This window comes from Thamnophis elegans, chromosome 5 (assembly GCF_009769535.1).
Source record: "Thamnophis elegans isolate rThaEle1 chromosome 5, rThaEle1.pri, whole genome shotgun sequence".
Lineage (NCBI taxonomy): Eukaryota > Metazoa > Chordata > Lepidosauria > Squamata > Colubridae > Thamnophis > Thamnophis elegans.
In genome coordinates, this window is record NC_045545.1 from 22,027,789 (window position 1) to 22,141,823 (window position 114,035).

The following is a 114,035-nucleotide window of genomic DNA, read 5'->3' on the forward strand; positions in this document are numbered from 1 at the left end:
GTTTTGCTGACCAAGACCCTGTTTCATGCTTGTTAAGGAAGCATAGGTCAGAATAAGTCTGGAGAAAGGCAGATTTGCTTGAAACAGGGTTTTCTCTAGGACATAGGGCAAATGGCTGTTAACTAAGTATGGTTGAGTGCAAATAAAATGCACAGGATTGGACATAAGTTATTACTACTCTGATCTAGTTCTTAACTATAGCTACTTGTAATTTTGGTGAAATACATCAACATCTAAACAATGTAACTTAGAAATATACACACACACACACACACAAGAATGAGATTCTATTCATGCATAGATTAGGAAGCAATGCAATGTCTCAAAATGTTTATCAAGAAAGGCAAAGGTTAATTGTTCCTGTAATTATTTATTTCGGTAGCTTAATCAATGATGTATTTGCTTCCTGCTTTTCCCTCCAAACACTGAAGAGTTTTTGCTCCCAGACGTGGCCTTATGGTCTCAATTATCTCTACTAAATGAAATGGGAAAAGGAAAGTAATTTTAATAGCAGAGGTTTCTCTGGTTATATTCAGAACAGTAGTTAACCCTTTAAAGAATACTTTCAAATAAGAAAAGCACACACAGAGCAAAACAGTATTTATTGTGGCCATGTCGTAGGTACAAGTTTGTGATATTGCATATTGTTCACTGGTGTAAAAAAATTAAAAACACTTTCTCCTAAAGGTATCTATACATTTCATGTGCTACAACAGGGAAGGCACACTCCGGGACCAAAAACTGTCCATAAGTTCACTTATATTATATGGCAGTTAAAACCTTGCTAATAACTTAAGCAAACTGTGTAAACAACATGTTACTTTCTAGAGCAGAGTTATACAATTATGGCTCCATACGGACTCAGGAATTCTGGGAATTGAAGTCCACAAGTTGTAAAGGGCCATAAATTCTCACCCCTGTTCTAGAGCACAATAAGCTAAGCTCTTATAAAGAGCAAAGAAAAAAAAACTACATTATACAAACATAATGGATATATAGGGCTACTTCACACAATTTTATATTTAGTGAAAAATATTAGTATTGCTTTGACTGTCATCTTCACTCTACATTTTTATTTTGGTGTGAAGGACTTCCGCCATCCTTTTTGGTTGCTTGAGATTTTTTTCTTCCACCCGAATCCATGCCATTTCCTTTTTCTTTCTCCTCCGAGAGAGAAGTCATGGAGTGATTCTTGCTTTCTAGTGCAAACTTCAAAGAATTGTAAAATCTAGAGACAATGATTTAAATATGTTTCAGGTTGGCAGTTCCATTCATTGGCTTGCATAAAGCAGCTCAGGAACACTAATAACAAAATAAATTAATGCAATGCCACAGGAGAATCACAGAGTTTTCTCAACTGATTGGCAAGAGGCTAAAATAGCATAACATTGATATACTGTATTTATTAAATTCCTACTCTACTGCAATCATAAGACTCTGGGCATGGCACATCACCATCTGTAAAACATCTATAGTATAATACCGTATATACTCGAGTATAGGCCGGCCCGAATATAAGCCGAGGCACCTAATTTTACCACAAAAAACTGGAAAGTTATTGACTCGAGTATAAGCCTAGGGTGGGAAATGCAGCAGCTACCGGTAAATTTCAAAAATAAAAATAGATACCAATAATGTTTTTGAATATTTATTTCAAAGAAAAGCAGTAAACTAGCTCTGGGACATAGTTATGTGGCTGCTTGCCATAACAAGGAGGAGGTGGGACATCGTTGCAGAGCGGCAGGAGGGGGAGGAAGGGGAATCGTAAGACAGCCCTGCATTACATTAGAACGTGAGGAGGGGGGATGGTGCGGTGCGCGCTGCGTGGCAAACTGACACAGAGGGAGGGGAAACTCACAGGGGCGCCGGGCCATTCACGAGCGTCACCCAGCGGCATGGCCCCGCCCCTTTTTCTCCTCCATTTCGGGCAAATTTTTCACTGACTCGAGTATAAGCCGAGGCAGCTTTTTTCAGCCCAAAAGGTGGGCTGAAAAACTCGGCTTATACTTGAGTATATATGGTAAATAAAACCTCTAGAATACAGAAGGCTAATGATTAAAAGCCACCAATATATGACCTTAAAATGGAGCAATGCACAGGAAAAAAAAATCACAGGATGACATCATCTTAATTAAACCTACGCAAGAAGATATAGTTTAATGTGGTGCTTATATGCAAAATACAATTGTTTAATGGGATTGTTTGTCCTGTGCTGTTGTCTTAAAAGCAAAGCAAAGATGAAACCTTACTAAAGAGATTCTTACAATGGTTACTCATTAAATCTATCCACCCTGAATTCCTTCCAAAACACTACACATGGATCAGCACAGTAAATATGTATGTATTTAGTTGCAAGAAAAAGTATGTGAACCCCTTGGGATTACGTGGAGTTTTGCATGAATTGGTCATAAAATGTGCTCTGAACTTCATCTAAGTCACAACAATAGAAAAACACAGTCTGCTGAACATACTACACAAACATTAGATGTTGCCATGGTTTAATTGAACATAACATGTAAACATTCACAGTGCAGGAGGAAAAAGTATGTGAACCGTTGGACTTAATAACTGGTTGATCCTCCTTTGGCAGCAATAACCTCAACCAAACATTTCCTGTAGTTGCAGATCAGACCTGCACAACGATCTGGAGTAATTTTGGACCACTCCTTTTCACAAAACTGTTTCAGTGTAGCAATATTCTTGGGATGTCTGGTATGAATCGCTCTCTTAAGGTCACGCCACAGCATTTCAATCAGGTTGAGGTCAGGACTCTGACTGAGTCACTCCAGAAGGCATATTCTGTGCTGTTGAAGCCATTTTTTGTTGAATTACTTGTATGCTTTGGGTCATTGTCCTGTTGCATCACCCATCCTCTGCGGGGCTTCAGTTGGTGGACAGATGGCCGTACATTTTCCTGCAAAATGTCTTGATAAACCCTGGAATTCATTGTCCCATCAATGACAAAAATCTGTCCAGGCCCTGAGGCAGCAAAGCAGCCCCAAACCATGATGCTCCCTCCGCCATGTTTTACAGTGGGGATGAGGTTTTGATGTTGGTGTGCTGTGCCTTTTTTCTCCACACATAGTGTTGTGTGTTTTTCCCAAACAACTCAATTTTGGTTTCATCTGCCCACAGTATATTTTGCCAGTAGTGCTGTGGAACATCCAGGTGCTCTTTTGCAAACTTCAAACGTGCTGCAATATTTTTTGGGACAGCAATGGCTTCCTCCGTGGTGTCCTACCATGTACTCCATTCTTGTTTAATGTTTTCCTTATTGTAGATGTGTCAACAAAAATGTTAGCATGTGCCAGAGATTTCTGTAGGTCTTTAGCTGACACTCTAGGATTCTTCTTTACCTCATGAAGCATTCTGCGTTGTGTCCTTGCAGTCATTTTTACAGGACGACCATGCCTAGGGAGAGTAGCAACAGTGCTAAACTTTCTCCATTTGTAGACAAGTCTGTCTGACCGTGGACACATGAACATCAAGGCTTTTGGAGATACTTTATAACCCTTTCCAGCTTCATGCAAGTCAACAATTCTTGATCGAGGTCTTCTGAGAGCTCTTTTCTGTGAGGCATGGTTCACATCAGACAGTGCTTCTTGCAACCAGTAAACTCAAAACAGGTGTGTGTTTTTAAAGGGCAGGACAGCTGTCAGCAACACATCCAATATCATCACACTGATTGGAGTCAAGGTTGGCTCACTCTTGGCTCCAATTAGCTCTTGGAGAAGTCTTTAGGCTAGGGGCTCCCTACACTGGGAGTGTTTACATGTTATGTTCAATTAAACCATGGCAACATCTAATGTTTGTGTAGTATTATTTTCAGCAGACTGTGTTTTTCTATTGTTGTGACTTAGATGAATTTCAGACCACATTTTATGACCAATTCATGCAAAACTCCACATAATCCCAAGGGGATCACATACTTTTTCTTGCAACTATATGTGTTAAACCTCACACAAATTTTGTATTGAATATATGAACTTTTTTAATCCAACCTTTATTATTTTGTATAAATAACACAAGGTGGAAAAAATAGCTAATACTCTTTCCTCCTACTATTTTCCCCATAACAACCTTGTGAGGTGGGTTTTGCTGAGAAAGTGATTGGTTCAAGATCAGCCAGTTTACAACTCATAATCTCCTGGTTTCTAGGCCAACACTTTGACCAGTGCACTGCCTACAAACCTGTTAATTCTCTTCCAATTTTCTTCCATCTTCCGATTAGCAACTTGAACCACAAAGTCAACATATTCTTCACTGACCATTAGTCTTCCTTTCTGACTTAGTGGAACTTCTAAGCAGTGAGTACTTCGGACAGCCTATAATGATGTAAAAGGAGAAGCATACATTTTAACCAGCTTTTATTAAATCTTATAAAAGATGTATACATTTTTGAATTTTGTTATCAAAAACTTGTTGCTAAATGAAGGATTATAATCAATTGAGGATGGGGCAGACAGAAATATTATTTTTCAGTGTTACGAACCCTGTAATTATAATCTTGATTCGCTGGTATAGATTTGTTTTCTGTTTATGGCCTGACTCTCTAAAGGTGTAATGGAAAGACAGGTCAATGGAGTCAAGGCTTATTGGTGTTTAAAAATAAGGCTGAATGGTTTCTTATATGTGACACAATCAGATTTTGCTGTTTAATGTTTTCCCTTTTTTGCCTATCTTTTTTTCTTTCTTTCCTTTTTCAGGTTTTTCCTTCTGTTTTTTTCCTTGTATATTAAAGCAACAAATATATATTTTTAAGAAGTCTGACATGGAAACAGTTCTCGGCATAGGCAAGTTTCATAAAGAAAACTTAATCTTGTGGGGCCTTTAATAGAAAAGATGCAATGTAGGCACAAAGGTAGGTGTCTACATTTCTTTTGTAAAGTACAACTCAATTTGTAGTAATTACTGTTGCTCCCCTCTGGGAAGAGGTTTCAAAGTATTTCTAGCAGGACTACCAGATTCTGTAACAGCTTTGATCCCTATGCCATCTGTCTGGTAAACTCGCAAAATTTGTTTTTCTCGCCATGTACATGTATGCATCCGAACTAGACTGTGTTGTTTGTCTGTGTCATACAATATATATGGGTATATGCATAATTATGTATGTATGTATTTTGTCATGTTTATATCGTATACATGGAGATAGTGACTCTTTGAGAGCTGTATGCAACGGAATTTCATTTTAATGTATGCCAATTAGTGTCCATTCAAAATGACAATAAAGTTATTCTAAATGTAAGTCTTATCAAATATTTCACATTGCTTCCATCAACACGGCTGAAATTGTCTATTTTGGTGATTAATATATGACTGCCTTAGAAAGTGGCTGAGGCTCTTGGTTGTACTCAAGATCTGACTTAAAGCTTTTAAGTTTTAAAAGTGATTCAACCTACTGATTACAACATGTAAATGTCATCTTATATTGGGACAAGAGCAAGTCAAAGAAGTGTCCCTGCCATCTGGGTGTCAGTGATAGCCATGCATTTACTTCCCACATAGAGATGCTGGTTCACCTTGATGCGGCCTTTATTCAGCTACACCCCAGCGATTTTCTCAGGAGGAGCTGCAAATATCCCTTTGATCAAAGTAGAAAAAAACAACATACCATCATAATTTTTCCTTTCCGGCTAACGGTTATACCAGAGTTTCTGAACCCAGCTTCTATAGACACGGTGTGCTATAAAAACAAAACCAAACAGTTGGCATAAACAAAGTATCTAAGTGCTAAAATATAAAACAGTGAAACAAGATGTATTTTCAAATACTGATTATTCTCCTATTTACAGAAATATAGGTTATTTGTTACATCTGAATCCAAACAGTAGATTTTGTTTTGCCACAGTATTACAGGTAGTTTTCATTTAGCAATCACAATTACAGTTGGTATCTTGGTTGTTAAGTGAAACAGTCACTAAGTGAAACCAGAATTGTGCTTATGAACTTACTTCAGTTTTTCTTTGCTTTGTAGACCTGCAAAAGTCATAAATGAAAGGATTGATCCTGAAATTATTACTGTTGTGATGAACTGTGTGAGGTAACAAGGCAGTTACCTAAGCGAGGACTACCTGTATTGCAGAAGGAACGTTGGTCCTACCTGAATGTTCTTCTCAGCGTGGCGCAAGACGGTCCAGAAGTGGGTTGTTCAATCCTTATTTGCCCAAGAGACTGAGTCAGAATTGAAACCACATCTCCAGCTTCCCCTGCTGACTTCCAATTCCAACGAGGCGCAGCTCCAACTAGAGAAACAAAAGAAGAACAGGCCCCGGGGACACGGACCTAACAAATTCCAGAAGGGAGGGATCTGGACCGTCCTGCGCCATGCTGAGAAGAACGTTCAGGTAGGACCAACGTTCCTTCTCCAGTTGATGGCGCAGGAGGGTCCAGAAGTGGGAAATACCAAAGCAGCAGTCCCTAGGGTGGGAACTCATTGGTCTGTGGTACCCGAGGGAGCATGAACCCCTGAAGCATCCTTCGACCGAACGACGCCTCAGCAGAGGCAAAGGCATCCAACCTATAGTGCTTAATAAAGGGCAATGGGGATGCCCATGTCGCAGCCCTGCATATATCTGCAATCGGAGCCTGAGTGTTCCAAGCGGCCGTGGTGGCCGCGCTCCTAGTGGAATGGGCCGTTGTCCCTTTGCACCGGTTTACCTCTGGCCTCATAGGCCCAGGTGATACAAGCCCTTAACCACCACCCAATGGTAGAGGGGGACACTCTCGACCAGAGCCAAGGTGGCGCAGTGGTTAAATGCAGCACTGCAGGCTACTGCTAGATCAGCAGGTCAGCGGTTCAAATCTCACCGGCTCAGGGTTGACTCAGCCTTCCATCCTTCCGAGGTGGGTAAAATGAGGACCCAGATTGTTGGGGGCAATATGCTGACTCTCTGTAAACCGCTTAGAGAGGCCTGAAAGGCCTATGAAGCGGTATATAAGTCTACTGCTATTGCTATTGCTATTATGGCCGAAGTCTGAAAAGAAATAAACAATGCCTCCGTCTTCCTGGAAGACGCCATCCTCTTTATGTAAATACGGAGAGCCCTCCGCACATCCAACTTGTGCTGCGATTTCTCCTTTCTATGAGTGGGATTTGGGCAAAAATCCAGGAGAATTAACTCCTGGGCCCTATGAAAATGGGAATTTATCTTGGGGATAAATGCGGGATCAAGCCTCAGCACGTCTCCGGAGATATGTTCCGCCTTGATGGACAGTAGGTGTCTGACCACAATCCCAGACGTTGAGATTCCACCCAGAGGGCCCTGGAGTGCGTGCCTCCCTCCTGTTTACGTGCGCCTTTGCAGCTACATTGTCTGTCAATAGCAGGACGTGTCTGTACTCTACAAGGGCCTGAAAGTGTTGAAGGGCTAGATGAGACGCTCGTAGCTCCAGCCAATTTATGTTATGAGTGAGGTCTGAAGGGGACCAGTGCCCCTGAGCCAGATGTGTCCCTAGCAACACCCCCCCCCCCCAGCCATAAAGGCTCGCATCCATGGTCAAGGTGAGTCTATGCGGCTCCCTAAACACACACCCCTTATCCAATGCCGGAGAAATCCACCACTTCAAGGACAACCGCACTTGTGGGGGCACCTGAACCTGGAAGGCACTACGTTTGCTCCGTTGAAATAGCAGTAGGAACCCCTGGAGAGTCCTAGCATGTAGCCTCACCCAGGGAACCAAATCTCATTTTCCCTAACAACTGGGACAAGGTGACAATAGGCATCGTTTCTCCTTCTTTACCTGCAAACCATCCTCCTCAGACTATCTTTGCGATCCTGGGAAGAGAAAACCATACCGGTGACTGAATCAATGACCGCCCCCAAATGCAACAGCCTGGTAGAAGGCCACATATGGCTCTTTTGAAAATTCACTGAGAAACCATACCTCTGTAGAGTTTCCACCGTGAGGCTCAGATCCTGAAGGGACCTCTTCGGTGACTCCGCCTGAAGAAGGACATCATCTAAATAGCAATGCAATCTGATGGGGACTGTCCTGAGATGAGCAGCCAGAGCCGCCAAGACCTTTGTAAAAGTCCTGGGAGTTGAAGACAGCCCGAATGGGAGAGCTCTGTACTGGTAATAGGTACCAGAGTAGGAAAACCTAAGGAACTTCCTGTGACTGGGAAAAATCAAAATGTGTAGATATGCCTCCTTTAAATCAATAGATGTCAAAAAATCGTCCTCTTGGACACCTTCCAAGATGGAATGAAGGGACGCCATCTTAAATCGTTTGTATACTAGGAACCGATTCAATCTCTTAAGGTCAAGAATCGCCCTCCATCCCCCAGATGACTTCGGAACCACAAAAGTTCAAGTAGAACGTTTTGCTCCAGTCCTCCCGTGGAACCAATTCAACCACCTGGATCTCCACCAGATGGTCGATGGCCTGACGCATAAGCTGCCTCTTGGCTTCACACTTGGAAGATGTGAATGTCCAAAAAGAATTCATAGGGATGGAGAGGAATTCCAACCGGAGGCCATATTTCACAGTGTTCAGGACCCAAAGGGCCGATGTAATGTTCTCCCATCGGTTGGCAAACAACGCCAACGTACCACCAATGGGAACCCTCTCATTTATTTCTGCGGAAGGGGTGTCCCCCCACCCCCCCCGAAAGGGCTGTTTGCCCTGGGGCTGAAACCTGGGCCTATCCTTGTAAGAAGACCTGTCCTGTCCCCTATCCTGATGAGGCTGGAAACCCCTGGGCTGGTAATGGTAGTTAGTGTCAGAACCCCTGTAAGGTGCCCTACGTGTATAAAGTGTATAATTGTGTTCCTGTTTCTTAATCATGGCAGGCAAAACCTTACGTTTGTTCTTATCTTCGACAAGAATAAAGTCCAGAACCTCTCCAAACAGCTTCTTCCCCGCATACGGGCCCGCCGCCAGCTTCCATTTCACCTTGGCATCCGCCTGCCAATTCCGGAGCCACACCATCTGCCTAGCTGAAACAGGAGAGCGCCCTGGAAGCAAACTTAGCGGCGTTCAAGGTTGCATCAGCCGAAAACTGGGTCGTAGCCATGACCTTGCTGATGACTTGAAGCAATCAGACATCATGCGCTGCAGCGCGCTCCTTCATCTGCTCAAGCCACATCAGCACGGTTGAAGGAAGCCGAAGAAATGGCCTTTATCGGCCACACTGCAGCAAGGAAGGTCTTACGTAACGCCAATTCAGTTCTCTTGTCCTCTGCCTTCAAGTTGTCTGCTACATCACTTGCCACCATATGTGTCGAGGATGCCAAAGCAGCCACAGGGGCATCCACATCTGGCACCTATAGATCGCTCCCTGATTTGGGAGAAATCAGGTTTCATATTGTAGAAACGCCTGTCATTCCCCCCCCCTCCCCCGGGGTGGGGAAGGTATCTGGTTTAGCCCACTGCTTTTGAATGACATCCATGAACAGCTTCGGTGTGGGAATTTCCTCCTTCCAAGCCATGGGCTCCACAAAAAATCGCTTTTTCTTCGGCATTGACTTTGAAGTAGAAGCCTCGACCCCTTTCTTTTTCTGCTTGTCATCCTCAGTTTCAGTGGCAACAGAACCTCTGGCCTTGAATAGCAAGGAACGAAACAAACTAGGAGGAAACAAACTGGCAAAAGCGGGAACATTGGGTGCCAAATCTTCGTCATCAGACAGTTCTGCCTCCTTTTGTTCCTCCTCCTCCTGGATTGAAACCTCACTTCTCAAGGAAGGAGACACTGCTCTCTGCACCCTGTCAGAGCGAGCAACTGGATTCTGGGTGCGCCACGCCTGGCCACCCTCAGCTACACAGCCACCTGTTCAGAAAGAGCTATGCCATGCACAATGGCTCGATGAATAAGAGATTGGACATTATCAGGTAAATCATCAAATTGACTAGGCCTTGGCCTGTGTTCTGTTCTAAGGCTAGGCCCCAGGCAAGCAAATGATTGACACTCATCATCCTGTTCCTCCTCCTCCGACAGAGGAGGTGAAATAGAACTGGCCCTTGGGGACCACGAGAGTCTCCGAGGGGAAGGGGAGGGAGAAAGTGGAGCACCCTTTGGACATGGGTGGGGGGATTCCACTGCAGGAACAGGATCATTGTCTCCCCCCCTTGCTTGAGCTTCCCCCCAGTCTCTTTACCTCCCTGTCTGGAGGTAGACTGCTTTGCCAGAGAGCCACACGGCTCGCCAGCACTCTATCTGCGCCGGCCCCGCACTCCTTGCATCGCCCCTTGCTGCCATTGCAAACCAGTGGCAGGCTCAGAGCCTCCGTACACTCCACCAGGCGACCACAAAGAAAAAGCGGTGAAACTGCTGCAGAAAGGCCCTGATAGCCGGCGCGGCTAGTGGCTCACTATTGAGAACCCAGGAAAGACTTTAAGCAGCGCTGGGTGTCAGTTCTCCTTGAAGACAATGCATGCTGGTGAAAGGGACTTGAAAGCCAACTTTCCCACCATTGGACCAGCCAAATTAATAAATCCAGGAGGTTACATAAATAAATACCAGAACTAAAAATTCAACTCACAGCAATCAAAAAAAGCATCTCTTTTAGGGCAAGACTGAGTCGGAATTGGAAGTCAGCAGGGGAAGCTGGAGGCGTGGTTTCAATTCTGACTCAGTCTCTTGGGCAAATAAGGATTGAACAACCCACTTCTGGACCCTCCTGCACCATCAGCTGGAGAAGGAAGTATTTCAAAAAGTATATAATTGTAAAATGCTTATAGTAACAGACCTGTAGCAATGTGAACCCATGTTATGAAGCAGAAAGATCAAAGTAAACATTAGGGCACAATTAGCAATAGCAGTTAGACTTATATACCGCTTCATAGGGCTTTCAGCTCTCTCTAAGCGGTTTACAGAGTCAGCATATTGCCCCCACAGTCTGGGTCCTCATTTTACCCACCTCGGAAGGATGGAAGGCTGAGTCAACCTTGAGCCGGTGAGATTTGAACCGCCGAACTGCAGCTAGCAGTCAGCTGAAGTGGTTGCAGTACTGCACTCTAACCACTGCACCACCTCGGCTCCTCCAGCCAAATGTGAAGAATCATGGGGTCTATAACAGTTTATAACTTAGAATGGACAACACTGCCAATCAGAGACAAATTGCTTCTTCTTTAAAGAGCTGTGCAAAACATTTTGAAGTGCAAATATTCTGACTTTAGAATAGTCCCTTACTGGGAGTGTTTTCACCTCAAACTGGCCATTCTGATTTCTATTTTCCAATCAGAGCAATCCTTTTAAAGGTTGGAATACTGTCAATCAGATTGGAATAGCTTAAATTGCTTCTGATGAGGTTGGCATGAAATGTTTTGGGTTCAAACATTTTGATTTCTAAAAATGTTCATACATCTAATCTGTCCCTTTTTATGAATTCTGTTTAGATTATCTATTCTACAGCATAGTAAAACCGCGAGAAGACCTAAATTTACTGATGTGAATCAAAATAATTAAAAAGAGCTTACAATAGTTCCTTACTGATACAAGCTCATTGGCAAAATCCAGGATTCATGAATTATTACATAATTTGATGATAGCTATCAATCAGTGTCAACCATATAAAACTATACTTCTGAAATTCTCATTCTACCTCATAATCCCAACAAAATAAGCTTTCGCTTATGAGTGTAATATCTATAAAAACAATAAGAGATGCTGTTTCCTCTACCAGCATTTTCACAGCCCGTTATTTAACACACAATGCTTCAGACATAGGTAGTCCTGAACTTATAACCACTTGTTTAGTGAGCAAGGTTACAAAGGCAGTGAAAAATGTGATTTATGACTGGTCCTCATACTTACAGCCATTGCAGGTCAGGTCATGGGATCAAAATTCAGATGCTTAGCAACGTCAATTAAGAACAAAAATTCTGGCCCCAATTGTGACCACAAGTAGAGGATTACTTGTAATGCCTTCAAGTGTGGGAACTGGGAGGAATCAAGCGTTACTTATGTAACAATAACAGTGTTTTAAGCACAATGCTTTACCAGAAGTTGTGCATCTTCCAGGTCTTGACATTGCACATGGAGAACAAATGGTTCAAATTTGAAGATGGCATCAGCCGCAGCCTTCTGCAAGGCGGTAAGCTAAGAAAGAGCAAAAGGTTAATATCAACGCTACATCTGTTAGCAATGAAATATAAGTAGCTTATTTAGCATCTAAAAACAGTGCACGACAGAAACTGATTCGACGTGCTAATTAAAATACATTTTGACATGTTGTAATACTCAGATGCTCTGCCTGATATATGTTCTGCTTGTTTTTATTCACTTTGGTACAACATTTTGCTGGGATTTAAGATTGTGCACTGATGGTAAAAAGTTTTAGAAATCTTGATGCTGTATGATATAACCACAATTCTAAGGTCTGCACACCAGTTTTCAGAAAAGCTTCTAATCAAATCTGGCCTATCAGTTTCCAGATATCATTCAAATAATATTTTGAAAAATAATAAACTTCATTTATCTACAAGATCTGCAAAAGGGGAAAAATAGTGCACATTTACTAAAGCGATAAAAGTACATTTTTAGAGAATACTTCAAAACATTCCTGATCCCAAAAGTTTTATTATTTTCTGCACAGATCTTATCCACATATTGACCTATTTAACCTTGTAAAACTGGTATTTGGAAGAAAATAAATACTTCAAAGCATTTTTTCCCTATGAACACTTTCATTCAAAAATATTTTATCTTCTCTTTAGATCACAACATCCTAGAACTGTGATGGCGAACCTATGGCATACATACCCGAAGTGGCACGCAGAGCCATGTTGCCTGGCATATGCATCACCCACTCCTCTTCCGGGTTTCTGGTGCGCATGTGATGATCAGCTGGCCTTTGTCCGTGCGGCAGTGCTAGAAACTGGAAGAACTGGTCTTCCATTTTCCAGCGTGAGCATGCGTGGCGGCCAACTGATCGTTATGTGTACATGTAACCAGAAGTCCAGCTCATTGGCATTCATGTGCCCGCCAGAAATCGGAAGTACATTTTCCGGCGAGGACATGCCCCCTTGGCAGATCCTCTTCCAGGTTGCGTCCCAGACAAGTGTGTGGCTGCACTCCCTTTTTGGAACTCGATGCCAAAAAGGTTCACCATCCACTGTCCTAGAATGTTAGATTGGAGGGCAGTTTGGAGATTATCTAGTCTACCCCCTTAATAAGGGCTGGAACCCACTTCTATGGCATCCCTGAGATCATCACCTCCAAAGGTTTTCCAGATCTTGAAGTGAAGTTATTTTTTTCCCCTTAGCTTTAACCAGATTCTCTGTAGTATAAAGAATATTCTGGAGCCATTTTGAAGAATTCTGTCTCATCTTCTGTATTTCAGCCCTTAAGATTTTGAAAATTATCTATTATGTTGCCCCTCTATCTTGTCTTCTCCAAGCTAAACCACCTAACACCTTCTCCGTTCCTTGTACATTTTCCTCCAGGACTCTGATAATCTTTGTTATTTTTCTCTGGATGTAGTCCAGTTCATCAAACTTTTTAAAAATGTTTTTATTAAAAGATTTCACAAACATAACAAGTAGTACATTCAAAGAAAAATATATAGTGAATATGAAAGAAGGAAAACGAAGAAAGGAAAGGAAAACAGAAAAAGGATTGGTGAACTGGACTATTTCTTTTAATCATATTACAGTTTGTTGGTGAAGTCTAAGACAACATTTGAATTTTCTGCAGCTGTTAATTTTTATTCAACTTGTGATCCATAAAGACACCAAATTCCTTTTCACATGTACTTCTGCCCTCAACATAGTCCCTTTCTTTCAGAAGCCTGCAATTTTTATTTACAGGGGAAAAAATCTTATTAGGGCTTTAAAACCAGTCTGTCCGTATTTCTAGAAATCATCACCAAAATGTTTAAAATTTTGAAATTATTAAGGGGATTTGATCGGCTGATATAGTCAGCTTCTTAGATACCCTTAGATTTAAGATGTGAGTTAAAAATCTACGATGGAAAAAGCATCAGAAAGCCAGTCATGTCTATCATCTATTGAATGACTCCTGTTACTCTATAAAAAATACAATAATTCTATTTACTATGATCAATAAAGACTAGCATCAGCCACAAATGTAAGACAATGTTATGGAAGAGCAGACTCCTTTCCTTACTTATTTTGTTATGTAACTATAATTAGAGAAGCTTGGAGATTCTTACAATATTGTTAGCATGCAGAAATACTAATTTGAAAACTTGTGTAATAAACAATGCATTGACCCTTACCACGTCTTTTGTACTACATAATTGGTGGGTCACCATAAGCCAAGTACAGCTTTGCTTCTGTATTTCAAAGCCAGCAGTACCCTAATTAAGAAAAAAATGTCACACATAGTACAAATCTTTAGGCAGAGAAACATGCTCAGAACTGCTTGCCTGTATTCCCAACTTTCCAACATTAAAGCACTAGAATTTCCCAGCATGCTAAACAGAAGAAAAAAAGTTAAGGAGGATAGGGGGAATTAAATGTAGCCAATGAATCAGTTTCAAGCCACATATCTGATTAGTTAAATGAAAAAAAGTAAGGATACATATTTCTGGGGATCATATCACGTTTATCTCTGATAGAAAATGTCTTGAAGGGATTGAAGCAATGGCACTTATATCTGTGAATAAGGCATACAGGTAGTCCTCAACCAATGACCATAATTGAGCCCAAATTTCTGTTGTTAAGTAAAACATTTGTTAAATGAATTTTGCCCCATTTTACAATCTTATTGTCCAATTGTTAAGTGAATCACTACAGTTGTTAAGTTAGTGGCACAGTTGTTAAGTGAATTTGGCTTCCCCATTGATTTTGCTTGCCAGAAAGTTGCCAAAGGGAGTCACTTGACCCCAGGACACAGCAACCATCATGAACCAGTTGCCAAGTTTTGATCTCATAACCTATTTTGATCTCATAACCTTGGAACTCTTCAACAGTCATATTTTTTTATTAACCACATTTATATGCCGCCCAATCCTGAAGGACTCCTTTTTCACGTGTGAAAAATGTCCATAAGTCATTTTTCAATGCCATTGTAACCTTGAACAGTTACTAAATGAACTGTTGTAAGTCAAGGAGTACCTGTACCTTGCCATTAAATTTTCAAAAGGGAACAGATTGGGACATAAATACTTCAATACAACAGAGGTGAAACCTGAAGTACCTCTAGTTAGTAAATAAATGTTTCAGATGCCATTTTTTAAAGAGTGATTCTGAAGTGTTGACTCAGCCTTCCATCCTTCCAAGGTCGGTAAAATGAGGACCCAGATTGTTGGGGGCAAAATGCTGACTCTGTAAACTGCTTAGAAAGGGCTGTAAAATACTGTGAAGCAGTATATAAGTATAATTGCTATTATTGCTATTATCCAAACATTCTCACATAAGCTGGAGAAGAATTCTGGATAACTGGCCAGTTTGGTTAAGGCACAAGGATAGAAACAGATTATATATGAATTCTAGTCCTGCCTTAGGCACAAAGCCAGCTTGTTTGTGTGTGTGTGTGTGTATCGCCCAGGTGTCAACGCTAACACAGAGACATCATACACACAAAGGGAATTTTCCATCTATGGGAACATTTCAGGGAAAATCTTCCCAAAGGTGGCTTTTTAAGTGTTGATTCCCCGAGCTGCTTCTTCCATTCCAACAATCTTGAGAGAGGAATGAAGTTCTCATAGCAGAGCGGGAATGGCAAAAATGCCTTCCACGATGGACACGTGTGTGAGTGTGTGTTTTCCTTCAGCCCCCAATTTGTTGTAGATCAGAACTTCCAGACTTTGGGGGCTGCAGAGGGCAGCAACAACTTTATAGGTGTCAACATTAGAATAGAATAACAGAATTGGAAGGGACTTTGGAGGTCTTCTAGTCCAACCGCAGGAAACCCTTACACTTCAGACAAATGGAGAGCCACTATCTTCTTAAAAACTTCCAGTGTTGGAGCATTCACAACTTCTGGAGGCAAGTTGTTCCACTGATTAATTGTTCTGTCAGGAAATTTCTCCTCAGTTCTAGGTTGCTTCTCTCCTTGATTAGTTTCCACCCATTGCTTCTTGTCCTACCATGAGGTGCCTTGGAGAATCGTTTGAAATCCTCTTCTTTGTAGCAACCCCTGAGATATTGGAACACTGCTATCATGTCTCCCCTAGTCTTTCTTTTCATCAAACTAGACATCCCAGTTCCTGCCACCATTCCTCATGTTTTAGCCTTCAGTCCCCTAATCATCTCTGTTGCTCTTCTCTGCACTCTTGCGTCGTCACAAGGGTCTCGCGGAGCTTCGCATGGGGCAGAGCCTTAACCCAGAGAAGAGCTGACCCCAAAACAGCGCTTTCACACCCAAAGAAATTGATTTGGTTACGGTCACAACCCCCGTGGGGGATCCAGAGGAGGAGGGAGCGATTCCACCCAAACCTCAGCTCGGCTCCAGATCTGCGATGCCCAGCCGAGGTTGAACGCGGGCTTACCGCAGTGGCGGCGGCAGCCGGAGGCTGTTCCAGCACCACCACCCGTCCCGAACACGAGCTGGTGGTGCAGAAAGTCTCGCGGCCATTCAGGAGCCGGACGATCTCCTCAATTGGCTCGTCCACGCTGCCCTTTCGGCTCGCATCTCCGCGCGATAGCCGTTGCTCTTTCCAGCGTTTGAAATCGGCCATCAGCAACAGCAGCCGGAGCGGCCTCCCGCCCCCAGACGGCAACAATGGCGGCCTTCATGGGACCGGTCTGTGGGAGGCGCCATTTTATTCCTTACGGTGTCTCATTGGGGAAAATTTATTTCCTCAAGCCCCGAGCCCTCGGAAGTAAACGCCCGATGACCCCTTCTGATCAAATAAATATAAATTCTTTTCGGACTTCATCCTCCCTCTGTATTTTCATAGAGGCGAAGACCCCGCGCGGAGACTTCTCGGCTTGCTCAAGGACACAAGGCGACGGTGAGTCGAGAGGTACAAAAATATACCTTCGATTTGTAGCCCCCACTTCTCTGACTGAGCACCTACTGCTTCCTCTTCCTGTTTCTCCCCGGGCCAATCTTTGAAATGGGTCGTGCTGATAGATGTCTCTATGGCTGAGGGTGAAATAGAATCCGGGTCTTTCTGATGCCATTCTAACGCCCTTTAATCTAGTGTTTTTCATCCTTGCAGCTTTAAGATGTGTGGACTTCAACTCCCAGAATTCTACAGCCAGCGTTGCTGGCCTTGGAATTCTGGGAGTTGAAGTCCAAGCATAAAGTTGCTCAGGGTGGAAAACCACTAGTCTTAAACCACTAGATCACTTTGAGTTTTTCACCAGGCTGCCCTGGATTGGAGGGAGAAGTCAGCAAAACCCCGAAAAGAGGCAACAACATCCCTTTTTTTTTTTACTGTACCCAGAAAAGTATATGGAGATATCCATTAAGTCACCAGAAGCTGAAATCAAGAGAGGCTTCACTATCCTCATCCCACACGTGAGGATGTACAATAGGCTTCTATTAGACAACAGAAGGCTGGAACAGATGGCTGTTTAGTATAGCTGGAAAACCAGGGTGGTTGTTCTTTTTTTAGTTGTTTAAATTGTTGTTATCAGTTGAGCTGACTGGAGTTGCAGTCCTGCAAACATCAGGAGACCACCTGTCCTTGGCCAAAGGGCAGTCATTCATATTGTGTAATAGCAATGAATCTGAGAGGTTTTGTGGTAAACATTCCAGATCAATAAACTGCAGGGGGAAATGTTCACATCAGAACTAAGTCTTATTTTGTTTTTGGATTATAACAGGATTGAAATATAATATTTCCTTTTTTTTTAATAGGATTTTCAGACCACCCAATTCCAGAAAGTCTCTAAGCAGCTCACAGTCTTTTAAAAAACACCCCTAATTTAAAAAAGGCATGACTGCCTGAATAAAACTCCATAAATGATCCAGAAAAATTGCAGTTTTTAATGGTGGTTGCTTAAGTAAAAAGAAATCTTCACTGAGTGGTACCACAGTACCACTTTATTTAAATTCTGACTTTAAAAGGGACTGCTAGATCTGTTATGAGGAAAAGCAGGTATCCACCGTATGGTAGCAGAGAAATGTCAAAACTAAATCTTTGCTGCCATCATGTGGGCATCCGGATTTCTAGTAAGTGTGGATTTGGTAATCCTAGAAAAGAGAATAGGGATAGGGATGCAATTCCTGAAATCTTATTTTGGAATAGGTTCCATTTCAACAATTTTTGGACAAATGCTCATGCAGTACAAGAGACAAATAATTTAAAACCAGTTTACTAGCATTGGAAGCTTGCACTAGCCAATATAGATGTGATCTCTTCCAAAACAGAAGGGATCATGTTTGCACATTCCTGTGCAATCTTTAAAAGCATATTTGATGGCTGATTTGACCCAAGAATTCTGTAGTCCTGTTAACTTCATGGCAGTTCAAATAGTTCAGAGATAAAGAAGGACAACACAGAAATTCAAAGACTGATGACCAATATGTTACATGTTTAGGATTTTGAATAATTACTGTCCTTGCAAATCATTTTCTATCTATGTTTCCTTTTCATGCCAGAAGCACAAAGATTCTATGAATTATCAACAGTACTACATTATTTAATTATATTATAAAACTTTATTTTGAAATAAACATTTTTATTCTTGTGCATTTATTTTACAAAAAAATAGTATCTATTAAAATTTGTTGATTGTGTCAGCAATGGCAAAAAATGTAATTTGCTTTGATTAAATGTACTGAATACTCTTTTAATGGACAACATTCTTTTTTTCTAAGAGTGTAATAGACAACTCCTATAGATCACTCTTGTTTTATTAACCAATGATGCTAGGAATGGTTAGTGGAAAAAAGAAGGGACAAGCAAAGGACACACTGACACACTGATGTTATCAAAACTGATTGTAGGAAGTTATCACCCAGCCCTCTCCCAGAAAAATGAAATATCCTAGGAAATATTGAAAAGGCTGAATATTTCTCTGGATGTGAAAAGAAAGAAACATGTTTTAAAAGACAGAATAGCTTCCTGTAGCTTCCTGCCCATCTCCACTTAGTTAATGGGCCATTAAGAAGGCCAAGGTAGTCCATTTTACATAATAAAGACTTCTCCACTCCAGTTACAGGAAAGCATGATAATATTGGCCCCAACTGACCACATGGCATCTGAGAACTCAACCAAACCTGGATTCAAAACATAGCCCAGAGAGTTGCCCCTGCATGGCCCCGTGGGAGTCTGACAACCAATCAGAATACATTTCTTACACAGGAACAGGAAACAGAGAGGTGGGACTGAACAGGTTATAAAAAGCCTAGCAAGCCTCTTCCTCAGCCTTTCTCTTCTTTTCCACCAACATTGAAGCATGTGATCACCTTTTCTGTTCAGGGCCCAAGCCATGTGGTCCTGTCCACCAATAAACCATCTTTCCAAGCAGCCTCCATGTCTCCAGTATCTTTTTCCTCACTTGGAGCCGAACCCAGAAGGACATTTCTTTCATCAATTACAAAGATAAACATTCCAACAACTGAAAGAAGCTGTGCTTGACAGGATAGCATGGAGAGCACTTACCTATCAAGTTGGCAAGAGTCGGACATGACTAAATGGTTATGGCAACCTTTTTGCCAGTGTGCCAAAAGCAGGGGGAGCACGGGGGGGTCATGTGCATGTGTGCCCTCCCCCCACACATGTGTGTGACCCCGTGCATGGGCGTGCGACCCTCCGCACATGGCTGCATGACCCCTCCGCCCTCCTTTTGGCACCCGATGGCACGGTGGACCCATTTTTCACCCTCTTCAGGCTCCAGAGGCTTTCTAGGAGCCTTGGGAGGGAGGGCGAAAACGCCCCTCCTCCCCCCGCAGGCTCTCCGGAGGTCAGAAACCGTTCCGGACCTTTCAGATTGCCTGTAGGGCTGTTTTTCACCCTCCGGAGCCTTCAGGAGGTTTTCCCAAAGCCTTCAGAGTGAGAAAAATGGCCCAATGAACAAACCGGAAGTTTGGGAAACACAAAACGGTTGAAAATGAAGGCCGAAATCAGTTGGCGGAGCTGACAGGGCAACGCCTTGCATGCCCTAAGCAATGCCTCTGTGTGCCACAGGTTCGCCATCACGGGTATAAATGATATGATGCAACAAAATATGAGCAAGTGAATTCAATTTGCAATATTCAGTTTATGCAAACCAGGAATTTCTGCAATTGGTACTCTAAGGCGTAAATATCAATCTGCAATCATACAATGTCAAGAAAAGGTAAAGCTGCTTTATACATGTACTAGGTTCATATTCCCATGTACCTCAAATCAGTTTTTAGAGATTGAATCTAAAACACTGCAAGGCCCTATGTGACTATTTATGTGTTCATTTGCCAAGCACTGTTCGCTGTTTGCCTAAAGAGGAAGAATGATTTCTCTCTGTAGATGAACATTTGGATGGAATTTGAGCAGAACTGTATAGTAATCAAACTATGTTATGACAAGTATTATTAGACTCCAGGTATGCCTTTGTTTTCTTTACCCCAAAGGGGAAGAAAAAAGTGCCAATTATTTGCATATCAGATCAAAGATACTGATGTCCTGATTTGAATGTTTGTTGATTTTGCCTTCCCTGAGATTTTATTGGCATCAGAATCTTTGATGTCTGTGTTGTATTTTGATTCTACCCTTCCAGGAGGTCAGAAGCTCAAGGTAACACATGTTGTATTTCCCTTCTGGTTATTTTCACACTTCTGTAAGGCAGGTCGGACTGTGTAGTAATCTCCTTGGGAGTTTCATGGTTCAGTAGACACTCACCAGTCATAATCTAGGACTCTGTTCCTTTGCAAAATCCTGTTAACTTTGCAATGCAGTAAATCATTCAGAAAATGTGATATATTTGTTTATATATATTTTGCTATGTTTGATTCAAGATTTCTTCACATTGTGGTTGGAATTTTATCCTTTTAGGGATAAAAATTAGATGGGAGATATAAAATAGAACAGGAAGAAATGGATAGAGAACCATTGGCTTAAATTCAGGTGAAGAGCAAGTGATTTGATTCCCTTTGAAGTGCAAAAGGCAGCAGATATTCAGATACTGTAGTTTTTATATCTCTGCATTTTCAGGTTGTCATGACAACAGGAAAAAATTTGATGAGAGCCATAAAAGTGTTTGAATTTGGTGGGCCTGAAGTGCTCAAACTGCAGCTAGATACGTTAGTGCCGGTTCCAAAAGAAAACCAGGTAAAATAAAGAATATGCAATCTTGGCTGCTTTTGCTACTAATGCTACTCTTAAACACGGGATAGATAATGCAAAATGAGCTTGAATAAAACTTGATACAAATAATTTCATTTTGGAAAATAAAATGGTGAAAACGATTGCAGTTGCGCCTTAATTGGAACCCAGCATTTGTATTTGGATAATTGAAATTGACATCAAGGATCTGGAACATATTCCTGCACTATTTTGTCAACAGTTGAGGTGAATATGTATGTGGATTCACAAGTAGTAAGAAGTCAGCAAGGAAATAGGTTGATTAATGATTCGGGGGAGGGGGGGTGAGAGGACATTTCTCCAAGTCATCTTGCTCATGTCTTACACATCCATGTAGATGCTGAAAATTATGATTTAATGGCTTCTGGAGGGAGCCAAATCAAGGATGACTGCAAATTTATCTCTGATCTGAGAAACTTGAGATTGCGAGGTTACACGCTTAGAAAAGTATCCCCCTTCCTTTCGAACTAGGTTGTGAGAGATATTTTTTTCTCCTTCAGGTTCTCATCAAAGTTCATGCATGTGGGATTAACCCAGTAGACACCTATATTCGTTCTGGAGCTTATAAATGGAAACCATCTTTACCATATACACCAGGTACAGATGTAGCTGGAGTGGTAGAAGAAGTTGGAGAACATGTGACTGCTTTTAAGGTACTGGGGTTGCTAGTTGCTCACTTCCTTTCTCTTAATTTTTAGGCCTGGGAAATAAATTCTTATCTGGGCTTTCTGGATTTGATACAGATCCCATCCCTCATTGGATCCCACTTCTGTCATTTTGCTGACATGTTTATAGTAATTTAAACATTATAATCAAAAATTAATACACATTTCAAAAATACAATAACAAAGAAAAATAGAAAGTACAGAAAAGAAAAATAGAAAAAAATAAAAAGGAAAGAAAAATAATATATAGTAATAAAAGGAAAAGAAATACATAAAGAAATGACTTCCCCTTTCATCACAAACCATTTTATTAACTTATCATCTTATTTTAAAATACAACAAATCTCTCCTTCCCATATCTCATCTCTTACCTGTAAAAAAATCCTTAAAGCCTTGTTGTTCAGTTTCGGTCAGCAAAAGTCCATTAAGAGTTATCAGAGATAACAACAGGTCAGTTTTAACTTGGATCAAATAAACCAACTTTTTATTTCTTCCCTTTATCAATCGATCTCTACGCCTGGGTGGCAGGAAAGTCTCCAAATAGTGTCTTAGAACTAGACTTTTTTTTTTACCCCCATTTTTTTTCCTTTGTCCTTTCTCACAAAATTCTTCAAAACTTTAACAAGTGTCTAAATCAAATATAGGAAAGTTATCCAGGTCATTCTTTTGATTTATGTAAAATCCCTTTTAATTTGTCCAGAGAGGAATTATGTAGAGCTCTGGTTTTAGAAGAGCTGTGGTTTCAGTTCATCATTTCTTTCCCGGTAGTCATTTTGTTGTTATTTTATGCATTTTTGTTCACCTCTTACTTCTCTTCTAACAATATTTTGTTCAGATTTCCATTCTTTTGTTTTGTGCAGAATTTGCAAAAAAGCAGAGACAACCCCCCCCCAAAAAAAAACTTGGATTAATCTATCTGTATTTGTTTGCTCCTGTTAGAAAGGTGACCGGGTTTTTACCATGGGCACTATTTCTGGTGGCTATGCTGAATACACGGTTGCATCCGTTGACAAAACTTTCCCTTTGTCTGATAAACTGGACTTCAAGCAAGGTGCTGCCATTGGAATTCCATACTTTACGGCTTTTCGAGCCCTCTTCCAAAAGTAAGGTGGTACTTCCTTCAATTCTTTCTAAACTCTTAAGTCACACTGCCCTCTCCCCTTTTCTGATTTTCCAAATGTACTCCTGTTAAGTCTTCTTGAATTCAAATGGTAAGTATTTAATGACTTGGTGTGCCTTTTTCCTCTATGAGCCATAAAAAGAAATCTTCACAAAGATTGCTAGAGGCATTCATTCAATATCATTTTGTCAGCAGTACTACAAGCAAGCATGTCTCTGATTGTTGGTTCATTGTATGACAAGAGTCTACACTGGCATTATGTAAGTGACTAGATAAATAGGTACACAGACACACACAGGGGCACATATTTTGTAAATCTACATATTTTATAATAGACTTCAGCATTTTCCACATGCGTGCCCTTCAAAGGGGATGGACTATATCTGTGATGGTGAACCTATGGCATGTGTGCACAGGTGGCACACGGAGCCATATTTGCTGGCCTGGCAGCCTTTGGCAGTTGTCAGCTCCGGCGCGCATGCGTGGGCAGGCCAGCTGATTTTCCACCTTCCGGAGGGCCAAGGGAGGCTGTTTTCGCCCCTTTCAGGCTTCAGAAAAGCCTTCGGAGAATATAGAGTTTGAAAAATAGGCCCAACGCCCAACCGGAAGTTCGGGAACAAACTTCCGGTTGGCCCGTTGGGCCTGTTTTTCACTCTCCCCAGGCTCTGGAGGCTTTCCTGAAGCTTAGGAAGGATGAAAAATGGCTTCCCTGCCCCCTGGAGGCCAGGGGAGGTTGTTTTCGCCCTCCCCAGGATTCAGAAAAGCCTCCAGAGCCTGGGAAAGGTGAAAATCCCCCCCCAGGGGTTACTCACACATGTGCGGTAGAGGGAGGATCACTTGTGCATGCGTAGGTAGGGGGTCACTCGTGCATGCGCAGGTGGGTGGGCACGCATGTGCGTGTGATAGCCCACGCGCACAGTTTTTGGCACTGTGTAACAAAAAGGTTAGCTATCACTGCACTATATCATCTTCCATTTACAATTATCTTAGTGATGAAAAAGTTAACTTTGTGACCAGTATGTGCATTTATTACTTTGCAGGTATATAAAGTGAAGGAAAAGTGAAGTAAGATCATAAGCACATTCAGAATTTTACTTAGTGACTGCTTTGCTTAATAACCAAGTTGTCGGTCCCACTTGCTGTTGGCAAATGAGGAATTTCTATATTTATTGCCACAAAGGATTTTTTAATTAAAAATATCTGGAATTGATCCCAATTTAATTATCAAGAGCCCACTAAACATAATTTTCAATGGATAATATTATTTTTTTTGCTGGCTATGTAAACTTGAGGTCTGCATAATGTAAAACTGTCACATCGTTATGTTCAAAATATTTATTATGTTTTTTTCAGAGGCTCTGCCAAAGCAGGAGAAACTGTGTTAGTCCATGGAGCAAGTGGAGGAGTAAGCAATTCTGTTTTTATTGCTATATGCCACCCAGAATTGCACTTTTGTGAACTGGTGGCCGTTTACATACAGTATTTATTGGGAGAAATTATTTTGTTCTTCAGGGATTTGATATCCCCTTTTCCGGGTAAGCAACACTACACAAAAGGCATAAGAAATATTAAATGAGGGCTCAATATTTAAAGACTCTAAGCTTGTCAGCTAGAGAGCTGACAGACCAGGTTTGAGACCTAAGCACTGTGCAACATGTAAGCTCCAGTCCTTGTCCCAGCTCCTGCTCACCTAGCAGTTTGAAAGCAGGCAAATGTGAGTAGATACAGGTCATCCTTGAATTACAACAGTCTCCTTAGTGACCATTCAAAGTTACAGCGACACTGAAAAAATGACTTACAACCATTTTTCACACTTATGACCGTTGCAGTATTCCCATGGTGCTTGACAACTGACTCATGTTCAGATGCTTGTCAACTGACTCACATTTATGATGGTTGCAGTGTCCTGGGGTCACAGGGTTCCAGGGGTGGGCTTCAGAAATTTTAGCAAGGGGTTCTCTGCCTGGTTGCTGGGTGGGCGTGGGCATGGGCATGGCCTAATCGGCCTCCTGCACCATGGTTCCCAGGTTCTGGAGGCTTTCAACAAGCCTCAGAGAGGGCGAAAATGGCCTCCCCAGGCTTTGGAGGCTGGAAATAGGCCCGTTTCTTGCCTTCCCGAACTTCTAGTAGGCCCGTTTTTTGACCTCCCTGAGACTCCGTGCGCGCCCTGAAGTTACCTGCATATAAATGGGCCACGTGGGGACTCCTGGGAGGGGGGGCAGGGCGAACCAGGAATGGGATTTGGGGGTTCTTTGAACTGCACAGAATCTTAGCTAGATTCTCCTGAACCCCTGCAAACCCCCATCAGCCTATCCATGTGTGATTCCCCTTTTGCAACCTTGTGACAAGCGAAGTCCATGAGGAAACTAGACTCACCTAACAACTGTGTTACTAATTTAGCAACTGCAGTGATTCACTTAACAAATGTGTCAAGAAAAATCATAAAGTGATTTTTCACTTTATGATTTTTCCCTAAGTCACTTAACAAATTTCTCACTTAGCAACATACACTTTGGTCTCAATTGTGGTCATAAGTTAAGGACTACCTGTATATAGGTACCACTTTAGTGAGAAGGTAATAGTGTTCCGTGCACCTCAAGGGAATAGCATGCTGGCCACATGACCAGGGAAGTATCTGTGGACAATGTTGGCTCCCTAGGCTAAGAAACGGAGATGAGCACTGCCCTCTAGAATCGGTCACAACTGGACAGGTTACTCCTAGTGCATTTCACATACAGTAGACAAAATATATATCCTGTAGTACCTCCATAATGGATTAAGGGTTGCAACCAAGAGGTCTTCTGGGAGCAACTTTCTAAGCATTAAAAAGGGCCCATGACACTTGGCAATGTGTTGCTTGAAAATGCGTCTCCCTTAATGGAAAAGTTATGGGGTTTCTGCACTGCTTAAGAGCAATGGTTCCCAACCTGTTCTCTTCCCCACACTCCTAGGAGATGTTTGATTAATGTTAGCACTCACTATAAAAGTTATTGTGATTTGTGACTTGTCACTAAGGACAGAAGTCGCTCTTTGTTGCAACCCCTGAAATTCCATCTTAAACCTCCTGGGGGTACAGGTACCCCAAATTGGAAACCCTTGGTTTGAATACTTCTATAAAGGGGTAGTTTAAAGTTGATATCTTGGAAATTTGAACAGGGAATGGTTGCACTCCAGTGGTAATTGAGCGGATAGATTTTACATGCTACCTGAAAAAGTATAATCGTATACCCTGATGGCTGAATTAATTATTCATTTGCCTCCTTTTGTTTCAGGGATGATGTTTGAACTATTGTTAAGAGAAAGAGTAGATTGTCTCATGCAGATGGTATCAAATAAAGGTGAACACACTGAACACTGCAACAACTGTAGTAATAAGGAGTCAGTGCTGTGTTATTGAAAGTCTCTTCATTCAATATGATGATTGTGACGATAATATTATGCAGGGAACTTTATTACTTCTTATCATTATCTGCTGTTTTTCCTCTCTGTTTCTTAGGTTGGAATAGCAGCATGCCAATTAGCAAGAACTTATGGTTTGAAGGTTTGGGGCACAGCTGGGACAGAGAATGGGATGAACCTAGTTTTAAAAAACGGCGCTTGCAGAGTATTTAATCACAGGAAGAGTGATTACTTGGCTGAGATTAAGGTGATTTGAGAATGCTCTCGGGTATCCTATCTGTAACTTTTCAAAGTAAGTTCCATTTTAGCTTTAGGGGAATCAGCTTCTAGATAAGCCAGTTTGGTCTGCAGTCCGACTCTGCTTTCTGTGTGTTGTTGAATTTTGTGGAGTTTATTTTTTAATTTATTTATTCATTTATTTTATATTCCACCTTTATTATTTATGTAAATAACTCAAGTGGTGAACATACCCAATCTGCCTCCTGTTTTCCCCACAACAACCCTGGGAGGTGGGTTGGGCTGAGAGAAAGAGTGATTGGCCCCAAGTCACCCAATTCAATTATAATTACATTGTAATTATAGTTACAATTGTAAACTTAAAGGTATGCATTCATTTTATTTATCCTATTTTGAATAAATATATATTATTTGCTTTGGATTGTTGGTGGCAACATCTTTAGATGCTAACTTTCTTTCATTCTTTGAGTTTAGATCATTCCCTACTTTTAGTAGCAAGGGTAGAACAGTTTTTTGGATTCTTTTTAGGCAAAAGTTAATACCGCTGTAAAAATAAAGATTTGTGAGGTGAGAAACCACCATCTTCTCAGTCTTATTGTTGGGTGGTAATAGGAATGAACCAAATAGGGCATTTACCTGAGCAATGCAAGACAGAATATGTGAATTATAATGACCATTTGTGTCTGTTTGAAGCTGGAGCTTAACATCTCCATTTGTTTAGTTTAGTTTAGTGTAGTTTACTTTATTGTCACTCATACAATGAAACTGAATGGCATCTTCAGTGTACATTATAACTATAAAAATAAAACACAAACACAGATCTTTCACATTCTATACAATTGAATTGAAAACCCAGTATTGCATTAATATTGCACTATACAGTAGAATTCAATATAGTTACTGCCCTGGGATAGAAGCTGTTTTTCAGCCTATTTGCCCTTGTTTTTATTATCCTGTTCCAAAAAAAAGGGTGCGGTGAATCTTTAAGAATGTTTTGAACTTTCTTAAGGCAGCGGGAGCTATAAAGGTCTTCCAAAGAAGGGAGAGGATAACCAATTATCCTCTATGGAATGATGTTAACCTTCTGGAATGTTGTCCTATCTGACACTGTGCAATTAGCAAATCATACACAGGTGCAGTAAGTTAAAATACTCTCTATGGTGCAGCGGTAAAAGGTCACCAGCAGTTTTTCATTGAGTTGTTGTTTCCTGAGAAGTCTCAGGTAGTATAACCGTCTGCTGGGACCATTTGACCAGTGCTGCAATGTGAGCGCCCCAGGTCAGGTCCTTTTTTATGATAACACCCAGAAACTTAAAACTGGCCACTTGCTCCACTCGGTCTCCATTGATAAGCAAGGGCTGGATGTCTGATCTATTCCTTCTACAGTATAGTCCACTATAAGCTCCTTGGTCTTATTGGTATTAAGGACCCAGTTATTGTCTATTTTCCCTAGAGTTCCTTCCTAAGGTTAGGTTAGGTTAATTTTATTTATAGGCCGCCCAATCCCGGAGGACTCCGGGCGGCTTACAGAAAGGGGAAAGGAAGAAAATAAAAGAAAATAAAAATAAAATAAAACAAGTTAAAAACAACACAACATCTGATACCCTGTTTAAAATGTGTTTAACCCTTCCTTAGCATAAGAATAAATGCAATAATACTTTATATATTTTGATTTTTAAAAGTAGGTTGTCGAAAATAACAATTCCAAGAGAGGGACACTATTGGACCAAGGACTCCACAAAAGGACCATAACAATTTAGGAGTGAACTAAATCTGCCAATCTTTCATGATTTCAATGTGCAACTGATTTATTTGTTTTGTAGAAAATCTCTGGTGCCCAAGGCATAGATGTGATAATAGAGATGCTAGCCAATGTCAACCTTGCAAATGACTTACAACTGTTGTCAAAAGGAGGAAGAGTGATGGTGAGCAAGCGGTTCTACTTTTCAATTAGTGGCTTTACCTTAAAGTGTTCTGTTTTATAATTTTCATTTCTCTCTGCGGTAGATTGTTGGAAGTCGTGGCCCAATTGAGATAAACCCCAGGGATACAATGGGAAAGGAATCAAGCATCATAGGAATTGCTTTATTTTCTGCCTCTAAGGTAAAAACTAAAATGATGTGGCATGATAATAGGTTAAGCTGAGCTGTTTCTTTTTTTGGTTACACAATCTCAGATGATTGCTTCAGGGGTGGGTTGCTACCGACATTACTGCTGGTTCAGCATGCAAATTTTTTTGCATGTGCATGCTAGCTTCACTCACACACATGCCAAACGCATGCTCTGCGCACGTGTGCATTTGCAACTAAAAAGGTCTGCGCATGCGCACGTTAGAAGAGGGGAAAAATTAAATATTTACAATGAAGATTGTTCTGCACATGCATAGAACCAAAAATTAAGATGGCACCGCCACCGATAGAACTAGTTCGGGGGCGTGACAGGCCGAGTTACTACCTACTCATCTGAACTGGTCCAAACCAATAGGAACCCACCTCTGGATTGCTTCCCTATGGAGAATTTTGGAAGTTTCTTTAACCTCCAAGCTTCTGTTCTGTTGTGTCATTCATTTTTCCCAGTGTTTTCCAACCTTGATCACTTGAGGATATGTGGATTTCAACTCCCAGAGTTCCCCAGACAGCCTTACTGAGGAATTCTGGAAGCTGAAGTCCACATATCTTCAAATGGCCAAGGAAAGGGAACACTGATTTAGCTACATAGTGTTACCATTTCCATTTGGAGGAAACTTTACATTTACTTCCTGTCCAGGAGCCTGGGAATGGCTAGATCTTGGTTTTTTAAGGCTTCAGTGGGACAAAGTAGATTAATACTGATATTTCCTGCAGTGTCAAATCATAAAGGTAATGTCCTTTTTAAATGCTTAATTTTAAATGTTCTTTGTTTAGGAAGAGATGCACGAATGTGCAATAGCAATTCTCGCAGGGACTGAAGCTGGATGGCTGAAACCAGCAGTGGGTCCCGAATACCCACTGGAGAAAGTGGCAGAGGCTCATAAAGACATAATCCACAGCCAAGGGGCTTTGGGGAAGATGGTGCTTCTTACTTGTTAATTCATGTTGTTAAATTCTTCTGCAGTAATCATATAAATGTAAATTGCAATCTTTATGCAATGCATTTGAAATATACAAAACATGATGCGGAAGTAAAATATAACACATACAACTGGTATGAATTTGCACAACAAATTTAAATGTTTGTATCAGATTTCACACGATTAAATGATTTTTGCCCTTTGGAAAGTCTTTATGGATCCTTGTAATTTGGGCCATACTTCTGAATCGTGCTTTGCTAGTCTATCTTCATGAACATATTTGGGCCGATACAGAAATCTCAGAATGCATATCTTCTGAGATTTACAGATCACAGAACCATGTTCACTCAGAAACAAACAAGCAACAAAGATATAACTAATAAATTGTTTTATTATGTTACAGAATGGAATTCATTAGTTGTATCCTCTGTTAGGGTACCATATGTCTAGCAGTAATGACAACAAAATTCCAGACCATCCAATTTTTGTTTTTTAATGCAAGCTGGAGAGGTGTAGATTGAATACTGCCCTAAAGTACTTTACAGCCCTCTCTAAGTGGTTTGCAGAGTCAGCATATTGCCCCCAACAATCTGGGTCTTCATTTTACTGATCTCGGAAGGATAGAAAGCGGAGTCAACCTTGAACTTGTCAGGATCAAATTCCTGGCAGTTGGCAGAGTTAGCTTGCAACCATTGCGCCACCACAGATATAATACAAAAGTAGTAGTTTGACACTAGGAGCCAAAACTAGTTTTAGGCTTGTGTGTTATATGTATTTCTGTACAACTGTAAAGAGCTTAGAACTATACTATTTAGTATATCATAGCTATATAGCTCAAATAAGTCAACTTCAAGACATAATTTATTGAATGCCATTCCAGTATACTGAAAATTAGTAAACAATGAATAGTGCCAAGTAATGCTTTGTGTAATTCATACTTTCTTAAATTTGGCTTAGAAATACATTTTAACTCTATGATCATTGATTTGATTCCTACCAAATGCTATGTGACGTAAACCTCTGGATTGCTTGCTTCGCCTGAATGCATTATAGATATGGAATTGTGTTAGCGCTGAAGGATAATCTTTCTTGGACTAGTGAAAACTTACAGGTTATTGATATGATCTATGATGTTTTCAGTTCAAAGAATAACTGAAGGTGAGCAGTTAAGTGTGAAACCCAGGTAGTAACTATTTGACACAGTGATGGAAGCCGCTGGCACTGGTTGAATAGAACCTAAATTCTGTAAATATTGAGTTTCCGAACCCAATGATTCCTGAGAAATTCCATCTTTGACTCTGAATGGGGTGTAGGGGCACAATTTAGGCGTTATAAATCCACAGCTGCTGCTTGATGACAGAGTGACAGCTCAAGCTAGAAGGCTTTTGCACAACTACATCTTGTGTGACATTTGTGACTATCCTGGATTGGGAGGCGCTGCACACAACACTCATGTTGTAGCACCTTCTGTTTGAATAACTGCAACATTCTTCATAGAGCTGCCCTTGAAGTGCAGCAGTTACACAATGTAGCAGTAAAAGGTACATCCCTATGTACTTGGGTGACCCCATTGCACTGGGAACTACATTGATCTCCAATTAACTTCTGAGTATGATTCAAGGAACCAGCTGTCCCTTTAAAGCTCTGTAGATCTGGACATACTAATCTAAGGACCTTTCTTCTATATTGGATCTGTTTGTGTAACAAGATCAGGTAAGGTCAACTCTCCAAATCCCATCCCTGATGGGGTCTCAAATCCATGTGTTTTGACTAACTGTTCTCATTCTTTGGAAGTCCCACTTGATAGATAGCCAGTTTTGTTCCTCTTGGACTCCAAAGCTTGTGGAAGCTTTACCTGGTTCATCTTGCAGAGGGGGAGGGGGAGGAGGGTATGGTATAACCTATGGTAGAGTTTGCAGATGTGTGGCAATTCTATGTTTCTTAGCTTTTCATTTTTTAAAAATATGTACTTGGGATATTTTATTTTATCCTGATGTTATTACCCATCCAGAGGCTCCATAAATGAGCAGTCTACAAGTAAGTAAGAAGTAAGTAAATAATTGTAAACAATAAAGAGAAGAAAATTGATATTCTGTTTTTCAGTAGATAGATAGTAGAAATTAAAAGCAGGGAGGCAATTTAAGAAATTTATTGAAAACATTGTAATTGACTTGGGTGGAGCATGGGGAAATGAAATTCCTGTTCCCATTTTTTTTTCTTTTATAAAGAGCCTGTGGCATTCTACATTACATTCTAACATAAAAAAGATTTGCTGTTCATTTACTTACAAAAATTATCCCAATATTGAAAAGCCCATCAAAGGCCTTCACAGGTGCTGGGGTAGAGTATTTTGATAATGATCTAAAGATGTATTTCTTTTATATTAACTTTATAAGAATTTTGAAAACAGAAAAAAACTAACAAGACTAGTATTTAGAGTGGGAAAAAAAAGCAAAGGAAAAAGTGCACAAGAAATCAAAGGAAAAAAAAGATTCAAAAGGTGACGTGATTATTTACAGCAGTTATAAGTATGAATATAAATCAACCTCTTACTCTGTTTACAGCATTGTTTAAATTTTTCCTATAATCTATTGTTTTTATTCTAATCATCAAAACTATTATAACTTCATTTTTATCAGGTCCCTGAAAACATTAATAAGGAATTTCCAATCGTCATTAAACATAGACAATGTCTTGACTCTGATTAAATCAGTCAATTTGGCTATCTCAGCAAGTTCCATTATCTTCACTATCCATTCCTCCATTGTAGGCAAAGATCTGGTGATCCCGGAGCATATGCTAAATCTTGGAAAAGATTTGTTGTTCAGTCACTAAGTTGTGTCCATTTCTTGGACCACAGCATGCCAGGCCTCCCAGTGCTTACTGTCTTTCAGAGTTTGCCCAAATTGCTTACTGTCTTTCAGAGTTTGCCCAAATTTGCCCATGTCGTGTTGATGACAAAATCTAGCCATCTCATCCTCTGCCATACCTTTGTCCTTTTTCCTTCAATTTTTTCCAGCATCGGGACCATGTCCTTTCATTAGATGGCCGAAGTACTTCAACTTCAGATTTAGGCTAGGACAATAAGAATTACAAGAGTTTCCAACAATCCCTTGTTGGAGAAGATTGAAGAAGAGGTCAAGATTGGCTCTTTGTTATAATTTGGATGTAAATATTCATATTATGTGTTTATAAGGGACTTAAATTTAAAAGCAAGTATGATATAAGACGGGGATAGGAAATCTTCAGAATTTTGGACTACCGTTTCCATAAATTTCACTCATTGGATTACTGAAATTCTAATCCAAACCATTTGGGGAGAGAATTTTAAATGTGTATAATTTTTCAAACCATATTGGAGATCTTCTGCCTATTTTCTGTTTGTGAGGCCTCTCCCTGGTGTTGAAGTAATTATGAGATCTTATTGACTTCCCACCAGAAGGTGTCATACGAGTATTATTTTAAACACATTTCTTTTCTATCACTTTTGATTCTGAAGGAAGAAAATAATTGTAACATCATTTACTGGAATATAATTTTACACCCTCTACTTGAGATGCATGTGGGATTCTCATGGAAGATGGAAATTATTGGAGACCTTCCTTTTTAATAGGTTATGTTTTGTTTGCAAGATCTATGACAAACTTCCTTCACCAAGAATGAATAAACCACTCTGAAATTCAGTGAGCTGATACGAACTTTATGAAGGCAATAAACTGAAGCCAATGCTATAAATGTATTTGGAGGACATACAAGCTATTGGATTAATATAGTATAGTAAAAGTGTCGAGGTCTGGAGGACCAATTTATGCTGACATTAAAAAAAAACAGCTTCATACTTTTCCATAAAGATAAATATGTTTTGTTCGACAATCTGTGGTTTCTACAGCTAATTCTTTTCTTCATCACATGAGCAAAATCTATAGAACTTGGGGAAAAAAGACTTTTATTAAAAAAAAACAATTTTCTCTGATCAGATATTGGGGAATGTTATTTTTAGGGATGCCATTTTTTTGTTTTTAACCCTATTGCCAAGGACACAAAATACAATTTCTATCTGTATTCTTGGTCCTCCAGTATTCTTTTTTGGCATTCAGTGATTGATGAGCTAACATTCATAAGAGTCCAACCAGCATAATCATGTTGTCGAGAAACAACATGCTTGTAACAATGGCTACTAGACCAGTTTCCCATTACTGCTCTATAGACACGTTGACCTTATAAATATATGTGATTTTCAGTGCCATTTCTAGAACTGGTAAGATGCAGCTAAATTACAAGAAGCCTATCAGGGTTCCAAGTAACATACCCATAGCCCTTGAACTATGATCAGTCATTTTAGTAACCATTCAAAGCGATGACCGACTTGAAAAAGGGGACTTACGACCTGGATAGGAAGTTCTGATGGTTGCGCTCCCTCTGCAGTTATGAGACTGAATTTTGTCCACTTCACAACATGGCTTCCCTTACAACTGTTTGCAGCAACCTATGGTCACGCAACTGCATTTTACAAGGCTTTTGCTGAACACCAACACTTACCGTATTTTTCAGAGTGTAAGATGCACCTTTTTCCCCCTAAAAAGAGGGTGAAAATCTGGGTGCATCTTATACACTGAATACAGCATTTTTGGCCTACTGAAACCCCGCCCCCTTTGCAAAAATGGATGTGCAGAGGGTTTGGGAGGCTTGCAAAGTGCTCCTGGGGGCTGGGGAGGGCAAAAATAAGCAAAATTGGATGGTTTTTGCTCATTTTTGCCCCCTTCCCAGGCCCCAGAAGCACACTACCAGCCTCACAAAGCTCTGCATACTCTGCATACTTTTTTTTTTTTTTACAAAAAAACAAGGCATACAGAGGGTTTGGGAGGCCTGTAGAGTGCAACATGTTTTTTTTTAAAATTACCTCTTCAAAGTCATGGTGCATCTATACTCCGGTGTGTCTTATAATCTGAAAAATATGGTATTTCCATGTTTCAGACAGCGAACCACAACCGTCATAAAGTAGGATGTAAAATTGGGTGGGTTGTGTGACTGACTCAAACTACAACTGTCATGACATCCAATGGAAATGAACAAACTCTGTTATGGTTGTATGTCAAGGATTAACTTGCCTAACAAATTGTTGAAGGCATCTATTGGAGACCAGCCATCCCAGATGGGAATAGGGCTCAAACGAGGAATCAGCCTAGACTCATCATGTAAACACAAGAGGTTATCAGATAAGTATGAAGTAGTTTCTCTGAATGTGGCCAAATTCTGATATGCGGTATGTAAAATTAGGCAACTTTTAAGTGCCCACTGTTAATCCACTACCAATCACAATATATTATTCTGTTTGTTTTATTTTTTACTATTATTGTTGTAATGCTTTTATTTTCTTGTCTTTGACCATATTAAAGATTGATTGATCGACACAAGAGGTCTAGGTCTCACATGCCACCCCCAAACGCCTTAGCGGCTTTCCCAAATGAAAGCTGCCAGCCTGTACTATAGGCAAAGAACAATAAAATCCGTTCATTTGTTCCTGACAAACTCTAGAAATTTGATTTTTTTTAAAATGGCCAGGTTATTAATAATCACATATTCTCTTTGACTTATTCTCTTTCCTGATGATGTGGCATTTGATAAAATGTATATTATGCTTTTTTCCTGCCATTTGGGACAGCATCCCTTGCCTCTTATTTAGATATTAAAATATAATTTTTTAATATGTGTTAATCCCATTAAGAATGTCTCAACATGGAAAAGGGAAATGGGGCTATTGTGTGAATTCCATCTCTAAGGCTGTAAAAGGAGTCCTTGGCTTATTACCATAACTGAGCCCAAAATTTCTGTTGCTAAGTGAGACAGTTGTTAAGTGAGTTTTGACCCAGAACACAGACAAGCAAAACACAAAAAACATCAAAAAAACCATCTTCCACTACAAATTGTAGAAAGTGTGTCAATTGATTACAAAAAACTTTCGTGCATCTCTTCCACAGTCATCACCTACGATTCATATCAAATTATATATTTTAAATCATTATATATATATTTCTGGCGGTTTCTGTCGTGATGGACTCTTGTGACGAGCCGATTGACAGATGATGGAAGCAGTTAGCTTCCTCCCATAATTGGGGCTTACCAGGGGTTGTGACACTAAATATATACCTTCTTCCCTGGCTTCAGCTGATAAGGAGGAGACCTGTGGCATAATGGCTAAGTCGTTTGCCTAAGATGCAATACATCACAGGTTCGAATCCCAGTAAGGATATGGCTAGCTGATGAGAGCTAAATAGCTTGAAATAGATCTATACTAGTCTTCCTTTATTTATTTATCAGCACAAATAAAAAAACATATATAAAATATATATAATATATATAATATATATATATATATATATATATTAGTTAGCAGTTAGCTTCCTCCCATAATTGGGGCTTACCAGGGGTTGTAAAAATCTAATAGATACCTTTCACCCTGGCTTCGCTGATAACAGGATAAGAGCCTGTGGCCTAATGGCTAAGATCTCTGCCTAGTGTGCCAAGTATGCCATATAGCCCAGGTTCAAATCCCAGTAAGGGTATGGCTAGCTGATGAGAGCTAAATAGCTTGAAATAGATCTATACTAGTCTCCATTTATTTATCAGCACAAATAAACACACACACACACACACACACACACACACACACACACATATATAACTATCATACCTCAACTTTCATTTGATTATAATTATTTAATTATTTTACATCCTTTTATACAAAATATTCAAAAATTACATCTTTATGACATGTTCTAAATAAAAATTTATTATATTTAATAACAAAGTTTCTAGGCCTCATTTCTTAATCACTGTTTACAATTTATATCCAATTTCCTTTGATCAAACCAGTACATATATACATTATTATCATTATCAATCATTTATTTGACTATATCCATTATCATTTCATTTTCTACCTAATTCTCTAAGTTTAACTAAATTTGACTTAATTTTTAACCGAATTTCTAAACTTCCTTTCATAGTCACCATTTGCAATTTATATCAAATTTCCTCTTATCAAACCAATACATATATATACATTGTTACCATTATCAATTATTTATCTATATCCATTATCACATCATTTTTTACATAATGCTCTAAATTTAACTAAGTTTGACTAATTTTTTATTATAAACTTTCATATATCCACCTGTATCTTTCCAGTAATAGTGCAGTTTTATGTCTTTTGCCATTTGTGGAATTAGTCTTCTGATTGTTTCCTTAATAAGATTTGTGTGGACTTCTCCTCACAACTTATTGCTTGTTGCATATCTTATATAATCTTGAAACCTTCCATCTGCTTCATTAATCAGCTTATGTTTGGTTATCAATAGTGCTTCTGACCAAATTTCTCTCCTTAGATCCATCAATCCTTCTCTTTTTTCTTGTTCTATACCTTGAAATGTGGGGCAGAGCTCCTGTCCATCTATCTCCCCATTCCATATTCCACTCTTTCCATTTCCAACTATGCTCAGTTCACTGTTGGTATTAACAATTATCTTGTCTTTTTGTTCATTTTTCCCTTCAGTTTTTAGGATTCTAACCTCCACTTATTCCATTTGATGAACATCTTCAATTTTTCCATCAAAATTTGCTGTTATACACTCTATGTTTTCCAATCTCTTCTCAATTTTCTCTTTACTTCTAATAATTTTTGAATTTCAAACATAATCTTTTGCAATGTTATGGCTTCTTTTTGATGTTGTGCCATTCTTCCAACTGGTAAACACTGCCACTCTAGCTTTCAAAACTTTTTATTAGGTTTGATGCAAGTTCATTTATGATCTTTCAAAACAAGGCTTTGTTTTCACTTCTCTCCAGCTGCCATTGAAGCTCCCAAAGAGCACCTGTATAAACAACCCATGCTCTTCTCCTTATCATTATCTGTAAACAAGCTGAAGAACCTTGAAGTGCAAAGTCAAAATGATCAAAGAGAAAAAAGAAAGGGCAATATTTCCAGGACTCAATCCACCAGCCTCCAAGTGGCAGTGTTACTTCCTTTCCCTCTGAAATTGCAACCCTCTTTGTATTTTTTTTATATCTTCTTTATATTCCAGGCTTAAAAGAGACAAAATTCTTAAATGGAGCAAAATAGAAAAAAGACACACTCCTTCCAAACCAGTATTATAAAAATAAAGAAAAATATTTTAATCCATAGGTAAAGAAGAAAGTAGAAGAAAAACTAAAAAAACCTCCCCATTCCAATTGTATGATTGTGAGTTAGAGAAGCTTTCAAATATAGATTTTAGTGTTCAACAGGCTTCTCTGGCAATTGAAACCAAGTCTCTATGGCCGCTTTTGTCAATAAGATACCAACAAGCAGGCATTTCAGTGTTTGTGGATCAGACTGGAAATGTAGCTTCCTTAGTTACATAAAGGGCCTGCATATGATGAACTAGGAGCAGAGCTGAAATCTTGCTCCATTTCAAGTGTATCAGAGACTTTTGGGGTCTGTTTGTTTATCAAATTTATATAGCCGCACATCTCACCAATGTGACAAATTGCTATGTGTCCATTTTATGAACTATATTCTTGACTACATACTCCTTTGACCTGGGTCTCCAAGTAGGCATGTATTATGGCTATCCAGTTCAATCCTGTCAAGATTTTACAACGGACATGACAGTAAATGTCCACTCTATATCCCATGTTAGGTAACAGCTAGAATTGTCAGACTTAATCTTGCTAGAGGTCTTTTTTTAATTGCAATTAAAAAAGAAACTGTAAGAGAAGATCTGCTTTTTGCTAAGCAGAGGAACCAAAGCTATACAAAGCAGTCCTTTCTTGGTGACCACAATTGTGACTGGCAACTCAACTGCTAAGCACTGTAGTTGCTAAATGGAAAAATCAGACAACTGTGATAGGTTTATGACAGGGGTGACAAACTCAAATTTCATTGAGGGCCGCATCAGGGTTGTGTTTGACCTCAAGAGGCCAGGGTAGGTGTGGCCAAGTCCATGTCACTCGGGTGATCAAATGCCACTTTTGCTAGTAGTTTGTTTTGCTGACACACTGCTATGTGCGGCCCTCCTGGACTTCATTTTCACTGGTAGAGTATTGCAGTAGGCCATCACAGTCGAAAATGGAGCTTGGGATGATCGTTTGGACTTTCTGAGCTCTGTTTTCACTGGCAGAGGCACCTCTGGCTGGTCCTTCACTGTTTCCAGAGGGGCTCCACAGGCAGATCAAAGCATCCCGTGGGCTGGATTCGGTTCACGGGCCTTGTGTTTGACACCCCTGGTTTATGACCTTACTTCCCCTTCAGTCACGGTCATTGGGTAGCAATTGGGATCGTGACTTACAATTTTACTTCCACCTTCTCCATTAACTCTGCTGACGCAAGCTGGTTGAAAATCACACAAATGGCAGTCATGACCAATGGATGATGCAGTGGACGTAAATGTGGAGACTGGTCATAAAGTAAAATTAAATAAACAAAATACAAGTAGTTCTCAACTGACAACAGTTCATTTAGTGACCAATGTTATAATAGCACTGAAAAAAGTGACTTATGACCATCTTCCCACACTTACAGCATCCCTTTGGTTACGTGATCAAAATTTGGACACTTGGTAACTAGCATGTATGAAGAGTGCAGTGCCCCAGAGTCATGTGATCACCTTTTGTGAACTTCTGACAAGTAGACTCAATGGAGAAGCCAGATTCACTGAATAACCATGTTACTAACTTAACAATTGCAGTGATTCACTTAACAACTGTGGCAAGGAAAGTCAGAAAATGGGGCAATTTGGGGTTCAATTGTGATCATATGTCTAGGATTAATTGTTGTGGGGAGGGGTTCACCACTGTTTGAACGATCACTTCATGAGGCCGTCAGTAAACAAGGACTCCCTGTATATATATGTGTGTGTGTGTGTGTGTGTGTGTGTGTGTGTGTGTGTGTGTGTGTGTCTGCCTGCTCAGCTGAGTTATGTCAAGAGGTGGCCAGTCCAAAATCACTCAGTGAATTCCAGTGGCTGAGGTTGGACTTGAACCCTGACTCCCCTAGTCCAACAGTTAATTACTTACTACATCATACTAGAGAGCTAACTAGACATCTTCAAGAAGCCTATAAGAATGCTGATATTGTTCTTCAGTCCCTGGCATTCATAGTACACAGTCTGTGAACATTTTGTTTAATTATCAGGAGTAACAATAGGTAGAAGTCTCATTATGAATACGCTTCATTGTTTGGAAAATCATCAAAGTATGTAGCCATTGCTACATGTATATTAAACAATAGCCCCTTTTAAGTATGGAACCTCCAAATACCAATCCCAGTTGTTTTCTTGAGATCACTATAAAACAGTTTTTTCTTCTTCTTATGGAGGTTTTTTATTTTTTATTGCTTTGTCCGGCTTATAGCCCTAAGATTTCCTAGTGGTCTCCCATCCCAGTATTAATGGAACCCAACTCTGTTTAATTTTTCAAGATCAGCCAGTGTATTCAGTGAAAAGAAACAATTCCTTTATTCTCTCTTGATTCATCTGACATTTCTAGTTCCAGGACCATGAGTCAAAAGGGAAATCTCTAACCTGGGTGGGATTCTATCCATCTCAACTATGTGCCTTTCTACAAATGCTTTTTTTCTTTTTTTAACTAAGTTAAACGGGCTCAGCACTGAAACATTACCTTGAAGGAGAAAATACTCAAATTGGCCACACGTTGTATTTTAAAAGTAGGGCAGGTGAAAGAATCGCCTTTTGCACTGCATTCGGAATAAAGGTGTGCTTGGGATTTTCTCTGGTCCGTTTACCGACTTTTAAATGCATGCAGCGATTCTCCTTTGTATCCTTTCTTTCCAGCCTCTTTACTGCACTCTGTAGCTTTTTTGGGGGGAGGATGCAAATATCTTGGAGGCAGGCGCCTACCTCTGCGATTGTGGAAGCTGCACCCTGCGAGTGGTCACTTCCTCCCAGATTTCAGGGATCTGAGTTTAGAAGAGTCAAGCTCTTGATGACACGTCGGGCCTGATCCTTCCGTGGGGACCCTAAATAATTTCCATCTTCAGGGAGCGGCCGCCCAGCCTTTACCTTAACCCCGTCAGGGAGACTCCTAACACCATCAGCATTCACGTTTGAGCATAGAACCTCTAGGTATTCGCTCTAAGTCAAGTTGGAGCATTGCGCTAGGACAGTGTAAGCAGTTCGCTTCTGCTTCTCCCTCCCTCTCCCCATATACTAATCAGCGTCAGGTTACAGGAGCCCGGGGAACTGGCAACTGACAGAAACGGGCACTCGGCTTCCCCTATCAGCGGGGACAGCCCGCGCAGTCTCCCAATTCATTGGGTCAAGGGAGACCTTTGCGCCCACCTCCTTCAAAGCATCTCCACGTGGTCCTCCCTTAGCAACGTGAAGACCTGCGTTGATGCAGGAGGTTGGAGGGGGTGGGTGGGTGGGGGCGAGGTGAGGTGCGGGTTCCCCCCCCCTCCAGGGCATCAGTTGGGTGCGGGCTCTGGCTGGCACCGGGCGAGGCGAGGCGAGGCAGCGCAGCCTCCAGGTGCTGAGAATGAAGGTTCTCATTTAAAAAGCATCCAGCCTGTAAGCGCCCCAAAGCTGCCCTTTGGGTTTCCAGTGCATCCTCCCCACACCAAAAAGAGCTATTCTGTAAGCATGAATCATCCCCATTCTGGGTAAGTGAGAAGCTTCCAAATACTTGGGTGAGGGTGGATGGGATGAGCTCAAAATCATCTCTTTGGATTGCTATCAGCCTATCTTGTCTCCTGAGCTGCTGGGTTATGAATTCATTTTCCGAAAGGAGAAAAAAACTACCCTTTTTTTCTGTCTGTGCCTCAGTAATCAGAAGCCTTTTCTCCCCAGTTACTGAAATGCCATTTCTTTACAAAGTGAACAGGCTGTGGATGACACAGGTCACTTCAACAGCTTGAGTTGTAGGTGCCCCCCCCCCAATCCCACATTAAAGAGATGCTGTTTAGAGTATGATGTTTGGGACACCATAGGGTTTTCGACTAGGCTGAAGCTCATCCATCTTCTTCAGGCATAATGGAGTGGCAGGGAGCATGGAGAAATAATTTTAATTTGCAAAAATTGCATCTCAGAATGAAATGGTTACATTTTTTATTTTGGACAACCTGTTGGAATATAGATTTGGCAGCTTCTGCTAGTTCGTCAATGGAGTCTTTCAAGCAAGGAGAGAAAAAATCTAATCTAAATCTCCTTGCTCTGATGAAGTTTTCGTTTGTTTAATGAACCATAGTAAGCATTTTTTAAGAAAGTAGGTGAACAGCTCATGAGCTGGTCCTATTGCAAAACTTGTCCTGTTGTAGTTAATACAATCCCTTCTATTTCTTACCTTTCTGAAAGGGAAAAACAAATAAAATTAAATTAATACAAAACCTAAAGGCAGCCAACTTAAATTATTGTAAGTTTTATGCATTAGAAAGTTAATAACCTTGATGTTGAATGTTCACAGTAACACTGAAAGTTTTCTAATTAATTCTTGAGGGATTGCAAAATCAAATTTTAAGGAAATATGAAGCAACTTTAATACATTCACAACTAACCAAGTGGTGATGGCTAGAAAGTCTGAATTTCATCAGTGTGTGTGTGTGTGTGTGTGTCCACCTCTCTCTCTCTCTCTTAGCAGTTAAACCAAATATCCCACTGAAAAATAATAGTAAGATCCACATAGTGCACTAAATCAAAATTGCATTTATTTAGATTTATTAATCCCTAGTTTTCAAACCATTTATATTGTAACACTAGATATGGATCAGTCATAAACTGCCATTCTCATGCAATGCATCAGTGCATGTATACACAAATATACAAAGGGAGAGTAAAACATTTGTGTTTTCATGAATGGGGAAAAAAATTAGCGTAGAATCTGTCATTTTTCTGTACAAGTCTTATCTCTTTCAGACTGCAGCAGAGCACCGATTTTTTTAAAAAAAATACTTCCTCATATAAAAAATACATCCATGCAGAAAAATAATGCATCTTAGAAGCAATTGTCAGGACTGATGCAGCAAGAAGCAATAATAGCAACAGGACAAAATTGTCCTCCCATGCAATTATTACTAAACATGAATAATCCTTACATTGCATATATCAGTCTTGCTTAATATGATGGATATCCTCATGAATCTGGATTACAGTTCTCAGTCAGAATGGCCATAAGCGACAGCGAATAGGAATGATAGAAATTGTAGTACATGTACCCAATACATTAAGCTGGGGAAGTGGAAATGTACTCCTGCTGTGGCTTTCATATTCATCAGGTAGGCCTTTCTTTGCTGTTGACTTTGTTGGGGATTGCTTGTTATGACCTTGAAGGAGCAAAGTGATCAAACCAATATTTTGCTGTTTGCTTCTGATATTATATGCTGCCAGAAAACATTTTTTAGGAATTAAGCTTTCTAATTGACTTCTCCTCACATTATTGTATACAGTGAGAAAATAGTTGTTAGGAACTAATTCTAGCTTATTGTAGTCTGGATACTGATTGGCATTACTGCAGAGTTTGTTATCCAGTTCTGTGTCTCGCTTCTGTTCTTGGCTTCAAAGTTAGGCACATCCTTGAAAATATAGAAGAAACCATTACCCAGGAATATCTGGCCCCATAGATAAAGGAACCAGAGTAGGGAGTTTCCTGCCTCATAGATTCTGAATCCTGAAATCATTGGGCTGAATGAGCAACTTGACCAGAGAGGGAAACCGCCCCTACACAAGGCTATAGGAATGCTTCATTGATAAAGTGGACACAGACAGGGGACTGAACAAAGAACGCTTTAAAGACCACGTTGGTAACAAACTTTTTTCTCTGATGGGTAAACTTTGTTTCCAACGAGGTAAAATGTATATAATACTCTGAGCTACTCTCCCAAGGGTGTGACTATTCCTTACATGCATTTTGTCTGTATGTTTTGGATATAGTATTCACCCAGTCTTTTTATTTGGCCATAAATAAAAAACGGTTACTTTTTGTATGCCTCATCTTGAGTCTCACTCCTTTGGCATCTCAGTGGCTCGGGGAAACTTCTGAGACCTTGCAACCTTGTAGGAGAGTTTCTGTAGGCTACCTTGGTTTTTCCTCTCATTATCGTGATCGCCTCCAGCCATTGTTTTCTCCATCTACCGGGCCTTTCCCCTTCTCAGATCATCCTGCTAGCATTTCAATTTCCTTCTTACTGCAAGATCTCCTGACTGTAACCACAGCAATATTTGTTCACTACCTTCTCATTAATTTCTCTATGCCTCCTTTTCCTTGTTCCTTCTTCCTTCACACCTGTCTTCCAACTACGCTTCTACCAGTTCTTACCGTTGTCCTATTTATAATTGCCAACTTTCTTTAATCACCAAATGTCTATGTTCTTGCCCTTTTAACTTCTCCATCTTCCAGGATCTTTTCCAGCCTACCTTGAAAGTTAGTTCAGATTAACTAATTAGCACCTCTGTCACGGTGACTTTTTATTTTAGGCAGAGTAATAGCTTCACAGAGGTTGCATTGCAAATACCCTGTCAGTTTTGTCTCTGGAAGATAATATATTCATCAACATCCTGGTGCCCTTTTTCTATGTTAGGAATTTCATATCTGAAAGAACTATAAAAAAACATTTGCAGATGGAACATGGACATTTCAAAAGCATTTTTTTTAAAAATAGGACATAAAGATTTCAAATTGTTGAGGGAAGGTATTTTTGATGTTTTTACAAACAGAGACTGCAAACAAAACTGATCCTAAACTTGTGAACCTGCCTTATGAATACAGGTAGCCCTTGAGTTATGTTTAATAACTGGTCTAAGTTAGAATGGATTCCCCAAAACTCTTTATGACCCAGTTCTGAAGTTACAACATCCAGGCCTCCCTTGCAGTTACATGATTGCATTTTGGGTGCTCTGATCTAGTGCTCATTTAAGACTGTTTGCAATACCCCATGATCACAGGACTGATGTTTTATGAATTTTTTTTTCTCCCCAGTTTCTGGGCATTTAGTTCAGGTTTTTTCTTCCTACATGAAATGTTTTATTGACTGGACTACATGCCATTTCAATTTCCAGTGATTCTGAGCAGCTTTCTTGGCCTTATGTTATAAAAAAAGATTAAAAACCATACTAATATATCTTATTCACAATATCGCCATATTATTTGCTGATGCACATTTTTCTTCTATTTCATCCATTACATCCAACTGATTCCTCTACCTTCTTATTCTGATAAATGTTCATGGAAACTGATCAAAGTTAGAAAACACAAATAGAAAACTTAAAAAAAACCCCACAATTCAAATTAACAATAACCTTCATTCTAAAAATCTGTAATTATTAAAATCCTGGCTAAAAAGATGTGGCTTTTTCTAATCACTTCATGGGAGCCGAACACCACGACTGGTTTCACTGAATCAAGCAGAACTGAAAGTGAGCCAGATCACAAGAATTCCAAAAGCTATCTATCTCAAATTAAGGAGTCTGGGCAGCTACAGAAGGCTCTCCACAAGCAATAAGAAGTTAGAAAACATAACAACAACAACAACAACGACAGCACCTGCTGTCATTCAAAAACCAGCCTATAGAAACAAAGCTCTTTTGCATTTAATTTTTCTTTATGCCTCATGGAGGGTACATTCTTGCCCCCCGATTTTGCATATGTTGGCCTGTTTCCATCTGCTCTTTAGTTTTGCAGTGGTCATATTTGTTTTTCACTAACTGTGCGAGAACTAAACACACCCAGCTTTGAGTGCATTCCATTACCCAGAAGCAACACAAGGGAGGACCTTTTAATTCATATCACAAAGACCAGTCTTTTGCTAACAGAGGCATCTCCAAAGAGACCTGTCCTGTAGATCTTAAGAAGGTTGTAATGAGAGAGGCTGGCCTTAAACCCTTTAAAACAAATGCAATAGCAAGATTTTTAATTCTATCCTGTTAGCAATCGACACCATGTAGTTTTTGTGGCTTTCACCTTCTTCCCTCATTTTTAACCCATTGCTATTTCTGGACAGGTTTTTTTTCCCCTCTCTACATGAAATATTTTATTTACTATTCTTACATGCCATTTCATTTGTCAATGATTCTGAGCAGCTTCCTTGGCCTATGTCATAAAATAAGATTAAAAATTGTACTCTTGTATTTTACTCATAATTTTAGGCCAGGAACAATAGACATAGTTTAAAATGCGTAACAGAAGAAAAAATGATTCATGATCCATGTTTTTCGAGAAGAAGGATAATGGCTAAAAAGGGAGGTATTAACTGAAGCTTTTCAAGAATAGCCTAACCCAGGAGTGTCTAACTCAAGGCTGGGGGCTGGATCCGGCCTGCAGGGTGCTTAGATCTGGCCCATGGGGCCACCCTAAAAACAGTAAAGGACTGGCCTGCGGTGCCTCTGCCAGCGAAAACAGAGCTCAGGAGGGGGGATGCTGCAGGAGACCATCGCAGCTGGAGCTCTGGAGACTGTTTTCACTGGCAGATTGCTTGGGCCACCACAGATACCCCCGACTTGAGTGATGTCAAGTTGTCCATATCCACTCTGGCCACAACCACCCTGGCCCCCAAGGTCAAACTCAACCCTGATGCAGCCCTCAATGACATCCCTGGCCCAGGTTTGACACCCCTGGCCTAACTTAATGGCATAGTTTTGCAAGCCATTGACTTCTTTTTTTTATACCAATCAGCTGCTGGTAAAAATATTTTTTTATCAAAATGAAAAATCAATAGATAAAAGTGTATTATCACCTAAGATCAGCCATTTGCTAGTTCATGGGATTTTTCAAAATGCCTCTTTCATTAGTGACTTTTGATTTTGATTTTTCTCTTTTAGTCCTAATATATGTAAGCATATTTGATTGCTTACAATGTGAAAGATTCAGGGTCAGAAGTGTACCAGCTAAGTGTCCTTAAAGATTTGTTTAGGTGTTTAATTTTGTAACTGAAAAAATTAGTAGAAAAGAGCCACTTGTAATTAATATAGGGTCCATAATCGACTATGGTTACAATAAATATGGGAGTGTTGGAATTTGGAACTTATACAGTGGAAGACACATCAATACAGATACCATACTTGAGAGGAGTGTAGTTTAATCAGCACACTGCACAAGTACATGGGTAGACTGATGGACATTAAGAAATTTTAGAGATCTATATATGTCTACCTTGGGGTCATGTACTTTGGATGTTTAGTTTTGTCAGGTGACCTCTATGGAGTTCTGTGACCCTTTTTCAAACACTGGTTGTAACACTTCATGCTACCTTTTAGAATTGAAGACTGTGTAAGTTAATTAGTCTCAGTGCCCATCCTTTTCCAAAGAAAGAAAAAAGTATCCTACAGATGACTAATTAATATTTCTCTTGCCTCCACTGAGTCATGTTGTCCATGCAATCACTTGGTATGTATCCTAAAGAAGAGTTTTTCTAGCTACACTGAGACAATGTTAATAGTAGCTAAGGTGAGTTTATGTGTTTTAATCAGGGCAACCTGGTCTACCCAATTATGGGACAGAGCATACTGTTTCCACTTTAAATGCATAAAGTGTATAAAACATAAATTTAACACAAAAACAAGGTGAGTTTATATTTTTAAAATACATGTTTAAAAGCCTTCTCTTGTTAGTTGCCCCAAAGTATAAGGCCACACTTATACTTTGGGGCATTATTCATAATACATATACCTGAATTATCCAACCAAGCTGAATGGCAGAAAGCTCATAGCCGGAAAATGGTAGGATTTCTTCTCATAGAGCAGGGGTGTCAAACTCAATTCCATTTGAGGGCTGCATCAGGGTTGTGTTTGACCTCGTAGGGCTAGGGTGGGCATGGCCTGCTTGTTGGGGGTACCTGTGGTGACCTGAACTTTCTGCCAATGAAAATGGGCTCCAGAGCTCCATTTTCAATTGCGGTGACCTGCTGAAACCCTCTGCCAGAGAAAATGGTGCCTGGGAGGGCAGCCCTCCTGAGCTCCATTTTTGCTGACAGAAGGACCACGGGACAGTTCTTTGCTGTTTCTAGAACAGCACCGTGACCAAATCTAAGGACCCCATGGACCGGATCGGCCCCTGGGCCTTGAGTTTGACATCCTTGCCATAGAGGATAGATAAACTCTGGAATTCACTTCCATTTGATGACGTGATGGGCATCACTTCTGACAGTTTTTGATTGTGTAGACAGATTGATTGAAGGATGAAACTATGGCTCCTAATCATATTGATGTCAAGCTGCCTTCAGCGTCAAACAGCCTGGCCTTGAACTATAATGATTAAGAAGACCATTTTTTCCCCTTTGGTAGGCAGATTGAATTGAAAGGGGCTTTTGATTTGGACTAGCATGTTCCTTCATAGTAAATTTCTTCACATGTTCCCTCGCCTCACATAAAGATGTTTTCATTCACTTATATCCTCAGGTATGATCAGTAAGTTTGTGGTAAACAAGTAGTGTTCCATTTGTGGCCAGGAACAGGTAACCAGGAAGAGGGTTGCTGCCTTCTGTTCTTTCCAGCAGTGTAAACATTATACCTGTACAATAGTTTGCTATTAGCATTTCTAAAAGAAAGCCTAGCCTAGGTTTTCAATAATTTGTACATGTTTGAGTGAATGGTATACAATTCATTACGTTGGTGGAAACTATATCTAGGCAGGCAGCAAGTGATGTCATATTATCTGCCATTGTATTGGAATTCCTGAATGGCAGAAAAGCTAATTTGGTTTGAGGAGTTAAGCTCTCCTATGAACTGTGCTACCTCACTACTTTATTTTTGAAAAAAAGGGGCTGAATGCCAGGACTGATTAGATCACCAAAGCTGATTAGATCTACCAAAGCTAGAAGTCTTGTGTTGCAAATGAGTTAGGTCAGTAGATCTTTGTACATGTCCGGTTTTTCTCTTGGATTTTATTGACATTTTGGTGGTCTTGAAAAGACAGCGAAGTATTAACTCTGATGGCTTCTAGGGGAAAAAATAATTTTTAGGTGGCTTCAAAGAACCAAAACCCAAACTGTCAATGCCCGTCTTTCCATGATTAATTTAAAAATGAAACACTTCTGTGGAGAGGTGGAGACGTGCAAATATGTTGAGCAGCTGGCTCACAGGAGTACTGTAAATGGCTAGTTTGTTTTTCATAATCCTGAAGAATCTGCAGCCTCAGATTAGCTTGGTATCATCTTCACAATCTTTTTATTTTATTTTTCCATATCTCCATTCAGTTTGTACTTGTAATATATCAACAGCCAGGATTATTTTCATTTTCTTTCATGCTCAAAGATAACTCATGGGCTCCACCAACCATAAGGCCACTGACTTTTGTGCCCTCATTTTTCTGAAGTGCATTATTACTTTCCAGTATAAATATCCAGGGCCTGACCTTGCTGCTTTCCAAGAATCAAACATGAACTAGCTTGTGGTTAGACAGCAACAAGATCAGTCTTTTACTTAGTTTCCAAGACTGTTCCTCATTATGCTTTCAGAACAGCATTACTGCTTTGCTGTAATGCCTAGTTTAAACTCCCAGAATTCCCGGTTTAGTTTAGTGAAGCAGCCTTTACCAAAATATTTTTCCACAAATCCATAACGTATCCTTTGGCTCTCTGATTCTCCTCTTTTTAACTCTATATATAGGTTGTTCACTCTCTGAATGTGAACTGCTGCTCAATGGTAACAGTCAAACAAGAAATTTAGGGGATTATAAGAACTATTTCACAGTGCCTTTTTAGAAGATACGTATCTTCTAAAAAAACAAAGAAAAACAGTTTTCTATTTCAGCAACACTTCCTTCCAGTCTTTCTTTGACAAACACTAATGTCTCCATTTTCCTCTTTCTCTAAAACTCTGAATTAGGACGATTAAGACTACAGGAGTTAGTACACCACAGAAGCAATTTTTGTGTTTTTTAACTAGTCTTTTCAATGTAAAGAATGAAACCTTGAGTGCTTGTTTGTCTTATTCTTTCCTTTTTTAGAGTAGCTAATGTGAAATCACAGTGGATAAATCTCCTGTATTTTAACTTGTTAGGTAAGCCATGAAATACTGAGAAGGAAGTAAGTAAAAGGATATTGGGTGAAGTATTCCACCCCCCCTCCCAAATTCATGCAGAACTCCAGAGCCAGCAAAGCACACTAAATCAATATTTGGTATAATTACTGTAATCTGGCAGTTTCAGATGCAAATGCAAACAACAGGATAAAGAAAGTAACATAAAACAGTTGCTATAGCACCCGTGTTTAATCACCAGGCATAACACAGCAAACTAAATTATGTGTTTAAAGTTTAATTTATCTCGTGTAGGCTACCTGTGGGATTATTGTGAAACCAAAAATAAACTTCCTGTAATTCTTTTGCCTTTGTCTATGTTTTTATAAAGGGAATAGTTTATTCTTTTTTTTTTTTGCCTCTCACCATCTTTTTGTTTATTAAAACTAAATATCCTGATAGGATGTAATCTAGTTTCAAAGGCATAGGATTAATGCAGAATAAAAGAGCAGAAAAAAATGATGATTCAGCCCATTGAGATGTTTACCATACGATTATGATATGCTAGTATCTCCTTGGTTGGCTTGATATCTAAAAGAGGTACTTCTTTAATCCCCCCCCCCCCCAGTTTTTATCATTGTGGAGCACAGAAAACAGGAATATACGGTAAATACATGGTTTTAAATGTGCTACATATGGACATAAGAGAGTTTACACTCAGTCATTGTAGCTGTTTTAAATATTAACTATAAATTATTGCTACTACTGTAATTATTCTCCCCCTCCACACACACACAATTTACAGCTAACAAGCTAAGCTGGGAATAGCTAACAGCCAATGCAGGAGTTTTTATATTAAATATAATAGCCTCATCAAATTATAGAGGACCTTTCCTAGCCTAACCCCTATTAGACAGAAGAGACTTTGATTCTCGTATTTTCTATCCAGCACATTGATAAATTATAGATGGTTGAAAGTATACGTCCGTTTAGCTGGGTTCTAGGCTTGGGCAGAGCCACTTGTAATTCAGGGGGCAGGGCGGAGAGATTTTAACATCTATGCTATTGTGGATCCCTTTAACTTTCTATTTTTTTTTAAAAAAAAATCTATATTCTCATACTCTGCTGCTGTGCTCACTTCAGGTTCCTTGCAAATTACAACAGCTTAACAGACAAGCATCTTGCAGGCTATTTCAGCAACACCAGGATAAGACGCCATCTGCGGAGGTCAGGACTGGTAGGTATGCAAATACTTCTTCGTTTCTCTAGATTTATCTTGCCAGCTTTCTTTTAAGGAGTTTAAGAAGACAGACACGATTCCCTCCAGTCTTACACCTTGTGAAATTGGTTAGACAGTGAGTGGCTCTGCATTATCCAAAGGGCTAGCTGTATAATAATTTGAACTAAAGTCCTTTGTCCAAAACTATAATTCGGCCATGATTGAAGATTTTTCCTATTTTCCTCGCCTCTTAAATTTATTAAAATATGCTTGTTATTTTAATCAAATCTAGCCAAAACAGACCTGAGGCCTTGCCTGTATTGAAAATGCATGCCAATGCACTTTTATTACAGTTGTCATAAATCATTGTGACAGCACCCAAAGTTACCAATTAAGGTGACAGCATAATATAGTAACCAATATATATGAAGGCTGTAGCCCTAAGTTCATTTTTTAAGGAGTGTCCAACTGAATTTTGTGGGACTTCTGAGTAAGCATCCATAAGATTGTGCTGTATGGAAATTCTCACATATTTTCACCAAGGTAAGAATATGTATCTTCGTATATATGTATGTATACTATTTACCTGAGCTGTAAGATGAGCCATCATAGTGTTACCTGAGATAGTGGGAACCTGAAAAGGCCTAAGAAAGAGTTGAGGTGGGCAAATAACTGTTCAACTGATTGTTTGCAAGGTTATTTTAATTGGAGTTAAATTCTGAGTAACTTTGGAAGCAGAATAGAAACCTAGAGATTCTATCACTGATATCGCTGTTACCCATTATTTCTATTGGGAGAATACAACTACAATGATTTCAGTGTTCCTAAGAATAAACCCCACCTCTGAGAAAACAGTGTGATGTCATATTGGGCTCTGATGTCACATTTAATTTTGGGGTACAGTCTGTTTCTCATACAACAGCTTGTATCCATAGATGTCTGTTATAAGCCACCATGGCATCCAATTACAAGGTGTACATCATGTCATTGTATCATTGATGACACTTTCATAATTTTCATCAGTTACATCATGTCATGAAATGTGATACAAGTATGTAAGTCATAGTTATACCAAAATGTATATGTGTCATCATGTCCCCTTCCCTTCCCTTATTCCTGTGATGGAAGGAAGTAACAATCACCTGGAAATCTCATCTGACCAAAAACAGTTATCTAACCTGCTTCTGCCCATCTTTAAAACACACATGCTGTCATTGGCAGGTGCTGTCTTTTGTGTCAAAATGGAGGATAAGTGGGTCTGTTGAAAAGCAGAGATGTTAGATTCAAATATTTCAACTGTTGTGGTAGTTATGTACTATGGAACAGGAACAACTAATAGAAATGATGTTTACTCCAATATTGTATATTTGCTTTTGCTTAATTTATTTAATAAAACAGAACACAGAGAAAAGACCGAGAAAACTTTCAATAAAACAAAAGCAAAAAATTGTGTTTATAAGAGTTTCTCATACATACGTATGAAATTCTTTATGTAACTGTTTCAATAGAATTGTTTTACAATTCTTTGTAATCGTCCATGCGTAATCTATGACTACAGGCAATTCATTCATAGGGTGAAAGTAACATCAGCTTCAATCCACTGAATAATTGTGGCTATAAATTTATCTTTCTAATGTTGAAGAACTAAACTCTTGGCATTAATAAGGGCACAGAGAATCCATTTCTGCTGCCAGCTGTCAATTCCCATGTTGCAAATATGCAGTTCAAAAGAACATATACATACAAAAACATGAAACTGTATTTCAAAAATAAATTAATGATTGTAAATTACATCTTCCCAAAACAGAGTAACGCTAGGATGGTGCAAAACATGTCCTTTAATTCCATTCAGTGGTGGGTTTCAATTTTTTTTAGAACCTCTTCTGTAGATGTGGCCTGCTTTGTGGGAGTGGCTTGCCAGCCATGTGACTGGGTGGGAGTGGCTTGAAAGTCATGTGACTGAGTGGGTGTGGCCAACTTGCAAAATGAGGTGAAACTCACTTAACAACGTTCTTGCTTAGCAACCAAAATGTTGGTCAGAAACTGTGGCATTTGAAGCATGCAAGTCTTAAAGCTGTCAAGTTACAAGACCCTTGCACCCCTAACCCTTCAGAAAATATCCCCCAGGGGTGTTCAAACTTGACAGTTTTAAGACTTGTGGACTTCAACTCCCACAATTCCTCCTCCAGTGACGTTGGCTCAGAAACTCTGGTATTGAAGCACGCAAGTCTTAAAGCTGTCAAGTTACAAGACCCTTGCACCCCTAACCCTTTAGAAAAAAACCCCAGGGGTGTTCAAACTTGACAGCTTTAAGACTTGTGGACTTCAACTCCCAGAATTCCTCCTCTCGCTCTTCATCTTGATGATGTCCGGATGGGCGGGGGGAGGGAGCTGGAACCGGTTCTAAATGGCACTGTAGATTATCGGAACCTCTTCTATAGAAGAGGTTAGAACTGGCAGGGACCCATCCCTGATTCCAATCTCATTAACAACATGATAATTTACTCACACTCCAATGTTAGACCTGTTGAATTTAATGAGTAGGATTAGTGAACTAAGTTCTGTACATTTAATATTGGGTGAAGATGGGAGGGAGAACAGATGAATTAGAGAATGTCTCAGAAATGTAGAATCACCTGCAATCTCTTGTACAGGGCGGGGCATAACCTTTTCCTAGGGGGTCACAGCAACACTTGTAATAACAACACAAATAATTCATACACCATTCGAAAGCCCATCAAAAACTGAGTTTATTGACACGATTTAATAGTCAGTATGACCACCATTAGCCCTTCGAACAGCATTCAAACGAGGTGGATAAGAACACAACAAATCTTCAAACAGTTCCGTTCGATTTTCCAGATTTTTCAACACAGTTTCCAAATTCATTCTCAAAGTTTCAACCGAATATCGATTTTGACCTTGCTCCTGAATCATCAGAGCTTCCACTTCATCCTTAATTATGGCCCCAATGTTCTCTGCCGGATTGAGATCTGGCGAATTTCCCGGCCAGACGTCATTGCCCCAAAATTCGACATTGTTTTCCTTTAACAATTGCTGAGTCGCATTTGCACGCATGCAAGGAGCTTTGTCATGAAGAAAGACAGCCTCACCAACCACCAAGACATTGTCTGGATCACTGAGAAATGGAATGACATTCTCCAATAAAATTTTCTCACGGAAATAACTGCCATCCCAGGATTCCCCTTTATCCTTCAAAACCCAATGCAGTTTCTTGGCTGTGAAAATGACGAAAATCCCGATGCAAGTCGGATTGTGAACGATTTGTCGATATCGTTCATGTTTGGCGATGTCGTCGACGTCTTTAGCCCAAATTCGATCGTTCTGGAAATTCGGTTTTCGAATGGCATAAACGAAGAATTCGTCAGATGGCGCCAAATGAAGAAAATCTTCCTCGGTCCATTCAGACAACCAATCGCACAACCAAAGCCGATCTTGAACGTGTGTTTGAGTTTTCAATGGTTTGCAAATGACGTGGAATGGCTTCAAACCTTCTCGTTCTCGATATCGGCCGATTGTCCTTTGATCAACTCGTTTTCCACGAATTTGAAGGATTTCTTGGGCCACTTTTCGGTTTCCTTTTCGTTGTTTGCGACTGCCAGTTGCAATGATGGCTTTGCTTTCTTGGGACAGTTGCAGAGGACGCCCTTCTCCAAATTTTGTGAAACATTCTTGGGCTGTTTTGTTCCAATTATCAGTAACCGAATCCGGATGACGTTTCAATTTGTTTGCAATCCATTTTCGATTGATAAACGTCGCTCCAGCATCGCGAGCCTCTCGAAAGGCAATGCATTTTATTCTGTCAATGATCCTTTGTTCTTCCGAATCGAATTTTCCAGCCATTCTTAAAGCAAATTTAACATTTAATAGCTCATTCAATTCAGTTTTTTATGGGCTTTAAAATGAGGTGTCGCGGAAGTTGTAAACTGCTGTCGATCTTGCTGTGACCCCCTAGGAAAAGGTTATGCCCCGCCCTGTACATGCTCCTTGACACGCAGAGCTCAGCCTGCAGACATAAAAGCCAAATAGCTTGGCTTTTTTTTCCTTTTTGTCTCCGACCAATTGGGCTATTTTACAAATGTCTTTCTCCTTCAATTCTGTGAGAGGAAAAATATCTAAAGCAGCCCAAGAAGAATGGAAAAATGACTTATGCTTTCAATTCAGCAGATCCAAAATCTAATCACCTCAACTTTCAATAGTGTAAGTCTGTCATTCTAGGATGATGAAATGGTAGCCACAAACCTGGGCGACTTTATTGATTTATTTCATTTATATCCTGCCTTTACTTTACTTTACTTCACTTTTTTTACTTCACTTCACTTCACTTCACTTTACTTTACTTTTCTTTACTTCACTCTCATTTTTATCCTCAAAACAGTTACGCTGGGAGGTAGATTAGACAGAGTGTATGTTACGGTCAGTGTCATTCAATGGGCTACAAGATTGAGTGGAGACTTGAACCTACGTTTTCGAGTCCCAGTTCAACCATTCTAGCCATTACTATCACATGGGTAAATTGAACTAATTAATGGGAGGTAATCCAACCCTGAGGCTGTTTATATTCCTTTCAATACCAGTGACAAAATGCCTGTCAACACTGGTAGCTGGGGAACATAAATGAGAATGCACTCCTGTCCTGCTTGTGGCTTCCAGAAGTATTTGGTCAACCACTTTGAAATTAGAATGCTGGATTAGTTGTTAGATGGTTAGTTTGACCTGTTTTTATGATATTCCTCCCCTACCAGCTAAATCTAGTTCCTACCAGTAGAGGGCACTTTCATACCATCCTAATCCACTCAGTTGCTTCTCTGAAAGGACTAGGATGCTTCTCAGTATACCTTTAGACCATGACTCTCAGTGGACCTTAAACGGTTAATGAATGGGTTGCTGAACATCCTAGAAAACCCGTGTTTCATTACATGCCTAATAGTGCAGGAAGAAGTACAGAAATAGAAGCATCTGGAATATCCATTCTTTTGTACTGTTTTGCCCTTATGTTATAATCCTCTGCTTAGTGGAAGGATTGGGGGTTTCTTTTGCTTTATATTGCCATTTTTGCTTGTTCATAAAGTTAAGTGATCTTAACTTTCTCTGGGGGAAAAAAAAGCCTCAAGCCCAAATCACAATCAGTTAGAATTTTAGTTCAAGAATTGTGCTCTGCTCATCTGTGTCAGTAATGCAACAATATTCAGTCAAGAGTATGCATGCCTGTAGATAGGGAGCTAACTTTTTTAGTATCTTGAAATAACTTATTTCTCCTCCATTCCCTTAATAATACACTATGCCTACCGTGAGCAGTTCATACTTTCCAATATCAGAAAAGAAAACCTATTTCTTTTACTCTTTGTCTTCCATTTTATTCAAGAAAGCCTATAAACATGAAGCATTTAACCCTATAATTCTATGCATGTTTATGCACATACACAGATACATAGCCGTCATGTGACAGCATTTAGTTTGAGAGTAAACAACAGTAGGCAAAGAACAAAAAGAAGCATGAATTAGAAATCCAAGGAAAAAAAAGATATGAGATAAGAAAAAGAATAAACGTAGTTTAGGCTAACATAACTGACTATGCTTTCTGTATCTTTCTGTATCTATAAAATGTCTTGCTTTCAGCACATCTATGCACCGCTTCATATCTTGCCTTTCGTTATTTAAACTCCTCACTGTCTCTTTTTGAGGAGTGGATCACCAATTGGTCTTCTTTTTGACTCATTCTTTCTTAATAGATTTGTTTGCAATTTGATGGTCATTCACTCTCTTGTATATAATTAAGCTATCCAATTTTTTTCTAGTGGTCACTTGTATACTTGATCCACATTTGTCCAACACCCATTTTTTCTTGATGCTCTTTTTGGTTTACCAATAGAGGAGAACATTTGTAGCTCAGGGTTGAACTCGGGGTCCTTGGTGTATTCTGAGCTTGGTTGTTTTCTTGCAGACATTTCATTACCACACTGGGTAACATCATCAGTGCTAGAAGGGAGTTTGTTCTTCTGTTTGTATAAAGGTATACAGTTTGCCATGTCAATGTTGGTGGCCTTTTTGTTTTATTACTCGCCACTCATGTTCCTACTATCTTCAATTTATATTCAATATGTTTTTTCTGACAATTCAACTCTAACTACCAAAGTAGGCACAAGCACATTCTTCTATATAACTGTTTTTACTTCCTTTAACATTATTTCCTCACTGTCCACTGCCTTTCTACAAATATTAAACATGTTCAGTTTTTTCTGTTCATCTTCTCAGATTAAAATAGATATGCTGTTATCTTTGACAACGTTTAATGAGTTTCTGCTGACCAGGACAGAACAACAAGGATTTAAGGATTCATTTATAGATAAGAGATGAGATATGGGAATAAGAGATCATTTGTTGTATTTTTAGAGAAGGTGATAAGTTACTTAAATTGATTATACTTCTTGTGATGAAAGGGAAAGTCATTTCTTTATATATTTCTTTGCTTTTTCTTTTCTTTATTATTTATTTTTTCTTTTCTATTTTTCTTCTTTTCTTTATTTTTTCTTTTTTTCTTTTATGTTTTATTTTGTATTAGCTTTTTAAAAAAATGTAGTATTTAATAAAATTGGAATGAAAAAAGAAAAGTACAGTATATGTATTCCCCTATCAATATATCTGTATCATCACTACTAGTATTTCTTTTAATTTATTGAGTAATATATTTAAAAAAAATCAAATGGACTTCTCTCACTCTTTTCAGTGTTGAAGTACCTACAAGCGTTTCATTTTTCTTCAAGTTTTTCTTCATATAGAGACCCATTCAAATTTCTCTCTCTCTCTCTCTCCCCTTTGGACATCAAATATTTTGATGAATATAGAAGACGACCAGGGTATTGACTATAAGTGTCACAATGCTTCTTTCAGTGGTCTGACCCTTCTTATTTTTCCTGTAGATGCAACTGTCTGGAATATAATATACAACTGCCATCAATATATGAATTCTTATTGTTCTATAGTTTTATTCATTTATTCATTTATTTTTTTATTCATTCATTCATTCATTCATTCATTCATTCATTCATTCATTCTCTCTTAAATTCTAACTTTCAGCCTTCATTATGGCATGATTGTCACCAAGTAGGCTCATAATTATTGACTTCCACTGCATATCATACTTTAGGTCAGTGATGGCTAACTTTTTTGTCGTGTGCCAAAAGCGCACACACCCATAATGTAATGGGTGTGCGCCCCTCGCACCTCCTGTACATGCACTCCCTGCCCCCGCAAATGAGCACGTGACCCCATGTGTGCATAACCCCTGTGCTCGCCTCCTGTGCATATGCACACATCTCCTGCATGCGCCCCACCCCCACGCTTGCAAGGCAGAGACCCAAAAACCAACTGGCCGGTGGAAGGCACGCATACATGTGTGGTGAAGCTGAGCTGGAGCACCGGTTCATATGCCCTCAGCGAAGGCTCTGTGTGCCAACAGAGAAGGCATCATGTGGTGTATTGACAGTCATCCAAGATGTATATTTACTTAAAAGTATATCCTGCAGAGTTGAATGGAATTTGTTATTTAGTATATGTACCTGGGGTTGTAATTTAATCTAGTGGGATCTCCATGCAGACACTCAGATTATATATTTTGTTCCGAAGTGCTTTTACACAAAGGCAATCTTAAATTTCAAAGGTGGGGGGCGGTTTTCTAGTGTATTAAAACAACTATGGAACTTTTGGTGGGTGTCAGTTTGTTGTATAGGAAACAGGAAAAAAAGATAAAATAAGAATCCAATAGATAATTTCGGAAATAAAGAATAGTAGACTGCTTGGTCAAAAGGCATTCAAATAGAAGCCATTTAGAGGAGAATCATGCCACCAAATGAGCCACTTAGCATTTTCAAGTGACATTTGAAGCTAAATAAGCCTGTTCTATGCTCAAGATGTCTAACACACTGAGAATGACTGATGAAGAAGTATTAATGGAATTTGAAGCTTTGTTCCATCTTAATAAACGTGGCTCACTATCAATAATGCAGCAGCAACCTATTTTAATGCTATGGGAGACCTTTTGGTGACATGGATTGATTAGGTTCTATGTAGACTTGCTATCTTGGCACAAAGCTCAGGCTTTTAGCATAGTTACATTAAATCATTTCTACCCATGAATGGCACCAACTAGAAAGCTTAATATTAAGCTATTTTTTACTAGGCTGCTGTTCCATACTTTTTTCAGGCATGATTTGTTCTCGAGTGGCTTCATAAATCTGGTATGTCAAGGCATGTTTCCAGTTGATAATTGGAAGGCAACTCTTCAATGCTTGAAAAGATGTGTGTTTTGAAAAGGATACCAAAATTGAACTCCAGCAATTAAGCATTTGGATTTCGAATGGTATTATGCCGACTTTGCAAACCGTTTAGAGAGGGCCATAAAGCACTGTGAAGTGGTATATAAGTCTATGTGCTATTGCTAATACTATTAAATCCAGAAAGCCAGTTCAACTCCCTATACCACAGACTTGGTAAAGAAAAAGGAGGGTGTTGGAAAGAGAAAGGGTATTCCCATCAACTACATGCATTGGCATTGCCCACTAAACAGTCTATTAGTTTATCTCTCTGGATATATGTGGTCTGTGATGAAAAAGTCCACCCTTGCTGTAAAGCAAGCAAAACTTTATGTGAGAAGAACCTAGCCTGTTTCCAAATGCATATATAACCAGATCCTGGTTATGTAGAACATCACATTTTTTGCTGGAGAGAAATCTTTGCTTATCTTAATCTCCATGCCCTGAGAGAAGATTAAGATTATGATGAAAATATTTTAGTTTATGGCGAGAAGCTATATAAGTCTTATATCCTCTTTCCCTAACACACTCTGTCTGCATATTTTGTTTTCTTCATGGCAGATCTCAAGAAGTGGAAAAATAATATCAGACAAGGAATACCGGTTAAATGCTATGAAGAAGGATCATCAGAAGTATATACGGGAATGCTTGGCTCAGGCTATTTTCCACAAAGCTCTTGATATGGAAGTATGGTTATATTATGGCTACTCTTCACAAAAGTAATATTCATATATTCAGGATTTCTGAATTCAGGATATCTACAGGTGTAACTGTGTTTAAGATTAGTGGAATAACTACCCCACTGTTTAGTAACCATCAGTATATTATAATTATCCATTTTCACATATTTGACAGTTATTGTGGGTTAGTAATGATCAATAGAATACATTAGAGCAGAAGAATTGTCCTAATAATAAACGATGAAATTGGCAAGGCAAGAACCAGCAATTCCTAATCTAGAGAGAACCATTATGAAAATATACCCCAGGTGCCAAGGCTATCAAGAGACCAGCCAAGAGCCCATTAGCTTAGAAAGATAGTGATGAAGCTGAGCTTTTAAACATTGCAGCATAGATATTTCCAGCTTTGAATTCCTTGTTCTGGGCAATCAACTGTTGGTTTAGACTCTTCATTTTTATCTGCAATAAAGTTTCTAATCTAGAGAACCTTCTGCAAGATAAGTGAACTCCCGAGTAAGGGATTGAGCATCTGGAAAATGATGATCAATTTGTGTGAAGTCTGATGTTAACTCTCAGAACATTTGTGAGGCTTAATTTTTGTTTCAAAAGTAATCTGTATTGATTCAGTAACCTAAGGAATGTCTGTGCTTCTAACATGTGTTAGTGACTATGATTATGGAGAATTACAGTAGTAATTTCATTTATTCTAGATTTATTACTGTAGTTATCAATTCTAAGAAAATGCCTTAGGTGATAGGTAAACTAGTTGTCAAAAGATAATCCATAGTTTTAGAAATAAATGGTGATAATAAAGTTAAGGGAAGAAGCAAAGAGACTTGTAATTGGCCAGATTACTGGTGAGACCTCAGAATGTAAGTAGCCCTTGGTCACTAGATTCCACACAGTCATCTCCTGTGGGAAAGACAGCAGGAGGTCATGTCCCATCTGTGTACTCAAGAACTGGTCACAGCCCATCAGAAAAATGCTTACTTCTACCCATGTGAACACCAAAGGTCATGGGAAACTGGCAAGAACAAACAAAAGCATAGATATAAAGAGTGAGGAAGGACAGGAAGGAGCAGACGCTATTTCATTCACACAAAAAGTGGAAACGTGGCTGGAGGTAGGCCTCAACCTAGCTTGGTTCAGCCTATCAGTTGTTTCTACCTTCTGACTTCCTTTGTGATGCTACTGTTTCCCGTGGTTTCACCTATAACTCAGAGATATGGTTCAGGAGTAGCCCCGTAAAGAAATTTAGGTCTCTGAGCCTTGCTAAGAAGTCAGTGTTCATTTTATACAGGTTCTTGGCAAAGTTGAGAAACCTAGATGCTACTTCCCTAATGAACAGAAAACAGCAGTTGAGACCAACTGTCTTAGAATCTTGGAATTCTAAGGAGGTACCACCTAAGTCAGATGTGCATATACATACACACTTGCACAAACATGGAGATTATTTAGTAGTGACTATCACTTTCCCCCCTTGGCTGATCAAACATCTGGTAACATCAGAAACACCTCACACAGCCAAAATATTCGAAGAAATCTTATGGATCATCTAAGCCAATGGTTCTCAACAGTTTGCCAATGGAATTGCCAAAGAGAGTTTTGTTGTGGACTTCCATTACCCTTCCTCCTATACCTAAACAGACAGAAATCTGCATTGGAGGAGAAACGATGGCAGCGGAAAGCTATGACTTGGTTTGGAAATATAATATTTTTTTTATATTCCCTTCTCCCCATTTCCTTTCCTGACATAAACAAGAAAATTAAATAGATAAGGATAGTGAGGAAAGCTTTGGGGGTAAAAAAATCTAAATAGGACCTATGAAAAGGAAATAATGGGGCCTAGCCCTTTGGGATAGAGATAGGAGATCTCATGTGGCTTTTAATGATGATTTTTCTTTCTGCATTTTCTGCTGGAATGAAAAATAGTGGCTTGTCTTAGTCTGGGTTCTTCAGATATAGTGGATTACATCTCCATTAAAGCCCAGCCAGAGTAGAAGTTTAATCCATAACATTTGAAGGGCACCAAGTTGGGAATATTTGTTAAATAAACTGTAGTATATATTTTGAATGTAAATTAAACTTGTTCCAATATGAGAAGTAGTAGCGGAAATGTATGGCTACCACGTAAAGATTTTGATCATCTCACATATCAGAGAATTTTATTTCTTTATGGGCTACATTGGGCATATACAGTACCTTTTTGTTGTTCCTCTATGACTATCATTTATTTGTTTTAAAAATCCTCAACAAATGCCTTGCTGATGACATTTTACTTTCTGCGGTTGAAAAAAAATGATGTTACTATGCTCGTTAGGACTACAAGCTCGTCTTTTCTCCCTCATTTGTTCAAAAATATATCACCTATACTTGGGCCCATTCATACATCACACACAATATATAACATTTGCCTATTCAGTCTTACAGACAGATCTTTTTTCTTTCATGAGGCAGTTAAGTGCAAACGGAACACTTCTATTGGACTTTCTTGTTGTGCCTGGGGAATTTCATGTGACTACAGTGCATAAGCTAAAAAGAATTCATAAATGGAAGACCTTTTCAAACCTAATTGCTTTGTAAAAATAAAGCAAATAGGAAACAATTCCATGTTTAGGAAAGTCCACATGCCAATATATCTATATTGCCAGTTTGTAATTTCACATTCAAGATTTAGATTTGATCGGCTAATTTAGGATGTGTCTTCACAACACAGTAAGCTGTACAAATATTGTTGAGTAGGTTACTCAGGGGTGGGATTGAAAAATTTTAGCAAATGGTTCTCTGCCCGGTTTCTGGGGGACGTGGCCATGGCGGGAGGGCATAGCCTACTCGGCTTCCTGCACCATGGCTTCTCAAGCCTCTGGGAGGGTGAAAATGGCCTCCCCTGGGCTTTGAAGGCCCTCCGGAGGTCGGAAACAGACCCATTTCCAGACTTCCAGGTGGTCCATTTTTCACCCTTCCAGAGCCTCCATGTGGGCCCTGCACTTACCTGGCATGATGAACGGGCCATGTGGAGAATCCTGGGAGTGGTAAGGCACGGTAGGAGGGGCTAGCCAGTCTTTTCAACTCCCGGTTTGGTGAACCAGATGTAAAATTAGCATCCGGTTTGCCTGAACCGGTCCGAACTGGCTGATTTCCATCCCTGGATCTACTTAAGATCACTGCATTTTTCTCCTGAATAGTACAGCTTGTTTGGGTCTTGTATATTCTGTTAGGGTTCCTGGGAGCATGTAAAAGGAGAGCACCCATGTTTTATTTTCAATTTGTTATTCTTCAAAGTACCATGCAAAAAACACAGCAAGCCCTAAATTAGCTAGAAATGGGAGAAAGAGCCAGCAGGGACAAGTGTCCTATCTCAGGGATAAGAGTCCTGGGACAAAATCTAGTTCTAATACTTAGATTTCTTGATAGACAAGGATTAAGGTAAAATATTTCAGAAACATTAAAGTTAAGATATTTCAATAATAAACATTGCGTCAGAATTTTGACAAGTACAAAAATCTAGATGACTTCCTTGATGGCACCAAAATGTTGTGAGGGCTAATGTCTTTGTTGCCATGTAGTAGTGATAGTTTGATTTTTTCCTATCTGGATATGGTCAGCCTAGTTTCAGACACTGAATGCAGCATTGCATGTCAACAACTTTAGGCAGTAATTATTTCAAGACATTAGAGCTAGACACTGAATCTTTAGGACTGATTTCCCCACACTTTTTATTCTTGCCTTGCCCCTGCTTCCTTCTGAAGAGACTATTCCAAGGGGCCTTGACTGAAAGTGCATATTACAATAACCCATCCTTAGCAGTTCATCTGAATGCAGCTAAATTTACTTTTTTATACTCCTATTTTATATGCAAGCATTATGTACTGAACGTAGGAGATACCAAAATTTTTGTTAAAGGATTTGGTCCTAGGAGCAGTTGGGCATATATTAAAATAATGGCTTTTAAATTGCTGAGTTTTTTTCCCCCCAAAGATTTTTGAGGATCTTAGTCTTTAGTTATAACATTTACAGATGTGTTACTAGATCCAAATCTCCAAGGGATTTACACGTACGAGCTTATTGCCTATTACCTAAAAAAAACTGTGAAAATGGTTGTCTCTCAGGATTAAGTTAGACACGACACTCCACACCTAGCACCTGCTGTCTACATTTAAAAGACATTTTCACAAAAGCTCATTAGGTATAGAGTGTCTTGTTATACTTCCTTGCAGAGGAAACTAGGCATGCTCCATTTTTAACAGCAACTTTGAGAAACATCGGGGAAATGCTTGTACCTGTCCAGATAAATTTTCAATACTTAAGCAGCCTTCTCCACTTAATGCGGTATAGGTGATGGCTTTGTTCACCGCATTCATCTTAGAAAATTACTTCATTATTGAGTGGTGAAACTGCAGTGCTTAATTACGTGACATGTGACTACAGTGCATTTCACAGTGGTAAAATGTTTGGTCTGCTTGGGAATTGCCGCTTCTTTTTCCTTCCATTCTGCTGAAAGCCTCCCTAATTATTGTGATGCATTGCAGAAAATGGGACAAGATGTTGTCGAAACAGGCACCCCATTTTGGCCCGCGCACATTCTGAGAATTACATTTGGATTTTATAATGTTCGATAGACAGCTAAAGCATTACATAATTTCCCCATCCCATCTCTTCTGTTGTGCTCTCAAGTACTACTTGTGTTCTTAAAAGGACTATAAATCATCATTATCAACTAGGCTGGGAGTGTTGCTTGCTGGGAGATGTGGTTTGAAAAGACAGAAGGAAGAAGGAAGAAAAAGAAAGGGAACAGGTTTCTAGGATGTAGGAGGATTAATAATAGCTATTTGAATAAAGCTCATGTCTTTAATCACTTGACATTCATTCACTTGCACTTTGATATGAGCCTTGCTTACACAATCAATTTGACCAGCCATTTTGGTGGGGAACTTTCTTCTCTATTTATATTTTAAAAAAATCAAGGTCTTCACTCCTCCCCAAAGGCCACCAGAGCAATATATAAAAACCAGAAAGAATCTCAGTCCTACTATCCAAAAGAGATTATGAAGAAAAAAGAAAAAAGCAACACTTAAAGATTGGGAGGAAAGACAAAAGCTGTAAGAGCTGAAGAGTAATATTATGTGCTCTAGGAATGATGTAACCATATGGTAAATCTGAAATGTGATTTTGTCTTTACTTTTTATTCTTTAAAAATGGACCAATTAGCGACATCATCAGGGTGACGTAAAAAAAAAAGTTGAGAGTTCGGCAAGGCGAGAGCGGATCCAGAAAACCAAGGTAACAATTTCTCTCTTTTTGAAAAGAATTCCTGACTACTTCCATGAGTAGAATTGACTGCTATTGATAAGACTTAGAGATACATGTTTGTTTAGGGCTATCAGTTCTGGATTGCAAAAGTCTCCATGACTGTTAGAAAAGCATCAAAAGAGAGTTTACTGAATTCCCTTGCTGCCCTCTAATGGTTGTCCTCAGGGTTGGGATTGAAAATTTTTAGCAACCAGTTCTCTGCCCGGTTGCTTGGGGGGCATGGTGATGGGGGGGCATGGCCTACTCAGCCTCTTCACTGCGAGGGGGGATTTTTGCCCTCCCCAGGCTCTGGACATTTTCCTCAAGCCTCTGGGAGTGCAAAAACAACCACACCCGGGCTCTGGAAGCCCTCCGGAGGCCGGAAACGGGCCCATTTCTGGACTTATAGAACTTACAGTAGGCCTGTTTTTTGCCCTCCCCAGGCTCCTGAGGTTTTCCCCAAGCCTCCAGGAGGGTGAAAATGCCTCCCTGGGCTCCGGAGGCCTTCCAGAAGCCAGAAACGAGCCGGTTTCCAGACTTTCAGAACTTCAAATAGGCCTGTTTTTTGCCCTCCCAGAGTCTCTGCACCAGGCCCTGTACTTACCTGCATGATGAACGGGCTATGTGGAGTCTCCTAGGAGGGGTGAGCAGGGCCAGCCAGGCATTGCAACTACCGGCTTGGCAAACCAGATGCAAAATTAGCATCCCGGTTCACCCAAATTGGTCCAAACTGGCTGAATCCCACCCCTGGTTGTCCTGTTTTTTTTGCAGCATAAATTTCGTGGCCCAACACTTGATCTGACTTTATGAGCTGCTCCTTTTTCCTATATCTAGCAATTACATTACTTTTTATTCTATTCATGGTGGGCATTTGGTTACATTCTGCTACTGTTTCTTAATTATTTTCTCATGGTGCAGCATAATTACATTTATATAAATAGAAAAGCCAATTTGAGAGCCTGTTTGATAGAGTTGTTGAAGACACCAGGCTAGAACCAGGAGATAGTCAGTTTTAGGCATCTCTTTGACATGAAGTCAGCTGGGTGTCTTTTGGCTGATCACACTTTCTCAGCCCTAAGAAGAGGGCAATGGCAAACCACAAATAATTCCAAGGAAACTGCACAGGCTGCAGTCCCCAGGAGTTATAACTGACTCAAAGGCAGCAAAAAATAAAACTAAAGCAAATTTATTAATATTTGAAGGTTCAGATGTGGACCTTGATTCTACAGGGATTTGAGGATATTGGTGGAATTCCTGGGTAGAAGTCTTATTTACAAAAAGCTTTGCCAGAGAGCATTATTTCATAACAATATTGTTTACTCAGGTATCTCAAGCCATGTTCAGGCATTACTGTTCCATGTTCAAACTGATGCTGGATAAGAAGTAAGCAGGCCCTCCCCCCTTTCCTTAGCCATATGCTTACAGTACAGCTCTCTGCAGCAGCCACATTAACTTTACAGAGAATTGCCTTTACACGAGTATACAGGAGTCTGACTGTCTCACATGGGATTGCTTATATATAGAATTAAGTATTTGCTAGAGACCACAGGCTGTATAAATTAAAATAATCTCTGCACATATGTCACAAGCATGGGGAATGAGGTGAAGAGATGCTGCCTAGGAAACCATCCAACAAGAGAAGCAGGACCCTTTAGTGGCTTAATGGTTGGAGAAAGAAAATTAGGGATGACCCCCCCCCCAATGGATCAAGTAGTTAAAAATAGTCATGGGAAATCTGTACTTTCAGACTTGCAAGATTCTTTTAAGGTAGCCTTACATAAAGCAGAATTAGTCCACCTAGTCATATTTCTGTTTGGATTCACCTGGGACAGCTGAGAGATATGGAAAAGGAGGCTGCTCACTGTTACACATAAGGTAACTTGTACATGTATATGTAATGTCAAGTGTGTCATTTCTTCTTCATTTAGGCGGAACGAGTGAGAAAGGCAGGAGATGGTTCCCATCACTTGCTTTCCCCACATCCACCCACTGTACCAAGAAATCGCTCTGGGCGGCGCAAATTGGGTGAGAGAGGACCATCAAGTCACACGGTGAGGCTCTAATGAGGCTCTATAGGATGAGCCATAGTCCTGTTTCAATTTTGTTTCTACAGTTTCCTACAACTGGAGCCTAGTTTAATGGAATCGAAGTGATATCATGCAAATTTGCAACACTGGAAGACTTCTCTTAAAATGTTTATTCCCTTTTCATCCAAAGGATGTAAAGGTATCATACATGGCTGTGGTTATAAAGGACATTTGCAGATTTTCACCAAATGTATATAGATGGAGAGATGGGATTTTAGTGAAGTGTGGCCAATCAGGAAGGCTGCGGATCCTTTGAAGAAATGTTTGAATAGTGAAAATAAGATATTCCAAAATAGTCCTTGGCTATCTAGAAACTAAACAAGTCTGGCATTCATTTTATCCATGAGAATTTCTCTGAATCTCTCTCCCAGTTTGAAATGATTTTGTAAAACAAATTCTCTTTCATGAGACTGAATTGATTAAAAAAATGCTGGGGATTTCATGGCTCAATTGGCCATATGTACTTATTTTATCCTCCTAACAACTTAGCAAGTATGGCTTGTTTAAAGACTGAAGTATCTATAACAGGTGAACCTTTTTCACCTCGGATGCCAAAATCACGAGCTCATGAGCTATCGTGTGCGCTTGTGTGCCCAGCCCCATAACAATGCCCTGCGGGCCGTGCCCCCTATGCATGCATGCGTGACATTCCACTGCTCCACACATGCGTGGATGGCTTTCTAGAAGCCTGGAAGGGTGCCATAGGTTCGCCATCACGGATCTATAATCACCTTATGTATTTTGATACTTGAATATGAAGATCTGGCTACTCAAAATCAGTGTTACAGGTATTACTTATCTTTATTTATTTAATTTATTACGGCTACCCAATTCTAGAATGGCACTGGATGGCTTAAAATATACATGTGGTATTCTTTTTAATTGAAAAATAACAATTAAAACAACTTGACCACCTAGACCAAAAGAAGCAATTCCAATATATAGAAAAAAGATTTTATATCATGTGAGTTCATTTATAATTCATGTAACTTTACATTTGTGTCCAAGTATATGCGCCCAATTGATCTTTTAGCATGTAAAAGAACTCTGTTGTGGGATGACAATACAAAGAATCCTGCTTAATTTCATGAAAACTCTCTTATACGAACATTATTTTCTCCAAAATGTGACTATTTTAAATATATCTCTATTAGAATATAGCTATTTTTGAATACAGCTGGTCCTTGATTTACAACCATGATGGAGGCTGGCCATTATTTGATCAAATCAAATCAATCAATCAACCATTATGGTCACAAGTGGTGCCAACTGTTAAGTGAGATGGCCTTGCTTATTGACTCCTACCCCCATCTACAAACTTCACAAACAAATGGCACCTCCTTAAAAAAACAGAGTCCCCTACAGGCTTGTGAGAATAATATTTGCTTACAGAATAGCATAAGGTTGCCACAAGGCAGGCAACCTCTATAGGAATGCTGAGTCTTGCATTGCATCAGCCAAGCAGGTCTCTGCAAAAGACAGAAAGGTAAATTAGGTGCTGTTGGATGCTGGAGCTGACTGAGGAGCAAGCCAAGTCCTGCAAGTCTCTGGGTGGCTGAATGGGAAGAAGACCTCAGCCTACAAGCTCTCACAGCCCCACCTGCGCTAATAGTGTCTGCCTCCCAGCTTTAGGCTCCCTTAGGTGGCTGATTACAAAACAGAGCCTTGGCTTATAAGTTTTCACAACCCGACATGTGCCAGTAGCATTCAGTACCCAGCTCCCTTAGGGGGCTCATTGGGAAGCAGGCCTTGGCCTGCAAGTTGCCACAGCCCCATTGGCAACAGTAGCAGCTGCTGCCCAGCTTTACACACTGTCTTGGGTGGCTGAGTGGGAAGAAGGCCTTGGCCTACAAGGTCTCAGAGACCTGTGTGCACCAGTAGTGTTGGCTGCCTGGCTTTAGGCTCCCTTGGGTAGCTGAATGGCTGGGTGGAAAGCTGCCTGAGGCCTGTGAGGATCCAGCAGGATGGGGTGGGGGGAAGGAACTCTGCAGTGGCCATAACTTTCAAACTGGGTCATAAGTAACTCTCGGGAGAGCATCTGTCATAACCTGGAACAGTCACTAAGCAACTGATCATAAGTCAAGAACTACATGTGTCTCTTTGAATGAAATACATATTGGCTTATTTCACTTAATTCATCTTTTGTACAATTTAGCTTAATGAATATAAATTGATATAGATGTAAAACTTCTATCCATCTATCCAGGGGTGAAATTCAGCATGTTATGACAGGTTCTGGAGAACTGGTAACAGAAATTTTGAATAATTCGGGGAACTAGTAAATACAACCTCTGGCTGGCTCCAGAGTGGGGAGGGAATGGGGATTTTGCAGTATCCTTCCCCTGCCACGTTCACCAAGCCACACCCACAGAACCGGTAGTAAAAAAAAAATGAATTTCACCACTGCAACTATCCCTTTTGAACCCCAAAGTCCAAATGTAGATAGATTACAATTTCATTTTCAGAAACATGCATAAGCTACATGTTTTTAAGTTAGGGATAGGCAGTGTGGTGCCCTCTCAGTGTTTTTTATTACAAATCCAGTGGTTTTAGATAGTTGAAGCTGTGTCTAAAAACTTACAGAGAACCAGTTTACTCAACCTAACTTAAGTATTTACGTCCGTGTCTTTTCATGGTTCAGATTTCTTATCCTCGACCAAGCACTGCTCCAGGAAACATACAACAGCCACTCCGACTTCAGCCCCTCTATGGAAAAGTCATGACTGAAGGTTCATCAAAGACTTGTTTGAGCTCCAGACCAAAGTTTCTCAACGTTGACAAAGAATATCATTTTACTAGCGAGGTTAGCATTTGTTTCTTTAGACATGCAGTACAATAAGAAGAATGAGGATATACAGATCTTTTTGTACAATCATGCACAAGGAATCATCTAGCACATTTAAAAATAAAATAAAATGGAAAGTAATGCAGAATGAATTCTGTTGATAACAACAAAGGGTAATTATTCCTTACAATTGGTTGCAAATGGGGGTGAATCATCTAAAGAGACCCAGTGTGGGAGTTCCGTGCTGGAGGTGGCTGCTGGATTGAGGGCAGATTCCACCTCCCCCCTTGGTCTTGATGTTCTCATTTTCGTTTTCATTGTTTACTTTGTTCTATTATTTTACTTCTGTTTTCTTTAAACTTTTTTTCCCATTTCTTCCTTTTTATTGTTGTAAGCTGCCTAGAGCGGTGGCACAGTGGTTAGAATGCAGTACTGCACACTACTTCTACTGACTGCCTATTGATTGCATGCTACTGCTGCTGACTACAGTTCAGCAGTTCGATTCTCACTGGCTCAAAGTTGACTGAGCCTTCCCTCCTTCCGAGATCGGTAAAATGAGAAGCCAGATTGTTGGGGGCAATATGCTGACTCTGTAAACCGCTGTAAAGTATTGTGAAGCGGTATATATGTTTAAGTGCTATTGCTATTGCCATGGTGAAATATGCAGCAAATAAATTTAACAGATAAATAATAAATCAAAGGAAGAGAAGCAGCTGCTGAAAATAAAGGAAGGGGGAAAAGTTTCAAAGGATTTCACTGCTGAAGAGCATGGATGCCTCTGAAGATTAGATGTTGCTTGAAAGCTAGCTGAATATTCACTTTTTCTGTAATGGAATTTCTTCCTCTTTCCTTTCTTTCACTATTTGGTTTTTTTAAAAGATTTTTTAAAATCTTCCCTTTATTATTTTTACAAATATTTCAAAGCAGCAAACATAACTAATACTCCTTCCACCTCCTATTTTCCCCACAACAACAATCCTGTAAGGTGGGTTGGGATGAGAGAGAGGGACTCACCCAAACTGACCCATAGAGCTTATGGCACGTATATAAGACAAATATAATGGAGGAGAATGGAAACATCTCTTTGAAACACTACACAGGTCTAATTCCCAGTACCACTGCTCCTCTGAATTAAGTTGGAGTCATCGTATAGGTTCTGAAAGTTGTGAGATCAAAATATTTCCTAAAATATTGTTTTATGCAGCAGCGTTGTGGTTATACTCATTGATACCTGATTTACTTCCCACCATGTTAAGCTTATGCCAAGCAAAAATGTTAAACTGTGAGCAAAGCAGAATGATGGAAATCAAATGTATAGATGTGGTTTGGAGATAGTTCTCTTGGTTTAATCATATTAATTGAACCTGGGAGACAGTCATGAGGTGATAGGAGACAAAGCAGCCACAAAATGGAGAAACCTAGGCCACAAGAGCTTTGGTAGGGCACTAGTGGTAAAATAAGGACATCTAAATGACATGAATTTTATCCATAAATTGTATTGAACTCAGCTTGTAAATACACCCTAAATGTGGGAAGATAGTCTTCAAATTCAGCTTAAATGTACCTCATATCATTTCCGGCTTTAGAAATTATAGTTTTTAAGTGCTGTCAGTTTTAAATTGTTTGCAGTCCCATGCAATATGGGTAAAACTAAGTTTGTGGAAATCCAATAGGTGTATAGGACCAATGGCAGGCAAACATTGGTTTGATGCTAGCATTCCATGTGTATCTCACTTTTAGCTTTTCCAGAATTGTATTTTTAATAATGAAAAAACAATATCTCCAAATACAGGTAGTAATTTGGTTTAGATCCTCAACCAGCAATTTGTGAGAAGTCAGACTTAGAAAAAATGGTCTTTATAGGGTCTATAAATCCCACGCACAGTGCAGGAATGTAAAAGCTGAGGAAAAACAGACAATTTTATTTCAGAGGCTGAAGCTCTGTGCAGATAAACCCAAGATGAAGGAATAAAAGCTGGGTGGAGTCTTCTACTTTCAGGAGTCAGTCAGGGAATCAGAAGCAGCATATGTCCAGGAAACCAAGTCCAAAGTTTGAAATTTGACTCCCAAGCATGCATTGCTGTAGCCCTGGTTCAAGCATGCTGATATATTTTTTGTAGAAGAATTATGGATCTTTTTCAGCTCAGGCTCTAATCTAGGTCAAGTGAGAGCTTACCTGACTGTTTCAGAACTGCAGGCTCCTCTTTTTGAGCAGATACCTGAGACCCTTCTGGCTCCTGAGTTGCAAGCTCAGAATATGTCAAACTTATTCCTCTAGTTCAGAATCATAGATTGGACTGTAACAATTGATCCTGTTGCACTTAGGAGCTGCCTTTTTAACACTTGTCAAGAATCCCAATTGTTTACTACAAAATGGAGTCTATAATCTATTTTATACATGGAATCAGAAATGAGAAATCTCTTTTAATTGGGAATCCATCCTGAAACCAATGACATTTAGATTTTTCTTTTAAAAAAAACACCGCAAAGAAATATACTGTTTTATGCATGGAACTACTAAATGGAAAATTCTAGCTTCAACTGTTCTGTGAGTCTAAGTGTTTAAATGAATGTTAATATTTGTTCAATTTTTTTCAGGGGGACAAAGGGATGTTAAGGCCTGTGCATTCAATGGATTTTTCAGTTGATGTATCCCCATACAGACTTCCCATTATTAACAATTATATGATACCTATTCCACAACCACCCAGAAGTGACAAAACTATCATCCCCATGAAACCTGTGGGAAGAGGTCGACGGTTTCGCCCTACAACTTCGTCAAATGGCCTGGAGCAGTTGCTAATGAGGGTGATTCTTTTTCTTCTTTCCACTATTGCTTCCCCGCCCCCTTGTATAAGTAATTTTGTAATGTCCTGTACTTAGCATATAAAGATGTGCTGAAATACTCCTTGAGTATTATTATTTTTTGCAAAAGAAACATCTCCCATCTTTTTAAATGCACACAGATATACATCTTTTGAAATAAAGAAAGTTTGCTTAAGTACGTTTTCCTTTCCTATAAAACATTGGTTTTGTTTCTAATATCAGTCTTTTGAATAGATAAATACTTTGAACCAATAGATAACACTTTGAACCAATCTTCTGAATCTAATTGTACTATTTCATCTAAGCTTTCCTTAAAGTATTTTTCAAAATATAGAGTACCTTTTCTCAACCTACAGCAGTGTAAAAATGTTAGCTGTAAATTCTAGGAATTGCCATCAGAAAGCTTTTGCTCTATTTTAGGGAAGACACCTGGGTAATAGATATAGCTTGATACTATAAAGCAAATAATTTGGAAAAGAAAGATAAGCCCTTTTGCAGAAGTTCATTAGACAAGCTGCATTTAAATATACAAATAATATTTTTAGAAAATTGGTTATATGTGATGTCCATGATATTAAAGAACTCAAAATTATATAGGTTGAAGACATATTATTTATTTTTAGCCAAAGAGGCCTAAACATAGAATCCTTGAATAAAGTTTAAAATTAAGGACATCAAGCTGTTGAATTTGCAAGAACTCGAATATCACTCATAAACCTAATCATTTCCACTATGTTGTCATGTCTGTTCCCCAGGTATGTAATGTCCTATGTCAGGAAGCATATCTGCTCCTTAGTCTCAATGAGCAAAGTTACTCATTGAGACTAAGTATTTATATACAAAGTTATATAAATCTGAATTTAAGGATGATGACTTTAAATAAAACACAAATAACCATGTAAACCATGTTTACATGTAAGCATGTAAAAAAAGGCTTTCTGTAAGATAGACAACCTCACTCCATTTGTTTCCAATTACTGGTAACTACGTCTGATTATGATTTAAGTATCTCAGATCCACCTTGCAGAAGTGGGCAGCACTCAAAGTATTTTGAAGAAATACTTTCCCAGTGATGTCTTTGAAGATTTGTGCAATCCTATAGCAGTGATTGGAGACAAATCTGGATGGGGTAGAGAGACGTATGAGGTTCCTAAAGAAGGCCAAGGTTATGACACATACCCAAAAACCTGTCCCCATTGTCCCCCCAATGAATGTATCAGAAACTAATCGTAAATAAAATTCTACTCTCCTGATACTTTCAGATTGCAGTCTTATATTTTTCAAGACTGGAGGTCATGGTATGTATTAAATTCATGATACCCAGCTCATCAGTTGGGGGATTTGATATCCCCTCCCAGTCTCAGAGAAATCTTCATAAGCTTTGCCACCTTGACACTGGAATTTCAATATTGGGAAAATAAAAAGAAAAACTCATGGGACATTTCCATACCGAGAGTGTTATAATTAATATACCTCCTGATGTTCAGTAGAATTTTTTAATTCTGGGCACTTTGAAATTAAAACTCTTGGCAATGAACAGCAATACTGCTTTCCTAGGCTGTTCATTGGGAAATTATATGAGAGAACATAGAATTTGTCAGTCTATTACAAAGTGGAGAAGGGGAATGGAGATTATTTGGACCCTTTTCATAGACACCAAGATATTTCCATGCCAATTCTTTTTTACAGTTAGATAATCCATCGTTAAAAAGGGGAGAAGTATACTGTATTATGTCCTTTGGGCTCGTAGACTTTATAGATTGTTATTCTGGGTTCTGGAACTGGCCTAGATGTTCCTTTCAGTTAGATAAAATACACAATAGAGGGACTATTGAAGTAAATATATAGCTGAAATGTCATGCTTCTCTCTCTCTCTTCCCCCCCCCCCAACTTTTCAGGCCTTTCCAGCAGGTTTTTAGATTTCTTAAAGGCTCCAGTGTGGGAGCTATCCACAGTGATATTCCAAATTACTATATAAACTTAAATGAATTAATGAATGTATCTAAATCTATTTTTAAAATTGCTTTGAATTTTAGCATTTGTTCATGGGTGAGTACTGAAGTGATTTCGAAGTAGAATGAAACATCATGGGAACAAATGTCTAAAACACCCCATATTTCAGTACATTTCTCTGCCATTTTATGCAGGACACTGGAAAATTCTACAAGCCTCAAATACACAGCAATGCATATGTTACCATGGTCTATTTGGGAAAAACCGTGCACCTTTCGTATGACCTTTTAGATTATCGAGAGGAAATAAAAATTTACCAACAGCATTGTGGAGGAGAAAACCTATGTGTGTACCGAGGCAAACTGCTGGAAGGAGGTGAGCCTGAACCTCTTATTTTTATGTGGATAAACTGTTGAAGTGGTAGCAGAATTATTTCAGCAAAGCTTAGTTTGCTTATGTGTGTCCAGGGACTTATATTCCAGCTGCCTCCAACCAAGTCTAGATTTACTTTTTCATGATTGAAAATGAGGCTGCAATTACTTTTGCAGATTGTGGAAGGACGGATGTACAGGGGTGATTTAACAAAATGCAGTGGGTTAGATTAATTTTTGGATGGAGATGCATGCTTAATAAAATGCTTGCAGGGGTAAAATGAATACCAAATTATCTACATAGAAAAAGCTATAATATATCAGTGTGAACTGTTTATCGCTCCAGAAGGGAAATGAATGCAGGCTTGAGGTTTGATTCTGAATGTGAATCAATGGTGATGATGTTGACTTAAGCAAAGTTGTTCCAGGTATAATTGCCGGCCGAAATGAGGGAAGAATAGCACACTGGGTGGAATTAATCTCATGCCATGGTCCTGGGCTATTGCTGAGGAATGATAATTTTTCTATCATTAGTTATCATTTATTTAATTTGTCATAGCGCTAGGCATATGTGGAAATAATGTTGTCTATGCCCAAAGGCCTTAAATCTGTATTAGACTGACTGGTTAACAACAACAACAACAACAGGGAAAGAGGTCAAGGAGTAAACAGTTGCTAATGAAGAAACTGTTAAATAAAGCTGGAGTGGTATTTGAGAAAGCCATGGTTTTTTTTAAAAAAAGAGGTTGCATAAAAAAAGAAAAGAATTGATCCATAAATATGCAAGTGAAGAGCAGAAGATACTGAGATTGCTATTGAATGAAACAGCAGATAATTAAGTTTCTAGAAAAGAGAAAAAGAAGCATTGCAAACTTGCAATAAATGATACTCGACTTTATTTTTTTTTCTCCAAAGCATTGGTGATAAGATTTGACAAGGAGAATACAGAAGTTTAAGACTGCAGTGGTCCAGGGCAACAGTTGGAAAGTAGACAGAAGCAAGATTCAAACCAGAAAAGATATCTTTATGCAATTAGCAATTATCTTCTCTAGTTTTACCCCTTAGTTCTGGCCTACTTAACAGTGGCATTATTTTTTTAAAAACACTAAATAGGAAATTTGAGAGCTTTGGTATACCTAAAGTGCAGTGACGTGCGGTGAGGTTTATACCTGGTGAGGCTCAGCTGGGCATCCTTTTGCGAAGCAGGGCAGCGGTCGGCCTCGGTGCGGGGGGGGGGGGGGAATTTGCATCGCAGGAGCAGCCAAGCGCCCGGGTCTGCAGCAAAGGCGCTTGGTGGCTCCCGCGATGCAAAGTGCCCCGCCGCCCCCGATGCCCTGGCCTGCTTGTCCAGGCTCCGCCGCTGGAAGTCCCGGATCGCCTCTGGGGGAAGGCTGGGTGAGAAGCAGAGCGAAGCTTCTCCACGGCCTCCCGGCACTACGCAGAGGCTCTCGCAGGAGCGTGTGCCAGCGGCCCGGAGCGGCCCCAGCTGCGAGACAAGGCAGCGCTTAAAGCAGCTGCTGCCGCCGCCACCGCCCCTCCTTCGCCCGCAGGAGGGGCGGTGGCAGCGGCTGCGGCTGCTTTAAGCGCTGCCTTGTCTCGCAGCCAGGGCCGCTCCGGGCCGCCGGCACACGCTCCTGTGAGAGCCTCTGCATAGTGCCGGGAGGCCGCGGAGAAGCTCTGCTTCTCACCCAGCCTTCCCCCAGAGGCGATCCGGGACTTCCAGCGGCGGAGCCTGGAGAAGCAGACCGGGGCAGCGGGCGGGCGGCAGCGGCAGGGCACTTTGCATCGCGGGAGCCGCCAAGCCCCCAGGTCTGCAGCAAAGAGCGAGCCTCCTCCTTCTACCCCACTCCTCTCTCCTCTGAAGCACGCCCTCCGAAATAACCCGCCCAACGTAAGCGTGCTCAAGAAGACATGATTCGCTGCTTCCAGATCAGGAGGCGGGAGAATTAGTGCCTCTTTTGCATCTGAACTTTTTTGCCTTTTAACTGTTTCTTAACTTTTAGAAGGCGAAAAATTCCTTATGGAAAAGAGGCCCCGAGTTCTCTCGCCTCCTGCTTTGGTTAACACTAAGCAGACACCAAGCCACTGTGACTTGGAATCTGGTAGCAACTATCTTGTCTTTAATTATTTAAAAAAATATATTTAAATTTCTTTCTTTTTCCTGAGGAGACTGGTGAGGCTCCGCCTCCCTTGCCTCTAGTGACTACACGTCCCTGCTAAAGTGGTATATAAACTAGATTATTCTTTCTTGTAATCCCAGTGAATATTTGTCCTCCTACACACACACACGCACGAACGCACGCATATACACATCTCTGCTGTTTGCTATGGGCATAATACCTTCTCTAACTTAAATGTATTTCTTTATGTAGTGTAACTAGCTGGTGTATTGTTGCAATCATTCCATGTTGAGGTAAAAGCTTCTGCCCTTCTACATTGGAATCCGGATCTTTATTTAGTCAGTTCTCATCTAGACTATTCAAATCTGTGCTTTATTTAGAACTAAACAAGGTGTGGTGGTATACTATCGAGAGAGAGAAAGCAGCTTCACAGATAGTAGTGTCACATCTTGCTTGATGTACAGATTAAAATAGTCTCTATAAGATCTGATAAAAGAACAATAAAGGTCTAAATAAGCAGAAGCAGGGCTGGAGGGAAATGGATCTTGATAATATACAGAAAGAGTTGGGTTTAAATGTCTGTTTGGAAGTAGTTTTATTGTTGTTAGTATTCATCAGATTAGTCTGTTTAGTCAGATAGGAAATGGTATGTGAATGTATGAATGTTGAAACTAACACTAGGTTATTGTTTTTATAGTTTTGTATTATAGTAATACAAAACAGTATTTAGGAAAGCTCACCATTTTAAATTTATTCTCCTTTATTAAATTCTGTTCATTTATTTAATGTCCTGTTCATTTATTTAAACAGCTCAAGGCTGTGAACATGTCCCATACTCCTTCCTCCTCTTATTTTTCCCACAACAACATATAAAATGTTTCTGTATCTTGAAAACTTACCAAAGACAATTTGAGCATAGATTTCTCCTATAAGTACTACTTCCCTATGCAGGTATGATCCCTTTGATTTTGAGACGTGCCACCTGTAACTTACAGCTTGAATTAGTACAGTCTTGGAAGAAAGGGAAATGTGCTGGTCTTGAACTGGTTCCTTGTCTACCTTAAATGTAGTCAAAAACTCCATTATATATACTTTTTTTCCGTTTTCTCAACTACAGAAACGTTTCAGTTCATCTCTAGGAGGCATTATGGCTTCCCCTTCAGTCTCACCTTTTATCTGAATGGAATTCAGGTTGACCGATTAAGTTCTTGCTGTGAATATAAGCATCGGAAAGGTACTCGGCTAGGAGGCAAACATGGATACTTTGGTTTCGTCAATGTCGAAAGATCATCTCCTTGTTATAGGTATGCTTTGATATTGACATTGATCAACACAAAGCCAGAACTTTTAACTGTTCTATGGAATGTCTGACTACCTCCCTGCACATATTTTGATTCCAAAATATTATTAACAACCTTTTCCATTAATTTTACAATTACATGATTCTCCTTGGAAAATTTGGGAAGACTGTTATTTTAGGCCATAAATTACTTCAGATCTCTCTTGCCTAAGTTTCAAGACATATTTTGATTTTTTGTATAATTTTTTTGTAACACATAACATTCACCTAATCATTAATTTAGGTTATAAAATAGGTTTGATTAAATCTTTTCCAACTATCTAATTTTTATATCCACTTTCGCTTGAAAGCTGTAGAGAAAGACTCATATTTACTTAAGCCTATTTGTGTGTTCACAGAATATTTGAAGAGAAGATGGGGTATAGTAAGGCTGTTACCAAAAGATTGTCCTCACAATCTGTGGCCTCAAAGATTCGGGGTTTGATTGTAAAGTTAGAAAGAAACATATTTGCATATTCAGCTGAACATAATTAGAATCATCTACATGATTGTGGATCTAGTTCGTTCAAGCTTTCCAGTGGTGTGGATAATTTTAGCTGCATTTATGAAGATCCCCCATTTTTTACACTTTGTTCCATAAGCAAAAGTCTGAAGATATTGATAATAAAGACTCTACATGTTTGGTGGCAAATAACCAATCAGAATGCCAGTTATTTCAAAGAGACAGTGAACTATAGATTTCAGCTTGGTAAATATAAGATATCTATTTATATGATGTAATGGCTTAGACTGGCTTAAAGTAGTTTGTTGTTTTTAATCATAGTCCTTTTGTGATATATTTTGACATTCTATTTCTATCTAATTCTATCAGGGGTGTCAAACTCAAACTCAAGGCCCGTGGGATGCTTAGTTTTGGCCCATGGGGCTGGCCAAAATAGCAAAGGAATGGCCCGCAGTGCCTCTGCCAGCAAAAACTGAGCTCCATTTTTCCTGGCAGAGGGCTGCAGGAGGCCATTGCAGCCGAAAACGTACTGAAAAGAGGGGAAGGAAGAAGAAAGAATGAAGAGGGAAGGAAGGAAGGAAGGAAGGAAGGAAGGAAGGAAGGAAGGAAGGAAGGAAGGAGATTATAATGCGAGTGAGGGAAGGTCTCAGGGAAGTCCTTCCTTAGCACTTGGCCCCCACAGATGCCCCCAACACAAGCGACATTGAGCTGACCACACCCACCATGACCATGCCCCCTGCCCTCTGAGGTCAAACACAATCCTGATGTGGCTTTCAATGAATCGAGTTTGATATCCCTGCCCTAGATTCTATAGCCTAGGATTTTGTAGGTTGGTTATTTTCAAAGTATGTTTAAAAAGTACAATACAGAGAAACGTAAGATAAAAATTCAGAAAGGTGGTTCATATATTACGCTGTTTCAAAAGACGGCTCTTCTGGGCATTCTCCGTTTGAAAAAAGGTATTGATTTATGCTGATTGTGCAAATAAAAGAATATGGCATTTATTTTTAGTCTAGGCCAGGAACCTTCTTTACATCTTTGCCAGAAATGAAAACATCAACCACATCCATTTCTTCTGTAATATTTTCATTTCTTTGATGTGCAAAGTAATGACAGACCAAAAAAGTGGTGCACATTTCCCCACTGGGAAAAATATTGTATAAACAGCAGTGAACAAAATAAGGAAAAGAAAGAAATAGAAGCCCCCAGAGAGCCAAATGATTTTTCCGATAAGCATACTGCACCATCCAGAAACACTTCACTTCCTCTTCAGAGCCAGATTTGCATGATTAATGTAAATGTTATGCTATCACTAATGTGATAAGCACTTTCTGAGGACTGGAAAGCATGCAAATTCGAGCCATGGTGATACTTTTTCACTGCATTTCTAGTCTAGCCATATAGGTGTATTTATATGCCAATTTATTTTGACAAAATATCAGGCAAGAGAATAGTAAAATGCCTTGAATAATTACTCTGGGGAACAGTGTATTCTTATGACATATCGTTGTTATGCACTTTAATCATTTTCATTGATTTTGCTTTGCGTAAAAGCTCCTATAATCTTCTCTATAAGCAAACTTCTTTTATTCTGACTGCAAGCTATTCTGTTAATTGATTGATTTGATTGATTTCGATCACACCTTTCTAACCAGATAGCCCTTATTTCGCTAGCTTACCTAAACATTGGGATAGTAGGAAGAACTCCAGTTATTATACAACTATATTATAGCCCAGTGGTTCTCAACTTGTGGTCCATGGACCTCTGTGGATTCATGATGACATCACAGGGGGTCCACGAAGACTTGAAGAAATGTTATGATTCAAATCTTGAGTTAAGTCTTGGGGGGTCTGGGGCAGTGGTGGGCTGCTGCCTGTTTGGACCGGTAGTTTCAACGTGTGGGCCCACCCACCTGGCCTGGTGCTATCATGTCCTATATAATTGCCAATTTTTTGATGCTCACATTTTCAGTTCTGGGCAAACCAGTTGTTATGCCCACCTTTGGGCCATGGCCACAAAAAGTATTAAAAAGAGTTCCCTGGTGAAGAAAAGGTTGAGAACCAGTGTTGTAGCCATTTCTGAGAGCAAAGCCATTGAAATTAGGGGACTGGAGACTAAAACATATGAAAAACGGTTGCAGGAACTGGGTATGTCTAGTTTAATGAAAAGAAGGACTAGGGGAGACATGATAGCAGTGTTCCAATATCTCAGGGGTTGCCACAAAGAAGAGGGAGTCAGCTATTCTCCAAGGCACCTGAGGGTAGAACAAGAAACAATGGGTGGAAACTAATCAAGGAGAGAAGCAACTCAGAACTGAGGAGAAATTTCCTGACAGTTAGAACGGTTAATCAGTGGAACAGCTTGCCTCCAGAAGTTGTGAATGCCCCAACACTGGAAGTCTTTAAGAAGATGTTGGATAGCCATATGTCTGGAACAGTATGGGGCTTCCTGCCTAGGCGGGGGTTTGGACTAGAAGACCTCCAAGGTCCCTTCCAACTCTGGTATTGCATTGTATTGCATTGTAAATATTAAATGCCTATTAAAATTTTGTTGATGTAGATTATTTTTCAACATATGGGTGACGTTGACTTTCTTTATATATTATTCAAATTTATATAGCCATCCATCTCATATGTATGACTCCTTAAAAGCAACTACAATAAATATAAAAAGAACAAATAAAAAAGAACAATTCAAAAACCTATAGAAACTATCATATCAAAAACCATCAAATTCATAACCATGGTAATCACAATAACAGCACTCAGTTCAGTCCCTGGGCCAGCTTTGCCACATTCTCTGCTGCCTATGCCTGATGGCAAAATTATGTTTTCAGGATCCTTTGAAAGGCCAGCAGAGTTGGCCTATGTAGTTTCTTGGGGGCGTTCTAAATTAAAGGTAAGATAGTCTAGATAATATAGAATTAAAAGAATGTTGCAATACTGTTGCAGTTGACACATCAACCAGCTAGTTAGTCAAGAGGCTAATAATCAAACAGCAGTGGTCTCACCATTCTCCCACATATATCTTTTTATAAGATTATTATGAGATTATAACAGGTGAGATGGGTAACCTCTAGGTCAAGCAAACAAAAAAACAAGCAAGCAAGCAAGCAAACAAAATATGCATTGAAAGTGGCTTCTAAAAGGTACCTATATTTCAGGGATGGGTTCAGGCTGCTGCTACTGCTGGTTCGCTCAGTACTGTGCACGCAGGCACAGTACTATAAAAAAGCTGCTGTGCATGCGCAGAAGCAAAAAACAAGGCGCCTATGGTGCCGCGGAGAGAACTGGTTTGGGAGCGTGGCAGTCTGAGTTACTTCCTACTCGGCCAAACCGGACCAAACCGGTAGGAACCTACCTCTGCTATATCCACTGTGAGATTGTTCTTTCTTTAATGGTTTTTAGTCTTTATTTAATCTTTTTTTTAATTTAATTGTTTCATGTTATCTTTTTATCACTTGTAAGCTAACAAGAGTTGCTTCAACAGTGAGATGGGTGGCATGTAAATCTAATAAATAAAAAAATGACTCATGGAAAATAACTTTATTTCTACAATTTCTAAGGAAATTACAACAAAATTGAATGAAATACTGCTTCTATAAACTATGCCTGTGCAATCCAAGTTTATAGTTGAATCTGGAATATTTGCTCTCAACAAATCTTTGAATTCTTAATTTGGAATTTAATTGGGGAACTGTGGAAGAAATCTTACACATATTTCATTTTACAGAAGTTTTTTTAAAACTAAAAACGTTTTTCTCAATGATTTTGTTCATTTTGTGCTCAGCGAATTCTGATCTTAAAGTGGTATTTGATTTCCTCAAATCAGTACATTTGCTTTTTCTCTGAAAAATTGTGCCACTATTTTCCTCAGTTTTTACATATATTATTTTATTAAGCTTATCATGGGAAAATGGGGATAATTTTCAATAACAATTTATAAACCTTGGCAATAACATGTTCACCCTTACTGCGCAGTACAATTTCAAATTTATTTTTACATATTGTATATTTTTACAATCTATAATTTTTTTGTCGTTTAAATCTTTCTTTCAATTTAAAGTATGTAGATCAATGAGAGACACATCCTTCTGGCTCCAACTCTTCCTTAGACTTAAGAGTGGCTGTTGCCCTCAAAATTGATTTCATAAAATCAATTACCCCCATTTTCCCTTACATTAAGCTCCATCCAACATTCCTTTTTAAAAGACTTTAAAAACTGCACTATTTTTCCTTAATGCATTATGAATCCATTGATCTGAAGATGGACTGACAAATGGAAATTCACTCTCTCACACAATACAGTTTTTCACTAGGATCAATTCGCTGATAAAACAATTTAAAATTTCTCCAGTTACTTTGGCAATGCTTGTACAATTCCAATATACATATAACTTTTTGTTGTATATTGTTGTATATCCATTCCTGTTTTTTTTTTAAAAAAAAAATAGCAATGCAGGAACTTTCTCTGATTTTATTTTCTAGCACTCCATAGAATAAGACACTTTTAATAGTATGTTTTCATAATATTATACTAACTTTTTATCAGATGTATCATTACATTGGGCCTGGACAAAAAGCCTACACCTCCAAAAAAGAAGACTCTTGAAGAAAGCGCAAAACTGGAAGATTGGAAGAAAGAGGAAGTGACATACAAGCCGAAAGAGGAAAAAAAAGTATTACCATCCCACTTTCCTTCAGCTTCTGCGTTAAAGAAACGAGCTGCAGAACGTGCTGAAGAAAAGAAATTGGAGACCAAAAAAAGAGAAAAAGACAAAGATGAATTTGAGGATACCCAGAAAACTGCTATTTATGAAGGTATGGTGTGAAAAGAGAAGGTGAGTTGGTCAGTGAGGGGTCCTTGGTGCTCTCAGAGAACACTACGGATCCTTCATTTCAACCCTGAGCTACAAATATTCTTCTTTATCAGTATAAGTTGCATGAAGGACACCCTTAAGCTGAATTGATCTGAAACAGCCATCCTGGATCTACTGTCCTCCAGGTGTGCCATATTTGAGTTCCCAGAGTTCCCAAGGCAGCTGTTGTTTTTATTTCATCCTTATGATCAATCACTCAATAAAACCAAAGGAATTAAACAGAATCTGATGTGAATAGCAACTGAATATCTTATACCAGTTGCTTTGATTGTGTTTCACAAACAGAATAGAGAGTAACATAATTAGATCTATGCTGCTTTGGTCACATATGATAATAATTTGTTTCCTTAAATCAGGGGTGTCAAACTCAATATTATTGAGGGCCGCATCAGGGTTGTATTTGACTTTGGAGGGGGTTAGGGGCATGACTAGTAGGGGCATGGCCAGTTCAACATCACCTGTATCAGGAGCGCCTGTGGTGGCCCGAGCGCTCTGCCAATGAAAATGGGCTCCCGAGCTCTGTTTTTGGCTGTGGTGGCCTCCTACAACTCTTTGCCAGCGAAAACAAAGCTCAGGAGAGCCGTGTATGCCCCCCCCCGCTCCATTTTTACTGGTAGAGGCACCGCGGGCCAGTCCTTCGCTATTTCCAGGGTGGCCCCACGGGCCAGATCTAAATACCCCATGTGCTGGATCTGGTCCCCGGGCCTTGAGTTTGACATCCCTGCCTTAAATTGTTCCTTGTTGTTTCCTGGCATTGTAGAACATGGGGATGGTGAGGGCAAATGAAAGGAATAAAGGGGTAGGGGTTGTCACAAAAAAGGGGAAGTCAAACTATACTCCAAAGCACCTTTTTTTAAATTTATTTATTTTATTATTTTAAACACATAAGCACATCAACAAAAACAAACACATAACTTAAAAACAACATAGGAACAATAAGTTCCATTGTATATCATACCACAGTTCCGAATTGGTTTCTTTGCAGTTCGTGTTTTCCTACTATACATTTCTATCTTTCATTCATAATCTCCTTATTCGTTATCCATTTTTATGCACATTTCTTTATTTATTTAAATTTAGCTACTTATGACCTAATATTATTTACCTATATTATGCTTTATATTTTTACTGTCATTTATTCTCTTACATACAGATTATAGATATACATTCACATAATTATTCTTTTTCTTTGCCATTCTTATATTATTATTATTCCATTTGGAAGGTTATAAGGTATAGTTTAAAATGCTTTGTTTACCATCCTTCGCACCTGCTAAGACACCACCTTGTTTTCTCTTTCTTTTCTTTTCTCCCTCCCTTCCTTCTCTACTTCCTTCCTTCCTCGTCTCCATCCCCTTCTTCCTTCCCTTACCTCTTCCCTACTCCTACCCTTTTTCTTCTCCATCCTACCTTCTCTCCTTCTCTTTCTTTCTCTTCCTCCCTCCTCTTCTTCTTTTTCTCTCCCTTCTACCCACCTTCCCTTACCTCTTTCTTCTTCCCTTACCTCTCCTCCACATTTCTTCTTCCACTCCTACTTTCTCTCCTTCTCTTCCTCTCTCTTGTACCCTCCACTCCTTTCCTTCGTCCCTCCATTCTCTACTTCCTTCCTCCCCTCCTTTCCTTCCTTCTTCCCTTCCTTTCTTTTTCTACTGTTATAGGTGTCTCTTTCAGATCCCAGTTCATGTTTTCTTGGGGATGGTATTTCCACACACCCAACTTTGTTTCATATCCTTTCCTTTTTTCTTTAGGCTTCTACAGTCTATTTTCCAGCTATCATCCTGATTTGAATTCACAAATCTTGACCCCCTTGTTTTACTCATAATTATTATTTTTGAGTGTTATTCTATTTTTTCATTTTATTCCTTTGCTCCATCCAACTATACCAATTATCCCATGTCCGATAAAATTCTGATTCTTCTTTTCCCTGTATTTCTTTCGTTAATTTATCCATTTCGGCACAGTCCATAATTTTTCTTATTATTTCATCTTCATTTGGGGTTGATTTATTTTTCCACTTCTGGGCGAAAGCGATCCTTGCTGCTGTAAGTATATGTAATATTAGATATTGTATTTCTTTTTTGTATTTTGTCGGTATAATTCCTAATAGAAAGAGTTCAGGTTTCCAATCTAACTTAACCTTTGTTATTTCTTCCAACCAATTTTTAATCCTTTTCCAGAATTTTTTTGCCTCTTCACAAGTCCACCATAAATGATAATATGTGCCATGTACCGAATCACGTTTCCAGCAATTTGGAGAGGTATTTGTTGAAATTTTGGCCAACCTTGATGGTGCCAGATGCCATCTATAAAGCATTTTGTAAATTCTTTCCAAAGCACCTTGAGGGTAGAGCAAGAAGCAAAAGCAATGGATGGAAACTAATCAAGGAGAGAAGCAACTTAGAACTAAGGAGAAATTTCTTGACATTTGGAACAATTAATTAGTGGAACAACTTGCCTCCAGAAGTTGTAAATAAAAGCAGAGTGAACAATTAAATTTGGCAGTAAAACACATTGTACAACTTCAGTCCATCATTAACTTTGATGATTTTGCTATTTTTTATGGTTAAGTAGAAAGGGGAACAAAAGCTCATGGACTTAAACTTTGGGGGTTAATGAGAACCAGTAAATAATATGCAGTCAATTTCTTATCTCACAAGGTATCATTTTATTTCAGCATATGAGGAAGATTTTGAAGCTGATGAAGAGAAACCAGTTGTGAAAGTTGTGAAAATTGTGAAAGTTGAGAAAATTGATAAAGTTGAGAAAATTGATAAAGTTGAGAAAATTGAGAAAATTGAGAAAGAAGCACGTGCTGATGATCAAATGAGTGAAAAAGGGAAGCCATCTTCCGAAGGGGAAACAGACCATTCTGATCGTGAAAGAAAGAGGAAAATCTCATCACAGAAATCTTCACGGACTTCTGATAGTGAGCGCGATGAAAGTGAGGGATATACGGAAAGCTACACAGAGGAAGAGGAAAGAAAACATGGTTAGTGTTTTTTTCCCTTAAACTAAAGTATAGCATCCTAATATCTTTTTTAATATTTCAGAGGACTCTTCATTTTCAGGGTCATGATTAAGTTGGATTTGCATTTATTTATTCATTTGTTTATTCATTTATTTATTTATTCAATTATTTATTTACTGTTTATTCTTTCTTTCTCTTTCTTTCTTTCTTTCTTTCTTTCTTTCTTTCTTTCTTTCTTTCTTTCTTTCTTTCTTTCTTTCTTTCTTTCCCATGTTGTCATTATTCAGTCTGATTCCACATCTGTTAATCCAAACAGGAGTGTAGGGACAGGAATGAAGTTGACGATTACAGAATGAAATATTACAACGTCTGTTATGAATTATGTCTGCACTTCATACCTCAACTGCAAATACTCTTGTCTTTGCGTAGAATAAAATAGACGCTATTCTACTCTGTACAAAAGAAAAGGCATAAGGGGAGCTTTGCTTTCTCATTGTCTTTTTCAAAACTTCCCTCATAACCATGTTGCATGCTTTTTCTTCTCTGCACTCTGTATTAGAAGAAAACAATGGCGAGCGCACAGTTGATCACTTCGTTTGCAAAGTCTGGTGGTACGAGCAATGTGTTCTATGCATTGTCCTCTCTGAGTTGGCGGCATATTCGTCTCCCACATTTTCACCACTATCTTGCAGGGCAGCCAGTAGAGCTCCCTTTAGCATTGTAAAGTGTCAATTGCTGTAAGAGTATTCTCCCTGTGCATGCCTGTCTGTCTGTTGGCCAGCCAGCCAGCCAGCCAGCCAGCTGTACTAGAGATCTCTTGTCCCATCTTTGTGATCTTGCACTTTATGGTCCACTATTTCTATTCACCCTGACTTGGTTCCCACAGTGAAATGTCCCAACCTCAAGGTGAAAAATATGTGTTCATGGGCCAGTTGGGTTCTAGGTAGGGAACAAAAGTTTAGTGCGGCAAACCCTCAATAATTATTGGCACAAGGAGATTAAAATGTCACAAGATTTGTTTCAGGAGCATAAATAAGTTTTGGGTAACCTCTCTCTTTTCCAGTCAGCATGACTGATGGAGATAATTATTTCCTGTATGTATTTGCAGCCACCCACTTTCATAAATAATCTAGTGGGAAGCATGTATCTCATTTCCCGTTCATTAATACAAAAAGTGTAGAAGCGGGTCTAAAGTAGAGCACATTTGCAAGATTATGGAAGCAGCCAGCTTTTGGGCTCCATGTTGATACAAAGCTGATTTTTTTTTCTTGCTTCTTTTCTATTTTGCTGTTTTTGGTGTGGCTGTCACATATTCCACTGCTGCCACTGAAGCTGCTCCAGACTTTCCTATGTTTACTGCTTATCCCTAAAATTGTTCCTATTTTGACAGGCCTTACATGAAAGAACATTGTTTGATTTCAAACCAAATGTTAATGTTGTTTTTAATTTCATATTTTCTGTGTGAAAATATAGGCAAAGGTAAAGCAACTGACTGGGAAATGGATGCATCTGCCCGAAAGATTCAAGGTTTTTATAGGAAGCATAAAGGTCAACAGCAAACTCAGTCTGTCAAACCAGGTTTGAAGTTGGTTTGCGTGAGAAAAATCTTGGTTCTGATCAAGACAAATCCAATTCTTACATAGTCATCGACTGTGGCAAATCATAATCTTGCAGCTTTGCTAATCATCAATAAGCATAATTGCACATTTTGTTCCTTTTTAAAAACGTTGGCATATCTTCTGAAGCTTGTGACCAAATCACAACAGGTATTCAGTTACATTGCCTCAAGGATCTTTCAGAGATTTTTTTTTTAAAATAGTTGGACCACTGATTCAACAATGATCATATTGGGTGTTCGGGAAAGTGATTAGCAGCTAATTTTTGCTTCCAAATGAATATGAGCAATTTGCGTGAACTTTCTCTTTTGTAGGCATTTTTCTGTAAGGCACCTGCTATCTATGTGATATGGATATCATACAGTAAGGGATGGGAAGTCTCACTTTGTAATAGAGGATTGTCCAGACAGGGATGGTAATCAGAAGGCCAAGGACCATCCTTTAATTGTCTATTTCTATTATTCTTTGGTTCTACTGACTATAGAACATTTAGATGGTTGTTAAAAGCTCACCCCCATTTTTTTCAGGTCCCTGGATGCCATGACTGAATTTGTTTTATAGCTGAAAAAGATATATCCGAGCAACTTGATTTGACATTGTATAATTTATTTTGTTGGAATGGAACAAAGTAATTTTGTCAGGGTGCTTGTTGATTTAATTTTTTGCTTATATTATCAATGAATTTCTTATTTAAAAGTGTCTGATTTGCATCTTATGCTGGACTGTTCAGACATAGAGGATGCATTACATGAAGTTTCTTTCCTTTCCTTCTTTCCATTTCTGTGCGCGTGTGTGTGTGCATGTGTGTGTGTGTGTGTGTCTCTGTCTGTCTGTCTGTCTGTCTGTCTGTCTATCTATCTATCTATCTATCTATCTATCTATCTATCTATCTATCTATCTATCTATCTATCTATCTATCTACATTTTCAGGTAGTAGTGCAGAAAGATTTTTGAGAGACTATATATTTTTTATTTATTTTTGACTAAAAATTAAAATTCAAGCACTGTAGCAGTAGACTTATTTTTTATATAAATACACTGGAACAATGATCCACAAAATCTGTGCTTATTCTTGACAGCTATAGACTTGCAGGTCTAATTGAAGGCAAAAAATTTCTCCCAATGTGGAAAATTTTAATAACCTCTCCAGATAGATAAGGAATCTTTACTCTTTTTTTCCCTCCCATTGTTTTGTTGAGAGCTGGTCAGAGAGTTTGAACTTACATTTTTCAGATCCTGGTAGGCCATAATCCTGTGAATAAATCAGAAGGACTCATTAGTTAGAGAAAACATTTCATGGTGTTTTGCTGAGGGCTGCAAACAGCAATTTTGCTATTAGTCTGTTTATATTCTCTAAAATTCTGGTAATATTTTTAATGAGCTGGCTAGCTCAAAGATACTGTGGCTTTTTATATTCTTGGAGATTTAAATCTAATGCTATTTTGCATATTCCTCATAAGCCATGGCAAAACGAGCATCACTGACTTCTGTTCCCAATTGCATCATTTATGCTTTGTATAAAAAAGGGGATAATATAAAGCTCCAAGTTGTGTGTTTTTCAAATGGATGGAGTGATTGTGCACTGTGTGTGTGTGTGTCTGTCTGTCTGTGTGTGTGTGTGTGTGTGTGTGTGTGTGAGAGAGAGAGAGAGGGTTAGAGACAGAAAGATAGATATTGAAGGTAGTGTGTTAGAAGACACCAATGGCTAATTGTCATAAATAACTAAATTGATATGTACTTTCAGATTTGGCTTCTATTTTGCTATCCTTTTTGGCATTTGGCTTCATGCACCCTATCAAAATGCATAAAGTCATGAAGGTGATCCCTTATGGCAGTGAAGGCAAACCTTTTCAGCACAAAGTACCCAAACTGAAATGTGTGTGCATGCACATGCATGTGCGCGCCCCAGAGCACTGGAAACCTGAAGACCAGCTGGGCAGCGTGCATGCGTGCCCCAGCCAGCTGATATTCAGGCTTCTGACAAGTGCATGTACCCTGGCTAGGTGGTCTTTGCATGCACTGGAGTACTGGAAACCCGAAGTCCAGTTGGCCAGTGCCCATATGTCTGTTTTTGGGCTCTTGGGGGGCAATTTTCAGGTTGCTTTTGGGCCGTTTTCAGGCTGTTTTTTGGGTCATTTTCAGATTGGTTTTTGGGCTGTTTTCAGGCCGTTTTTGGCCATTTTGGGGGATGTTTTCAGGCCATTTTCCAGTGCTCCAGCACCCACGAAGACCAGCGCTGGAAACCAAAAGAGCAGCTGATGACATCACGTGTGCCCACAGAGTGGGCTCTGTGTGCCACGTCTGGCACACATGCCATAGGTTCGCTATCATGGCCTATGGCAACTAATACTGTGTAGCAGAATGTTATGTACATTGGTTGGGTTGGCCACTCATTGCCGCCTCATAGGCTTCCCATTTAGCCCTCGAGGGGAAGACGGAAGCTTGAATGAAAAGGAGCAAGAACAGAGGCAGGATTTGCTGCTGGTGGTTTTGCCCATACGATGTTTACCTCCTTTTGAGAGGAAGAGCAGGACAAAAGGGAAAACAAGGAAGGCCAATCAGCAGCGTTGCAAATTGGATGTGTCCTTGAGGAAGGAGATATGACTGCTCATGTTCAAGATGGTCCAGATTAGGACCATTTGCCAGAATGTTTCCCTTCCCTGTACTCACCATGTGAGTGTGCAAGTTTATGGTAGATTTTAAATAGGGGTTGACAAAAAAACGGGGCATTTAGCCTTCCTATTTCCTGTTAAAACCTACACCATTTATTAGAGCTGGACTACAGATATGAACGTTATTTTGCAAATGGTCAGAAATAAACAACTTAATATCAGTCAATTGCCCAAATAAAAAAAGCTAGAAATTCGTCTGCTGAAAAGAGATTATTTTATAGCTTTTTATGGAGAGCAGGCAGGAGTCAGAGGCACAAGACATTTGAATATTGATTATTTGAAATAGAGTTGGCATTTGATGCACAGAAGTCTCTGGAATTGTTCCTCATAGCTTTATGGATTTGCTGCAATAAATCCATTTATCTGAGCTTTGATTTTGTGAGACACACTTTCTTGCTTTATTAACTGAGAGATGCCTGACAACAGATTATTCAGATCTGGACCACAGATTCCTTAAATTTGAGCTCCCATCAAGTTCTTGACTGGCTGTGTGTACTGACTGTACTAGTTATATATTCTTTAGCTTTGCTTTCCCATCTGGAAAATTAAGATTATAATGGTTCTCTCAATGGTGATTTTTATAACAGTGGCTGTAAAATGTATTGCATTACATTAGTGTAAGGCAAAATATAACTAAAACCATTCATTTTAGCTCAAACAAACTTGTTTGTTTTACAAAAGTCTCCAAACCTTGCAGACTATTTAGAATAGTACAAATGGAAATAACAATTTAAAATATTTTCCGAAATTACAATTAATTATCTTTTAACAGTAGGCAAGACTCCAGAAGTCAGAATTGTATTCAATGGAAGGCACAAGAATGAAATATGTTATCACCTTAAAAGTAATGTTTTTAGGATAAATTTCTCATGACTTTCCTTGACCAATTCTATTATAGGCATCTTTTAATAAAGGGATACTGCTTGTCAATAATACATGGCTAATAATATAATATAATATAATATAATATAATATAATATAATATAATAATAATAATAATAATAATAATAATAATAATAATAATAATAAACAATTGAATCGGGATCCATCTTGGAAACGAACCAGTTAACAACAATTGAATCGGGATCCATCTTGGAAACGAACCAGTTAATGTACAGCGCAGCTGTAATAGTCACTAATGAACTAGGCAGTAAAATCAAAGTACCTAGTCACACAACAGAAAAAGCATCAAAGCCAAAGTGGAAAATCCGATTAGAACAAAAAGTCAAAAAATTAAGGGCAGATGCTAGTAACTTAAAGAACATGCATGAGCAATGGCTTAAAAACAACAAGACCATAGATCGGCTAATCAGAAGATATAGATTGGATACAAGAAACATCAATGAAGCTGTAGAGATTGTAAAACAGCGGATAACAGCAACAGCTAGAAAAATTGAAAGATATGAGGCACGAATCATCCAATATAAACAAAATCAGCAATTTCGATCAAACCAACGGCGTTTTTATCAAAGTCTTAATGTGAATGGTGACACCAAAAGTGAAAAACCAGAAAAGCAGGCCACAGTTGAATTCTGGAAAGAATTGTGGGAAAATGTAAAGGACTACAATAAGGAAGCAAAGTGGATACATGACTTTGAGAAAAGCATTGGCAACAAACAAATGCAAGTATTAGAAATAACAACTGAGATAGTCAAAAATCGAGTAAAAAAGGTAAAGAATTGGACATCACCTGGAAAGGACCAATTACATGGTTTCTGGCTCAAATATCTGACCAGTTTACATGCAATATTGGCCAGGCAACTGAATGAAATTTTACAAAAGGGCCAAATTGATGAATGGTTGACAACTGGAAAAACATACTTGATTCAGAAAGATGCAACTAAAGGAACAACACCTGAAAACTACAGACCAATAACATGCTTGCCAACAACCTTCAAATTACTCACAGGCATTATTGCAGATAACATGATGGATTATTTGGAAACAAACAACATCTTGCCAATAGAGCAAAAAGGCAACAAAAGAAGGAGCAGGGGCACAAAAGATCAGCTCCTAATTGATAAAATGATATTAGAAAATTGTAAGAACAGAAAAACGAACTTGAATATGGTCTGGATTGATTACAAAAAGGCATTTGACTCACTGCCACATAGTTGGATCATAAAATGCTTAGAAACAACTGGCATTAGCAAAAATGTTACATCCTTTACTGAAAAGTCGATGAAACAATGGAGAACTGAGTTGGCAGTAGGGAATGAGATCTACGGAATGGTTAATATCAAGCGAGGAATTTTCCAGGGTGATTCACTTTCACCTCTTCTCTTCATCATCGCAATGATCCCACTATCAGTAATCTTAAAAAAAATGAAACAAGGTTACCAAACAGCCAAAGAAGCTGAAAAAATTTCGCATTTACTATATATGGATAATTTGAAACTCTATGGAAAGTCAGAAATAGAAATCCAATCATTGACAAACACAGTCCGAGTATTCAGCACTGATATTTCCATGCAGTTTGGCATGGAAAAATGCGCCACTGTATCCATAAAAAGGGGCAAAATCACTGCATGTGAGGGAATTGAAATGCCCAATGGCCAACTAATTAAATGCAATGAAAATGAAGCCTACAAATACTTAGGCATTCTGCAGTTGGATAACATCAAGCATGGAGAAGGAAAAACTATTGTCAGGCAAGAGTACACCAACAGAGTTAGGAAAAATTTGAAATCTAAATTGAATGGTGGAAATACAATCAAGGCCATAAATACCTGGGCAATACCAGTTATAAGATACACAGCTGGTATAGTTAACTGGACACAAGCTGATTTGGACCTTTTGGACCGAAAAACCAGGAAACTAATGACAATGCACTACAGTTTACATCCACGTGGTGATACTGATGGACTATATCTGCCTCGAAAATCAGGTGGCAGAGGATTATTACAAGTGAAGCAAACAGTTGAAGAAGAAAAACATGCACTGGCTGATTATTTAAAAGAAAGTCAAGAACATCTATTAATTGAAGTAAAGAACAAAAATCTACTGAAGGCCCAACAGATGAAACAAGAATACAGAAAACATGTGATAAAATCAAGAATGGAGAGTTGGCAGAGCAAAGCACTGCATGGCCAATTTCTGGAAAAAATAAAGGATAAAGTGGACAGTGAACAAACTTGGTTATGGTTAACAACAGGTACATTAAAGAAAAAAACAGAGTCACTAATCCTGGCTGCGCAAGAACAAGCTATCCGCACCAATGCCATTAAGGCCAAAATCGAAAAATCCTCTGATGATGCCAAATGCAGACTTTGCAAAGAAGCTGATGAAACTGTTGATCACATACTCAGCTGCTGTAAAAAAATTGCGCAGACTGATTATAAATTGCGGCACAATTCAGTAGCACAAATGATCCATTGGAATTTGTGCAAAAATATAATATTAAAACAGCAACAAATTGGTGGGAACATCAGCCTGAAAAAGTCACTGAAAATCAGATGGTCAAGATCTTGTGGGATTTTTGCATACAAACAGACAAAATACTGGCGCATAATACACCAGACATCATATTGGTTGAGAAAAATAAGGTCACAATCATAGACATCGCAATTCCAGGTGATAGCAGGGTCGCTGAGAAGGAACATGAAAAAATCGCAAAATACCAGGACTTAAAAATTGAAGTTCAACGACTATGGCACAAACCAGCAGTGGTAATTCCAGTGGTAATTGGCACACTGGGTGCTATTCCAAAAGCACTGGAATTACATTTAAAACAGTTAAAAATTGACAGAATCACCATCAGTCAAATGCAAAGAGCCGCACTGCTTGGATCTGCACGCATATTACGAAAATACATTATGATGTCCTGGGCCCCTGGGTGGGGCCCGACTAGTAACCAATGCCAAATCCAGCGAAACAACTGGCCGCTGTGATACAATTGTATAATAATAATAATAATAATAATAATAATAATAATAATAATAATAATAATAATAAGGAGGAGGAGGAGGAGGAGGAGGAGGAGGAACAGATTTTCCAGATTAATTCTACGATCCTTTTTGAAGTGAGTCATCACATGATTGGGTCCTGTCTTACAACTATTTTACAAAAATTGATAAGTGAATCACAACATTGTAAGAAAATCCTGCTCTCCAATTAATGTTGCTTTTTGGAAACCACCTAAGAAAGTCAGAAAATCACGATCATGTTACCATAAGGTATGGCAGCTGTTCGTAAATGTCAGCTGGTTGCCAAGCACCCAAATTGTGATCATAGGATAGTGGGGATAGTGCAGTGGTGGTAACTTTGAGGACAGGTTGTAAATAACTTTTTCTGAATCTATTGTAACTTTAAGCCATCATTAAATGAACAGTAGTAAATAAAGGACAACTTGTAAAGAATGTCTTTTATGTAAACAGTTCATAATATACCATATGACTATACAGATAGTCTTAGATAAGCTGACTTAAATTGACAAATGTAATCAGTTGGTTGTAACAATTCTTGTAGCATGTAGATAATATTAACAGGTGCTTGAGATTGAAATTTAGATCCCCTTTATACCTATTGTATTTTTAGGAGTATAAGACGCACTGGAGCATAAGATGTACCAAGATTTTGAAGAGGCAAATTTAAAAAAAAATGTTTTTGCACTCTGCAAACCTCCCAAAAATGGCCCGTTTTTCGTGAAAATGGGCCTGTTTCTTTTTCAAAAAAAGGGAATGAATACCCCTTTGGAGGCTTGTAGAGTGCTTTGGAGGGGGGGTGGAGTGGGCCAAAAACGAGCAAAAATGGCCCATTTTTGTGAAAACGGGCCCGTTTTTTGCAAAAGGCATGGATAGCCTTTAGGAAGCTTATAGAGTGCTCCTGGGGGCTGGGGGGGGGGAGAGCAAAATTGAGCAAAAAACTGCCTTTTTTCCTGCTCATTTCTGCCCTCCCAGTCCCTGAGAGCTCTCTGAAAGCTTCCTAGAGGCTATGCACGGCCATTTTGGTGAAGGGCAGAGTTTTGGGAGGCAAAAAGTGCTGTATTCAGTGTGCAAGACACACCCAGATTTTCAGCCTTTTTTTGAGGGAAAAAGGTGTGTCTTATACTCCAAAAACTACGGTACATCTCACTCAAGGATATATTTTCACAAATGGGTCGAGGCAACACCTTCTAGCATGATGTTTGACAATTCTGGGTATTATAATCCTATACGTTTGGAGATCACTTAAGCGCTGTGTAAGGTCCTGTATCTCCAGTCTTCTCAAGAAAGCAGAACTCTTGAAACAACTATCATTTCAAAATGAACTTTTATTGAAAGACGTGATAGCAAAGGAAATGTAGGCAGGATCTGTAGTTTCCTACTCAAAGCATTAGGTTAAATCGTTGCAAGCAAAGCCCCTCCCAATGTCCATTTCAACATTGAGCCAGTCCCAAGGTGCAAAGATGTTTTGAGAACCTCGGGCAGAGAAAGTGATAACAGTCAACTCCCAGGTGCTTTGGTTTCACTTTCTCTGATGGCTCAAAACACATTATTTTTCCCTTCCTAAGATGACCTGAGGCAGATTCCTCCCCCCCTCCCTATTTCCCATGAGATACAGCAAAAGAAAGCAAATGAAACCCTATGCACAGAATCCCCCCCCCCCCCGGCCTCCCACCAGAATGGCAGCATCCCTATAGAGAACTATGGAACCTGACAGGCTGCTTTAGAAAGGCTTAAACAATATTTTGCATTTCTGTGGAAAAAGGCACTTTTTTCATGCTTAATTCTAGTAAGTTTCTCTATTTGACCTCACAAATAATGATCTCAAGGATCGGGTGCAGGACGCCGCTAAATTGTAATTGTCTTTACTCTTTGTAGGTAGAAAACAATTGCTTTCAGTCTCCGGCAGCAGCACCTTATACAGCAGCGGAACCGAATCCGAGTTTGAAGGCAGGAAGCATGATGAGGAGGAAGACATTACAGACATTCATTCAGAATGTGAAACGGAAACCACCAAATCTCAACGGGAAGGAAGTCAGGGAACTGATGTGGAAGAAGAGGAAAACTTGGGGGAAACAGAAACAGAAAGCTTGAGCACCAAGATTGTGCCAGATATCTTCTATGAAGAAAAAGTGGAGATGACCCTTCAGGACATGAGTCCGGGCCATGACAAGCCCAAGATGATAGGGCTGGTAGACATGGGGGAGGAGGAAGAGAAGGATAAGTTAGTGCATTTGAAAAGCAGTGCTCTAGAAGGATATCCGAGCAGGAAGATTTCTGAAGATAAGGAAGGTGGTGAGTATAGTTTGAAGAGATCTGTAATAGGTTTGCTGAATACAAGTGTGTTGCTTTATTGATTCTTAAATGAATGCTGATTTTCTGGCGCCATGTTTTGATATTGCATATGAATAAAAACTCTGCTTGAATCTTCCTAAATCTATTTCTGTCCTTGAATGGGGCAAGATTTTGCTTTGATATATGTGCCAGATAACTGGTAGAGTTTTGTCTTGAAATTGCTTCTTCCAAATGCTGGAATTGAGGACTGTTGCATATATGGCTTTTGTGAGTCTTTCTCTTGTCTCCGTCACTGTTGTGTATGGGACAAATGTTTGACTCAATTAATTATTTCTAGTTAGCCAGGGACAAAGAGAGGAAATGAATCTTAGATCAGTGAATATGCCTGGCATTGATAATGACCATCATTGAAATCGCAGTTGTAGAATTCGCACAAAAAGAACAAAATTAAAGTAGTTGTATATCTTTTGTAAAGACTCAGAAACATAGTATCTAAAACAAATTTTTGTGTCTTTTTTATCATTTGGAACAATGAATTGGGAGCCCCAAATACAAGATATTTTTTCAGATTTTTTATGACCATGGAGAATATGGATTTCCATATTTAGGTTATCCTTCTTTATTCTCTATTAGATTATTTGACCATCTAGGCTACCATTGCTCAATACAACCTTTCCAACCTGTTGCCCACTAAATATATTAGGCTACAATATCCAGAATTATAACCCATGTTCTATTTTTTGTGAATCATAAAATACATATTATTTACATGATCATTCCTGATTCCTGTCTCAGATCCCTTTGGAAAGAAAGGCAAAAATATTCTATTTTGTTTTAATTTAGCTCATGATTGAAATATTGTAAGGGTGAATCAATTCATACTAATTAGCATGCTATCAGTGGTGATGCAGGCATGAAAGAAAGCCATAAGTCATGCTAATATTTTTGATTTGTGGTTTGGAATATGTTCCTTGGATGGCAATACATTATGTTCTTGCTTGATTTAATAGATTTTGATAGATTGTTTCATATTACTTTGTGTTACTGGATTTACTAGTTTGGCAGGGGAAGAAAATTATAAAAATGGTAATTGTTTGCTAGCATCTTGGTGCTGGATTGCTTTTCATTGCCTTGCAATTTTTATGTATAAAATATGGAGGAATATTGAAAAAAAATACAGTTCTGGATAATTATCCTGAATTATTTATAGGTGTTTAGTTGCTTGAGATACTTTTCTTCATCCATATGCTAGGTTTTCAATATGAGTGACTTTGCAATTACACTGTTAGATGAGATGAATATTTAAGTACAACTGAGGAATGAAATTAACCACTTAAGAAAAATATATATAGAAGTACATATTCTAATATTAAATGCAAGTGTGCAGAAATCATGTAGGTTGAATCAATGGCCTGCCCCAGATTTTAGCATAAAAGAATATCGACATTTATATTTTGCTCATACCGTGATCATTACATGACTGTGCAATGGTGGACACAGTTTTCAGTGAGTACAGCATTTAGCAGTCTCTTCAGATTTTGCCACTGTGACTGAGAAAGTAAATATGTCAGCTACCAACACCTCTTTAAAAGAAGTTTTACAGAGTAGTAGTAAATGATATGGTATGCCTTGATGAATGTCCTGGCAAACAAAGAAAAAATTGTTGGTTAACATTTTCTGAATGGGAATGTGACACGTGAACATTCTAATGGATGATTTCAACCTTGGCAAATGTTTAAGACTATATAATGCTTAATTAACCTATTAGATTGTGGTAAGAGATAAGATTCTAAGAATGGCCTGAAGCTCAAATGCTGTGATTGGTTTTGGTCATGTCCCTTTATTCACAGAACAATCCTCTATACACAGAATGACTCTGCTATTTTAAAGTAGGCCTCAGATTGCAACATTTGCCAATAGTCAGAGAAAAAAAGTTTATAAGAGTAGCCCAGAAGTGACATATAAAAGAAACATATATGTGAAAATGATGCATTTTGTATTACAGGTAGTACTTCTCAAAGGCCTGTCAATTGAATGAATCTTATTTCTTAGCAGGTTGCCCAAATTCAGTGTGAGAGGCATCCACTCTTCTCCCATTTTTTTTGCTGGCTAAAAACTTTTAGCTTCCCCTTGAGTTTCAGGCTCAAGTTGATTACATCTACTTATTTTGGCTGTGTTGCTGTTTTTTTTTAAAACCATGGGTTAGGTTAGGTTGAACGGGTTAGAGTAATATTTTCCAACATTGGTAATTTGAATATATGTGGATTTCTGCTCCCAGAGATCATCCAGTTAGCAAGCTGGTTGGGAAATTTAGGTATTTGAAGTCTACACATTCAATTTTTCAAGTTGAGAAACACTAGGTTAGCTTTAGGTTTGGGATCATTGATCAATAGTTGATAGTTACTTTTCATCTTCAAATATATGTGTACGATAGCCATGATAACAAAAATCTCAGACCAGTTGATTAGGTCCATGGTGGGCAAAACTTTTCAGATGAGATTTTAATACTGCTGGTAGGGGGAAAAAGGAAGAAAGCTTAGAAATCAACCTACAGAAATTTATCTATGTGCAAATGCTATGAGGGTCTTCTAATTATTGAAACTTCTTGATGCTAGTTGTATCCTTCACAGTTGGATCAATGGCAGATTGTTTAGGATCATTGTAGCTTTATAGTGCACATTATAATGTCTTCTCTACCTTGCTTACATTGTAGAGATAAAATAAAGGAATCTCCATGCACCAAACAGGATTTACTTCATTGAACATATAGGTGACGTGACGATGCTAAAAATAGGAATTGCACCCAGACTTAAATACCACTTCATAGCGCTTTACCACCCTCTCTAAATGGTTTACAGAGTCAGCATATTGCCCCCAACAATCTGCATCCTTGTTTTACCGATCTCAAAAAGATGGTCAACCATAGTCAGGATCGAACTGCTGTCAGTCAGCAGAATTAGCCTACAATACTGCACTCTAACCACTGCACCACCAAGGCTCATGCATGAATAGGGTGTCCATATTTAAGGAGAACCTTCAATATTTTCCTTTTTAAATAGACAAAACATAAATGCTGAAGATCATTTTTTTTTACTCTTACAGAGCAATTTCTTTCTTCTTTAATGTCATTTTGGACAGAAGAAAAAAAAAGTGCTGTTGTTTAGAAAATCATAGTTTCTGAGCTAATAGGAATAAGAGATTAATAATAGAGATTTTGTTATAAGCAAGTGAAATGTAAATAATCTAATTATTAACACAGTAAAATTACAGTGAAATTATTAGTAGAATAATAATTATTAATAATATTGTAGAACCTCAAACTGCATATCTGCACATGTTGAGCATGTCGGGATTTGCATTCAGCTTTTCCTGCTCATCAAAATGAGACAAAACGTACAAGCTACTTTACTTCCTTAAGGAATTAACAAAACTATTGGAATTGTGTCAGGAAGCTTAGTATTCAAAGATGCCCTTAGTTTATCTGTGATGGAATAATAGCTTTTCAATTGTATTGTTCCTGTTCCAGTTCTTGCTGTTATTTGTATCCTGCCTTCAGGATACCTCTCTGTTTTTAATTTGTGCACAAATTAAAACCATTTCTGAACAAAGGTGACCTTACAGCTTGGTGGTATTTGAAAGTGGTGAGTGCTTTGTGTAATTTTTGCATGGGAGAAATAGCATTGCATGAAATTTTCATTGCCTAAAGAACGAATGACTTTTGCTTATATGTGTACATAATTTTCCTGGATCTTAATTACCATCCTTAGCTAGTTGTAGAGTAATTGTAAGCTCATTTTATGTTCAAGGATGGTTTTATTGGTTTTATTTTATTTTATTTTATTTTGCTTTCTCTTTTGCTCTCTTTTTATGATTGCGGTACTATTTTTTTGAAGATCGCAAATTGGTCAGAGAGAAAATAGCTGAGGCTATTGAAAAAGATCAGCTTTTGAGTTCTGAACCTGAACCTAGTGAATACAGTACAGAGGATGAGGAAGAACATTTAGCAGCCGCTGAAGGTAAATTTGAAGGTAAATTTTTATTGTTGCATGGAATCTGTCTTCAATATTTCTTTCTAGTTCAATGCTGTGTCTATTTGATGTTTTACACCTTATATTTTATATTTTCATATTTTTCTTCTTTTTCTCTCTTCCATAGGGGGAAAAAGTTTCTCAATCACTACTGTCTTCCTCGGGAAATAGTGATCTTTGAAGCTGCTTCACCTTCAACCCCTTCATTACACACATCTCCCTATGGGCAAAAAAACTCTTATACAGGCAGGGAACACAGATATAACTTAGGTCAGGAACAACAACTGTAGATTGCATTGGGCATTCCCCAGCCTTAGAAAGCAGAGTTTTCTAGAATAACCCAGATCAGTATTTCTTAAAATTGGCCATTTTAAGATGTATGGACTTCAACTCCCAGAATTCTCCAGCCAACATGAAGTCCACACATCTTAAAGTGGCCAAGGTTGAGAAAAACCGGCCTAGATTATCTTTGCTGGCATAATATCTGATATTTGGCTGCATAGTTACAGCCTTTTTTCCTGGGTCAGTTAAAGTTCAAATGAATGTAGTCAATCTGAGGTTGAATGCATCAGTTTTATCCTTTAATAGCAATAGCAATAGCAATAGCAGTAGACTTATATACCGCTTCATAGGGCTTTCAGCCCTCTCTAAGCGGTTTACAGAGTCAGCATATTGCCCCCAACAACAATCCGGGTCCTCATTTTACCCACCTTGGAAGGATGGAAGGCTGAGTCAACCCTGAGCCGGTGAGATTTGAACCGCTGAACTGCTGATCTAGCAGTCAGCTGAAGTAGCCTGCAGTGCTGCATTTAACCACCGTGCCACCTCGGCTCTTTAATTTGTCAAACCTTCCCAGTTGTTGCTTATAAACACAAATAGTTGATCTTGTCATTAATGGTGATAAGATTGTATCACCAAATAATATATTCCCTGTATCTTCTGCAAGTCAACTTTTTAAAAAAGGACCCTGCCCACCTGACATTGCTTGCTTGTTCATCTCCTAGACTATCCGACAATTGTACATAGCATATTAAGTGGGCATTTTTGCCATCACATGAACACAAAGTAAACAGATTGCATTTTAGACCTTCTGTAGCTCTATATTATGGGGCGGGGGGGGGGGGAATAAGATGAAATCATCTTAAATTATTGAAACCTCTGAGGAATCCTCAAAAGTAACTCTCTGGGACTCTACAAATAATGACACACTCCTATTCTAGAGTGTTTTAAAAATGGGTAAGAATTGAGTCCAAGTCAGACTTTAACAGCTGTTTATTCTCCCTGATAGTGAATTGAAATCTCAGCCATGCAAAATCCAGTCATAAGCATAGTAGGAGAAAAATGTAAATACTTGACAAATTTTCATGCTGTTGCTAGAGAGGAAGTATTTTATGCACATCGGGTGGTGCAATCATATTTTCAATATACTTTATGCAGTTCAGATTGCCTGTTGTGGGAACCCAGCAATTTTGGTTTCTAAACTGTGCTTTATGGCTTAGCATTATGCATGACCTTCAGTTGGGATTTATTCAACAAATCATGTTATTAATGTTCATGAAGAAACATATAAATATATACAGATGTTGAGTTTTATTTGATATTATAAGGAAATGAAAGTCAGTATCAGTTACTTATCTTCTGTAATGTATAGTTTGGGCCTTAAGTGCCCAAATCCCCAGCGTTGGGATACATGTTAGAGCGACAGCCTCTTCATGAGACTGACCAGCAGGTAAGAGTTTAGATGCTTTCTTCCACTTCACATAACACCATACACATTTTACTGCTCCTCTAAACCATTTTGTCAGAAGGCAAATTGAGGTTTTCTTAATAATACTATGCTCCCCCCTTTTATTCTCTCGGCTAAATTATAAGCACTTTCTTTAGCTCTGTTCCCTAAGAAACAAGTTTTGATTCCAAGATATATCTCATTTGATTGGATTGTTTGTTGAAAGTCACATATAGTATAAAGGTCTAGATGGATGCTATCAGCACTTCAATTTCAACAGTATGTAGTGACAAGTACTTAAATTATGCAAGCATACAGGTCAGAAAAGTCTTTAAGAATCTATCTTCTTATATATATTCCATTATAATGTTTTCCTTAATCTTTTAAGGTTTTAGAAGACAATTTATTGAACATAATTAATAATGAGTACATTGAGAGTTTGTATAGTATTTCCAATTAAAGTAAAAAGACTCTAATGTAAACAGAATTAGGCAACAATCCAAAGATAAAATACTATGAAAATCCATTGGACATTATGTTTATTTTTAGTCCTGTATTACTTGTTACACATAATTCTCACTACAATCAGTGGGAAAAGTAAATCCCAAATCAATTAGGTTTCATTATTCTCAAATAGGCTTAACATTATTTTTCTATATATATTCTGATGAGGCACTGTTACTTTTTGGGCTTCACAAAATGGTGACTTATTCCCATCCAGACCAGAACATTTTATTGTTCTCCTGGGTGGATCCTATATTGTTCTGCTGATATTTTGGGAAGTAGTTTTAAGGCTTCTAGGTCAGTTACATTTACACATAGCTGTCAAAAAATCAAGAAGAGAGGAGCAACCATAAAAAGGATCATACAACAAACACACAATGGGCAAGATTTTATTTGTGGCTTCCCCATCTTAAATTTGTAATCCCCTGTAGAAACTCTGTTCTTGGTCCCATGTAGCTATTTCTCACTTCCTATTAACTAATCAGCATTTTTAATTCACTTGCTTTAACTACCTGAAAAGTCACAGTCATATGAACCTAATTGTACATTTATACATATATCATTTCAGTGACGTGCAGTGAGGTTTACGGTTGGTGAGGCAAGAGCGCGGCGGCGGCAAGAAGCAGCGTCCCCGCTGCTGTCCCCGACAGAGGCGTTTCTCGTCTATGTACGCCATAGATGTGAGATGCCTCTGTTGGACACAGCGGTGGGGACGGAGGAGGCGGGGGGGCGAGGCGGCAGCCGGCGAAGAAAGGGGAGAGGAGGAGGAGGAAAGGGAGAGGGGAGCAGGATGGGGCTCCCAGTGGGGGGGAGAGAAGAAGGGGAAGGGGGGCACAGCAGGCAAAAGAAAGAAAGTGCCAGCCCGCCAGCAGAGGCGGGTAAAAGACCCGCCTCTGCTGGCGGGCTGCCCCTCTCTTCTCAAACCAGCTGCCCTCCCTGCCTCTCCCCTTTCCCTCTCTTCTCAAACAAACTCTCTCTCAAATTGAGAGAGTTTGTTTGAGTGAAGTGAAGAAACAAACACATGCACACACACATACACACACACAAATTACTCACAATAAAAAATTACTTACAAATTACAATAATTTTGAATTCCTCCCTCCGACCCAGGACCCACATACCTTTTCCAGCTGTGTCACAGAGGATTTCAACTCTCCTTTTGTCTGCCATGATGAAAATGTAAAAAATGTAAAAAGAAAAAGGCAAAAGCTGCTGCTGCAAGAGCAGGAGAAGGCAAGAGAACCACGTGCCTCCTTTGCATAAGGAATTTTTCGCCTTTTAACCCTTGTTTAACTCTGCTCAAGTGATCATAAAGATAGAGCAAAGGAGGCACGTGGTTCTCTTGCCTCCTCCTGCAGTTAAGCACTAAACAGAGTCATCCACTGTGACTCTGGCAGCAACTACCTCAGCCTTTTTCCTTTTACATTTGTTTTTCTTTCTCATGATGACAGTGGCGAGGCCCTGCCTCCCCTGCCTCCCCTGACTGCACGTCCCTGTATCATTTTCTAAAAAGCTAGGAATTGTTTTATGATAGATCCAGGAGGTATAGAACATTGCAATTTTTAGCAAGGAAGTTTTTGAAAACATTATGCTATTTGGAAAGAAATTATGCCAGATATTCAATCCATTCATTTTCTCCCTTATGCTTGTATTTGTATAGAGACAAAGCCTTGAGGTAGGCAATAATTTTATTTTGCAACTAGGACCAAGCTTATTTTTCAGAGTCTAGAATATGACGTGTCTAAAGCATTTGCTTTTAGAATAAATTCTCAGTTATTTTGATGTAGGGACACACTTGTTTTCAAGATATATCATTTTTGTATATCTGTGTGTGCACACTGACCTTTGATGTTTGATTTAATGCATTTCAAAATCTTTATATTCCTTTATATATTTTTATTTTTTCATAAAGTTAAAATGCAAACTCTCCAAAAAAAGAAAAAAGGAATTTTGCAAAAAAAACACCCCAAAACATAATTAATAAAAATATGTAAATCAGTCAAATAGCTTTCACTACCAGAGAGTGTGTTATCTCGCTGATCATCTTAGGGTCATCCTGGGTCATTCCCAATGCTCCCTTTCAAATCTAGAGAGCAGCTTTGGCTGCATAATCAGCTGTTTGTCTGCAAGAGAAAAGAGATCACCTGCCACCGTTTTGGGAGCGAAACTTTTATATTCCTATAATATTAATTTTCTGGAACTGTTTTCTTTTTATAGACCTTTTCTGCCCTGGAGAACTTCTAATTGATTTATCATTTCTGTAGTCCAACTTCAGTAATACGGCCACTCTTCAATACATTATAATAGTTAGCAGAGGAAAAGAAAGGCTTTGCTGGAAATGTTTTGTGTAAAAGAAGTAGCAAAATTAGTAGTGCAGGAGGAATATCAGGCAGTTTGTAAGATAGACTAATAATGGACAATATAATAGCAAGTTTCCAGAACACTCTTCTCTCTCAATTAATGTAGAGTAATGTGGTACCAGAAAAGTAACTTGTCCAGTTTACCATTATATTGTAATTACTCTCAGGTTAATCCAAGAAGCAAAGGCTGCTGATGGCTCTCTATTCAAAATAGATGGGCCAACAAGGGCAGGTGAAGTACCTGTCAATGTATTTTTTTAAAATCCCACACTGATAAAATTGTCACAATTACAATTCATACTGTGCTTATTTTAATAGTGCTGGATGGAGTTTCCTTGGCAAAACAATCAAGGACTGAATCGCAAAAGGCTGCAGAGCAATTGAAAAGAGAGAGAGAGATGATGGGCAAGAAAGGAATATTTGAGGAAGAGGAGCTTGCAGTTGGCAAAATCCCCAAAGAAGCAGCTCTAGCAGAAGAACTGTTAGCCCCCCAAAGACCAAGTCTTAGAGGAGACCAGGCACTAAAACCTGAACTTGTGGCAGAAAAAAGAGAATTGGGGAGAGAACCCATAGAATCAGAACTGGCCAGTTTAGAAAAAGAAATAACCCCCAAGGATGGAAAAATTAAGAGCATGGCAAAACCAGGAGAAATGGAAATAGAACATAAAGCTGCTGACAGAGAGGAGATTCTAGGGGGATTTAGATCAGAAGAGGAAGAAGCTGAAGATGCCCAAATTAGTGAGAAGTTAAGAGCAGCAAAGAGAGAAGAACATTTGCAATGGCAGATCCCCGAGGGAGCGGAAGGCCCAGAAGTAACTGAGGCACCAAAAGTTTTAAAGACAAGAGAATTAGAAGGAATTAAGGCAGTGGACAGAGACATGCTGGAAGCAAAAGAAAAGATGAAAGGAGAATATGATGCAGCTAAAGATTGGGATGCAACATTTGCAGAAAAGATCCATATGGGAGAGGTACCAGAAAAGGTGGGAGAAGCTAAACCTGAAGAAAAGGTCATTTTTCAAGAAAAAAAAGATAAAGCAGAGGCCGGGGAAAAAGCAGACATAATGGAAAAAGAAAGAAAAGATGAGGCATTTTTGAGGGAAGATGAGGAGGGAAAATATGAATTGAGGCACATTTCACCCACGGAAGCCGAACTTAGACCACCACAATTAAAAATGAAAGATGTTCTCTATGAAGATGAAAAAGCAGCTGCTGCAGAAAAGGCAATCACTGGTAGAAAAGAGGTTCCATCTAAGATTGAAGAAACAGTCCAAGACATTTCATCCAGATGGGGTGAAGATTTATACCAAGAATATCCAGAGGTGACTGGAATGAAAGCCATATCTCCAGAAGATTTAACCCTCAAGAAAATAAAGCCTTTGGTGGGAGAGGCCATCCTCGACCATGAAATTGAAATAACCGAGGAAGACAAGTTAGCAGGGAAATCATATTCTGAAAGAGAGAAAGACAGACAAGCAAGAGCAAAAGATATTTTGGCAACTGAGCAAGCAGCCCAACGAGAAAAGGCTATAGTACAACCTGTAGAAAGAGGAGCTGAAGAAAGAGGAAAAGAAGGGAGACGAAAGTCCCAAATGACAGCTTTAGAAGAGAAATTGGACTTGGAGAAAGAAGGGCTTTATATTGAACCCGGCTTAGAATCTATGGCAGTGCTACTAGAAGAATTAGCAGAGAAGGAAAAGGCAAAAGGAGAGATGTGGGTTGAGGAAGCAGAAGGAGAAATAAAAGGATTGTCTCCAAGACAGAAGATGATTGAAGAAGAACAGAAAGCACTCAGAAAAAAGGCAGAAATTGAAGAGGGAGGTATTGAGATGGCCGAAAGAAGACGTACCAGAGCTTCATTGCTACCCCAAGATGGGTTAGATTTTGAAGAAGCAGAAGCTGAGGTGACACTTAAAAGGGAGGCAGAAAGAAGACATACCAGAGCTTCATTGCTGCCCAAAGACGAGTTAGATTATGAAGAAGCAGGACCTGAGGTGATACTTAAAGGGGAGGCAGAAAGAAGACGTACCAGAACTTCATTGCTGCCCAAAGACGAGTTAGATTATGAAGAAGCAGGACCTGAGGTGATACTTAAAGGGGAGGCAGAAAGAAGACGTACCAGAGCTTCATTGCTACCCCAAGACGGGTTAGATTTTGAAGAAGCAGAACGTGAGGTGACACTTAAAGGGGAGGCAGAAAGAAGACGTACCAGAGCTTCATTGCTACCCCAAGATGGGTTAGATTTTGAAGAAGCAGAAGCTGAGGTGACACTTAAAGGGGAGGCAGAAAGAAGACGTACCAGAGCTTCATTGCTACCCAAAGACGGGTTAGATTTTGAAGAAGCAGAAGCTGAGGTAACGCTTAAAGGGGAGGCAGAAAGAAGACGTACCAGAGCTTCATTGCTACCCAAAGACGGGTTAGATTTTGAAGAAGCAGAAGCTGAGGTAACGCTTAAAGGGGAGGCAGAAAGAAGACGTACCAGAGCTTCATTGCTACCCAAAGACGGGTTAGATTTTGAAGAAGCAGAAGCTGAGGTGACACTTAAAGGAGAGGCAGAAAGAAGACGTACCAGAGCTTCATTGCTGCCCAAAGACGAGTTAGATTATGAAGAAGCAGGACCTGAGGTGATACTTAAAGGGGAGGCAGAAAGAAGACGTACCAGAGCTTCATTGCTACCCCAAGACGGGTTAGATTTTGAAGAAGCAGAAGCTGAGGTGACACTTAAAGGAGAGGCAGAAAGAAGACGTACCAGAACTTCATTGCTACCCCAAGACGGGTTAGATTTTGAGGAAGCAGAAGCTGAGGTGACACTTAAAGGGGAGGCAGAAAGAAGACGTACCAGAGCTTCATTGCTGCCCAAAGACGAGTTAGATTATGAAGAAGCAGGACCTGAGGTGATACTTAAAGGGGAGGCAGAAAGAAGACGTACCAGAGCTTCATTGCTGCCCAAAGACGAGTTAGATTATGAAGAAGCAGGACCTGAGGTGATACTTAAAGGGGAGGCAGAAAGAAGACGTACCAGAGCTTCATTGCTGCCCAAAGACGAGTTAGATTATGAAGAAGCAGGACCTGAGGTGATACTTAAAGGGGAGGCAGAAAGAAGACGTACCAGAGCTTCATTGCTGCCCAAAGACGAGTTAGATTATGAAGAAGCAGGACCTGAGGTGATACTTAAAGGGGAGGCAGAAAGAAGACGTACCAGAGCTTCATTGCTGCCCAAAGACGAGTTAGATTATGAAGAAGCAGGACCTGAGGTGATACTTAAAGGGGAGGGAGAAAGAAGACGTACCAGAGCTTCATTGCTGCCCAAAGATGAGTTAGATTATGAAGAAGCAGAACCTGAGGTGATACTTAAAGGGGAGGCAGAAAGAAGACGTACCAGAGCTTCATTGCTACCCCAAGACGGATTAGATTCTGAAGAAGCAGAACCTGAGGTGACACTTAAAGGGGAGGCAGAAAGAAGACGTACCAGAGCTTCATTGCTGCCCAAAGACGAGTTAGATTATGAAGAAGCAGGACCTGAGGTGATACTTAAAGGGGAGGGAGAAAGAAGACGTACCAGAGCTTCATTGCTGCCCAAAGATGAGTTAGATTATGAAGAAGCAGAACCTGAGGTGATACTTAAAGGGGAGGCAGAAAGAAGACGTACCAGAGCTTCATTGCTACCCCAAGACGGATTAGATTCTGAAGAAGCAGAACCTGAGGTGACACTTAAAGGGGAGGCAGAAAGAAGACGTACCAGAGCTTCATTGCTGCCCAAAGACGAGTTAAATTATGAAGAAGCAGAACCTGAGGTGACACTTAAAGGGGAGGCAGAAAGAAGACGTACCAGAGCTTCATTGCTACCCCAAGACGGATTAGATTCTGAAGAAGCAGAACCTGAGGTGACACTTAAAGGGGAGGCAAAAAGAAGACGTACCAGAGCTTCATTGCTGCCCAAAGACGAGTTAGATTATGAAGAAGCAGAACCTGAGGTGATACTTAAAGGGGAGGCAGAAAGAAGACGTACCAGAGCTTCATTGCTACCCCAAGACGGGTTAGATTTTGAAGAAGCAGAAGCTGAGGTGACACTTAAAGTGGAGGCCGAAAGAAGACATACCAGAGCTTCATTGCTACCCAAAGACGGGTTAGATTTTGAAGAAGCAGAAGCTGACCTGACACTTAAAGGGGAGGCAGAAAGAAGACGTACCAGAGCTTCATTGCTACCCCAGGACAGGTTAGATTTTGAAGAAGCAGAAGCTGAGGTGACACTCAAAGGGGAGGCAGAAAGAAGATATACCAGAGCTTCATTGCTGCCCAAAGATAAATTAGATTCTGAAGAAGCAAAAGCTGACATAACACTTAAAGAGGAGGCAGAAACTGAACGTGTCAAAGCTAAGGTGGGACCTAAACTGGAGTTATATCTTGAAGAAGCAGAAGCTGAGGTGACAGTTGAACGAGAGGCAGAAACTGGACATGTCAAAGCTAAGGTGGGCCCTGAAGGGGAGCTATATGCTGCAGAAGCAGAGATGATATTTGAGCGAGAGGCAGAAACTGGACGTGTCAAAGCTAAGTTGGGACCTAAAGGGGAGTTATATGTTGCAGAAGCAGAAGCTGAGGTGACGTTTAAAAGGGAAGCAGAAACTGGACTTGTCAAAGCTATGATGGTACCTAAAGGAGACTTATATGCTGAAGAAACAGAAGCTGAGGTGACACTTGAAAGAGAAGCAGAAACTGGACTGATTAAAGCTAGGGTGGTACCTAGAAGGGAGTCATATGCTGAAGAAGCAGAAGCTGAGGTGACAATTACATGGAAGGCAGAGACTGGACAGGTGAAATCTAAGGTTGGACCTAAAGGGGAGTTAGATACTGAAGCTGCAGAAGCTGAGTTGACAGTTGCATGGAAAGCAGAAACTAGACAGGTGAAAGCTAAAGTGGCACCTAAAGAGGAGTTATATGCTGAAGAAACAGAAGCCGAAATGATATTTAAAAAAGAGGCAGAAACTGGACAACTGGACAAGGTGGTAACTGAAGGGTGGTTAGATGTTGGAGAAGCAAAAGCTGATGTGACAGTTAAGGGAAAAGCAGAAACTATAGAGGCAGAATCTGATAATATAGCTGAAAGGGAATTAGAAGCCGAAGTGGCCGAACCTGAGGGGACACTTTTTAAGTGGACAGAAGACGAGGTTGCCTTGAAATGGAAGCCAGAAACTGGAGCGGCTGAAGCTGAGGTGATATCCAAAGGGGAAATAGAAGTTGAAGAAGCAGAAGCTGAGTTGACACTTAAAGAAAAGGCAATAGAGAAAGCACTTAAACAGAAGGCAATAATTATAGAGGAAGAGGCTGATGTGATACCTAAAGAGGAATTAGAAGTCAAAGAGACAGAAACTGAGGGGACACTTAAAAGGAAGGCAGAAACTGGACTAGCCAAAGCTAAGGTGGTGCCTAAAGAGGAGCTGGGTGCTGAAGAAGCAGAAGCCGAGATGACACTTAAGAGGAAAGGAGAAACTATAGAAGCAGAGTCTGAAATGATAGCTGGAAAGGACTTAGAAGCAGAAGAGGCAGAAGGTGGGGGGACACTTAAAAAGAAGGCAGAAGGCATGGTAGCCTTGGAACAGAAGGCAAAAACTGTAACGCCAGAGACTGAGGTAGCATTTGAAGAGGAGGCAGGAGTTACAGTTGTACCAAAATTCCAGGAAGCAGAAACAGAAGAGTCAGAAGCAAAGGGAGAAGTGCTTTCTGTTGTCATAGGATCTCTAAATGAAACCACCTTTGGAGAGCAAGGGCTAGTCACCAGGAGAGAAGAAATTATAGCAGAAATAAAACATACTTCTGAATCAGCCCCACAAAAAGAAGCATTTGTTGGAGGAGATATGAAAAAGCAGGAAATTAAAAAAGAACCTGGTCTCCAAACTGGAGTATCTGACGAGGCTGAAACAAGGGAAACATTTCTTTACATGGAAGTACAGGAGGAAGTCATAGCTCCTGAAGAAGAGAAGGAACAGGATGAATCAGACACAGGAGATGAGATGAGAGAAGGAATGATAACACTTGCAGATGTAGAAGAAGCTCTCTTAATAGGGATACAGCAGCTGATAACAGAAGTATCACAGATCAATGAAAAAGATAAAGAAGAACCTCTGATGGAAAGATCAACAGAAGAAGAATCAACTCGGGAGTGTGCCACAAGTGAAGATTTTTTTGCTGTTGTAGTAGAAGAAGAAAGGGAGACCATTGAGAGCAGTAACAGTGAATGTGAAGGAACAGGAGAGCATTCGGAAGAAGGAACAGGAGAGCATTCGGAAGAAGGATCAGGAGAGCATTCGGAAGAAGGAACAGGAGAGCATTCGGAAGAAGGAACAGGAGAGCATTCGGAAGAAGGAACAGGAGAGCAATCGGAAGAAGGAGCAGGAGAGCATTCGGAAGAAGGAACAGGAGATCGTTCGGAAGAAGGAACAGGAGAGCGTTCGGAAGAAGGAACAGGAGAGCGTTCGGAAGAAGGAACAGGAGAGCCTTCGGAAGAAGAAACAGGCGAGCCTTCGGAAGAAGGAATAGGGGAGCCTTTTGAAGAAGGAACAGGGGAGCCTTCAGAAGAAACCCCTTCAGATGAAAAAGATGGAAATCTAAACTGCGAAATGGGATTAGAGGAGACTACAGATGAAACGATCACAATGACAAATACCATTCTTTGGAGCTCCCGGGAGTATGAAAGAGAGTGTCACCAAGATCCTACTGGATCTGACTGAGAAGACAAGACACCTAGACTGAAGGTGAGCATGTGCTAATATATAAATTCCCTTCTCACTTCTATGAGTAGTGTATGTCTTCTTCTTCAATTTCAGGTCCTCTACTAGAGGTCTGGGAGTTTGAGGGCTCTAATATACTGCATATCAGACCATAAAACAGCAGTGGTGATAGATGTAGTGGTATTAAGTGACAGCAACATCAGGAAGGAGTATGAGAAATTAGAGAAATATCAGGGCCTGAAAGGAGAAAACAGAGAGGATGTGGAAAATAAAGATGGTCTCAGAGTGGTGGTAAAAGGACTTGGAGCTGTGACTCTTAAGTTGGGTGAATGGCTTCGTCAGATTCCATGAACATCAGAAATCTCTGCCAGAAGAATGCAGTGCTAAGAACAGCTAAGGTACTATGCAAAATTCTCAAAGTCCCAAGCTTCTGGTAGAGGACCCCAGATTGAGGAAGATGAAAACAACTCATAGGGGGTAAAAGGGAATTTTTAAATTATTGTAGGTTTGTCAAATCGTGTCTACTGTTTGCCACTGGCCCCAGTGTGTCATGGATTAATTAAATGTATTAAGGCCTGCTTAACACTGGCCCTTAATATGGTGTGGCTTTCATTTGGCATATTATCTGAAGCTCTCCACTATGGTCTATTAACTGTGGGCTATAGTGTACATTTATACATAAACCCAGTCAAGAACATTTCTTCAATAAACCATGCTCAACCATATATGAATTAATTAATCTAGTAATTCACTGGGGATAAATATATAATTCTTTGAGAAAGAAATGATTATAGGTTAGACTTATTTAAATAAGTTATTTACTAATTGATTTAGCACCTTGGAACCATGTTTCCTGATAGGTTTATAGCAGCTTATGGACAAGGTTTATTGCTGTATTCCACTATAGTAATGCTTTCAGTACTGTTATTGGAGCTGTAGATTTGGTGTTTACTTAAAAGTTGGGTTTTTTTCTGCATTGCTAGTTCAGTTATCTGACTTAGCAATAGGTTGCATACTAGATGTCCCAGGTGGTGAGAAGATTTTGGGTGCTGATCTGGATTTGCCTCCCTTTGATGCAGAAGATCATTGATGGTCTACCTAGATTGGTACTACTTGAGCTTATTTGAAAATAAAGCTCAACATACAGTTTAAGCATTTCAAAAAGCATTACATTGCTGCCCAATCAATCATCCAGAGGAAAGCAGCTCTTTGTCTGTAGATAAACAATACTAGCTGATAGACCTTGGATTTCCTCTTCCTCCTCCTCAGTTTCATATGCAGATCTTGCTTAAATCATTCCTATCTGGTGGAAAAGAGTGAGGG

At 39.4% G+C, this 114,035-nt stretch overlaps 3 protein-coding genes across 7 annotated transcripts; 2 read left to right on the forward strand and 1 right to left on the reverse strand.

Annotated features, from left to right (window-relative positions):
* Positions 1-583: 583 nt before the first annotated feature.
* TYW3 (tRNA-yW synthesizing protein 3 homolog) lies at positions 584-16,655 on the reverse strand. Of its 3 annotated transcripts, XM_032218102.1 has the most exons (6): positions 16,398-16,655; positions 14,181-14,261; positions 11,942-12,040; positions 5,612-5,683; positions 4,192-4,325; positions 584-1,228 (listed from the first exon to the last, which is right to left on the reverse strand). In XM_032218102.1, exons 1-6 carry the CDS (start codon positions 16,584-16,586, stop codon positions 1,060-1,062), a joined length of 744 nt encoding a protein of 247 aa, XP_032073993.1. In that variant the 5' UTR covers positions 16,587-16,655; the 3' UTR covers positions 584-1,059. The 3 variants fall into 3 exon arrangements, with proteins under 3 accessions (XP_032073993.1, XP_032073994.1, XP_032073995.1); XM_032218103.1 differs by lacking the exon at positions 14,181-14,261; XM_032218104.1 differs by lacking the exons at positions 584-1,228; positions 4,192-4,325; positions 5,612-5,683 and adding an exon at positions 8,896-9,542.
* A 114-nt stretch (positions 16,656-16,769) lies between these two features.
* CRYZ (crystallin zeta) lies at positions 16,770-29,824 on the forward strand. 3 transcript variants are annotated; one of them, XM_032218099.1, is made up of 9 exons: positions 16,770-16,862; positions 20,994-21,110; positions 21,644-21,796; positions 22,748-22,911; positions 24,282-24,333; positions 26,425-26,574; positions 28,388-28,489; positions 28,572-28,667; positions 29,468-29,824. In XM_032218099.1, exons 2-9 carry the CDS (start codon positions 21,000-21,002, stop codon positions 29,630-29,632), a joined length of 993 nt encoding a protein of 330 aa, XP_032073990.1. In that variant the 5' UTR covers positions 16,770-16,862; positions 20,994-20,999; the 3' UTR covers positions 29,633-29,824. The 3 variants fall into 3 exon arrangements, with proteins under 3 accessions (XP_032073990.1, XP_032073992.1, XP_032073991.1); XM_032218100.1 differs by having other exon boundaries at positions 16,792-16,874; XM_032218101.1 differs by lacking the exon at positions 20,994-21,110 and having other exon boundaries at positions 16,776-16,862.
* Positions 29,825-46,583: 16,759 nt separating this feature from the next.
* On the forward strand, positions 46,584-112,355 carry ERICH3 (glutamate rich 3; the record flags this gene model as incomplete). Its single annotated transcript, XM_032217801.1, has 15 exons — positions 46,584-46,669; positions 50,697-50,790; positions 59,667-59,792; positions 64,994-65,065; positions 67,003-67,125; positions 69,803-69,964; positions 72,545-72,754; positions 74,920-75,100; positions 78,334-78,520; positions 83,571-83,839; positions 86,573-86,610; positions 86,680-86,887; positions 96,956-97,372; positions 101,266-101,427; positions 106,321-112,355. Coding segments are annotated over exons 1-15 (8,370 nt in total), but the record flags the coding sequence as incomplete, so codon positions are not given.
* Positions 112,356-114,035: the final 1,680 nt, after the last annotated feature.

Bases quoted from the DNA above. Each gene is read 5' to 3' on its own strand.
- TYW3 (XM_032218102.1), bottom strand. From the start codon at position 16,586: ATGGCCGATTTCAAACGCTGGAAAGAGCAACGGCTATCGCGCGGAGAT. The intron at 4,326-5,611 runs GTATGTTGTTTT...ACATCATTATAG, and splicing joins GGAAAGGAAAAATTATGATG to GCTGTCCGAAGTACTCACTG. The intron at 1,229-4,191 runs GTTTGTAGGCAG...CATTGTCTCTAG, and splicing joins AATTGGAAGAGAATTAACAG to ATTTTACAATTCTTTGAAGT.
- CRYZ (XM_032218099.1), top strand. From the start codon at position 21,000: ATGACAACAGGAAAAAATTTGATGAGAGCCATAAAAGTGTTTGAATTT. The intron at 22,912-24,281 runs GTAAGGTGGTAC...TGTTTTTTTCAG, and splicing joins TTTCGAGCCCTCTTCCAAAA to AGGCTCTGCCAAAGCAGGAG. The intron at 26,575-28,387 runs GTGATTTGAGAA...TTTGTTTTGTAG, and splicing joins ATTACTTGGCTGAGATTAAG to AAAATCTCTGGTGCCCAAGG.